The sequence below is a fragment of the Gorilla gorilla genome, chromosome 1 (genome assembly GCF_029281585.2).
Source record: "Gorilla gorilla gorilla isolate KB3781 chromosome 1, NHGRI_mGorGor1-v2.1_pri, whole genome shotgun sequence".
Classification (NCBI taxonomy): Eukaryota; Metazoa; Chordata; class Mammalia; order Primates; family Hominidae; genus Gorilla; species Gorilla gorilla.
In genome coordinates this window covers 222,504,504-222,626,649 of record NC_073224.2, presented here as the reverse complement: position 1 = coordinate 222,626,649, position 122,146 = coordinate 222,504,504, and the positions used below count along the sequence as shown (strand labels likewise).

Below are 122,146 nucleotides of genomic sequence, written 5' to 3'. Positions count from 1 at the left end.
ACAAAGTCACTGTCATCCCAAGTCCCCTCCAGCATAATGACGGCGAGTGCAAGCATTGTGCCAGCAGGTACTGAATGCTTCCTGAGCACCATCTGATATAGCCCTCACAGCATGCCAGCAGGCAGCTATTACTATTGTTCTCACTTTATAGACAGGGAAACTGAGGCACAGCCACATGAAAGAGCTTGCCCTGGTCACAGAGCTATTAAGTGGGGGAAACAAATTTGAGCCTAGACACGTGACCTCTGTACCCAGTCACACCAGTGGTTCTCAACCCATCTACACATTAGAATCACCTGGAAGGCTCTCATTAAAACCTAGCAGGGCCAGGCCCCCACCATCAGAGATTCTGTCTGGACATTGGGATGTTACACAAAGTAACTCGGTGACTCAGGTGTGTAGCCAGGACACAGCAACACTTTAGGACGCCAGGCGGGCAGACCACCTGAGGTCAGGAGTTCAAGACCAGCCTGGCCAACATGCCGAAACCCCGTCTTTACTAAAAATACAAAAATTTGGCTGGGCATGGTGGCTCACGCCTGTAATCCCAGCACTTTGGGAGGCCGAGGTGGGTGGATCACGAGATCAGGAGATTGACACCATCATGGCTAACATGGTGAAACTCCATCTCTACTAAAAATACAAAAAATTAGCCGGGCGTGGTTGCACATGCCTGTGGTCCCAGCTACTCTGGAGGCTGAGGCAGGAGAATTGCTTGAACCTGGGAGGCAGAGGTTGCAGTGAGCTGAGATCGTGCCACTGCACTCCAGCCTGGTGATGAAGCGAAATTCCGTCTCAAAAAAAAAAAAAATTAGCTGGGTGTGGTGGCTCGCACCTGTAATCCCAGCTAGTTGGGAGACTGAAGCGGGAGAATCTCTTGAACCAGGGAGGCAGAGGTTGCAGTGAGCCGAGATCGCACCACTTTACCCCAGCTTGGGTGAGACAGAGCAAGATTCCATCTCAAAATAATAATAATAAAGAAAGCTCTGCATAGGGAAAAGCTTAGCATGAAATTTTGGGGTGAGGGATGGGAGCAGGGAGACAAGTCAGAAGGTGGCAGCTAGTTCAGCCGAAGAGAAGCCACTGCATTCAATTCATTCTTTGTGGGGAAACCAGAAGCGACGGGCTTACTGGACAGGACGTGGGGAACAGGGAAAAGGCAGGGACAAGAGTCCCTCCCAGAGTTTGAGATTTATTTACTCATTGATTTATTATGAAGTAAATCATTAATACAAAACAAGTTTTTAAAAATGTTTCTGAATGACTAAAAGAATAATTATGGAATGAAAACCTGTATACTCTGGCTGGGCGTGGTGGCTCACATCTGTAATCCCAGCACTTTGGGAGGCCAAGGCGGGTGGATCACAAGGTCAGGAGATCGAGATCATCCTGGCTAACGCGGCGAAATCCCATTTCTACTAAAAACACAAAAAGTTAGTCGGGCATGGTGGCTCATGCCTGTAGTCCCAGCTACTCAGGAGGCTGAGGCAGGAGAATGGCGTGAACCCGGGAGGCAGAGCTTGCAGCGAGCTGAGATCGCGCCACTGCACTCCAGCCTGGGTGACAGAGTGAGACTCCATCTCAAAAAAAAAAAAAAAGAAAAGAAAAAGAAAAAGAAAACCTGTGTACTCAGCGTCTTCTCTTTAAGAAAGGGAACATTCCAAACTCCTCTGCAACCCTATGGGGGACACTTCCCACTCCCCCCATACCCAGGATTCATGCTCATCTGAAATTTGTGTTTATCATTCCTTCGCTCCTCTTTATAATTTCCCCATGTGAGTATCCCTGAACTGCATACTGTTTAGTTTTGCCTGTTAGAAATTTTTTCATAGGGCCATGTTAATGGTGGTGTTCTGTGACTCTCTTCTTTCATTCAGCACCGTATTGGTGAGTTTCATTCACGTTGTATGTCACCATAATTCATTCCTTCTTATTGCTACAAAGCATTCCATTTTATGAATGGAATTTATTATATTATTATTTTGAGACAAGGTCTGGGTCTGTCACCTAGGCTGGAGTGCAGTGGCACGATCTCAACTCACTGCAACCTCCGCCTCCTGGGCTTAAGTCATCCCCCTACCTCAGCTTCCCGAGTAGCTGGGATTAGAGGTGTGCACCACCACACATGACTAATTTTTGTATTTTTTGTGGAGACGGGGTTTCACTATGTTGCCCAAGCTGGTCTCGAACTCCTGAGCTCAAGCAATCCACCTGCCTTGGCCTCCCAAAGTGCTGGGATTATAGGTGTGAGCCACTGCCTGGCCAGATGAATGGAATTTATTATATACAATTTATTCATACTCTTTTGTCAACAGACACTTGGGTCGTTTCCATTTTTTTTTTTTTTTTTTTTTTTTTTTTTTTGCTGTAATAGTCAATGCTGCTGTCAACATTCTTAGGGATGTTCCTGGTGTGCACATTCACAAGTCTCTCTAGAATATATATCTAGATGGTTTCTGGCTTTATGAACAAGGAGAATGGTGGTGCCATGGAGAAAAAAAGCAAAGGATCAGTCTGGAGGAAACACTCAGGTAGGCTAGCTGCTCTAACAAATAGACTAAAACATGTATAATGGCTCAGCCACAGTATATGTTTATTTCTTGCTCGTATTGACATTTTAAGGTTGATCAGGTCTGAATGGTAAGTATGCATGTGTATCAGGGTGGGGTGGGGGATCTCTGCTCCACACAGGCACTCAGGGACCCAGGCTAATAGAGGCTCTGCTGTTTTCCAAATGTGACTTCCGAGATCACCCTGGATGTTGACTTCAAGCCAGCAGAAAGGAGAAGAGAGAAGACGGAGAAAGCAAACCTGCTTCTTAATCACCTCGGGCCAGAAGAGACACACATGACTTCCACTTACAGTCCATCAGCAAGAACAACTCAGTGGCCATATCTGGATGCAAGGGGCTCTGGGTAACGTGGTCCTCGGCTGGGCAGCCGCCTCCCAGAGTCAAATCCATGCCGTAGAAGAGGAAGAAGGAGTTCTTTGCTGACTCAGAAGAGAAAAAGAATGGGCCAGGGAAAAAAAAAAATCTCTCCCCAAGGGAGGCATCCCAGGTCTGAGCCTTCAGTTTGTAGATCCAGTTTGATTGCTGCTCACTTTGTGGTATCTTATCCTTAGGGATTGAGAGTCAGCCTTCCTCTCCTAGCTGTGGCCATACAGAGCTGGGCTTAGCCCCTGTAGGTTCCTCTCTGCCTGCCCTCTCATCCCACTCCCAGCGCATTCATCCTGCAGTCCTGTGTCTCAACCGCTTATCAACAGCCACAGCGAGTAGTTTCCTGGAGAGACATGAATGAGTCAGTATAAGCAGAAAAAAAGGGCCCATCAAGGGTGACTGATGAAGGTGTTTGGAGAAATGTCTCTTTCCATATTTCCCGCTTCCCTGTCAGTGGTGATGAAGCAATGGAGATGCCAATGTGGAAGCAGGGTGAGGCTGATTGCCAGCCTGTACCTGCCCAATGCCCACAAATAAGAGCTTCGCAGATGGGAGGTGGAACCAGGAGCCAACTCTCGAGTACACTCCTATTAATTCATTAGATGTTTATTGAGCACGTACTATTTCCCCAGACAGTAAGTGGCAATGGCTGCAGCATAGTTGAAAGCATGGATTCTGAGGCCAGACTACCAGGGTGTGCTTCTTGGCTTTGCCACTTGTCAGCTGTGTGACGTTAGGGAGGTTACTTAACCTCTCTGAACTTTGCTTTCCTTGTCGGTAAGATGGGGCTAGTAATGGTACCTATCTCAGGGAGCCACTGTGAACAGCGTTAAGAGGTGGTCCAGGGAGGAGCTCAGCCTCATGTCTGGCAGTCAACAAACAGCAGGTATCTGTCAGGGAAGGACATAACTTGAAGCAGCTTGCCCAAGTAAACGAAAAAGACAGGTGTGCTTGGCTCTGAAGGCTCGGTTTTTCTGCACTGCCACCCAAGGAGTCTCTTACCCACTTTTTCCTGGTAAGAAATATGTTTTTAGAAAGTTACAACTGGACACTTAGAAAGTCTGGCTGTAGTCCGGGTCTGGTGGCTCATGCCTGTAATCCCAGCACTTTGGGAGGCCAAGGCAGGCGGATCATGACGTCAAGAGATCCACACCATCCTGGCCGACATGGTGAAACCCCATCTCTACTAAAAACACAAAAATTGGGATAGTGGTGGCGGGCACCTGTAGTCCCAGCTACTCGGAAGGCTGAGGCAGGAAAATTGCTTGAACCTGGGAGGTGGAGGTTGCAGTGAGCCGAGGTCACGCCACTGCACTCCAGCCTGGGTGACAGAGTGAGACTCCATCTAAAAAAACAAAACCAAACAAAACCCTGGCTACAGCAAAGCTTTGATAACAAAGCAAGTATGTGTATCCCCCATTTGCCCACCATGATGGGCCAGTGGCCACTTCCCCAGGACTCACAGATGAGTCAAAGCAGTGGGCAAGTTTTTTCGAGGCTTCGGGCAAGAAAAGGGCTGGGATCCCTCTTCCCCCAAGTGCTTCCCCCCAATTCTGGGCCCCATGCCTGGGTCTCCTGGTTCACAGCATTTTATTGTTATGTTGGTGGTGAGGACTTGAGATGGTTCCTGACAGGATGTCAGGGGGCAAGGGTCTCCTTCTGAGTTCCTGGAAAGGAATGCACACTCAGAAACCCAGGCTGAACGTTGCCGGTGTGGGTGCTTGGTGGATGTGTCTATCCTGGACCAGCAGATGGAAACTAACTACCACTCAGCTGGCTCTCTGAAGCAATGCTGTCTTTCAAGAGCTGGAAGCCAGCACTAAAGCTAGCTCCATAGTTTCTTTTTTGAACTCTTCTTGGGTCTTTAAATAAGTCTTGGCATTCTGAGAAACTGCATCTCAATGCCAATTATCTTAACTCAAAACATCTCAATCACAGAAATTATAGCTGCCTTGGGCAGTTTCCAGTGCTCCAGCAAGCAGGGACCTGAGCGGGGCTGGGCAGGGCATCATTCAGAAGTGTTGATGTGACTAACGCTCCCCAGGAGTCTACTGGACAGCTCAATCAGCACATTTACTTACTGGTTTTTTGTTTTTTTTTTTAAATTCCTTTGCCAAATTCCTCCAGGGATTTGAGGCAACATATATTAAGAGTACATTCAACAAACTGATGATTTAAAAAAATTTTCTAAATTAAGACACCAAGGCCAGGCACGGTGGCTCACGCCTATAAGCCCAGCACCTTGGGATGCTAAGGCAGGTGGATCAGTTAAGGTCAGGAGTTTGAGACCAGCCTGGCAAACATGGTGAAACCCCATTCTACTAAAAATACAAAAATTAGCCGGGCATGGTGGCGGACGCCTGTAATCCCAGCTGTTCAGGAGGTTGAGGCAGGAGAATCGCTTAAACCCAGGACAGGTTATTTTGAAATAATAATAATAATAATACACCAAAACAGAAAAAAAATCCAGAAAATAAAACCCATGGAAAAGGACAAACAAATATATGACCATGAGAACCAAACTATCATTAGGATTGGAGCTTCCCAGCAGCCCTTGCAAGAAGGGAACCAGAGTCAATCACCTAATTCTCATTATCAGAAGGAAGGCAGCATGCCAAAATGATTCCCGTCATACATGGACCTTTATAAAGGGACGTGGAGTGGTCAGCGTGCTCAACCACCTTGCAAGAGCAAATTCTACATTTGCTCTTAGCCAAAAGGCCAAGAAGCAGTTGCAAGACCAAATTTAATGGGAGATTTCCTGTGGTTGAGCCTCCATTTGCTCATCTGTAAAATGGGAATAATGCTTACCTTCACGGGTTGTTTGAGGACTAGAGCAGTACCTGGCAGACAGTAAGAACCTAACAAATGTTTATTTCTTCATTTTCTATCCCCAGCAAGCTTAGGGCCTTCTTCATTCTCTCCAGGGTAGCTACTTAATCCTCACACCTATTTCACATGGGCACAATTTTCCCTACTATGTGTCCAGCTCAGCAGCAGATTCTGGGGATACAGCAGTGGGTGAGCAGATATGGAATCTGCCTTTAGGAAGCTCATAGGTTAGTAGAGAAGCAGGGCAAACGGAGAGTAGCAACATGGTATGATAAGTACAATTGTAAAGCCATAATAATAACTGTAAGAGCTTCTATTTTTTAGCATGTAACCTGAGTTTGTTACTGTGCTTGACAAGAACAGAATGAGAAAGAAAACCTATAAACATAACAATAAACCCATAAATGCAAAAATTCTAAACAAAACTATTAGCAAACTCAATTCAAAAATGATACAATATCAGATTATACAATATCAGATCAGAATAAATTGATCCCAGGAATGCATGTTTCATCTTAGAAAATCAATTCAACAGGTTAATAGATCAAAGAAAAAATTTACATGATCATCTCAATAAATCAGAAAAAAGTTAATAAAATCGTCATTTATGATTTTTAAGCCAAACTTAAGAATAAAAGGAAACTTCTTTAACCCCATAAAGAATAGCTATAGGCTGGGTGTGGTAGCTCACTCCTGTAATCCCAGCAATTTGGGAGGCTGAGGTGGGTGGATCATTTGAGGTCAGGAGTTTAAGACCAGCCTGGGCAACATGGTGAAACCTTGTCTCTACTAAAAATACAAAAATCAGTGGGGCATGATGGCACGTGCCTGCAATCCCAGCTACTCAGGAGGCTGAGACAGGAGGATTGCTTGAACTCAAGAGGCGGAGGTTGCAGTGAGCCAAGATCACGCCACTGCACTGCAGCCTGGGTGACAGAGCAAGATTCTGTCTCAAAAAAAAAAAGCTACAATAGTGATTCTCAAAGTGTGGTCCCCAGACCAGCATTAGCATTATCAGCATTACCAGGGAGCGTGTCCAAAATGGAAGTCGTCAGGCCCACCCAGACCTTCTGAATCTGGAGGCTGGGGGAGCAGCAGTCTGTGTTTCAATAAGCCCTTCAGGTAATTCTAGTGCCACTGAAGTTTGAGAACTACTGATCTATAAGAAACTCACATCAAAAATTATTCTTAATGATAAAGTATTGAAACCATTCCTTCTAGGATCAGAATAAGAATACCCATTATCATAACTGTTCATCAGCATTGAACAGAAGGTTCTTGCCATTGAGTTATAAGATTAGAAAGGAATTATTATATATACAGAAAATCCAAAAGAATCTACAAAGTAGAAGAATTCATAAGAGGGTTTAGTGAGGCTGTCACTATAAAACCAATATACAAAAATCAATTGTATTGTTTTTTCTTGTGGGACAGGGTCTTGCTCTGTCACCTAGGCTGGAATGTAATGGCTCAGTCACGATGTACTGTAGCCTCGACCTCCTGGGCTCGAGTGATTCCCCTACCTAAGTCTCCCAAGTAGCTGGGACTACAGGTGTGTGCCACCATGCCTGGCTATTTTTTTTTTTTTATTTTTTTGTAGAGACAGGATATCGCATGTTGCCCCAGCTGATTGCAAACTCCTGGCCTCAAGCAATCCTCCCACCTTGGTCTCCCAGAGTGCTGGGATTACAGGTATGAGTCACCACACCTGGCCCAACTATATTTCTATATACTAAAAAGAAATAGAAAATGGCAAATTTGAAATATGCCATTTATAAGAGCATCAAAAAATAAAAAACAAAGCATATCTAACAAAAGATGTGCAAAAACCTTATGGAGCATACTATACAACTGTATTGAAAAAACATTAGAGGAGATCTAATTAATGGAGAGATACACCATATTCATAGATTGAAAGGCTCAATATTAAAAAGATTTCAATTATCTGCAAGACCTACAAATCAGTGTAAATCCAGTCAGAATCTCCACAGGGTGCGTGTATGTGTGTGTGCACATGTGACAGCATGCACTTGAGAGGGGAGGGGAGGGGAGGGAAATGAGGGACGGGAGGGGAATGGGGAGGGGGAGGGGAGGGGAATGGGGAGGGGAGGGGAGGGGAATGGGGGAGGGGAGGGAGGGGAATGGGGGAGGGGAGGGAAGGGAAGGGAAGGACATTTATAAGGTGATTCTAAAATTTATATAGAAGTGCAAAGAGCCAAGAATAGCTAAGTCACCCTTGAAGATGAAAGATAAGAGAAATTGCTCTACCAGATATCAAGACTTATTATAAAGCCACAGTAATTAAGACAATATAGAACTTATGCAGAGACAAATAGACCAACTACACAAAACAGAAGGCAAGACATTTTATTATTGAATGATAGAAGTTATTTATTAATCCTATATACTGATCATTCGTCGTTTGCATGTGTTACAAACATATTTTCTCCCAGTTTGTGGTTTATATTTCTACTCTGTTAACCAGAGTTATTCCTACTCTTTTAAAAACCAGAAGCTCTTACTTTTAATATATTAAATATATTACATATATTTAATATATTAAAATAGTTACATTTATCATTCTTTCCTTTCTATCATTTTGTTCTTTGTGAACCAGTATCTAAGACGTACAAATAACTCCTACCATTCAATAAACATAAGAAAAAGAAGTAGATAAACAATCCAACAGAAAAGGTATTCAACCTAATTAGTTATCAGGGAAATTCAAATTAAAACCTCAGTGGTATACTATTACATGCTCACCACTTAGGAAAAAAATAAATATACAAAATAGAACCGGGAGCAAGGATGTGGAAGAGCTAGACCCCTCACAATTGCTGATGGGAATGCAATTGGCATTAGCCCTGAAAAACAGTTTGTGCTATTCAGTGAAGTTGAAAATGCCTATACCCAATGGGAGAAATTCGACTCCTAGGTAATACCTAGAGAAACCCTTGCAGTTCTGCCCCAGGAGACATGAATATCCATAGCAACATTGGTCATGTTATCCAAAAACTAGAAACAGTGCCCATCACCAGTAGAACAAATAACTAAATTGTTGTCTATTCATACAATGGAATATTAGAGAGTGATGAACAATTTATGACTCACACATCTGTGGCTGACCGCCACTGCTACTGCTTGAGACCATCACTACAGCAGCTACTACTGTTACTACTTGAGACCGTCATTACGAGACTGAATGAAGGGATGAACGTAGAAATGAAAACCTAAGACAAAAGAAACTATTATAAAGGAAGGGGAACCAGGGAAGAAGAAGAGAGCTCCCTGCTTCTCGTGAGCAAAGGCAATCCCCCAGCTTCCACAGCCCTTCTCATTTATTGGGTAGAAAGAGCAGGGAGGAGGAGGCAACGATTGGTCAGCTGCTTAATTGATCACAGGTTCACATCATTACTAACAGGCTTCAATTACGCCTAATCACAGGAAACACTTGTGCCTGGGTTGTGACTGCCCTTGGCAGTCCTTCTGGGCAGCAGACGCAGTTTGTGAGTTTGCCAGCATCCTGCTTTCATGAGCACAGCTTGCTGTTTACTCACACAGCCTCCAGTGGTATACTGAGTTGATCACGACCCTCACTCCTTTGGCCTCCAACATACATCAACATGGATGAATTTCACAAACACAATGTTGAGCGAAAGAAGCAAGTCACAAAGGAATAAAGTGTGCTTTCATTCACATAAAGACAAAAACAGGCAAAACTAAACAGTAACCACTGCACTTGACCTTTAATCTCAGCGCTGTGGGAGGCCAACGTGGGAGGATCACTTGAAGCCAGGAGTTTGAGGCCAGCGTGGGCAACATAGTGGGACCCTATCTCTACAAAGAATAAAATAAAATAAATTAGCGATCATGATGGTGTGTGCCTGTACTCCCAGCTGCTCAGGAGGCTGATTTGGGAGGATGAGTCCAGGAGTGCAAGGCTGGAGTGAGCTGTGATTGCACTACTACTGCCCTCCAGCCTGGGTGACAGAGCAAGACCCTGTCTCTAAAACAACAACAACAACAACAATAAAGTACAAACCATAAATGCAAGGGAATGATGATCACAAAAGTTCGCGTAACTGTTAATTCTGGGGGCGGGGGGATGTAGTCAGGGAGATGTCCCCAAAGGTGGCTCACGCCTGTAATCCCAGCACTTTGGGAGGCCAAGGCAGGAGGATCACGAGGTCAGGAGATCGAGACCATCCTGGCTAACACGGTGAAACCCCGTCTCTACTAAGAAATACAAAAAAAATTAGCCGGGTGTGGTGGTGGGAGCCTGTAGTCCCAGCTACACAGGAGGCTGAGGCAGAAGAATGGTGTGAACCCGGGAGGCAGAGCTTGCAGTGAGCCGAGATCGTGCCACTGCACTCCAGCCTGGGCGACAGAGCAAGACTCCGTCTCAAAAAAAAAGAAAAAAAAAAGAGTACTAAAGACTTTCTATTTCTTAACCTGGGTGGTGTTTACACGGTATTTAGTATTATCCCATAAATGCACGTATGTTTACACACTCCTCCAGATGTGTATTTTGCAATTTTAAAAGATGCACACTTTTAAAAGATACAAAGGCAATCATGAATGCATATGTATGTGAATTAATCCAGTTACTCCACACTGTTCACACTGACGGGACAAAGAGGAGGTCTAGCATCCAGTGGGCAGATTGCAAAGGACTGAGCAACCCACGGTGGGGGCGCTGCGGGTGGGTTGGCAGGGGGCCAGCTGCTGGAAGCTTGGGGAAGAGCAGGTTGTTGCACAGTGGGGACCACACCAGGATGCCATCACTGAGCTGCCTCTCTCTGGAAAAGTCCCTGGGCACATGTGGGTGGGTGGCAGCTGTGTCAATGAAGTCTTGCCCATTTCCTGGGGAGCGCAGGTGCATGGGCGTGGGGGAAGGAGGAAGGACCAGTCACCAGAGGAAGATTCAAGCCAAGAATCTTAAACTTGGGTCCCCAGGTGGGGTCCAGGGGTCCATAAATCCATCCAACTGTACACAGAAAATTCCATGTGCATGTTTCAGGGGATTGTGTTCCCAGCTGTCTTCTGCTTCTTGAAGGAGTGTTAAGCCTCCCCTAGCCTGTAGAAGATGCCATGTGTGCCCACCCACTCCTCCTATAATCCCTCCTTCAGCTCAAAGAGACCCGGCCTCCAAGTGCCGGCACCTGTACTGTTTGCCTGAGGCCTTCTCTGACCACCAGAGCCTGCTGACCAAATGGCCAGAGAACTAATACCACCCGGAGCAGCCCTCAGCAAATGACAAAAGGAAGTGGGAGTATAAATGCCCCAGTTCCCTTGCTCCTTGGGCTAACTCTGAGGCATGGGCTTCACGCTACTTTCTAGCACTCCTCAGGGGGTGATCTTCAGTTACTCACAGGTGGTAACCAGGTCATTAACAGACCCTTTACTTGCTTCTTTCCTTCCCTGACTCACTTTCCCACTGTCTACCAGTGTATCCTGCACCTACCAAATAAACCTCTTGCACACAAATCCTTGTCTCAGAGTTGCCTTCTGGGGGAGCCCAAACTAAGAAATTCCCAGAAGATGAAGAACGCTAACCGAAGTCAGAAGAGGAAGCCCCTGCCTTCGTTCTGCATCCACTTGCCCGTAGCTTTAGGAAAGTTACAGCTTCTACCCGAGCCTCATTTTCCCCACATGCAAGAAAAGAAAAGCTAAGGGCATCTTGATTGCTTCCTTTAAATGTTCAAAAGGCTAAATGACCCCATAGGATTAGGAACCCCGCCTTAAACAATGTGTTTGATGCTGGTTAATTTTTTTGTGTCAACTTGGCCAGGCCACCAGTTCCCAGATATTTGGTCAAACACCCGTCTGGATGTTGCTGTGAAGGTGTGTTTTAGTTGAGATTCACATTTAAATCAATAGACTTCTAGTAAAGCAGATGACTTCCGTATTGTGGTGGGCCTCATCCAACTGGCTGAAAGCCTCCAGAGAAAAAAGACTGACACCCCCGCAAGGAAGAGGGAGTTGGAGTTCTACGCCTGTTGTCTTGAGCTGCAGTATCAGCTCTTCCCTGGTCTCCAGCCTGCTGGCCTACTTAACAGATTTTGGATTTGCCAGCCTCCACAATCATGTGAGCTGAGCCAATTCCTTGAATTCTCTCTCTCCCCCACTCCATATATAAAAACATATATAGATGTAGATATCTATCTATCTATCTATCTATCTATCTATCTATCTATCTATCTATACATCTATATGTTCTATTGGTTCTGTTTCTGTGTGTCCCTGATGCCTAGGACAGAGGGGTGCTCAACAGAGGGGTGCTCAGCAGGTGTCTGTTGAGTGAATCTAAATCAGAAGATCAGAGGGTCTGGGATCTTTTATCTCCCCCTGTATTTGGCCAGCAAAACCTTGTGGTTAACGCTTTGCAATCAGCTAAATCTGGGTTCAAGTCCTGATTTATTTTACTAACAGTTGTGTGATCTTGGTTGAGTCATTCCACTTCTCTGAGCCTATTTCCTTGCCTACAAAATGGGGTCAATAATGCCTTCCTCATGGGGTTGAGATAAGAATTATGTGAGGCCAGGTGCGGTGGCTCATGCCTGTAACCCCAGCACTCTGGGAGGCCAAGGCGGGCAGATCACCTGAGGTCAGGATTTCGAGACCAGCCTGGCCAACATGATGAAACCCCATCTTTACTAAAAATACAAAAGTTAGCCAGGTGTGGTGGCACGTGCCTGTAATCCTAGCTACCCGGGAGGCTGAGGCAGAAGAATCGCTGGAACCCAGGAGGCGGAGGCTGCAGTAAGCCGAGATCATGCCACTGCACTCCAGCTTGGGTGACAGAGCGAGACTCCGTCTCTTAAAAAAGAAAAAGTAATTACGTGAGGTGGTACATGTCAGCAGCTCAGCCTGGAGCCTGCAGAGGGCTCAGCACACCATAGTCGATGTCACTGGCTGGGAACACGAACATCAGGACCTACCATTCTCTGCACAAAGGTACCTGAGGAAATAGTATTTGGGGGCAGCATATCTGAAATCAGAACGTTCCAGAAAAATTGAGGCCTGAATTTCTTGAGACCTGGAAAGAGGGCCTGACACATGAGCGTCGAAGAAATTGAATGGAGGTGGGGTGCACAAATAGTATGTTACAGCCATTTTAGGCCCTGATTAGTGAAAAATAGGATGAGAGCACTGAAGTAAGAGGAGATATAGCATCCCCATGCCTAACTCTTCTCCATCATGGCTTCTGGGCCTCAGAGTATAGGGCCAAAAGACATGTTCATTCTAAACCCACAGGCAGCTGAAGACGCCTGGGCAACCCTGCTTAGCAAGAAGGAAAGCTTGGTGAAGTCCGAGGCACCTGGGAAGAGAAGAACCAACCACCAACCGAACAGGCAGCTCTGCCAACACCCTTGGGACAGCATGATCCAGCCCCGCCTCATGACTTCTGCTGGGTGTGAATCACGGAACAAATAAATTTTGGAAAAGAGAATCACTCAAGCCTGACAGAGGAGAATGTGAGGTGTCAGAGTTATTTTAAACCAACCTGAGGTACAAGTTTTATGGCAGTGTTACATGAACATAGCTCCAGGTTCAACCTTCAATTTGCGGTTGGAAGGACGCAATCACAGTCCTAACCAGAAAAAGTAAAGTGATGAATCTGTGAGGTTGCAAACTGCCTGCAGCGCTCCAGTTTCCCAGCTTTGGCACTAAGCGTCTCCCACTTCTAGCCCCTCACCTCTACCCCAGCCCTGCCAACATCTCTCCTGACCAATATTGCTCTAACATAATAACAACTACAGCGTCAACAACTTGATGACAAATACCGGGAACATTTGTTAATCTCATTAGGCACTAAATGAACATAAAATGCCACCATCAAAATAGCAGAAACAGAAACAAAAAAGAAAGTTTCTGGACAGGCCAGTGTGAAGTGAGCAGCCTCGTGTGTTAAATACAGAGGTGGGGTTTGAGATCATCCTTTGGAAAACAGTTTCAAATATCAGGAGTTCAATCTCTAGGAAAATAAACAAAGAAGTAACTCTAATCAGACACAAATCTTTATTAGGGATTCATAATAGCAAAAAATCAGAATCAAGCTGGTCAAAATGTTAGAAACCTATGGGAGTGAGTAGGAAAATTGCAGTACCTCCATTTGATGCAATATATGAAACCTCTGAGGTCTTTATGGTAATGCGACAAATACCTTTCATGTTAAGTGAAAAAATATGGCTACAGAAGAAAATGATCCATGAAATGACAAAGAGCTAAACAAGAAAGTAGAAGTGGTCTAAGTGACGGTGGTTGTAGTAATCATTACCTATGGAGCAATTTCCATAGGTAATTAGGAATGATTTGCTTAAATGAGGCATGATTTGCTTTGACTGCATCTTTTAAGTTTTTAAAGTATGGAAAAAGAGGGAAGGTCAGGTGTGGTGGCTCATGCCTGTAATCCCAGCACTTTGGGAGGCCCAAGCAAGCAGATCACTTGAGATTAGGAGTTCGAGACCATCCTGGCCAACATAGTGAGACCTCATCTCTACTAAAAATACAAAAATTAGACAGGTGTGGAGGTGGAGGTTGCAGTGAGCCGAGATCTCACCATTGCACTCCAGCCAGGGCGACAGTGCGAGACTCCATCTCAAAAAACAACAACAACAACAACAACAAACAAACAAACAAAAAACAGTAGCCAAGACATGGAAATAACCTAAAGTGTCCATCAACAGATGATTGGATAAAGAAAATGTGATACACACACACACGACACACACACACACACAGAGGAATATTATTCAACCTTTGAAAACAGGAGAAAACCCTGCCATTTGAGACAACATGGATGAACCTGGAAGGACATTATCCAGGTGAAATAAGCTAGGCACATAAAAACAAATGCTGCATATTCTCACTTATAACTGGCATCTTTAAAAAGTTGAACTCACAGCAACAGAGACGAGAATGGTGGTTACCGGGGATGGGGGTAGGAGAAGATGGGAGATGTTGGTCAAAAGGTAAAACTTTCCATTGCAAGATGAATAAATTCTGGAAAGCTAATGTACAGCATGGTGACTATGGTTAATAATAATATATCTTATACTTGAAATTTGTTAAGAGATTAGATCTCAGGTGTTCACACACACACACACTCACACACATAACCGTGTGAGGTGATGGATATGTCAGCTCGATTGTAATAACTGTGTGTGTATAACAAAACATACACTTTTTTTATTTATTCATTTTTTCTGAGGTGGAGTCTCGCTCTGTCTCCCAGGCTGGAGTGCAGTGGTGTGATCTCTGCTCACTGCAACCTCTGCTTCCCAGGTTCCAGCAATTCTCCTGCCTCAGCCTCCCAAGTAGCTGAGATTACAAGTGCGTGCCACCACACTGGGCTAATTTTTGTATTTTTAGTAGAGATGGGGTTTCACTATGTTGGCCAGGCTGGTCTCAAACTCCTGATCTCAGTTGATCCACCTACTTCAGCCTCCCAAAGTGCTGAGACTACAGGTATAAGCCACCTTGCACGGCCTCATACTCTTTAAATGTATATAATTTTTTATTTGTCAATGATACCTCAAGAAAGCTGGAAAAAATAAATCAGTATTGCTACTATTAATAATAGTTTTGAAACAGTAATTGGAAAAAGTTAAAACAAATACTATATAAAAGGCTGGGCGTGGTGGCTTGCGCCTGTAATCCCAACACTTTGGGAGGCCAAGGTGGGTGGATCACCTTAGGTCAAGAGTTCGAGACCAGCCTGGCCAACGTGGTAAAGCCCCATCTCTACTAAAAATACAAAAATTAGCCAGGCGTGGTGACGGGTGCCTGTAATCCCAGCTACTTGGGAGGCTGAGGCAGTAGAATAGCTTGAACCCAAGAGGCAGAGGTTGCAGTGAGCCGAGATCGTGCCACTGCACTCCAGCCTGGGCGACAAAGCAAGACTCCGTCTCCAAAAAAAAATAAAAAATAAAAAAAAAACCTGTAAGATATGAAATCTAAAATTCTGTTAAAAATGGGAGGAAATAAAATCGTGTGCTGGAAATGACTATTTGATTGAAACCAGGTGATATTTTTATTTTGTATTTCCTTCAACTCATATCCCCCTCCACCACCATTTTTCTTATCATCCACTTAAAGTAAGGAGGGGGAAATGGTTTCTAAACTTTTTCAAAGGAAACTATGGAACTCACTAATTCTACCGTGCAAAATATGAGGTCTCCTTTGTGGAGTTTCCATCACCAGAAAGCAAAGTTCCAAAACTGGTGGCATTTTGAGTCTCCTCCAGTGGGTAGGGTAAGAACTTTGAACATTGTCAGGGAGAGGTGTCTTCTTCAAACTCCCAAATAATGAGCTGGTTGTTTCCCCCCAAAATAGATGAAATTTATCTTTTGACTTAGTCTCTGCCAAGCTGGGGAAGCCTCCTTTCCCCAGGGAGGAAAGCAGATTCTGAGCCTATTCTCCACTGGCTGGGCCAGATACCAGTTGTCACCAGCACCAAGAAAGCCTCTCTCACGTGGTTGCTATGGCCCTTCACATCCAACTGTCCAGTGGTGGAGGAAAAGTCTTGGACATTGAGCCAGCTTGGGTCTAAATTCCTATTAAAATCCCTGGCGGCCAACATGGTGAAACCCCGTCTCTACTAAAAATACAAAAATTAGCCATGCATGGTGGCAGGTGTCTATAGTCCCAGCTACTTGGGAGGCTAAGGCAGGAGAATCGCTTGAACCTGGGAGGTGGAGGTTGCAGTGAGCCGAGATCATGCCATTGCAATCCAGCCTGGGCAACAAGAGTGAAACTCCGTCTCAAAAAAAAAAAAAAAAAAAAAAATTAGCTGGGTGTGGTGGCAAGCGCTACTCAGGAGGCTGAGGCAGGAGAATTGTTTGAACCCGGGAGGCAGAGGTTGCAGTGAGCCGAGATCACGCCACTGCACTCCAGCCTGGGAGTGCCCCCCCAAAAAAGAGAAGGGGGGCATGTTGGGAGAAAAGCTGAGTGTTGGGAGAGAAGCTGAGGCAGGGCTTGCATGTCTGCTAGACTTGCTGGCTCCTTGCTTCTAGCACTCCCATTATCTCAAGCAGCCATATGTTTTTCATTCACTTGATACACTGTTTCCTTTCAACCCCCACATCCTCACCACCTGTTTGTTTGCATCCTCACCACCTGTTAGTTTGTTTGAGCACCAATAAACAGCGTGGGCTCCCAGAGCTCGGGGCCTTCTCAGCCTTCACACTCGCAATGGCCCCCTGGTCCCACTTGCTCTCTCAAAAGGTCTTTTTCTCATTCCTTTGACTCTGCCAGACTTTGTGGCCCCCACGACCTGGTGTTGGGTCTGATCACCCCAACACATGGCTTGGTGCTGTCTTTGTGATAGCGAGTGAGTTCTCATGAGATCTGATCATTTAAAAGTGTGTGGCACTTCCCCAGGCTTGCTCTCTCTCTTGCTCCTGCTTTCATCCTGTGAAGTGTCTGCATTCTGCTTCACCTTCCACCGTGACTGAAAGCTCCCTGAGGCTTCACTAGAAGCCAAGCGGATGCCAGCACCATGCTTCCTGTAAAGCCTGCAGAACCATGAGCCAATGAAACCTCTTTCCTTTATAAATTACCCAGTCTCAGGTATTTCTTTATAGCAAGGCAGGAAGAGCCTAATATACCACCCAATTTTAAGATTTATCATATAGCTACAGTAATCAAGATTGTGTTGTATTGTTGGAGGAACAGACACAGATCAATGGAACTGAATATAGAACCTGGAAATAGCCCCACACATGTATGCCCAACATGTACAATTTTTGACAAAGATGCAAAAGCAATTCAATTTCAATTTGTTGAAAGAGAGTCTTTTCAACAGACGATGTTAGAGGAAGGAATGTACCTTAAAATAAATAGTGTCATAAATTCAGTAAAATACAGTATTTCTTGTGCACCTACTCTGTGCTAGGCCCTGTCCTAAGCACTAGGGAGATAACAGCAAGCAAAGCAAAGTCCATGCTTTCATGGCACTCATATTCTCATGGTCTTGGTCCCCAGGAGAAATCCTGCGTGCCAGAGAAGAAATGTAAGCACCTGGTGTCAAGGGTTGGGTAGGAGCCAGTTCCAGAAAGGGAATGCAGAGACATTTGCCTTCATCTGACTGGTCCCCTTCCTTTTCTCAAAGGTGGCAGAGGGGAAGGTTGCAGGCTTTTGATGCAGATAGATTTGGGCTCCATCTCCTGTCCCTGCCCCTAATGTGCTACTCATCTGTCAATGACTGACATTCATTGGGTTAGTGTATTGTTCACATGAATGGGCTCCAGTGCAGGGCAGGGCCTGGCACATGTTAGAGTCATGATTATGCCCTTGTGTGCCCATGAATCCTTCCAGAACCTAGAAGGATTCTGCAAGGGAGAGAAAGGAGAGATGCTGGGGGCAGGGAAGAGCTGTGTGAACAGAGAGGAGAAAAGACTGCCCCTGCAATGCACACAGCAGGCAGGGGGCTCCAGGATGAACATTTTGCAGGAGGAGGGATTTTCTTTTTTTTCTTTTTTTTTTTTTTTTTTTTTGAGACGGAGTCTTGCTCTGTCACCCAGGCTGGAGTGCAATGGCATGATCTCGGCTCACTGCAACTTCTGCCTCCTGGGTTCAAGTGATTCTTCTGCCTCAGCCTCCCGAGTAGCTGGGATTACAGGTGCCTGCCACCACGCCCAGCTAATTTTTGTGTTTTTAATAGAGACAGGGTTTCACCATGTTGGTCAGGCTGGTCTTGAACTCCTGACCTCAGATGATCCACAGGAGGAGGGATTTTCTAGTTTCAGCCAGCCTAGATGATCTAGACATGCTCCAATGTTCTGCTAGAACTCATGAATTCAGAGAGGCTGAGAGACCAGGGTTCTTTGTGCTGGAAGGGTCTTCAGAACTCATTGGCCAAGTGACCTGGCCTGGGGGCAGCTGCATAGCCCTAGAGTGGACGAGGATGCAGAGGCTTGGGAGTTAGGCCATGCAAAATTAAACACAAGTGTCACCACTTCCTTCTGCGTAACCTTGAGTGGTTACCTAACTCCTCTGAGACTCAGTTTCCTTATCTGGAAAATGGGGAGAGATGTTAAGGTTGCTGTGAGGATTAGAGATGATGCATGTTAGGACCTGGCATAGGTCAGGGCTACACCAGGGCATAGCATGTTGGATGAAGCCAAATTTGAAACCCCCCTAGAGGCCGTGTGACCTTGAGCCTGGTGCTTCACTCTTCTGTAGAAATGAGATTGTACCTGTTGCCCCACTTAATGGTGAGAATTAGAAATAATAGAGCCCAAGGACCTAGTGACAGGTAAACACATAGCAGGCGTTAATAGATGGTGGTCTCTATTATCACCCTGGGTGCTTCTACATTTATGTTAAACAAAGCCTAGGTTAGCTTCTAAGCGAGGGCCAGGCACTTAGGAGGCATTTGGTGAATATTTGTTGAATGAACAGCTCAGTGTTGGGAATGAACTGTACTTATGCATGAATAATGTTGAAGCAAGAGCTAGGCCATCTGCTGTAAGAACAGCACTGCACTATACCCAGACACAGAGCCACTGGGAGAGTCCTCTGACCCTAATTCCTTTCCCCCAAATGATGTCATTGCAATCAACTGGAGCAGGCTAGCCAGCCAGTCTCTGAGACAGGAGCTCAGGTGGCCTCAGCCCTCTGGGCCCCAAATGCCTAGAGGGTATTTGGCAACACTCAGAACACCCTTGCTTCCTCTACGTGAGCTGGGCTGGTGATTCTGCCTTTCAGCAGGAAGAGAGGCCTCTTCCTCCGGGGTTTCTGGCCTGGATCCTGAGCCGCTCACCATGTATAAGAGAGTTCACTCCCCAACCCCAAAGGTCCCCTTTGGGCTCTGAAAGGGTTAATGCCATCAGCAAAAGAAACAGCCAGGCCGGGTTCTCAGGGATCTTCACAGGATCCTGTCTGGGTCAAGTACTGGGCTGGGTGCTGGGAACACAAACAGCCACGGCGTTAAGCCACCAGTGTTGAGTGACAAGTCTAGGCACTGGCCTTGCTGTCAGGCTAGCTGGGGGACGGGCATTTAAATACAAGGTGTGGCAAATCTCAGGAAAAGAATGAAGCCCTCTGCCAAAAAACTAAAGAGGGGCAAAGATGAATCTACAACATCCCTGCAAATAACTACAGGCACGGGCTCAAGTGATGCATCGCTGCATGGTTTATGACACTGAAAACTTGCAGACAGCCCCCATGTCCAACAGTAGGGGAGCAGCCATGTCAGGATGCAGCTGGAGCTGCAGGCACAGGTGGGGCACACGCCAGCCCCAAGTCTGTTGGCCTCTCATTCCACTGCCCTCGGCTCCTGCCCTCAGCCCTGCCCATCACAGAGCCCGTGGCCCTTGTTCCACTGTGAGTGACCAAGTGTGTTTCTACAAAGAGGCTTTGCTTCCAAAGTGCAGCCGTTTTCCCTCAGTGTGAGTGTGTGTGTGTGTGTGTGTGTGTGTGTGTGTGTGTGTTACAAACCTAGTTTTGCATTGCTCCCTGTGTAATTGCAAATAGCATGCATTCTCTTTTGCATCTCCTCTCCCTCATCACTCCCCTGGGTCTCTGGTGGAGGACCCCAGGGCTCATCCCTCGGCCTTCTCTCTTCCCCATCCACACTCATTCCCTAGGGGAGCTGGAGATGTTGACATCTCACTGTTTTATCCTTTTCAGCCTGGTCCCATCTCCAAAGCTCCGGAATCATGTGTTCAAACATCCTACAGGGCATCATCACACCAAATCACACTTGGCAAAGCCAGGACCAAACTCCTGATCTCCACCATGCCCACCCCCCGCCCTTCCCTCAGCCTTCCCTGCCCAGCTGCGGGCAGCCCCATCCCTCCAGGGCCTCAGGCTCCAAACTGCGGTGTCCTCCTCCATCCCTCCGTCTTTCTTAACACCCCTCATCCAGTCCCTCTGCAACTCCTATTGGCTGTATTGCATCACAAAATGTCCAGAACCTGACCCATCCTCCCCTCCTCCACTGCCACCACCCTAGCCTGAGCCCCACTGTCTGTCACCGGCCTGTGTGCAGCGGCCACCTCACAAGTCTCCTGGCCTCCTCCCGGGTCCCCTACAGTCTGTTCTCACATCACAGCCAGAGTGATCATGTTCAAGCAAGTTGGTTCGCGGTCCTCCAGGCTCCCCACGTTACTTAGAGCAGAGGCCAAAGCTCTTAGGATGCCCGAAAGGCCCTATATGATCGCACCCCGCCCTGGGCTGCTCTCCCCCTCCCTCACTGCATTTCAGCCACACTGGCCTCTTTGCTCTTTCTTGAACCCGCCAGGCATGTCCCTGCCTCAGGGCCTTTGTACCGATTGCACTCGCTGTTCTCTTGACCTGGAACCTTCTCCCTGTGTTCCTGGTGGCCCTTACCCTGTCCTTTTTCCTTTTTCTACCCCACTAACATACGATAGAATCCACTTACTGCATTTATTGCTTACTGGCTGTCTCTCTCCCAACAAAAACAAACAAACAAAAATGCTCTATGAAGGCAGGTTTTTTGTCCATTTTGTTCACAGAGTATCCACAGTGCCTGGAACAGTGCCTGGCCATCAATAGGCACTCAATAAGTATTTGTTGAATTAACAAAACTGCTTTGGGGCTCGTCCTCTTTGTGGCTCATTCACAGCAAATTTAAACCCCAAACTGCTGAAGAAAATAAGAAAGAAAAGAAGGAACAGAAGAAAACAACCTCAAGAGACCTAAGACTTGGGGTAGAGGCCAGCCCTCCCTCTGATTTGCTGTGTGACCGTGGGAAGGTCCCACTCCCTTTCTGTGCTTCAGTCTCCCTTCTGCAAAACGAGGACTGGATTGGGCGTTCTCTAAGGGCTCTCCCAACTCTAACAATGGACAGCTCCCTCCTGCCACTTCCCAGTAGAAGCTCAAACTAGTTCTAATCATGCGGTCAGCCAGAGAAATTGGGTTTATTAACACTTACTGTGTGCAGGCAGTCATGTAGATGCGTCAGAACGTCAGACCTGGCCACATCATCATCTGCTGGTACAGAAGATAAGTTTTGAGCCCAGAGAAGGTGGTCTGAATCCAGATCCCCACTGTAGGGCTTATGAGACCTTGGGGGTCTCACTCAATCTCTCTAAGTCTTTGTGGTCTCATCTACACATGGGCATCCTGATAGGACGCACTCCATGGGGATGTTGACATGAGGCAGGATTTGAACTAAAGCCTGCTTGATCCCACAGCCTGACTCTGAATTAATGAGGCAAATTCTTTGCTTCAAAGCCAAAGCAAGCAAACAAAAAACAAACACAAGATATCCAACCCACGAAACGCTCTATGTTCACGCCAGACTCCCATGCATGCACCCTTTGAGTGCTCCTTGTTGGGACCCATCCACCATCCCCCAATTGCCTCATTAAAGGCAGAGCCTGGCACCAATGGCCCAGGTGCAACCACAGCTCTGAGGCCACATGGGCATCCCCCTGGCAGGCGTGGCCCACACCTGCACTGTCTGGTCTGACACCCAGAGGCCCTGGCAAGAGGCAGGTATCCTGGAGCATGCAGAGAACATCAACTTCCATGCCAGGAAGCTCACCTTCTCTTCCCAGCTCTGCCGCATTCTAGCTCTGGCACCTTGGGCAAGAGCTAGTCACTTTTACTCTCTGAGCCTCAATTTTCCTTCTGTAAAATGGGTTGTAATAATAAGCCCATATATACCTTGTATTGTAGCGAGATGTAGCTGTGATACAGTCTGGAAAGCACGTATCATATAGACAGGCAGCTAATGAATCTCACACTCTGGAACTGGACACCTTTGGTTCCAATTCTGGCCCTACCACTCTCGAGCTGTGGAAGCACTGCACCTCCGTTTTCTCCTCTGTAAAATGGGTCTAATAATGGCACCAACCTCAGAGGGCTGCTGTGAGGGTGAAATAAGGGGATAATGGTATGATCTAGTTCACAGGTTTGTCGTAATGGTGAAATAAGGGGATAATCGTATTATCTAGTTCACAGGTTTGTCGTAATGAGCTATTCTATGTGAAGTGCAGGAAAACGTGCCTGGTGTAGAGAATGTGAGCTGTCATGTGGGTGGCCCAGGTGGAGAGAGACTTGTCCCAAGCCTGGTTGGTCTTTGAATGTGTAGCCTGGCCTGTGACTGCTTACCTAAAATCTCCCCGCTTTTCCCACCTTCTCCTCTCTGATATGCCTGTTTGACATAGGTGAGATTGGACAGATCAAGGTGTTCAGGGCCTCTAGGCAGGGATGGGACTGTGGGCATGAGGACCAGGACCCAACCCCTCAGCCCCACTCTCCACCCCAGGCTTTCTGAGCCATCCATCCTTCCCAAGAAACTGACAGAGCCACCTTGCCACTGGTACCAGCATTGACACCCATCTAGAGGTCTGAGGGGCAGCCCCAGGGCAGAGGAGATTTTGAGAGCCCACATCCCTGACCTGAGTAGGGAGGGGTTGAGCCTCCGGGCCACAGACCACAGGTGCTGACTCATGGCCTCTGCTGGGCGATATAAAGGAACCAGCCCAGGGGCTTCCTACAGCCAGAGGGACGAGCTAGCCCGACAATGGCCCAGGGGACATTGATCCGTGTGGCCCCAGAGCAGCCCACCCATGCCGTGTGTGTGCTGGGCACCTTGACTCAGCTTGACATCTGCAGGTAAGAGGGGGGCCTTCTGGGGTTTTGGAGGCAGGTCAGGAGATGCTGGATGACCCAGTTCTACTGACACAGGAGCATGTGTTTGGCCCAGGCTCTAGGCTCCAGCCTCTGCAGCCACTGCCAGGGGAGTAGCTGGAGAGAGAAGACCCCAGCAGCCCTGGGAAGTGCCAGTCTCATGGCTGTGGGTTCTTTGCCATGTACAAGTGCAAATTCCCCAGGACCATACCACAGATAAATTATTATGGGGCAAACCAGGCCATCCGTCTCCCTGTCTTCATCGAGGCAACAGAAGCTTACAGAGAGTCTGTGACTTGCTCAAGGTCACACAGCAAGTGTGCCCTGGAAGTAAGGTTAGCCCCTGGGCCTCCTGGTTCACAGCACAGTTGATTACCCCACATCTCTTAGCTAAGCCTCCCTCAGTGGGTGCGTAATAGCGTGGGTGGGGATGGCGAAACGGGGCTCTGTGGCGTGGCAGAGACTGAGGTAGGAAGCCTGGACCTGCTGCTGGCTAGCAAGGAGGCCTTGGGCAACTGAGCCTCAGTTTCCTCATCTGTGAAATGGGGATAATACTCACATCATGGGCTGGTTATAGGAATTCAATGTGAAAAAATGTGCAGATGTTGGCTGAGTACTTAGCACAGTGGTGGGCCCATCCTTGGTAGTTTTTATTTACTCATTTAACAAATGCTGTGTGCCATGCTCTGTGGCAGGGTCTGGGTTAAACAAGAGAGTTGAGGAATGCTCTCGGGGAGTGTGCAGGGTCATTGTTGTTATTGTAGAACAGGAATTAAAAGAAATTGTAAAATGTGTAAGCAAAAACTCAGTTCTATGTTACAAAAAAACAATTTTCCCTGGGAAAAAAAGAAGAGCTGGAGTCCCTTAAAAATTAACTGCTTGTGTTTTTGTGGCTAGTGAGCCTTATTGCTCCTCTTTTTCCAGGCATTGTAAAGACCCTGTTTCTCCAGCTGTGCAGCTGCAAGGTCACTAGACAGATAAACTCAAGCTGTAAAAATTTTTTTCCTTAAAAAGTAAAAAATAATATAATGCATGTCTCAATTAAATAACTGTCTTTGTTTCTTGCCTCTATAATATGCTTCCCCCTGCACAGATCTACCCCTGCCCCATGAAATGCTTAAAAGATAACTTAACTCTTTGTTCAGGGCTCAGTCTTTTTAAATGTTAGCCTGACTGAGCCAGTGCATCTAAATAATAAATCCTCCTCAACCCCTCGGTCTCTCTGATTCCTAAATTATCCTGCAACAATTGCTGTTGTCAGGAATAGGAGTGGTTGCCCCTGGCTTCCCCATCCCAGTCTGGGCATCGGTGGCCCTAGAATGGTGCCCATAGGAGTGCCGGGGACATTTCTTTGCAAGTGTCACTTACTGCCTGAGCCCCAGCAGCCAGAGAACAGCAGGAAATGTCGGGATGGTCTCCCAGGGCCACATGGTGGAGGCAGGAGACCAAGAAGTTGGGGAGAAAAGGAAAAAGAAAATCACCTGACATCATTTGAGGCGCCCCCAACTCCTCTGAGAATGGGTGTGGAGGAAATGACAGGGGCTGAAGCTAGCCGAGGGCCTCTCCCAGCATGCCCAGGCTAGCCCTCTACCCAGCGTCCATGAGTAGTAATCAAGATCACAAGTGCTTCCTCTGGCCCTAGAGAGGTGGGTGGACAGCTGGTCAGTGTTGGGCAGAGAGGAGGGCACTGCCCATTTCTCCCAGAAAGGATGGGGACTCCGGAGTTCACAGGGGCCTCTAAATCCTTCTTTTCTCCTCCTTCAGCCACACATTGAGCCTGTCACTCTATCCCCTGAACATCTCACATAACAATGGCTAATATTTACATCACACTTCCTACATTCAACTCATTCAATGGCCTTGGGAGGCAGGTAATGTTGTTATTCCCATTTTACAGAAGAGGAAACAGAGGCTCCAAGAAGTTAAGTAACCCACCTCAAGCCACACAGCTAGTAAGTAGGGGAGCCAGGACTCAACCCAGGCAGCCTGACTCTAGGACCCTCCATTCTCCCCATGGGTCTCCGTTCCAGACCTTCCTGTCACTTCTTATCTGTTCTTAACATAGCCCCAGACAGCACCTACCTCCCATCTCCTGAGCAGCCATCAGCCTCTTCCTGAACCACACAGGTGGGAGGGCCACTCCCTCCTCACCTCCGCCCCTCATATGCATACCTCCATAACTTTGCTCAAGCCATTCTCTCTGTCCCCAAAGTCAGGAACCCAGGAGGCAGAGGTTGCAGTGAGCCAAGATTGGGCTAGTGCACTCCAGCCTGGGTGACAGAGTAAGACTCTGTCTCCAAAAAAAGAGGCAAAAACACCTAACCGAGGGTCACATAAATTAAAGGTGGCAAGCTGGGCACGGTGGCTTATGCCTGTAATCCCAGCACTTTGAGAGGCCAAGATGGGCAAATCACTTGTGGTCAGAATTTCGAGACCAGCCTGGCCAACATGGGGAAACCCCGTCTCTACTAAAAATACAAAAAAATTAAACCGGGCGCAATGGCTCACATCTGTAATCCCAGCACTTTGGGAGGCCGAGGCAGGCGGATCACAAGGTCAGGAGATCGAGACCATCCTGACCAACATGGTGAAACGCCGTCTCTACTAAAAATACAAAAATTAGCCGGGCGTGGTAGCATGCAGCTATAGTCCCAGCTACTTGGGAGGCTGAGGCAGGAGAATCACTTGAACCCAGGAGGCGGACGCTGCAGTGAACCAAGATTGTGCCACTGAACTCCAGCCTGGGCAACATAGTGAGACTCCGTCTCAAAAAAAAAAAAATTAGATGGGAGTAGTGGCACATGCCTGTAATCTCAACTACTCAGGAGGCTGAGGCACAAGAGTTGCTTGAACCTGGGAGGTGGAGGTTGCAGTGAGGCAAGATTGCACCACTGCACTCCAGCAAGGGCAACAGAGTGAGACTCTGTCTCAAAAAAAAAAAAGTTAAAGGTGGCAAAGCCAGGACTGTCTGACCCTAAACCCACCCTGCTTCACAGCACACCCTGCCTCCAAATGCTGTGGAGTGGACTCCCCTGGGCACTGCTCCCTGTGGGCAGAGCTCATTCAACTTCCAAAGGATTTGGTAAAGGCCTAGAAGGGGTGAGGGTCCAGGAGGTGCCAACTGCAAAGGGCAGTGTGCATTCAGAAGCTGCCATCTGTGGTCTCTCTTCTTCCTCCCAGGGTCTCCTTCTTCTTCTTTTTTTTTTTAAACGGAGTCTCGCTCTGTCCAGCCCAGGCTGGAGTGCAGTGGCACGATCTTGGCTCACTGCAAGCTCCACCTCCCGGGTTCACGCAATCCTCCTGCCTCAGCCTCCCTAGTAGCTGGGACTACAGGCGCCTGCCACCATGCCTGGCTAATTTTTTTGTATTTTCAGTAGAGACGGTGTTTCACCGTGTTAGCCAGGATGGTCTCGATCTCCTGACCTCGTGATCCACCCGCCTCGGCCTCCCAAAGTGCTGGGATTACAGGCGTGAGCCACGGCGCCCGGCCGGGTTTCCTTCTGAATAGACCAGTTGGCATGACAGTGGGGAGCCTGGACAAATCTGTTTGTCTCTCTGAGACCCGGTTTACCCATCTGTAAAATGGGAAAATTAACACCCCTTCCTGGGTTACAGCGAAGATTGAATTATATAATGCACACCAAGTGTCTGGCAGAGGGGTCCCCTTTCCAATGCAAATCAAAGAAAATGACTAAAGTGAGTGTCAATCATTTTCAGAGGTTTATTTCCAAGGTTAAGGATGTGCCCAGGAAAAGAATACAGAAAAAGGAAAAATCTGTAGTCCGTGCTTTTTCCTAAATGGGTCTGGGACTTCAATATTTAAAGGGAAAAGAGTGGGAATTGGGCCGGATGCGGTGGCTCACGCCTGTAATCCCAGCACTTTAGGAGACCAAGGAGGGTGGATCACCTGAGGTCAGGAGTTCGAAACCAGCCTGGACAACATGGTGAAACCCCATCTCTACTAAAAATACAAAAATTAGCCAGGCGTGGTGGCAGATGCTTGTAATCCCAGCTACTCAGGAAGCTGAGGCAAGAGAATCACTTGAACCCAGGAGGCGGAGGTTGCAGTGAGCCAAGATTGCACCATTGCACTCCAACCTGGGCAACAAGAGTGAAACTCCGCCTCAAAAAAAAAAAAAAAAAAAAAAGTGGGTATTGGGGCAAAGAGGAAGAAAGAAAAAAAAGATGGGTAGATAAGAGGTAAGTGGTTGCATTGAGTCTTTGATCAGCTTTCACTGAATACATTTTCCGTGTGAGGTGGGGAGAGGAATAGTCACTTATGCCTTGAGCTCAGTGAATCTATATTGTCACAAATGATAAACATAGAGCAAAGGAAGAAATCAAATATGCATTTGTTGCAGGTAAGCAGAGGGATAACTTTGATTTCTGTCCTTTGTTCCATGCCTGTGAAGATAAGCTATTAACTTACATTGTCAGGGTAAAATTCAACAGAATTGGTTCACAGGAAAGATCTTAGGGCTCACAAGGAATTTCCTTGTTGGCAAATTGTGAGGGAGATATGTAGCTTTTTTTTTTTTTTTTTTTTTAATCTTTGTAGCTATCTTATTTAGAAACAAAATGGGGCTGGGCACGGTGGCTCACGCCTGTAATCCCAACACTTTAGGAGGCTGAGGCGGGCAGATCATGAGGTCAAGGGATCGAGACCATCCTGGCCAACTTGGTGAAACCCCGTCTCTACTAAAAATACAAAAATTAGCTGAGCATGGTGGCGTGCGCCTGTAGTCCCAGCTACTCAGGAGGGTGAGGCAAGATAATCGCTTGAACCTGGGAGGCGGAGGTTGCAGTGAGCAGAGATGGCACCACTGCCCTCCAGCCTAAGCGACAGAGCGAGACTCTGCCTCAAAAAAAAAAAAAAGAAAGAAAGAAACAATGGGGCCAGGCGTGGTAGCTCATGCCTGTAATCCCAACACTTTGGGAGGCTGAAGTGGGCGGATCACTTGAGGTTAGGAGTTCAAGACCAGCCTAGCCAACATGGTGAAACCCCATCTCTACTAAAAATACAAAAACTTAGCCAAGCGTGGTGGTGCATGCCTGTAATCCCAGCTACTCGGGAGGCTGAGGCACGAGAATTGCTTGAACCTGGGAGGCGGAGGCTGCAGTGAGCCAAGATCATGCCACTGTACTCCAGCCTGGGCGACAGTGCAAGACCTTGTCAAAAAAAAAAAAAAAAAAAAAAGGAAGGAAGGAAGGAAGGCAGGCAAGAAGGAAAGAAGGAAAGAAAGAAAGAAAATGGGAGGCAGATTTGCATGACCCAGTTCCTAGCTTGACTTTCCCTTTGGCTTAGTGAGTTTGGGGTCCTGAGATTTATTTTCCTTTGACAGCAGCGAGGACTGCATGAGCCTGTGTGTGTGAGAGTGGCAGACACTGCATGCCACCCTCATGGGGGTGGTTGGTCAGGAGATGGCGGATGCTGGAGTTGGAGGAATGATGTCACTGTCTGGGGCTCAAGCTCCCAGTGCTGGCTGTATGGAGGGTATTGGAAGTTAGAAGAAGATTCAGCTCTGGATGGTCTTATGATAACACATGTGGGTCACACGCTTGAGGGCATGCACACACCTGGTGTGAACCCCCAGATGTTTATGAAAGTTCCTTGTTTAGGAGCTGAGAACATCTGGAACACAGCCAGAGGAAGCACACTCATCTTAGAATCGAATCCCAGTGGCCCAGTTCCCAGCTGGCCCTTACCTCTCTGAGCCTCAGTTTCCCCATCTAGCAGAGAGAGTGGCTATAAAGGTGCCAGACCCACCCGTTTGGGCCCTTCTCCCTTCCCCTCTTGAGGAAGCCACATGGGACAGAGGGGGCTGAGGCGGACCTAGCCCCTCGGTCCACCTGCTGTGTGCCCCTCAGCCTCCATTGTCTTTTGAGCCCCTTATTCATCTTCTTGGTGGACCAGACACATGGCGTGTCCCTCTCCTGTCCCCATCCTCTGACCACAGTGCCCAGGCAGTTGGAAGGCCTGGCTTATCACTGAGGCTTTGAGAGAATGAAGGAAAACAACAGCACACAGAACCAAGAGAATGAGCCTCCAGGCTTTGGCAGAGAAACAAGAGCCTTGGTTAAGTTTTGGTTCGGCCAGGTAGGTGTATCATAAATGGAGGCACCTGAGCAGAAAGGCAGCAGAGCCACTGGGGCATCTCCTGGCCGGGAACTGCCCCCTGGGCTGAGCTGTCTGCTGCTTCATTTATTGTTATTATTAGTAGCCGTCCCATACTGAGCAGTTACCACATGCCGGGCCCTCCAAACCTTGCAACCACCCAGGAAGCAGGTCGACGTGATTCCCATTTTACAGAGAAGGAAGCTGAGGCCCAGGAAAGGTCAGTGGCTAGGCCAAGGTCACAGAGCCTGTCAGAAGCAGCCCAAGGTCATTGCCTCTCTCACTCCCTTCGAGGCTGCCTGCTGCTCCTGGCCTGGCCTGGGAGACATTTCCTGTGGGCAGCTGAACCACTCCACCCCAGCTGGTCTGCAGGAGAGTATCTGATCCCAAACTGCTCCAACCAGCTGGTGATGGCTGAGTGCAAAACCACAAGCACATGCTGTGCCCTGGCTGGCTGGTATAGACAGACTGGCCTGCTGCGGTATGTGGTGTGTTGGGAATTCGTATGTTCCGTTCACACTGACCCTGGCAATCTCCCCGAGGCCCAGGTCAGTGCCACCCGGGGTGATGACAACCCAGCCATCCTGCTCCCCACCCCCGTCAGCATGGGAACCAGGCTGGGAGCAGGTGGGAAAGCCACTACCTGAGCTGAGGGGACAGGCAGGGACAGCCATGGCTTGAGTTTAGCAGATGTAGAATGACATCCTTGTCAAGGAGGACTGGGGGGAGTCCACAAGGGAACCCCAGATTTTCCACCTTGTCCCATCCACCTTTGTCCTCAGCACAAGGTCTGGTACACAGTGAGGGGTGAGTGAGTGCGTGGTGATTGATTGATTGAATGAACGAATGAAGGAATGAGTGTGTGTTTTAAGGGAAACTATGCCTGTCACACAGGAGGTGCTATTTAAGTGTTTGTTGAGTGAATGAAAGAAAGTTGAGAGCAGGAAGGGTGTCATTCCTCTTTGCATCCCCTATAATGTGTGGGACGTACTTGGCACTCAGTTATCATGAAATCTTTTTGCAACAACAGCAGGCGGAGGATAAAAGGGAAAGAGAAAAATTGAGAGGGAGATGGAGAGAAAGAGAACATACTCAGAAACATTCCACCATCCTGACATCAGCCACTACCATCCCTTACAGCGCAGGAGCCCCTACATCCCAGGCCACTGGGACATGGTTTTTTGCTTCCATGGCCCTTCAGGAAGGACCCCCAACACTGGCTCCTTTGGTCAAAGACTGCAGAGTGAGTTCAACAGGAGAGAGAGAAGGGGAGGAGCAAGTAAAAGAAAACTTTCTAAAAATCGGTGCCTGCTGTGACCCACACCCTTTTCTCATACCTTCCCTTGTAGCCCTGGGAAAGAGGAATTCTTCCTTTCCATTTTTGGAGAAAATTCTGGGATCCTACACTGGGTTCCCATTCAGGGGCTGCTCTCTCAACCCCCAGTCCCCACCCACGGTGACCTCACAGCCCCCAGGGCTACACCTGTCACTTGAACCTGGCTGCCTCCCTGATGACCCACAGCTCTGCCCTGACCCCTCCTCTCTCGGCCCCTATCCACAGGGTGCCTCCACCCAGATGGCCCAGGAAAAACAAAACCAGCCTGGCTGCCTGCCTTTTCCTCCTCCTGATGAGGAGGCTGCCACCCCCATCTTCCCATTTATGTCAATAACACTCCTGGCTGGATGCAGTGGCTCACGCCTATAATCCCAACACTTTGGGAGGCCAAGGTGGGCTGATCACATGAGGCCAGAAGTTTGAGACCAGCCTGGTCAACATGGCGAAACCCCGTCTCTACTAAAAATACAAAAATTAGCTGGGCATGGTGGTACATGTCTGTAGTCTCAGCTACTAAGGAGGCTGAGGCAGGAGAATCATTTGAACCTGTGAGGTGGAGGTTGCTGTGAGCCGAGATCACACCACTGCACTCCAGCCTGGGTGACAGAGCAAGACTCTGTCTCAAAAATAAATAAATAGCCAGGCGCGGTGGCTCACGCCTGTAATCCCAGCACTTTGGGAGGCTGAGGTGGGCAGATCACGAGGTCAGGAGATCGAGACCATCCTGGCTAACACAGTGAAACCCTGTCTCTACTAAAAATACAAAAAAATTAGCTGGGCGCCTGTAGTCCCAGCTACTTGGGAGGCTGAGGCAGGAGAATGGCATGAACCTGGGAGGTGGAGCTTGCAGTGAGCCAAGATCGCACCACTGCACTCCAGCCTGGGTGACAGAGTGAGACTCTGTCTCAAAATAAATAAATAAATAAATTAACTAATTAATTAAAATAAATAAATAAATAAAATAACACCCCTGCCCAAAAACAACCCCCCCATCCGTCTCCCCTGCCCCGCACCCAACTTCTATCTGTAGCTGCATTTCAGCCGGGCATTCAGTAGAAGCTGTGGCACTGCATGACTGGGGCAGAGCCTCAGTGTGCTCATCTGTAAAATGGGAAGAGGGATGCCTGCCTCACAGTAGCAAGACCTCATAGTGCTGCCGTGAATGTTCAGCCGATGAGACAGTGTGTGTAGAATGCCAGGCTCACAGTAGCTCTCAACAGATACCAGTGTATGCATTCTTTCCAGCCTCAGTTTCTTCATTTGTAGAAGGGGAACTCCAATAGTACCTATGTCGCAGAGTTGTCATGGAGATGCCTGTAGAGACGGGGTTTAGCCATGTTGCCCAGGCTGGTCTCAAACTTATGGACTCAAGCAATCCACCTGCCTCAGCTTCCCAAAGTGCTAGGGTTACAGGCATGAGCCACCATGCCTGGCTGTGCGTATGGCTTTTCTGCATAAGAAAATAGCAATAACAATGCATGCCACAGACATAATGCCGACGGAGTCTCGCTCTTGTTGCCTAGGCTGGAGTGCAATGGTGAGATCTTGGCTCACTGCAATCTCCACCTCCCAGGTTCAAGCAATTCTCCTGCCTCAGCCTCCTGAGTAGCTGGGATTACAGACACCCACCACCACACCTGGCTAATTTTTTTGTATTTTTAGTAGAGACGGGGTTTCACCATGTTGGCCAGGCTGGTCTCGAACTCCTGACCTCGTGATCCGCCCGTCTCGGCCTCCCAAAGTGCTGGGATTACAGGCTTGAGCCACCATGCCTGGCCATCATAATGCTTTATTTATTCTGTCCTGTGCATCATGGCATGGTTCCCTCAGATTCCACTCAAAAATCAGGGTAATTCAGCAAACTCGTATTAGCATCTTCTTTGGCAGTGGTTCTCACACTTGAGTGTGTATCAAAAGCATCTGGAGAGCGTGTTAAAACACAGATTGCCGCCGGGCACTGTGGCTTACGCCTGTAATCCCAGCACTTTGGGAGGCCAAGGCAGGAGGATCACTTGAGGCCAGGAGTTCGAGACCAGCCTGGGAAACATACTGAGACTCTCATCTCTATAAAAATGTTTTTTAAATTAGCTGGATGTGGTAGTGTGTGCCTGTAGTCCCAGCTACTCAGGAGGCTGAGGCCGGAGGATTGCTTGAGCCCAGGAGTTCAAGTCTGCCGTGAGCCATGATTGTGCCTCTGCATTCCAGCAAGACCTCCTCTCAGAAAAACCAAAACAAACAAAAAACACACACTTCTGGGCCCCACTCCTAGAGTTTCCAACTCAGTAAGTCTGAGTGGAGCCCAAGAATCTGCATTTTTAACAAATTCCCCAGTGAGGCAGATGCTGCTGTTCCGAAGACCACACTTTGGGAAGCATTGGTCTTTAGGAAGTGCTGGATGCTGGGCACAGCAGGGTGGCACCAATGCAGAGAAAGAGGTAGTCGTGATGTGGCAGGAATGGCACCAGGCTGAGCTGCAAGAGGACCCAGACCTGCCATTATCAGCCAGCACCCAGATACGTCACTTTGCCTCTCTGAACCTGTTTTCTCATCTGTAAAAGAATAACAATGGCTCACTCATAGGATCATTGTGAAAACAAAGGTTAATGGCCACACAGAGAAAGGTGACTAGCTTGTCATCTGCTGCAGGCATGTGAACACCAACTCAGGCAACAGTGTCAGGACGGGAGAAGGTGCCAAGACCGAAATGTCACTGAGGATGACAGAAATTCTAAATGTCAAACTCCCAAACGGAGGCGGGGAGAATAACCTGACTGCTGAGTGTGTCTTAATGTCTTGATCAGACTTCCCGTGACTTTGAGCTCTGAATAAACATTTTTATATTTTCACCTTTTGCCGTTCATATGCACACAAGGCGAAAATTGGCATGCTGATTTTTTTTCTTTTTTTTTTTTTGAGATGGAGTCTCGCTCTATCGCCCAGGCTGGAGTGCAGTGGCGCGATCTTGGCCCACTGCAAACTCCACCTCCCGGGTTCATGCCATTCTCTTGCCTCAGCCTCCCGAGTAGCTGGGACTACAGGCACCCGCCACAATGCCCGGCTAATTTTTTTTGTATTTTTAATAGAGATGGGGTTTCACCATGTTAGCCAGGATGGTCTCGATCTCCTGACCTTGTGATCCACCCGCCTTGGCCTCCCAAAGTGCTGGGATTACAGGCGGGAGCCACTGTGCCCAGCCTTTTTTTTTTTCTTTTCGTGGAGACAGGGTCTTGCTATTTTGCCCAGGCTGGTAGAAAGCAGTCTTCCCACCTCAGCCTCCCAAAATGCTGGGATTACAGGCAGGAGCCATCGTGCCTGGCCAGCATACTAACTTTTAAAAAAATCTACTACCACATGCCCCTTGCTTCTTCCTTTTTCTTAGGAAGATGCTGATTTTGGTTCAAGTGTTTTTTTGATTGTCTGCCACTTTTCCAGACCTCAGCCATCATAACACTCAAGAGTACAGGGTTTTACCTAGGATCAAGAGAGAGACAGAGGCATGGCGTGGTGGCTCATGTCTGTAATCCCAGCACTTTGGAAGGCCAAGATGGGAGGATCCCTTGAGCCCAGGAGTTCAAGACCAGTCTGGAGATAAGGAGACTCCATCTCTACAAACAATAATTATTTTAAAATTAGCCAGGGGTGATGACATGTACCTGTGGTCCCAGCTACTCAGGAGGCTGAGGTGGAAGGGTCACTTCAGCCTGGGAGGTTGAGTTGCAGTGCACTGTGCTTAAAAAAAAAAGAGAGAGAGAGAGACATTCAAAGACAGAGAGTGTATTAGTTTCCTATTTGTTAAAAGAAACACAAGACAAATTAAATTTAACAGCTTAGTGGAGCAAAGAACCATTAGTGAATCAGGCAGCCCCCTTTACCCAAACCAGAATAGGTTCAGAAAGACTCAGGAGCTGCCACATGGTTGAACAATTTTACGGACAGAAAAACGAAAGTGACCCACAGAGCACAGAAGCGAGGCTCAGAAACAGCTGGATTGACTACAGCTCGGCATCGGCCTCATTTGAACATGGTTTGAACAGTTGGCTGCCTGAGATCAGCCAAAACAGTGCTTGGTATAAAAGTAGGTCACGGGCTGTTTACACCTCCAGTTAGGTTACAGTTTACTATGTACGAAAAAACCTTTCAGCCGAACTTAAAATACCTAAGGAGGCAGCTATGGGGCAAACTTAATATAACATTGCTGCTGTAACAAATCACTACAAACTTAGTGACTTCAAACAGCACAAATTTATTACTTACCAGTTTGCAAGATCAGAAGTCCAAAAAATGAATCTTACTTGGCTTAAAATCAAGGTGTCGGCAAGGCTGTATTCCTTCTGGAAGCTCCAGGGGCGAACCCATTCCTTGCAGCTTCTAGAGGTGCCCGCATTCCTTGGCTTGTGGGCCCTTCCAGCAACAGCATCACTCTGATCTGCGCTACCATCACCACAGTTTCCCTGACTCAGACCCTCCTGCCTCTCTCTTATAAAGACCTTTGTATTACTGGAAAGTGGTCCCAATCCAGACCCCAAGAGAGGGTTCTTGAATTTTGCCCAAGAAAGAATTCAAGGTGAATCCATAAAGTGAAAGCAAGTTTATTAAGAACGCAAAGGAATAAAAGAATGGCTACTCCATAGACAGAGCAGTCCCAAAGGCTGCTGGTTGCCCATTTTTATGGTTATTTCTTGATTATATGCTAAACAAGGGGAGGATTATTCATGAGTTTTCAGGGTAAAGGGTGGGCAATTCCCTGAACTGAGGGTTCCTCCACTTTTTAGACCATATAGGGTAACTTCCAAGCGTTGCCATAGTATCCGTAAACTGTCATGACGCTGGTGGGAGTGTCTTTTAGCATGCCAATGTATTATGATTAGTGTATAACGAGCAGTGAGGACGACCAGAGGTCACTCTCGTCATCATCTTGGTTTTGGTGGGGTTTGGCCAGCTTCTTTACTGTCACCTGTTTTATCAGCAAGGCCTTTATGACCTGTATCTTGTGCTGACCTCCTATCTCATCCTGTGACTTCGAATGCCTAACTTACTGGGAATGAAACCCAGCAGATCTCAGCCTTACTTTACGCAACCCCTATTCAACATGGAGTTGCTCTGGTTCAAATGCCTCTGACACTTGTGGTTACATTGGGCCCATCTGGCTAATCTAGGATAATCTCCCCATCTCAAGATCGTTAACTTAATCACATTTGCAAGTTTCCTTTTCTGTGTAAGGTAACATATTCACAGGTTTGGGGGACTAGGGTGTGGTCATCTTTGGGAGACCATTGTTCTGCCTACCACAGAGGGCTGATCTCATTTTGAGGAAGAAATCCCTTTTGGTTGGAGTGATAAAGGGAGGATTCAATGGCAGAGAACCCACTGAGATGGGCCTTCGGGGCTGGATTGGATTCTGCTAGAAGGATGTGGGAAGGGAGAGCCCTCCAGATGAGGGGCAGGTGAGAAGCAAAGCACGGGAGATTGGAAAGTGGGGGGCAGGTGCAGGGAACTGTGGGCCATTCAGTCTGACCATAGCACAGGGAGAGCAGCACGGGGGACCACTGGGGGCCAGGCCAGGGCCCACCCTCACTCTCTTTATGAAGCAGAGAGCCAATATACCTAACTCTTGAGTTTGGGAAAGTGACTTCACCTCTCTGTGCCTCAGTTTACTCATCTGTAAAATGAACAGTACCCGCCTTACAGGCTAGTGGTGAGAACCCAACTAGTTAACGTGTGGAAAGACTGTGAACAGTGCCTGGAGCAGAGTAAATTGCCTGTAAGTAATTGCTGTCATTTAAGAATGGGAAATTGACTTCGTGAGGGTAGAATGAGAGCCCAAGCCAGGGTGGGCAGGAGATGGAATGAAATCTCCTCTTCTGTCTACTTCAGACCTCTTAGGTTCTTCAAAGGCTATGTCAAATTCCATCTCCTGAAGGATCAACATCAGAATATTAGTGATTGTCTTGTAAATCAATGAAAATGACCAAGACGAGTGTCAATCATTTTAGAAGATTTATTTGCCAAAGTTAAGGACCCGTGTCTGGGAGGCAGGTCCATGCCCTTCTCTGAAGATGATTTTGAGGCCTTGGATATTTAAAGGAGAAAGGGCGGATAATGGAAGAAGATGAAGAAATTTTTTTAATGTGTGGGTGGATAAGAGACAAACAGTTGCATCCTTTTGAGTCTTTGATCAGCCTTTTACTGAAAACACAATTTTCGTGTGAGGCAAGGTAGAGGAGTAGTCACTTATGCATTCATCTAGCTCAGTGAATCTGCATTTTTACATGAGATTACATAAATATAGCAGAGAGGAAGCAATTACATATGCATTTGTCTCAGGGGAGCAGAGGGATGACTTTGAGTTCTGTCCTTTGTCCTGTACCTGTAAAGATAAGCTCTGTCCTTTGCCCTGTACCTGTAAAGATAAGCTATCAGCTGGGCATGGTGGCTCACGCCTGTAATCCCAACACTTTGGGAGGCCAAGGCAGGTGGATCACCTGAGGTCAGGAGTTTGAGACCAGCCTGACCAATATGGTGAGACCCTATCTCTACTAAAAATACAAAAAATTAGCCGGGAGTGGTGGCATGCACCTGTAGTCCCAGCTACTTGGGAGGCTGAGACAGGAGAATTGCTTGAACCTGGGAGGCGGAGGCTGCAGTGAGCTGAGATTGCACCACTGCACTCTAGCCTAGGTGACAGAGTGAGACTCCATCTCAAAAAAAAAAAAAAAAAAAAAAAAAAGATAAGCTATAAATGTACAATTGCTAGGGAGAAATTCAACAGAACTGTTTCAGGGTAAAGATCTTTGGGGCCCACAGGGAATTTCCTTGTGGGCCAATTGTAAGGGAAGTATGTAGCTTTTTATCTTTATAGTTATTTTATTTATGAACCATGAGAGGCAGGTTTGAGGGACCCAGTTCCCAGGACTCTTCCTTTTGGCTTAGTGAGTTTGGGGTCCCAAAATGTATTTTCCTTTCACAGTCTGTAAGTGGTAAGATTCATTTTCTTCTAGGCAATTTATGTCTTCTTCCCTCCCTTCCTTCTTTCTTTCCTTCTTCTTTCTCTTTTTCTCTCTTTCTCCCCTTCTCCCCCTCCCACTTCTTCTTTCTTCTGGTATACTGTATTAGCTATCTATACTGTGTAACAAATTGTCCCAAAACTTAGTGGCTCAAAATGATAACATTTATTATATCATAATTTCTATAGGTTAGCAATCCAGTATGGTTTAGCTGGGTTCTTTGCTTCAAGGTTTCTCATAATCAAGGTATTGGTAGAGCCGTAGTCATGCTAAGGCTCCACCAGGGAAGGTGACACTTCCAAGCCCACTCATATGGCTGTTGGTAGGATTCAGGGCCTTGCAGGGTGTTGGAACCTCAGTTCCTCCCTGGCTGTTGGCTGGAAGCCTCCCTCAGTTTCCTGCCATGTTGGCCTCTCCATAGCTCACAAAATGGCAGCTTGCTTCATCAAGGTGAGCAAGCCAAGAAGGCAAGAGACAGGCAGAGAGAGAGACAGAGAGAGAATTCTATTGTAACCTTATGACAGAAGTGATATTCCAGCACTTTTACCATTTTCCATTGGTTAGAAGGAAGTCAGTAAGTCCAGCCCATACTCAAGGGGAGAGAATTACACAAGGGCATGAACAGCAGAGACGGGAATTATTGGGGACCATCTTAGAAGTCTGTCCACCATATACTTTTCCTGTATTTTCCTAATTCTTTATAATGAATACATATAACTCTTAATATAGAGACAAATATTCAATACAAAGATAAAAATAGAAAATGTAATCCTAAGCCAGGTACTGTGATTCATGCCTGTAATCCCAGCACTTTGGGAGGCCAAGGCGGCAGATCACTTAAGTCTGGGGGTTCAAGACTAGCCTGCATGACATGGCAAAACCCCATCTCTACAAAAATACAAAAATCAGCTGGGTGTGATGGTGCACGCCTGTAGTCCTGGCTACTTGGGAGGCTGAGATGAGAGGCTAGCTTAAGCCCAGGAGGCAGAGGTTGCAGTGAGCTGAGATCACACCACTACACTCCAGCCTGGGCAACAGAGTGAGATCTCACCTCAAAAAACAAGCAAACAAACAACAACAACAACAACAACAAACAAACAAACAAACAAAAAACACATGTAATCCTAAGTGTTTCTGTGACCTTATGTGGACGGAGTTCTGCCTCTCTAGGGATTGTCCACTGTGAATCCACTATAATTTATTAGCTATTCTTTTGTGGGTATTTAGACCATGTTTCATTGTTCACATTACAGAAAGGGCTGCTCTGAACTTTCTTGAACATGTCTCCTAGTGAACACATGAAAGAGATTCTCCAGAGTATCTGCCTAGAAGTCAAATTGCTGGGTTTGGGGTTGGCTAATAACACCAAGTTGGGTTTTTTTTTTTTTTTTTTGCAAAATGGTTAATTTCACACTCCAGTAAGCAGTGTGTTAGAGTTTCTGTTGAATCGTGTCATTTTATAGTTATTTTTCACCAATTGAGTGGGTATAAAACCCTATTTCTTTATGGTGCTGACCTTTTCATTCTCTTACTTATTAGTAAGGTGAAGTGCCTCTTCATGTTTTCATGTTGATTTGCCTAAGTTCTTTAAATAGTCTGCATGCTAAGCCTTTGTTGGTTTTATGTTGTGAATATATTCTCCTTACATTGTGCTTGTCTTTTTACTTTATATTGTCTTTTGATTAACAGAATTTATTTTCTTTTTTAATTTTTAAATTGATGTTAATTTTTTAAAAAATAGAGACAGGTCTCACTATGTTGCCCTGGCTGGCCTTGAACTCCTGGCTCAAGTGATCTTCCCACCTTGGCCTCCCAAAGCACTGGGATTAAAGGTGTGAGCCACTGCACCTGGCCTATTTATTTACATCTAGTTGAATTTTTTGATCTTTTCCTTCAGGTTTACTGGTTTTGAGTCTTGTTTCAGAGAAAGCATAAATATGTTATCCTGTATCCTCTTTTAGAGATTCAAAGTTCTGACTTTCACATTTAAGTCTTTATCTCCCTCCAGCTGATTTTTGTGTATGGTGTGAGGCTGGGATCAATTTAATTATTTTTCCAATTTAGTATTTTCTGTATGAATGAGCAATTGCTCCAGCAACATTTGTGATATAGTCTCTACTACCTCCAGCCATCTGCAAGCCTATTTCTGTCATAGATCAAGTTGTATCTCCTTTAAGTTTTATCCTTCCTTTGTCTTGGCCTGAGCCATTAAAACCCCATCTTAAGTTCCATGGCTTTATAGGAAGTCTTATACCTGGTTGAGAAAGTGCCTCACCTTTTACTACTTTCCTTTACAAGTACCTTGACCAACTTAGTTCCTGGATTTCTCGTGTAGATTTAAAAATCAACTTGTCAAGTTCCATGAGAAACCCTAAAATTCCATTGAATATATAAATCCATTGGAGAGAATTCATACTTTTATGGCAATAAGCCTTCCTAACCATATACATAGTATTTCTATTTATTTGGATCTTCTCTAATGGCTTTCAATAAAGTTTGAATATTGTCTTCATAAAAATCTTACACGTTTTGCTAGATTTATCCTAGGTACTTTACAGTATTTTTTCCTTTTGTAAATTATATCAGTTTTTTAAAAATTGTTTTCTTCTTGAAGAAATGGTTTGCTAGAAAAAAAGAAAAATATTTGTTTCCTATTTATTGCTGATGTATAGAAATGTAATTTATTTTTTCCTCTTTATTAGTCACCTTATTAAACTTTTGTCTTTTTATTTATTTTTAATGTTTAAAAAAGTTTAATTCACTCTTTTGGGGTTTGCAGACAACTGTATTTTCTGTCAATATTGGCAGTTTTTTTCTTACTTTTCACTCTATATCTTTTACTTTATGTCTTTTTTTCTCTTGCTGCAGTGGTTAGAATCATCCACACGATGTCAAAAAGATGTGACTTTTTGATCCCTACCACGTTCCTGATTTTTTTTTTTTTTTAATTGATCATTCTTGGGTGTTTCTCGCAGAGGGGGATTTGGCAGGGTCATAGGACAATAGTGGAGGGAAGGTCAGCAGATAAACAAGTGAACAAAGGTCTCTGGTTTTCCTAGGCAGAGGACCCTGCGGCCTTCCGCAGTGTTTGTGTCCCTGGGTACTTGAGATTAGGGAGTGGTGATGACTGTTAACGAGCATGCTGCCTTCAAGCATCTGTTTAACAAAGCACATCTTGCACCGCCCTTAATCCATTTAACCCTGAGTGGACACAGCACATGTTTCAGAGAGCACAGGGTTGGGGGTAAGGTCATAGATCAACAGGATCCCAACGCAGAAGAATTTTTCTTAGTACAGAACAAAATGAAAAGTCTCCCATGTCTACTTCTTTCTACACAGACACAGCAACCATCTGATTCCTCAATCTTTTCCCCACCTTTCCCCCTTTTCTATTCCACAAAACCTCCATTGTCATCATGGCCCGTTCTCAATGAGCTGTTGGGTACACCTCCCAGACGGGGTGGTGGCCGGGCAGAGGGGCTCCTCACTTCCCAGTAGGGGCGGCCGGGCAGAGGCGCCCCTCACCTCCCGGACGGGGCGGCTGGCCGGGCGGGGGGCTGACCCCCCCACCTCGCTCCCAGACGGGGCGGCTGGCCGGGCGGGGGGCTGAGCCCCCCACCTCCCTCCCGGACGGGGCGGCTGGCCGGGTGGGGGGCTGACCCCCACCTCCCTCCCGGACGGGGTGGCTGCCGGGCGGAGACGCTCCTCACTTCCCAGACGGGGTGGCTGCCGGGCAGAGGCGCTCCTCACTTCTCAGACTGGGCGGCTGCCAGGCGGAGGGTCTCCTCACTTCTCAGACGGGGCGGCCGGGCAGAGACGCTCTTCACCTCCCAGACGGGGTCACGGCCGGGCAGAGGTGCTCCTCACATCCCAGACGGGGCGGCGGGGCAGAGGCGCTCCCCACATCTCAGACGATGGGCAGCTGGGCAGAGACGCTCCTCACTTCCTAGATGGGATGGTGGCCGGGAAGAGGCGCTCCTCACTTCCTAGGTGGGATGGCGGCCAGGCAGAGACGCTCCTCACTTTCCAGACTGGGCAGCCAGGCAGAGGGGCTCCTCATATCCCAGACGATGGGCGGCCAGGCAGAGACGCTCCTCACTTCCCAGACGGGGTGGCGGCCGGGCAGAGGCTGCAATCTTGGCACTTTGGGGGGCCAAGGCAGGCGGCTGGGAGGTGGAGGTTGTAGCGAGCCAAGATCATGCCACTGCACTCCAGCCTGGGCACCACTGAGCACTGAGTTAACGAGACTCCGTCTGCAATCCCAGCACCTCGGGAGGCCGAGGCTGGCGGATCACTGGCAGTTAGGAGCTGGAGACCAGCCCGGCCAACACAGCGAAACCCCGTCTCCACCAAAAAAATACGAAAACCAGTCAGGCGTGGCAGCGCGCGCCTGCAATCGCAGGCACTTGGCAGGCTGAGGCAGGAGACTCAGGCAGGGAGGTTGCAGTGAGCCAAGATGGCAGCAGCACAGTCCAGCTTCCGCTGGGCATCAGAGGGAGACCATGGAAGAGAGGGAGAGGGAGACCGTGGGGAGAGGGAGACGGACAGGGAGAGGGAGAGAAGGAGAGAGGGAGAGAGGGAGAGAGAGAGAGGGAGAGGGAGAGGCTTTTTTTTTTTTTTTTTTAAACAGAGTCTCACTCTGTTACGAAGGCTGGAGTGCAATGGCACAATCTTGACTCACTGCAACCTCTGCCTCCCAGGTTGAAATGATTCTCATGCCTCAGCCTCCCCAGTAGCTGAGATTACAGACGTGCACTACCCAGTTAATTTTTGTATTTTTAGTAGAGACAGGGTTTCGCCACGTTGGCCAGGCTGGTCTCCAACTCCCGACCTCATGGGATCTGCCCACCTCAGCTTCCCAAAGTTCTAGGATTACAGGCATGAGCCACTGCACCCAGCCCCATGTTTCTGACTTTAAAGGGAAGGTTTTCACATTTTCCCTGTTAAACAGGACGTTCTCTGTGGGTCTTTTGTTAACCTTTTATCAACTATCTACAGAAAAAAAAAAATCTGCTTTATCTTCAGTAATATTTCTTTTGCTTTCCTAATATTTTTTCTCTTGATCAATGTTGCCAGAGATTTGTCAGTTTTATTGGTCTATTCTAAGAACCAACTTTTGGCTTTATTGATTTGTGTTATTATTTCACAGATTTCTTCCAACTTTATTTTATTTTGGGATTTTACATTACATTTTCTTTTTCTATTAATTTTCAGCTTTTACTTTATTTTTAAAAATATAAACATTTAAGGCATAAAGTGTCACTTTTACATCTCCCCAAAAGTTTTGAAAATAGTGTTTTAGTTATTGCTCAGTCCTAAGTATTATTACTTAATTTCCATTATTAATTGTCCTTTGACTTGTAAGTAATTGAGATGTCTGGTTTTAAATTTCCAAATATATGGTGCTTTTAAAAACATACTTTATACTAGTGACTTCTAACTTAGTTACATTATGATCAGAGACTCTGCTACCCATATATTACCTATGCTTTAATGTTTGTCACACTGTCGTTGACTTGCTTTATGGCCAATTACATAGTCACTTTTTTAAATGACCCATGACCTGTGTGTGCTTTGCTTGGGAAAATGTATATTTGCTACTTGTGGGATACACAATTCTATATATATCCACTAAATCAACTTTGTTAATTATGTTAGCAAAATCTGTATCATTACTTAATTTTTATCTGCTGAATCTATTGTTGATTGAGAAAGAAGAGTTGAAATCTTCAACTCTGATGGTGGTTTTGTCAACTTCTTTTCTCTATGAATGTATTTCTATTAATGTTTGCCTTATATGCTTTTTTTTTTTTGAGACGCAGTCTCACCCTCTCACTCTGTCACCCAGGCTGGGGTACAGTGGTGCAATATTGGCTCACTGCAACCTCTGCCTCCCAGGCTCAAGTGATCTTCCCACCTCTGCCTCCTGAGTAGCTAGCACTACAGGTGCATGCCACAGTGCCTGGCTAATTATTCTGTATTTTTTGTAGAGATGGGGTTTTACCATATTGCTCAGGCTGGTCTTAAACTCCTGGGCTCAGGCAATCTGCCCACCTTGGCCTCCCAATGTGTTGGTATGAGCCACCATGCCCAGCCTTGCTTTATATATGTTGAGGCTCTTATTAGATGCATACAAGTTTAGAATATCTTCTAGGTAAGTTAAACCGTATATCATTAGGTTGTAATCCTCTCTATTGATACCAATGTGTTTTGTCTAATAATTCATTCTTTTGATATTAATATATCCATCCCAGCTCTCTTTGGGTTAGCATTTGCTTAATGTATCTTTTTTCCTTTTTAAAAATTTTTCAACTTTTCTGGATTGTTATATTTTAGATGTGTTTCTTATAAACAGTATATTACTGGATTTTGTTTATTTAATGAAAACTCTATTTTAACTGGCAATATTAATCCTGTTATATTTATTTTGATTATTTACTTTTTTTTTTTTTTGAGATGGAGTCTCGCTTTGTCACCCAGGCTGGAGTACAGTGGTGTGATCTCAGGTTACTGCAACCTCTGCCTCTCGGGTTCAAGCAATTCTCCTGCCTCAGCCTCCCAAGTGGCTGAGATTACAGGCACATACCACCATGCCCAGCTAATTTTTGTATTTTTTTTTAGTAGAGACTGGCTTTTGCCACGTTGGCCAGGCTGGTCTCAAACTCCTAACCTCATGTGATCCTCTCACCTCAGCCTCCCAAAGTGCTGGGATTACAAGCAATTATTTACATATTTGGATTTGTTCTCACCAATCTTTTATTTTTATTTGTCCAATTTCTCCCTATGTGGCCTTTTCTCTTTCCTTGCTTTTTTGGAAGGCAGTTCTCCTATTCATTTTCTTATTATTGCATTTTTCCCATGTGTAGAAATTTATAAATGCTATTTCTATTATTTTGGTGAATATCTTTATTTATTTTATTTCTTAAAGACAGGTTCTCACTCTGTTGCCCAGGATGGAGTGCAGATGTTGTGGAGTGCAGAATCATGGCTCACTGCATCCTTGACCTCCTGGACTCAAGTGATCCTCTTTCTTCAGCATTTTGAGTATCCATGACTACAGGCACAAGCCACCATACCCAGCTAATTGTTTTATTTTTTGTAGAGACAGGATCTCCCTATGTTGCCCAGGCTGGTCTCAAACTCCTGGGTGCAAACAATCCTCTTGCCTTGGCCTCCCAAAGCGCTGGGATTATAGGCATGAGCCACCGTGCTCGGCCAAAGACCTTTAAAAGTATAGGCCAGGCGCATAAAAGTTTAGGCCAGGCACAGTGGCTCATGCCTGTAATCCCAGCACTTTGGAAGACCAAGGCAGAAGGATTGCTTGAGGCCAGGAGTTTGAGACAAGCCTGGGTAACATAGCGAGACTCTGTCTCTACAAAAAATTTTAAAAATTAGCTGGGTGTGGCGGCATGCACCTGTAGTCCCTGCTACTTGGGAGGCTGAGACACGAGGATCACTTGAGCATAGGAGGTCAAGGCTGCAGTGAATTGTGATCACGTCACTGTCCTCTACCCTGGGTGACAAAGGGAGACCCTGTCTCTAAAAAAAAGAAAAATAAGTTTAACTCTAAAAAATCTAGAGTTAAACAATATCTTAATTTCCCTTTTAATCAAGGACCTCAAAATACTTCAACTCTCTCATCCTCCTGCCAAATTATATTCTGCCTTTATTATCCCACAGTTTTTATGACTTTTTTGTATACAATGTTGGTTTAGATTTACCAAAATATTTACCATTTTATTTGTTCACCATTCTTGGTTGCACTTCAGACCATTCTTATGACATCAGATACCTCCATCCTAAACTATGCCTTCAGAAATTGCCTTGGTGAAAATCTGATTTTAAAATATCAGTTTTTGTTCATCCAAAAATATCTTTATTAAGATATTTTTATTAAGATATTTATTAAGATATCTTAATATAATAAATTATATTAAGATATAATTTATTAATAAAATATTAATATTACTATTTTATTAATATCTTAATAAATATCTTTATTAAGATATTTTTTGCACAAGTGCACGATTCTAGGTTAACAGTTACAATTGACCCTTGAATAACATTGCGGATGGGACTGCTGACCCCCAATGTAGTTGAAAATCTGTGTATACGGGAGGCTGAGGGAGGAGAATGGCGTGAACCCGGGAGGTGGAGCTTGCAGTGAGCCGAGATCACGCCACTGCACTCCAGCCTGGGTGACAGAGTGAGACCCCGTCTCAAAAAAAAAAAAAAAAAATAGTAAATCTTGTATAACTTTGACTCTCCAAAACTTAACTACTAATAGACTACTGTTGATGGGAGGCTTACTAGTAACATAAACAGTTGATTAACAGATATTTTGAATGTTACATGTATTATATACTGTGGTCTTACAACAAAGTAAGCTAAAGAAAAGAAAATCATAAGGAAGAGAAAATACATTTACTGTTCATTAAGTGGAAGTGGATCATCATAAGGGTCTTCAGCCTCGTCTTCATGTTGAGTAGGCTGAGGAGGAAGAGGGGTTGGTCTTGCTGTCTCAGAGGTGGCAGAGGAGGAAGGAAATCAGAGTAGAAGTGGACTCACGCAATTCAAACCTGTGCTCTTCAAGGGTCAACTATTTTCCCGAAATACTATAAAGAGATGACACAACTGTTTTTTGGATGTCACTGTTGTTGACAAGTCTGCTTCCAATCGAATTGTTATTTCGTCCTAGATAATCTGACTTTCCTTTCTGAATGCCTTTAAGATCCTCTCTTTGTCTTTGATGTTCTTCACTTTGACCACTGTGTATGTGCATGTGTGTGTATGTTTGTGTGCACATGAAGAAGGCTAATTCTGGGAGATTTACCTTATTTCTCATGAGTTCAGCAATGCTTTAAAAAGTATATTTTATCCATGATCCAGTTGTTTCTTAAGAGGAAGGTCCTTCAGAGTACCTGGTCTGCCACAATTCCAGAAGCAGAAGTCTATGATGCTTTGTACATGCACAATCCTGCGTGTGCACAGTGGCGTGGTGGAAACCTCTAGGTGGACACACCCCTCCATGCCTACATCCGTGTGTGTGGGAGTCTTTAGTGTGCCCATCCCTCTGCTATTTTTCTAGTTCAAATGCAAACCCTTCAGGTCAGGGGATTCGCTTTCTGTCAGTCTCATTCCCTCCTAACAACCTTACAGTACTTACTCCCCACGGTCAGAGTAAGCACTGGCTGCTGTTTGGTTTTTACACCTGTTGGGAAAAGGAGTATATTAGTCAGGGTTCTCCAGAGGGACAGAATAATAGGGTGTGTGTGTGAGAGAGAGAGTTTATTAGGGAGAACTGGCTCACACGATCACAAGGCAAAGTCCCACAATCTGCAAGCTGGGGAAGAGAGAAGCTGGCAGTGGCTCAGTCTGAATTTGAAAGCCTCAAACCAAGGAAGCCAACAATGCAGCCTTCAGTCTGTGGCCAAAGGCCCAAGAGCCCCTAGCAAGCCACTGGAGCAAGTCCCAGAGTCGAAAAGCCAATGAACCTGGAGTCTAGTGTCTAAGGGCAGGAGGAGCGGGAGGAAGCATCCAGCATTGGAGAAAGAAGGCAGCCAGAAGCCCCAGTGAGCAAGGTGATCCCACCTCTTCCACCTGTTTTGGTTGTAGCCTTGCTGGCAGCCGACTGGATGGTGCCCACCCATACTGAGGGTGGGTCTTCCTCTCCCAGTCCACTGACTCAAATGCCAACCTCCTCTGGCAACACCCTCACAGATACACCCAGAAAAAATACTTTGCATCTTTCAGTCCAAACAAGCTGACACCTAATATTAACCATCACAAGGAGAAATGCTGGGAGAGCCATGGCTGGCCCAGCCCCTCCTCACTGCATCCTCTGCTTTCCCATGCGTCTTGTCCACAGCTCTGCCCCTGAGGACTGCACGTCCTTCAGCATCAATGCCTCCCCAGGGGTGGTCGTGGATATTGCCCACAGCCCTCCAGCCAAGAAGAAATCCACAGGTTCCTCCACGTGGCCCCTGGACCCTGGGGTAGAGGTGACCCTGACGATGAAAGCGGCCAGTGGTAGCACAGGTGACCAGAAGGTGAGTTTCATAGCTTTGGGGTGGCAGTGTGGATGGGCTTCAGCAGGGCAGCCACTCACCCTCTGTCCTGCCATGATCCACAGCACCAGCCTGGCAGAGCCTCTTGCCCTGTGAAAGAGCTCATGATGGCTTCTTCCGGCCATAGTGTCCTTGGGGACAATAATATATGGCTACCAGGGGTTCATGGAGGTCAGGGTTTAGATTAAACTCTATTCAGCAAATCTTTAGTCAGTACCTAACACATGCCAGACACTGCTAGACACTGCCAGGCACTGGGAATCCAGAAATGAATAAGACAGCTGAGGGTGCAGCCCTCATGGGGCTTACAACCTATGAATGGTGGCGTCAGAGAATCTACTGGTAAACAAACAATTGCAAATGATGCTGAGTTTTATGGAGGCCACAAACTGGTAGCCCCAAGGGACGCTGGTCCATGCTCCTGGATCGGTTTCCTGTGTCTGGTATAGAAAATCACCATGGTGGCCGGGCACAGTGGCTCACACCTGTAATCCCAGCACTTTGGGAGGCCGAGGCGGTTGGATCACCTGAGGTCAGGAGTTCGAGACCAGCCTGGCCAACACGGTGAAACCCCATCTCTATTAAAAATACAAAAATTAGCTGGGCGTAGTGGCGAGCGCCTGTAATCCCAGCTACTCAGGAGGCTGAGGCAGGAGAATAGCTTGAACCTGGGAGGGGGAGGTTTCAGTGAGCCAAGATTGCGCCACTTCACTCCAGCCTGGGTGAAAGAGCAAAACTCCGTCTCAAAAAAACAAAAGAAAGAAAATCACCATGGTTTGCTTAAAACAACAGAAATGTATCCTCTCACTGTTCTGGGGTTCAGAAGTCTGAGGTCAAGGTGCCAGCAGGGCCAGATTTTTCTGGAGGCTCCAGGGGAGAATAATTATTTGCCTCTTCCAGCTTCTGGGGGCTGTCAGCAGTCTGATCTGTGACTGTCTCACTCCAGTCTGCTTCCACGGTCGCATCACCTCTGCCCCTTCTCTGTGGAATCCCCCTCTGCCTCTCTCATAAAGGCACTTGCCATGGGATTTGGGGCCCAGCTGGATGGTCCAGGGTGATCTCCTCATCTCAAGATCCTTTTTTATTTTTTTGAGACAAGAGTCTCGCTCTGTCGCCCAGGCTGGACTGCAGTGGTGCAATCTCTGCTCACTGCAACCTCCGCCTCCTGGGTTCAGACGATTCTCCTACCTCAGCCTCCCAAGTAGCTGGGATTACAGGCACTCGCCACCACGCCCAGCTAATTTTTGTATTTTTTTAAGTAGAGACGGGGTTTCGCCATGTTGGTCAGGCTGGTCTCAAACTCCTGACCTCAAGTGATCCGCTCACCTCGGCCTCCCAAAGTGCTGGGATTACAGGCGTGAGCCACTGCATCTGGTCTCAAGATCCTCAACTTAGATCTGCAAAGACTTTTTTTCCAAATGAAATCACATCGACAAGTTCCAGGGATTAGGATATGGTTGTACCTTTTTGGGGACCACCATTCCACCTACTACACCCCCTTTGCCTGTAGATGGGCTCAACAGGACCCTCTGGGGTTCCCACAGATATCTGGGCCAACAGCCACTTATTCCCAGCAGAACCAGCCAAGCAGGCTTCTCCCTGGGGGAACACAGAGCTTGACTATCCAGGCAGGCTGGGGAGGGGGTGGTCAGGGAAGGCTTCCTGAAAGAAGTAGCAAGCTGAAGGATGACACGAACTACCCACCTAAGAGCAGGAGAGAGGAGAGAGTTTGACACAGAGGGGCAGCCTGTGTGCACTCTCTGGATGAGAAAAGGGTGAGACGTGTTGGGGAAACTGAGGAAGTTCTGTATGGCAAGAAAGGTAGATGGAGCAGGAGGTGAAGTAGTCAGTTTGAAGAGTTTGGTATCAGGGACCTCATTTACTGTGAACAACAGGAAGCCAACAAAAAGTTTTCAGCCAGCGAATAACAAGACAGCATTTGTACTTTAGAAAGATCCCAATGGCTGTGGCCTAGCAAGTAGATAGGATCTAAGGAGTGGGTGGGAGGCAGGGAGACCAGACAGAAGGCTGACACCATGGTCCAGGCAGAGGCAGTGATGGCCGTGGCGTTTTCCTGGATTTCCACTGTCTACAGGGCAGGTCCGAGCACCTCCGCATGGCCCCTCAGGAGCTCCTCTTCCTCTGGTGGCAGCTCTTTGGCTCTGCTTTGGAAACTCCCCACCGCCATTTTGCTTGGATGTGTCAACCCAGATGCTCCACCCTCCTCTGGCCAATCCGAGGTGTTCTCCTAGGATTTCTGAACCTTGGGCACAGTGGATTGGTGTTTTCTCATCTCTTCCTGAAGAAACCTCCATCCACTCAAAGCTCCTGCTCCCTAGATCCCCCAGGACCCGGCCTTTCCAGGGTCTGGTTCTTCAGGTCTTTCCTTGATCCCTTCTGCTTGCCAGAATCAGTTCTGTGGCTTATGATCAGCTCTCTCTAGCGCCTCTTCTGCCCCATCTCCAGCTGCTGGGCCCCTACTCCCTTTCCCAGATCTACCTCAAAGCACACTCCTTCACAAACGACCCTGCCAGGCAGAGTGTCTCCATTGCTGGGCCCCCATAGGATGCTCTTCTGTAGCACCAGTCATTCAAGCTTTTTGCTTTCCCTCCATTCCCATCGGACGGGGCCACTCCTTACAGGCTAGGACCAGTTCTTGCCCATCTTTGTCTCCCCAGTGCCCTACCCTGAGCCAGCACATAGCAGGGGTCCAGTGGGTGTTTGTTGAATGACTAAGAGAAGTCATTAGTGATCTGCTCTCCCATAGGTTCAGATTTCATACTACGGACCCAAGACTCCACCAGTCAAAGCTCTACTCTACCTCACAGGGGTGGGTAAGTGACAACCAGGATCCTAGAGTGCTGTCTCATCCCCTGCCCACCTCCTAATCCCTGCAGGATGTCTCTGTAGGAGAAACTACACCTGGAGCTTACTTTAGACTAAGCAGAGAAAAAGCATGGTTTCTAGCCAGTCAGACATCTGGGAGTTCGAAATATTCCATCCCTAGTCAGTGAGCCACAAAGAAATAAAATGTGGGAGTGGTGGTGCGGGGAATTTTAATTATATCTTAACATTTTGCTTCTCAAGTTAGGAAGTAGGAACATGGATTTTCAATATATGCATCTCCATTAATTTTTTTTTTTTTTTGAGATGGAGTCTCACCCTGTCACCCAGGCTGGAGTGCAATGGCATGATCTCGGCTCACTGCAACCTGCATCTCCCAGGTTCAAGCGATCCTCCTGCTTCAGCGTCCCTAGTAGCTGGGACTACAGGCGCATGCCACCACGCCTGGCTAATTTTTGTATTTTTAGTAGAGACGGAGTTTCACCATGTTGGCCAGGCTGGTCTTGAACTTCTGACCTCAGGTGATCTGCCTGCCTCAGGCTCCCAAAGTGCTGGGATTACTGGCATGAACCACTGCACCAGGCCCTCTATTCCTTTTTGATACCTCAAATATCTATAACAAAAAGTAGATAATGGCACTGCCTTATACAAGAATATAGATAGTGTTCCTCAAATTCCATTAGTTATATCTCATCTTCACCATTTCTGCCATATCAATGATCCACCTATACTCATATTTATGTAATGTTCTTCTTTAAATAAAATCCATTCTTAAACTTGACCTCATTTTGAACAATAATATCATGATTAGTATCATTATGTGTATTAAACATATAAGTAGCAGCCAGACATGGTGGCTCACACCTGCAATCCCAGCGCTTTGGAAGGCGGAGGCAGGAGGATCGCTTGAGCCCAGGAGTTTGAGACCAGCCTGGGCAACATAGTGAGATCCTGTCTCTACAAAAAATAAAAAAAAACAGCTGAGCATGGTGGCATGTGCCTGTAGTCCCAGCTACTCAAGAGGCTGATGTGGGAGGATTGCTCGAGCCCAGAAGGTCAAGACTACATGATTGTGCCACTGCACTCCAGCCTGGGTGACAGAGTGAGACCCAGTCTCAAAAACTAAAAAATATATACACACACACATATATGTATAATATGTAGCATATAGAATCTTCAGGTTTCATTTCATTAATGCATTTCATTCATTAATGCATATTTAAGTAATAATACTACAGCACTTACTCGATTGCCAGGCACTGTGCTAAGACTTTACATTTAATCCTTACAGCAATCCAGTGAAATTGGTGTTATTATTATCATCCCATTTTACAGATGAGGAAACTGAGGCACAAGAGCTAAACAGACTTGTCCAAGGTCATGCAATTGGTTAGTGAAGGAGTCAGGAAGTCCAGGCCACGAAAGGACAATGCTTCCCCGGCCCTAACTAAGACGTGGCTATGAATATGTTTAGAAGGTCATCTGGGTCAGTCTCATGTGGGAAAAGGGTCACCATATCATGCTGTGGGGCACACGGATCTATTTTATTGGAATGACCTTGCAGTCATATATTCGGATGAGGGAGGAAGGATTTACAAACAAATATTTGCTTTCTCAGCCAAGCCATTTGGACAGAGTGGGGGCATGTTCAGGGTTGCCATTTGTCCCCAGATACAGTCACAACACATGTCATGAAGAGCCCGTGGGGCTGGTGTCACCGCTGGGTCCCCCACCCCAAGGTCACTGAGGGCTGGGGCCAGAGTCTTTCGAGAGGCTGGCAGGGTGTGCCTGCAGAGGCTTCACATCGAACCTCTCATTGTGGTGGTTGGGAATTCCTTCCAAAATCCCTGGGGGTGGCCAGATGTGCAGGGTCTGGTGGACATCACTGTTGTGGCCCCGCTGAAAGGGAACAGGTGTGGTCTGAGGCCCCAGCTCTGCTGTCCGAACTGTAGCCAGACTTCCTGGGGGCCATGGAGGAGGGATGTCTTGAACCTGTGTCTCCTCTGAAGGACAGGTAGAGGGGCTCCCACTATGGGTGCACACAGTCCCCTGGGGAAACGACCTGCCCATTCGGGGCCAGGCTGGGTGCCCCAACCCCGGACCCTCACCAACCTCTCCTCTTACTTGATGGGATTTCAGAAATCTCCCTGTGCGCAGACATCACCCGCACCGGCAAAGTGAAGCCAACCAGAGCTGTGAAAGATCAGGTACCGCTCACCCAAACGCTCCTTTCCTAGTTCTACTGGATTCTCCCCGGGCGCCCCCTTGTGGTGACGGGGTAAATGCTGGTCTGTCTCACGTATTCCGTGTTAACTGTTAAAAAAAGAAAGAAAATTAGCATCACCATTAATATTTTGGCTTATGTATTTCCCATCTATTTTACAAAATCAGATTTTCACCAATTGTGGGTTCAGATGTGTTATCCTACAAACTGGAAAAGCTACTGAGTCACCCGGTTAATACACAGCAGAGAGGAAATTCGTGGGCAGGTCTCGACTCTGGCTCAAAAACTCCCTACTCCATGCTCTATAGCTGATATGGGAGAGATTTCTGCAGAGCTGTCTACATGGGGGAACAACAGAGAAAGGAAGAAATGGCAGGGGGAGAGGCGGGAAGGAGCCAGGTGGGGAGAGGGAGGGTGTGTTGTGGAAAGACAGGATGATGGGATGTGCAGAAAGGGCAGGTGAACGCTGTCTTAAACCAGAGTCTGCAGGTAAACCTGAAACCCCAGAGCTGCCTGCACCATTTTATGCTGGTGTGCACTGGGGGCTGTGCCCTGTAAAAAGCTGAAGATCCTTTGTGGGGTCAGCAAAAGTGGGAAGAAAAATTACAACTCTAGGAGTAGAATCTGTCCCTGTATCCCTCCCGAAATGCAGTCATTTCCTGGGGGCAAACGCTCTCCCGCGAAGGGAGGCGCCATCACTATTAGATCCCTATAGGGTGGGGCTGCTTAATGCGCTTTAATCTCTAGACAGATATAAACTGGCTGCTAAGAATAGTACCACACTTTGCTGAATGAGTAATTAAGAGTTCACATAATAGTAACTATTTAGGTTAGAATCTTGACATACATATTTAGCTGCATTTGGTTTGTCAAGCTCAACATTTATTTATTTATTTATTGAGATGGAGTCATGCTCTGTCTCCCAAGCCGGAGTGCAGGGGCGGTTCACCGCAACCTCCGCCTCCCAGGTTCAAGCAATTCTCCTACCTCAGCCTCCTGAGTAGCTGCAATTACAGGTGCACGCCTCCACGCCCAGCTAATTTTTGTATTTTTAGTAGAGATAGGGTTTCGCCATGTTGGCCAGGCTGGTCTTGAACTCCTGACCTCAGGTGATCTGCCTGCCTCAGCCTCCCAAAGTGCTGGGATTACAGATGTGAGCCACTGCGCCCAGCCAACATTTCTTAAAAGCTGTTGAAATCCATGTGACTGTCTTGGGCTCCTTTTTTTAAAATGGATGAATTGTGTTTTGGATGAATTTGGTTGTGACTTTTGGAGTAAAAGGCAAAAATCCACTCCTGAGATCAAATAATTAATTGATGTGGGAGCAAGATGTGTAAACTGCACTGGGTTAAAGAAGTGATGGGGGCCGGGCGTGGTGGCTCATGCCTGTAATCCCAGCACTCTGGGAGGCCGAGGAGGATGGATCATGAGGTCAAGAGATTGAGCCATCCTGGCCAACATGGTGAAACCCCATCTCTACTAGAAATACAAAAATTAGCCAGGTGTGGTGGCATGCGCCTATAGTACCAGCTACTCAGGAGGCTGAGGCAGGAGAATCACTTGAACCTGGGAGGTGGAGGTTGCAGTGAGCCAAGATCACGCCACTGCACTCCAGCCTGGCAGCAGAGGGAGACTCCGTCTCAAAAAAATAATAAATAAATAAATAAATTTTTTAAAAGAGGTGATGGGGAGTTGCTATGCCTCCTGCAAGAGTTGGAGGGCTCTATGCTAGTTTCTAAGCATGACTCTTCCCTGCTGGTGTCCAGAGGACCTGGACCTGGGGCCCTTGTGGACAGGGTGCCATCCTGCTGGTGAACTGTGACAGAGACAATCTCGAATCTTCTGCCATGGACTGCGAGGATGATGAAGTGCTTAACAGCGAAGGTAAAGAGCATTTGCTAGCTAACGGGAAGGGCTTTTTATAAAGCCCTTTTGCCCACATAGCCTGAACCTGGTGACGGCCCTCTGAAATAAGGGTTATTGAAAGCATGTTCTTGTTGGCATGTCTGTTTTATAGGTGAAGCAATGGGCAAAGGCCCTCGGGGGGCAAGTGACCTCCCCAAGCTCACACAGCGGTCAGGGAAGAGCTGAGGCCAGTGCTGTCTCCTGATGCCTCCTACAGGCCCCGGTTTCCATGCCTCACCCTGCTGCCCAAACTAAACGCTCTTAGGTCAAACCTGGAGCCTGAAATCCTTCGAAATGAAAGCTTTTCATTCCTAAACTCATATCAGAGCAGCCCCTGAAACCTCTGCCATAGGCCGGGCACGACTCTGAGCACTTTGGAATGATTAACTCATTTGATCTTCCAACACAAACCTTTATAGATAGGAAAACCAAGGCATGGGGAACTTAAGCAATTTGCCCAAGGTCACAGCACTGATACGTAGCAGACTCAGGGTTTGAATCCCAGACATCCCAACACCGGAGCAGGTTTAGGGGCATGAGGATGGTGGGGGATGCAGGATCTCTGCAGGCAAACCTCTGGGCTGCTAAGGGGGTGGCTCCGGGGTTGAAGTGAGGACACATTATCCACCTGCGCTGGAGGAAGGTGCTAAGGGGCTCGGGCTGGCAGGCCTTCCTGGGGAGCTCTTAGAATAACATAGAAATGGATGTATTTTCAAGTTGCATGTAGTTGGCCTGGCCCGATGCCAGGGGACAGCCTCTGTACAGTGCCTGACATGCAGTAATAATCACAACAGCTGCCCTTTGTGGGCACTCCCGGGGTGCCAAGAGCTGGTATAAGCACTGTGTATCACCTCACTTTATCTTCACAACCGTTCTATGGTGGGTACAACTCTTGCCCCTGTCTTAGTGATGAGGAAACAGAGGCAGAGAAAGCTGAAATCCGTTTCCTAAGCCCACCCAGATCCCAGATTCAAACCAAATTGACCGCAAAGCCTTTAAGCCCTTGGCTATCAGTCAGTCCCTCAGGAACGATCTCTTCACTCTCCCCACCCTCTACCCCTTCTTGGCTATTGTTCAAGTTGGTTCACAAACCCCACTTCTTGCTCAGGACCAGCACAGAAACCTTTCACTCGTTCATTGCACAAATCTCAGCCGAGTGCCTGCCGCCTGCTGGTCATTGTTCTAGGGAGTTCTCGGCTTTCTAGGTTCAAGACTCAGGGAATGTTGCAAGGAACAAAATATTAATAAATGTGGTCCCCGCTTTGCTGAGGTTACATCCCCAGCTCATCCTAGTGGGAGGAGACCAAAACCTTAATGAGCTCTCATTCCAAAATGAAAACCATCATTTAAATACTCAAAATAGCATAAAGAAAAGAAAACCAGGCAACATGGTAAAGGGAGGTCTCGGGGGAGCGGTGGGGTGTGAGGCTCCACCAGGAGGTGAGGTGGCTATGGGAAACCAGCAGTGGTCTCAGGGGCCTGTGACTCAGGCAATGCCCTTCTCATCCCAGACCTGCAGGACATGTCGCTGATGACCCTGAGCACGAAGACCCCCAAGGACTTCTTCACCAACCATACACTGGTGCTCCACGTGGCCAGGTCTGAGACGGACAAAGTGAGGGTGTTTCAGGCCACACGTAAGTCATCCCCATCTGTGTTCCCCTCCTGCCCTGGCCAACGGGGCACAATCCTGTCACACAGCTGTGTGGCAGATAAATCCTGAGCACCTACTATGTGCCGAGTTCTAAGAACAGCAGACACAGCAGTGAGCAAGACAGACGACATCTCGTCTACTACCTTCTAGTTGGAGGACACAGACAAAATGACTCGTTATTGCTCCCTGCTTTTCTCTCTCTCTCTCTCTCTCACACACACACACACACACACACACACACACCTCCTGGTTATAGATTTTGAGTGCAAGCTGACGGCATGTGGCATGTAATCATTTGTTCTGCAACATCCTGCTAATCAGAGACATCAGGAACTTCTCAGTGACCCACGAGCACCTGCAACTAAGTAGGTGCCAGGTTGATCCCAGGCACGGGGCACAGAGCCATGACTGTGATCAAGTCTCTGCCCTCGTGTTGCTTTCATCTTAGTGGCTGGGAGAACTATAGGTAAAATAATTACATAAAACACCTAGTGTGTCCAACGCTGTGACATGCTATGTAGAAGAATGCGGCAGGGAAGGGGATGTGGAGTGAGGAGTGGAGTTCGGGGTGTGTGGAGAGAGGGTGGCCAGGGAAGGTGTCCCCCATGAGGTGCCATGTGAGCAGAGGGAGGTATAGGAACAGCCAGGCAGACACCTAGGGGAAGGGCGTTCCAGGCAGAGGGAACGGCAAGTGCGTGGGCCCTGAGGTGAGATCATGCCTGTGGTTTGGAGGAATGCAGGGAGGCTAGTGCAGCTGGGGCGGAATGTGCAAGGGTTAAAGTGGGGGATGAGGGTGGAAGAGACAGAGCAGAGGGGAAGGGGGAGGTCAGGTAGGTGTATATTGACTTTGGCTTCTGGATGGAAGGAGATGGAGAACGCCATGGGGGTTTTTTTTTTTTTGCACAGGCCTGACAATCATTCTGATCCTGATCATTCTGCCTGGTCTATTCCAAGCTTTTTTTCTTTTTTTTTTTTTAATTTTTTTTTTGAGAGAGTCTCACTCTGTTGCCCCGGCTGGAGTGCAGTGGTGCCATCTCGGCTCACTGCAGCCTCCACCTCCTGGGTTCCAGTGATTCACCTGCCTCAGCCTCCCCAGTAGCTGAGGTTACAAGCATGTGCCACCACATCCAGCTAATTTTTGTATTTTTAGTAGAGATGGGATTTCACCAGGTTGGCCAGACTGGTCTCGAACTCCTGACCTCAAATGATCCACTTGCCTCAGCCTCCCCAAGCACTAGGGTTACAGGCACCATGCCCAGCCTCTGTTTCTTTTTTTTTTCTTCTTCTTCTTTTTTTTTTTTTTTTTTGAGATGGAGTCTCTCTCTGTCGCCAGGCTGGAGTGCAGTGGCGCAATCTCAACTCACTGCAACCTCCACCTCCTGGGTTCAAGCGATTCTCCTGCCTCAGCCTCCCGAGTAGCTGTGATTATAGGCATCCACCACAATGCCTGGCTAATTTTTTTGTGTTTTTAGTAGAGATGGGCTTTCACCATGTTGGCCAGGCTGGTCTGGATCTCCTGACCTTGTGATCCTCCTGCCTCGGCCTCCCAAAGTGCTGGGATTACAGGCATAAGCCACCACACCCAGCCTGTTTCATTCTTAAAGTGATTAAACTGACACTGATTTGGTGACGGGTCAACTTATTGCCTCCACCCAGGCATCACCTCCTCCAGGAAGTTCTCAGGGATTCCCTCTATCACAGCTGTCTGCTATTTTCATGATCGCTGCTTCTCCCTACTCACCCGTAAGACTGTGCAGTCTCTGGGGGTGAGGATAGGAGGACAGTGACTCTGTCTCCCTGGTCCCCTGCTGTGCCCCTGTCCCCTGCTGACATCTGGCTAGAGCAGATGCTCAGGAATGAGTGAAGGAATGGTGTATACTGGACTTCCCGTAAAGTTTGGAATGGCTCAGGCACCCCTGCCACACCCTTCTGGGACTTCAGCCGGGGAGCAGCGTCCCAGCTAGGACTTCAGTCCTTTTCTCCTAAGGGGACGGGCCAGATTTGGCTGCAAGGGGTTCTCTGATGGTGGCATGTGGTGACCCTGGGAAAGGCTTCTGGGGAGCACTGAGGAGAGGAGGAAACGTCTTCAGAAGTGGGGACGCAGACCTGAGTCTCCCCTGCCTCTCTCCTAGGGGGCAAACTGTCCTCCAAGTGCAGCGTAGTCTTGGGTCCCAAGCAGCCCTCTCACTACCTGATGGTCCCCGGTGGAAAGCACAGCATGGACTTCTACGTGGAGGCCCTCGCTTTCCCGGACACCGACTTCCCGGGGCTCATTACCCTCACCATCTCCCTGCTGGACACGTCCAACCTGGTAGGCCGAGAAGGCAGCCCTGCGTCGGGGGCCTGGGCTTCCAGGCAGTGGCCTGGCTGGGGAAAGGGGTACAGAGCCCAGCTGGGCAGGGGGACTCCAAACAGCTGCAGGAAGTGGTAGGTGCTGGGCCCTGGCGGCGGTGACAGCCCCTCCTTCCCCTTACGCCCTCCCCTGCAGGAGCTCCCTGAGGCTGTGGTGTTCCAAGACAGCGTGGTCTTCCGCGTGGCGCCCTGGATCATGACCCCCAACACCCAGCCCCCGCAGGAGGTGTATGCGTGCAGGTTAGAGGCCCTGGGGTGCTGGGGTGGGTTCAGACAACAAAGAACCTGAGTTCCATCCGCAGCACTCACTGTGTGATGGGAAAAACAGTCACCCCTCCCCTGCCCACTGAGAGCTTGCTGCTTGTTGGGGGCTCTAAAAAGGCAGGGAGGTTTCCTAATGTTGTTGTCATTGCCTCTGTCCTGCCCTGATGCAGCTGAGGCTATGTTAACTCCCAGGGGCCTGTAGAGTGTGTCCCATGGAACTTGTGCACCAGAAACTCCTGGGAACTCATTTAAAATGCACCTTTCTGGGCTGGGCATGGTGGCTCACGCCTGTAATCCTAGCACTTTGGGAGGCCGAGGCAGGTGGATCACTTAAGGTCAGAAGTTTGAGATCAGCCCAGCCAACATGGTGAAACCCTGTCTCTACTAAAAAATACAAAAATTGGCTGGGTGTGGTGGTGCATGCCTGTAATCCAGCTATTCAGGAGGCCGAGGCACGAGAATTGCTTGAACCCTGGAGGCAGAGGTTGCAGTAAGCTGAGATTGTGCCACTGCACTCCAGCCTGGGCAACACAGCGAGACTCCATCTCAAAAATAAAATAACCAGCCTGGCCAACATGGTGAAACCCCGTCTCTACTAAAAATACAAAAAATTAGCCAGGTGTTGTGGCATGGGTCTGTAATCCCAGCTACTTGGGAGGCTGAGGCAGGAGAATCACTTGAACCCAGGAGGCCAAGGTTGCAGTGAGCCGAGATTGCACCATTGCACTCTAGCCTGGGCGACAGAGCAAGACTCCGTCTCGAGAAAATTAAAAATAATAAAAATAAAAAATTAAATTAAATTAAATTAAATTTAAATTAAATAAAATGCACCTTTCTGGCTGCCTGTGAGCTGCTGGGTCTTATTCCTGGGGACGGGGCCCATCTGTGTTTTGGGGAGGCCCGGGCAATCTTCCTGCAGTCTGAGAGCCCCTGACAAGCGTGCTGGGGTCTCAGGAGACCCTCTCCTCCCCTCTTCTGATAGCTTCAGGGGCAGAAGAGTAAGAGGGTAATGTGGTCAGGATGCAGGCTGGAATCCAGTGAGGACTGTATTCCAGTCCCAGCACTGTTCCAGGTGGTGTGACCTTCAACAGTGAACTCATATTCTGTCTTCTCCCAGGTTGATATGGTTTGGCTCTGTGTCCCCACCCAAATCTCATCTTGAATTGTACTCCCATAATTCCCACGTGTTCTGGGAGGGACCTGGTGGGAGATAATTTGAATCATGGAGGTGGTTTGCCTCATACCGTTCTCATGGTAGTGAATAAGTCTCATGAGATCTGATGGTTTTATCAGGGGTTTCCGCTTTTGCATCTTGCTCATTTTCTCTTGCCGCCGCCATGTAAGAAGTGCCTTTTGCCTCCCACCATGGCATCCCCAGCCATGTGGGAGTGTAAGTCCAATTAAACCTCTTTTCCTTCCTAGTCTCAGGTATGTTTTTATCAGCAGCGTGAAAATGGACTAATACAGTAAATTGATACCAGTAGAGGGGGGCGTTGCTGAAAAGATACCCAAAATGTGGAAGCAACTTTGGAACTGGGTAACAGACAGAGGTTGGAACGGTTTGGAGGGCTCAGAAGAAGACAGGAAAATGTGGGAAAGTTTGGAACTTTCTAGAGACTTGTTGAATGGCTTTGACAAAAATACTGATAATGATATGAACAATGAAATCCAGACTGAGATGGTCTCAGATGGAGATGAGGAACTTGTTGGGAACTGGAGCAAAGGTGACTCTTGTTATGTTTTAGCAAAGAGACTGGTGGTATTTTGTACCTGCCCTAGAGATTTGTCGAACTTTGAACTTGAGAGAGATGATTTAGGGTATCTGGCAGAAGAAATTTCTAAGCAGCAAGGCGTTCAAGAGGTGACTTGGGTGCTGTTAAAGGCATCCAGTTTTAAAAGGGAAGCAGAGCATAAAAGTTCAGAAAAGTTGCAGCCTGACAATGCGATCGAAAAGAAAATCTCGTTTTCTGAGGAGAAATTCAAGCCAGCTGCAGAAATTTGCATAAGTAACAAGGAGCTTAATGTTAAGCCACAAGGCAATGGGGAAAATGTCTCCAGGGCATGTCAGAGGTCTTCATGGCAGCCCCTCCCGTCACAGGCCCAGAGGCCTAGGAGAAAATGGTTTTGTAGGCCAGGCCCAGGGTCCCCATGCTATGTGCAGCCTAGGGACTTGGTGCCCTGCATCCCAGCTGCTCCAGCCATGGCTAAAAGGGGCCAGCGTAGAGCTCAGGCCGTGGCTTCAGAGGGTGCAAGCCCCAAGCCTTGGCAGCTTCCACATGGTGTTGAGCCTGCAAGTGCACAGAAGTCAAGAATTGGGGTTTGGGAACCTCTGCCTTGATTTCCAAAGATGTGTAGAAACACCCAGATGCCCAGGCAGAAGTTTGCTGCAGGGGTGGGGTTCTCATGGAAAACCTCTGCTACGGCAGTGCAGAGTGGAAATGTTGGTTTGGAGCCCCCACACAGAGTCCCTACTGGGACACCACGTAGTGGAGTTGTGAGAAGAGGGCCACTGTCCTCCAGACTCCAGAAGGGTAGATCCACTGACAGCTTGCACCGTGTGCCTGGAAAAGCCACAGACACTCAACACCAGCCTGTGAAACTGGCCTCCCAGGAGGGAGGCTATACCCTGCAAAGCCACAGGGACAGAGCTGCCCAAGACCATGGGAACCCACCTCTTGTGTCAGCATGACCTGGATGTGAGACCTGGAGTCAAAGATCATTTTGGAGCTTTAAAATTTGACTGCCCTGCTGGATTTTGGACTTGCCTGGGCCCTGCAACTCCCTTGTTTTGGCTAATTTCTCCCATTTGGAAGGGCTGTATTTACCCAATACCTGTACCCCCATTGTATCTAGGAAGTAACTAGCTTGCTTTTGATTTTACAGGCTCATAGGAGGAAGGGACTTGCCCTGTCTCAGATGAGAGTTTGGATTGTGAACTTTTGGGTTAATGCTGAAATGAGTTAAGACTTTGGGGGACTGTTGGGAAGGCATGATTGATTTTGAAATGTGAGGATATGAGATTTGGAGGGGTGAGGGGCAGGATGATATGCTTTAGCTCTGTGTCCCCACCCAAATCTCATCTTGAAATGTACTCTCATAATTCCCAAGTGTTGTGGGAGGGACCCAGTGGGAGATTATTTGAATCATGGCGGCAGTTTCTCCCATACTGTTCTCGTGATAGTGAATAAGTCTTATGAGTTCTGATGGTTTTATCAGGTTTTTCTCCTTTTGCTTCTTCCTCATTTTCTCTTGCCACCGCCATGTAAGAAGTGCCTTTTGCCTCCCGCCATGGCCTCCCCAGCCATGTGGAGCTGTAAGTCCAATTAAACCTCTTTATCTTCCCAGTCTCAAGTATGTCTTTATCAGCAGCATGAAAACAGACTAATACATGGGTGGAAGGGGTACCCACTAGTTCCTGGCTCATAACTTGTTAGATGGATTCCATGAGCTAATGCCTGCTAAGAGCAGATGGACCAGACATGCCAGGAGCCTCTGTTCAGGCCACAGGTGACGCCTGAACACCCGTGTGTCCCTCCCCATCCTTCCAGGCTGAGCTTCAAAATCCAGAGCACTAAGGAGCTACTTTTCTGCTCTCTCTAGTATTTTTGAAAATGAGGACTTCCTGAAGTCAGTGACTACTCTGGCCATGAAAGCCAAGTGCAAGCTGACTATCTGCCCTGAGGAGGAGAACATGGATGACCAGTGGATGCAGGTATGTGCCCTGTGGGGCAGGCAGGGTGAATGTCCCTGAGGGCCAAGAGACACTTGGGGGACCCGGGCTCCTGGGGTTCAGCCTGGTGCCTCACTGGCCACCCTTCCTTAGATGGACAGGGAGGTAGGAACCTGAGAGGTCCTTGGGCCGGGAGGCTCGAGCAAGTGATTCGTCTGACGTTTGCTGTGGGCCACTGCAAGCCCACTGCAGTCACCAAGACGAAAGCCACCTTCCTGCTTGAAAACACTCAGGTGGCCTCGGGAAATGACGTGAAGCTCGGGAGATTGGTGCTTAACCAGCCCCTCAAGTGGTCCTCCCTCCAGGCTGTCCATCTTGGGCTCAGCCACCAAAGCAGGTCACACCCCAGCTCCAGCACTTTCCATGGCTCCCATCTCCTCCCGCTCAGTCTGCTTCCAGGCCCTCTCAGCCTGCCTGGTTCCCTTCCCTGGGGCCAGCCTGCCACTGTGCCTGGAAACACATGATTACCAGTCTCTGTTTCCGTGCCACTCCCCCATCATGCCAGGAGTGCCCCAAGGACTGAGACTGGGCCTCATCCAGCCTAGCACCCTGACCCTCCCCACCACTGCCTTGCTTTGCCTCGGGACCCCGTCCTTCCATGCCGCACCCCTGCGGTGCTGTCTCTTGGACCCATCTCCCCATTCCCATCCCCCATCTCCAATCCATATCGGTGAATCCCAGCACAAATGCTCCTCGTCCATAAATTTCCCCCGTCATCCCCAGCAGGAATTCATCCCTCTTTCTTTTCACCCCCACACAACATCCTCTCTTCCTTTCTTGCCATTCCATCTTTTTTTTTTTTTTTTTCACTCTTGTTGCCCAGGCTGGAGTGCAATGGCTCGATCTCGGCTCATCACAACCTCTGCCTCCCGGGTTCAAATGATTCTCCTGCCTCAGCCTCCCGAGTAGCTGTGATTACAGGCATGTGCCACCACGCCTGGCTAATTTTGTATTTTTAGTAGAGATGGGGTTTCTCCGTGCTGGTCAGGCTGGTCTCGAACTCCTGACCTCAGGTGATCCACCCACCTCAGCCTCCCAAAGTGCTGGGCTTACAGGCGTGAGTTACTGCACCTGGCTGCCATTCCATTTTTTTGATACCAAGTTGGCCTGTGTGAAATTGCTGATATGCGCCATTTTTGATTTGCAAGAGTGGAACTTTCATCTGGTTCATCCTAATAGTAACTTATAATAGTGATTATGTCCAACATCACACCTGCCTGCTAGAATACAAGCCTGCGGAGGCGGAATTTTCAGCAGATTCATTTCTGAAACCTCCCCGTGCTCCTCCTGCTGCTCCAGTGGCCCAGGCTGAGTCTTATCTGCCCTCCTTTGGGGAGGAGGCCGCGAGCCCTGGCGCCAACAGGTCCTCTCTGGCCCATCCTAGCTGCATCGGGAGCCCCTCCTCTGTGTCCCCACAGACCCCTCAACCCCTCACCCCCCATCACCTCCTGACCCTGGTGCCCACTGCCTGGCTCCCTTGTTTTCTCACCTTGAGGAGGGGTCTCAGTTTTGCTCACCAGGGGTCCCCAGCGCTGGCCCAGGCACCACCAGGAGTAGGAGGGAAGGGCACTCCTGCAGGCTCATGGCCTCTCGTGCGCTGGGCAAACGGGGCAATAAGCTCTGCTTTCTGAGCCCCTTCTCTGTTAGATCAAACATCCCATAGGAATGTGCCCTTGACTGCAAGGGTGAGAGTGAGTGGATGGTTTCATGCCCCCAACCTGGCGTCGGGCACCAAGACCCAGGCAGCATGCGCAACAGCCTCCTCTCCACTCACTCCCACAGGATGAAATGGAGATCGGCTACATCCAAGCCCCACACAAAACGCTGCCCGTGGTCTTCGACTCTCCAAGGAACAGAGGCCTGAAGGAGTTTCCCATCAAACGCGTGATGGTACCTGCATGGGGTGGGGAGGGGGCACAGCTGCCGAAACCCTCTTGTCTTGAGACTCCCTCCTTTTAGCCTGCCTTCCCCGCCCGCGCCTGTAGCTGAGTAGCCCAGTGCAAGCAGGTGGAATTCCTACCAAAGTGGGAGCACATAGGTGGGGCTTGTTATTTTTTTATTACCAAGATAAGATCTGGCTCTTCATTTCCCAAAACCCTTGTCACCTGTGAGCTCAGCTTGATCTCCAGGTAACCCTGCTGAGGAGGTGGCTCAGGCTTGGACCTCCTTGTGCTCTTGAAGAAGCTCTTGCTGCAAGGCGGAGGTGGGGCCAGGGCTGGAATCTTTCCCAGTGCCCAGCTGGAGGCTCTGTCTTATGGATGGTGTTTGGCCTTCAGGGGCTCCATCTGGGATGTGGGGGGTTTTGGGATCAGTGGATCAGTGGTCATTTCCTGGGTGTGACTTTATCAGCCGCAGGCTGTCCATGTGGAGGTGGGAAGTGACGTATTGCTGACTCATGCTTGACTAGCCTGGCAGGTTGATGCAAACTCAGCACAGAACAATAATAATAATAGTTGCATTTATTGAGCATGAGTTGTGTGTTAGCCAGTGCTGCATTCTTTACCTGCACTGACTCATTTAATTTGATAAACTGTTATGGAGATACTATCAATAGGCCCATTTTATAGAAGAAGAAACTGAGGCTCAGAGTGGAGAAGTTGGAATTCAAACCCGGCCAGTCCGGCTTGGTGAGCATGCTTTTCCCCACCCTGCCTCCCTCTCCCTGCTTTCCCAGGAAGACCCCAGGCCTGCACTCTGAGTCCCGGCAGCCCCTTGACTCAAGGTGCCCAGGGAAAATGACGGAAGGAGTGTGGGGTCCAAGGTTTGCTAGGACAAATGGCTTTCTGACAAGCATCTGTACTGTGCCCCAAGGGAAGGGAGAGTGGCCCTGCCCACACAGAAGGCTTCAGAATGAAACTTCAGTTAAACTCAACAACTTGTCCCGAGTCTCGCTTCCTCCTGGCCAAGCTGTGCGCTGAGCAGTGGAGATGCAGAGATGCTGTTGGATTCACAGTGTGTACTCAGCCATGGGGTCGAGTTCATCCTGTTTCAGCAGCGTTGGGGCGAACCAGCCAGCTGCTACCGTGACTTTGCCCTCTTTCCGCTGCTTTCAGTCCTGCCTGGTTCAGTGGCTGTGTCTCCTACTTTGATGCTCCAAGTATAACAAAGGCCAGATTTTCTGATGCCACAAGTCCTGCTGGACAGACAGACGGACACCTCGGCACCGTTGTTGTCCCCTTTCCCACAGACAACTTTGGATGAAGGCAGGCAGCACTGGTCCCTCAGCTAAGCACATCTGCGTATTCCAACTCAAATCACTCAGAATGAGGCCAGGTGTGGTGGCTGACACCTGTAATCCCAGCAGTTTGGGAGGCCAAGGAGGATGGATCACCTGAGGTCAGAAGTTCGAGACCAGCCTGGCCAACATGGCGAAATCCCGTCTCTACTAAAAATACAAAAATTAGCTGGGCATGGTGGTGTGTGCCTGTAATCCTATCTTCTCAAGAGGCTGAGGCAGGAGAATCCCTTGAACCCAGGAGGCAGAGGTTGCAGTGAGCCGAGATTGCACCACTGCACTCCAGCCTGGGTGACAGAGCAAGACTGTATCTAAAAAAAAAAAAAAAGAAAGAAAAAGAAAAAACAACAACAAAAAAAACACCCAAATCACTCAGAATGAAGAGAATTGGAGAAAAAATCACACTCGGCACCAGGCTTTGGCCCCACCTGCCTCTCCAGCACCATTGTAGGCCACTCTCTCTGTCCCTTACCCAGCCCCACCTCCACTGGCCTCCTTCCTGTTCTTCAAACTTGCCTAACGTTTCCCCACCTCATGGTCTTTGCATATGCCGTTCCCTCTGCTTGCAGTGCTGTTCCCTGTTCACGGGGCTGGCTGCTTCTCAGCCTTCAGGTTTCAGCTTCTATTCCCTACTCAGTGAGGCCTTCCGTGATGCTAAAGGAGGGATCCCTACTCCCACCCCAACTCCTAGCCTTCTCCACTACAGCCCCCTGTTGACTTCTTCAGTGTATTTTGTTAAAATCATGGACTCGTTCATCTACTTTTCGTTGCCTGCGCTGCTGGGCCTGAGGCTGCTATGCCTTACGCTGTCCATCGGGCAGCTGGCACGAAGCTTCACACACTGTGGTTGTTCTTCCCGTAAGCATCGTCAGTAAATTTTCTATCACCACCGTCACTGGGAAACCAGCAGCACTTCCTGCAGATGGAAGGCAACTGTGAAGTTAAACAGAACGAAACAAGATCCTGCTACCAAAGCCAGCTCGTTACAAGTGACTGCAGCATCTCTGAGCTCGACGTCAGCTCCCTGGTGGTTAAAATGAGGGATTAGCAGGTGTCAAGGATGTGTTTGCATCACTGAAACTTGAATTTTTGAGGAACCAGAAAAGACTGGAGGAAAGGCAACAGCTTTCCAACGTTGTGCCTCAGGCCGCATCACCTGGCATCCATGAGCGTCCCCCACACAGCCCACTCTTGGGGGGCCACTTCTGCAGACTATGGACGTGCCTTCATTTGCCTGCAGAAATCCAAGGCTGAAGGCTGTATAACTGACCCCGTCTCACAACAACAGCCAGGGCAGTGATGGGATGAATTTACATTCATTCATCAAACACTGTTTGAACACATACTCAGCCGGGCCTTGTTCTAGGCACTTGAGATATGACGGGGAGCAACGCCAAGGTCCCTGACCTCACGGAGGGGACATTCTGGCCCAGAGAGACAGACAGCAGACGATGAATAGAACAAAGCAGTTACATGGTTCCTTAGAAGGGGATGTCAAGAGCTACAGGTGCCAGGTGTGGTGGCTCATACCTGTAATCCTAGCACTTTGGAAGGCCAAGGTGGGAGAATTGTTTGAGCTCAGGAGTTTGAGACCAGACTGGGCAACATAATGAGACCTTGTCCCTACAAAAAAAAAAAAATTGTTTTAATTAGCTAGGCATGGTAACACATGCCTGTAGTCCCAACTACTAGAGAGGCTGAGGTGGGAGGATCGCTTGAGCCCAGGAGGTCAAGGCTGCAGCGAGTCATGATTGCACCTCTGCACTCCAGTCTGGGTGACAGATGAGACCTTGTCCCAGAGGAAAAAAAAAAGAGCTACAGGGAAAGACAGAGTAGAGCGGAATGGAGGGGCTCATAGGTGCCAGCGTGGTAGGGAAGGTGGATTAGGTTACATTCTTAAAGCCGAGTCTGGTGGCTCATTCCAGTAATCCCAGCACTTTGGGAGGCCAAGGCTGGTGGATTACTTGAGCCCAGGAGTTTGAGACCAGCCTAGGCACCATAGTCAAACCCTGTCTCTAAAAAAAAAAAATAAAAAATAAAAATAAAAATAAGCCAGGCATGGTGGTGCATGCCTATAGTTCTAGCTACTTAGGAGGCTGAGGTGGGAGGACCCTTGAACCCTGAAGGGTGAGGCTGCAGTGAGCCATGATCACACCACTGCATTCTGGCATGGGCAATAGGAGTAAGACCTGGTCTCAAAAAAAAAAAAAAAAAAATTGCATTCTTAAATAGGATGGTCAGGGTGGGCTTCACGGAGAAGCTGACCTTGCAGCAGATGCTTGAGGGAGGTGAGCGAGTTGGCCATGTGAGTGGGTGTCTGGGTGAAGAGTGTTGTAGGCAGTGAAACAGCCAGTGCAAAGGCCCTGGGGCAGGAGCATGCCTTGAGTGTTCCAGAACAGCAAGAGGGCCTGGAGGGGTGGAGCAGAGCAACCAGGAGGAGAGGCAGTCAGAGAGGAGATAGGAGGTGGTAGAAAAGGCAGTCAGGGAGCTGATGGGAGGCAGTAGGAGAGGCGGTCAGGGAGGTGATGGGAGGTGGGAGGAGAGGCGGCCAGGGAGGAGACAGGAGGCAGTAGGAGAGGCAGTCAGGGAGGTGATGGGAGGTGGGAGGAGAGGTGGTCAGGTTGGTGATAGGAGGTGGTAGGAGTGGCAGTCAGGGAGGTGATGGGAGGTGGGAAGAGAGGCAGTCAGGGAGGTGATGGGAGGTGGTAGGAGAGACTGTGGTCAGAGAGGTGATGGGAGGCAGTAGGAGAGGCAATCAGGGAGGTGATGGGAGGTGGTAGGAGAGGCGGTCAGGGAGGAGATGGGAGGTGGTAGGAGGGCTGGTCAGGGAAGAGATGGGAGGTGGTAGCAGAGGTGGTCAGGGAGGTGATGGGAGGAGATGGGGAGCGGTAGAAGAGGCTGTGGTCAGAGGTGATGGGGAAGGGACGGGATGACCGGATGGGGTTGGCCTTGTTGGCTACTGTTAAGGCCGCTTGTTTAGAAACTGAGAATCATCACAGGGTCTTAAACAGAGGAGGATTATGATCTGGTTTGTTAGAAAAGGGAACAAGCCCTGCTATGTGTTGAGTAAAGAGAGCAGAGGCAAGGGGGAAGGGAGTGGGCAGGTGAGGGATGCTGGGAGTGCAGGCAGGGTGTGGCCAGAGGAGGTGAGAAGCCATGAGATTCCGGCTATGTCTGGAAGGCAGAGCCAGCAGGACATTCTGACCCCTGCTATGAGAGAGGCAAGCCAAAGCTGACAGCAAGGCTGTGACCTCTGTGGGTGGCAGGCACCATCCCCTGGGAGGGGAGGACTGTGGGAGGAGGAACAGATTGATGGAGAATGAGTGGGTGGGAAGAGGGGACCCAAAGTTCTGTTTAGGGCGAGTGGGAGACAATTGGTCAACATCCAAATGGGAAGTCAAGTGAGCGTGGATACACATCTGATGTTTGGGAGGGAAGGGATGCCCAGAGATGCGAACATGAGGGTTGTCAGTTTGGGAACGGAATTCCATGAGACTCGGCAGGACGACTGAAGGGGCAAGTGAGGTTGGAGGTGAACCAGGATCCCCCGGTGTCCTGAAAGCCAAGTGCAGAAAGTGTGCGGAGAACACAGACGTGACCGCCTGATTCAGGGGCTTCTGAGGGGAAGGCGAGGCCCACGCATTGCGCTTGGGATATGGCCATGTGTTCATGGAGACCTGGACAAGGAAAGCTTTGATGGGCGGGAGAAGCGGGTTGGTCTGGGTTTTAGAGAGAAGTGGAGAGAGGAACTGGAAGTGTGATTGTTAAATTTGTGGAATCAGGCCAGGCGCAGTAGCTCACACCTATAATCCCAACACTCTAGGAGCCGAGGCAGGAAGATTGAGCCCAGGAGTTTGAGACCAGCCTGGGCAACATAGTGAGACCCCATCTCTACAGGAAAAAACAACTTTAAAAATTAGCCAGGTTGTGATAGCATGCACCTGTGGTCCCAGCTACTCGGGCGGCTGAGACGGGAGGATCCTTTGAGCCCAGGAGGTCAAAACTGCAGTGAAGAAGTAAATCTGGAGATCACAGACCTCCTTAAGACCTACTCATCTTCCCAGAAACTCACACCTGGGCACACAATTTGGCGTCTACTCTCAGGGAGTTCATGGCCCCCATGAAGCCTCAGGGAATGGACCATCTATGTGTAGAAGGCTAGATGTACCCTCTCCTGGGAGGCAGGGGAGATGGGCGGTGGACTGAATAATGGCCCCTCTACATCCTAGTCCCCCCGAACCTGATGTTACCTTATATGGTAAAAGGGACTTTGCTGAATGTAATTATATTAGGGATCTTGTGATGGGGTGATTATCCTGGTTTATCCTGGAATGCGGGAGGGCCTGTGATGATGGAAGCAGAGACTGGATATCTTTGAAGGTGGAAGAAGGGGCTGCCAGCCAAGGCGGCTATTAGAAGCTGAAAAAGACATGGAAATGTAATAGATTCTTTCCTCAGGGCCTCCAGGAGGAACCAGCTCTGCCATCCCTGGACTTAAGCCCAGTGAAACTGATTTCACACTTCTGGCCTCCAGAATTTTAAGAGAATAAATGTGGCTGGGCGTGGGGGCTCATGCCTGTAATCCCAGCACTTTGGGAGGTCGAGGCAGATGGATCACTTGAGGTCAGACTAGCCTGGCCAACATGGTGAAACCCCATCTCTACTAAAAAAAAAAAAAAAAAAAAAATACAAAAATTAGCTGGGCGTGGTGGGGCGTGCCTGTAGTCCCAGCTACTCAGGAGGCTGAGGAGTATTCCTTGAACCAGGGGTGGAGGTTGCAGTGAGCTGAGATCACGCCACGGCACTCCAACCTGGGCAACAGAGTGGGACTCTGTCTTAAGGGGGGAAAAAAATGATGTTTTACAGATTTGTTTTATGCCCAAGTTAAGGTTTACCAAGCAGCTGGCACGCATTAGGGACCCAACAAATGCTAGTCCCTTTTCTTGTCCATTGAATGAACTCAACATTCCTTTAACCTTCCACACGTGATAACAGCACCTGCTATGTACCAGCTGCAGACGGTACTGAGTTACTTCCTGTGCCCAAGTTCATCTCTAAACTTGGACCCCTCCGACCCTTCACCAGGGACCTCATTCCTCTAACTCTTGGCACTCCCTTCTCCTATCTCAGGGTCCAGATTTTGGCTATGTAACTCGAGGGCCCCAAACAGGGGGTATCAGTGGACTGGACTCCTTTGGGAACCTGGAAGTGAGCCCCCCAGTCACAGTCAGGGGCAAGGAATACCCGCTGGGCAGGATTCTCTTCGGGGACAGCTGTTATCCCAGGTAAGGAGGGGAGTAACAGGAAGGGGCAGCCAGGACCCAGGGATGCCGTAGAAAAGCAGAGGCCAGAGTGGAAGCCTTGCCTTCCTGCTTCCGACCCTAGACAGCCCAACAGACTTGAGGGAGTGTGAGAGGAATCCAAGCGCAGGGTGAGGAACGCGGGCTTTGGAGCCCATAGACCCAAGTTCAATTCCAGCCCTGCCACTTACCCTCTTTCAGTCAGTGAATATTTACTGAGCATCCAGAATGTTCTGGGAGCTGGGAATGCAGCCGTGGACATGAAAGACAAGTCCTTACCACTACTCTAGTAGGGAAACAGATGATAGAAAAGTAGACAAGATAATTTCAAATGACAAAAACAAAAGAGGGGCACGGGAGGAATAGGAACTGTTAGGGGGACCAGGGAGGTCCTCTCTGGGGAAGGGGCTTTTGAACTGAGGCCTAATGACAGAAGGGACAGGGCCACATGGAGATCTGGGACAGAGAGTTCCTGGCAAATGAAAGTGCATGTGCAAAGGCCCTGAGGCAGGAATGAGCTCCTGCGTGCAAGGCCAGGATGGCTAGAACCTATTGAACAAGAAGAAGAGGCTGGGCACAGTGGCTCACACCTGTAATCCCAGCACTTTGGGAGGCCAAGGCAGGTGGATTACCTGAGGTCAGGAGTTCGAGACCAGCCTGACTAACATGGTGAAACCCCGTCTCTACTAATACAAAAATTAGCTGGGCCTGGTGATGCATGCCTGTAATCCCAGCTACTCGGGAGGCCGAGGCAAGAGAATCGCTTGATCCTGGGAGGCGGAGGTTGTAGTGAGCCGAGATTGTGCCAGCCTGGGCAACAGAGCAAGACTCTGTCTCAAAAAAAAAAAAAAAAAAAATGAGGAAGAGCAAGGCACTGCAACATTAATTTTTTTTTAGGAGAAAACTGAGGCTCAAACAGGTGAAGGAATGTCCCCAAGGCCACATGGCTAACAAGAGATCACCAACTTAGGTCAGACTGGCTCTAAGCCCCATGTGTACCCAGAATACCAGCATCTCATCTAACTCAAGAGGCAGTGCTTTCTGAGGCTAAGCTCTGTCCTACTTACCTTAGTGACTCTGTGCCTCAGTTTCCCCCAATAAAACTAGAATGACAATTCCTTAATTTCTCAAGTGTTAGGGGATAAAATAAAGGCATTCTAGACTCCTGCATCCCTTTCTCAGCTGAAGGAGAACCCTGACCTTTTTGCCAAGCCCCTTGTCCTTCAGGGACTTCCCTGTAGCCCTTGCTGCCAATAACTCCCCTTTAACCCTGCCATGACAGCAATGACAGCCGGCAGATGCACCAGGCCCTGCAGGACTTCCTCAGTGCCCAGCAGGTGCAGGCCCCTGTGAAGCTCTATTCTGACTGGCTGTCCGTGGGCCACGTGGACGAGTTCCTGAGCTTTGTGCCTGCACCCGACAGGAAGGTACAGTCTTGGGGGCTGCCTCAGGAAGCCATGCCTCCTTCCTGGGTAGACCCTCTGCCTGGGGTGGGAGCAACTTTACTTGTCTGAGTCTATTTTTCCTTCACCCTTAGGATGGCAGTAGAGGTCCAAGTCCACACTACTGCCACCCTCAGCAGATCCACCCTCGTTGGGAGCTCCAGGGGCAAAGCTGACTTCTAACCCCAGTGTTTCTGCCTCCAGGGCTTCCGGCTGCTCCTGGCCAGCCCCAGGTCCTGCTACAAACTGTTCCAGGAGCAGCAGAATGAGGGCCACGGGGAGGCCCTGCTGTTCGAAGGGATCAAGAGTAAGTCGGCCCTGCCTTGTTCTCCTGTCTGTGCACCTTCCTGCTTCCCGTAGTCCGCTGTTGCCTGGAGGGAATCATCCAGGCAACAGGGTAGCATCTGAGCACCTACTGTGTGCCAGGCACTATGCCAAGTGCTAGGGAGACTGCATGAACAGGGCAGAACAGCTTGCTGCCCTGTGGGCTCACAGGCCAGGGGGAAGTGAGTCAATGGAACAGCTCCAACACAGGGGCTTTGAGGGGTGTCTGAGTGGATGGAGCTCAGGGAAGGCTTCTTGGAGGAGGCAAAGGCCAAGCAGGAGCATGCAAGTAGGGGTTGGCTGGGCAAACGGGGCAGGGAAATGAGAGGAAGAGAGATACCACAGGCAGAGGGACGGGGTGGGGCGGCTCAGAGGCAGGAGAAAGCACAATGTGTGTGAGGACCTCGGGGAGGTTGGGTATAGCTGGAGCACAGATGAAATATTACTCTTTCAGCAGAGCTCACAGACATGGGCCAGGCCCCGGGCTGAGATGCCTCTGTGGCTGAGAGCTCCACCTCAGATCTGAGTATGTTTTGTGGCATTAGGAGAGGGCGGACCTGTTTCTTCCTCTCTCGATGGGATCTCTTTGGAGATAAGATAATTTAGCGTTAATGCAAGGCAAAGTGTTCCAGTGAACAAGTTTCAGTGGTTCAACTTTATAATAATTATAAGTAAACCTGTTAAATTTTTCTGGACATTCTTTTCTTTTGAAACGAAGTTTTCCTCTATTGCCCAGGCTGGAGTGCAATGGCGCGATCTCGACTCTCTGCAGCCTCTGCATCCCGGGTTCAAGTGATTCTCCTGCCCCAGCCTTCCGAGTAGCTGGGATTACAGGTGTGCACCACCACACCTGGCTAATGTTTTGTATTTTTAGTAGAGATGGGGTTTTGCCATGCTGGCCAGGCTGGTCTCGAACTCCTGACCTGGTGATCCACCCACCTTGGCCTCCCAAAGTGCTGGGGTTACAGGCATGAGCCACCACGCCCGGCTTAAAACAAGGAAATTTCTTATTGATGGCAACTAAATGGTATTTGTATCATTTTTATCACACAGTAGATTCCATCCATTCACTGTACTTTTCTGAGCTGTCTGTCCTGCATGCAAGTAGATATTTTTAATGTTGTCTGTTTTCTGTGCTATTCCTGTAAGTGTGCTATTAAAATACACTAAACTAGGCTGGGCGCGATGGTTCATGCCTGTAATCCTAGCACTTTGGGAGGACGAGGCTGGTGGATCACGAGTTAAGGAGTTCGAGGCCAGCCAGGCCAAGATGGCGAAACCCCGTCTCTACTAAAAATACAAAAATTAGCCGGGCGTGGTGCGGGTGCCTGTAATCCCAGCTACTTGGGAGGCTGAGGCAGGAGAATCACTCGAACCCGGGAGGTGGAGGTTGCAGTGAGCCGAGAATGTGCCACTGCACTCTAGCCTGGGTGACAGAGCAAGACTCTGTCTCAAAAAAAAAAAAAACAAGAAAACATTAAACTAGGCCAAGTGTGGTGGCTCACACCTGTAATCCTAGCACTTTGGGAGGCTGAGGCGGGTGGATCATCTGAGGTCAAGAGTTTGAGACCAGCCTGGCCAACATGATGAAACCCCGACTTTACTAAAAGTACAAAAATTAGCTGGGCGCAGTGGGGCGCACCTGTAATCCCAGCTACTGGGGAGGCTGAGGCAGGAGAATCGCTTGAACTCGGGAGGTGGAGGTTGCAGTGAGTCAAGATCACACTACTGCACTCCAGCTTGGGCAACAGAGCAAGGCTCTGTCTTAGAAAAAAAAAAAATTACACTATAAAAATATATTTTAAAAAGAATTTAAATGAGGTGAGAACAACATTTTTAATGAGAACTTATACTGCTAAAATATTGTATTAAAGGCATTTGACTTGCAGATGCTCACAGCAAACCTGTATGGTAAGAATTATTACTGACTCCATTTTATAGATGGGAACACTGAGTGGCCCCCTGGCACTGGCTGGGAAGAGGGAAATCGACCTCTAAGTTCATTTGCCTTTTTTTTCTTTTTCTCCATGACAGAAAAAAAACAGCAGAAAATAAAGAACATTCTGTCAAACAAGACGTTGAGAGAACATAATTCATTTGTGGAGGTAGGAGCCTGGGTGCCTACACCCCAGCAGACCTGACGCCCTGTCCCCGGCTCAGCCACTTTCCCAGTGATTACAGGCACATAGAGGCTCAGGGTCTCAGGATGCACTGGAAGACAGAGACACAGAAGCAAGGGCAGAAGCAAAGACTGGGAGAGGCTGAGGGAGCAGAGGGAATGGGAGGCCCCAGGGTCCCCCGAGAGCACTGGCCAGAGGCCCCTCTGTGCAGGGAGGCCTGGCAGCCACCTTCACTGCCTTCCTGACACTGTCCCAGGTCCTTCCCTCCGGCAGGGGGCCTCAGCCCCACACTGTCCCCCACCACCCCCCCACCCCCACCCCACTGCCAGCAGTCCCCCACTCACTGCCCGTGCCCCTTCCCCAAGAGATGCATCGACTGGAACCGGGAGCTGCTGAAGCGGGAGCTGGGCCTGGCCGAGAGTGACATCATTGACATCCCTCAGCTCTTCAAGCTCAAAGAGTTCTCCAAGGCCGAAGCTTTTTTCCCCAACATGGTGAGGAGGTGGCGGCTTTAAAACCCCAGGGTGTGGCATGGAGGTAGCTCAGCCCGAGAGGCCAGCGGGGCACCCGGGCGGTCCCAGAGGGCTTGGCTCCTCTCCGTAACCGTTTGTAGCTTTGTCCTGAGTGGTACAAGGTCAGACGTGACCAGGTCCATGCACGTTGGTGTCTTTCCACAAGGTCAGGCTTCTACCGATGCTATTTCCATCATAAAATCCACAAGCCACACGGAGTTCCCTAGGGGCAGTCCTCAGGTGGGCAGAGCCCTGGGTACACAGGCTCAAGCCACTCCACAAGTCAGTCAGTCCTGCAAACCATACATAGTAGTGTACTTAATCAACACAGAAATGTTACAGATGAAACATTCATACCAAACAAAGCGATATTTAACATCAAGAGAGAAGGGGATAGGAAAAGGGGTCAGTGAACCAGTCCAAGGAGAGTGATGTGGACAAGGAGAGGGTCCTGGGCTGATCTAAATGGACATGAACGTCTTGCAAGGAAGAGTGTAATTTTGGCAGAGCCTTCAACAGCGGGTGCCAGGTGCTAATCACTAGTGACAGCAAGACAGTGTCTGTTAAGACAGTCATCTTGAGGCCGGGTGTGGTGGCTCACACCTGTAATCCTAGCACCTTAGTAGGCCAAAGCGGGTGGATCACTTGAGGTCAGGAGTTCGACACCAGCCTGGCTAACATGGTGACACCCTCATCTCTACTAAAAATACAAAAATTAGACAGGTGTCCTGGCAGGAGCCTGTAATCCCAACTACTTGAGAGGCGGAAGCAGGAGAATCACTTGAACCTGGGAGACGGAGGTTGCAGTGAGCCAAGATCATGCTATTGCACTCCAGCCTGGGTAACAGAGTGAGACTTTGTCTCGGAAAAAAAAAAAAAAAAAAGACAGTCATCTTGAGCTAGTGAAGACCTGCTCTTTTTATAGCCAGAGTCCTCTGGTAAGGACTGATAGTAATAGAGTATGCCTGCTTATGTCCCTGTCTGGTTGGGTGCAGTCTCTGTTGATTAGGCAAACATCTGGTTCCTGTTAGCATGGTGCCTTTTGAAATGTAAGATGGAGTCTTTTTCTAAGATGGAGTCACTTATGCCAAGGGTGCTCTATACAGGCTTGCATGGCCCTGTACCACTTCCAGAGCACCTTCTGGTATCTCACAACAATTCCGGGAGTCAGAGCCTATCGTCGCCTCTGCCAGGGCTCTGGCTTCAAACCCCATGCCGTAACCACCATGCCGCCTTCCCACCTAGCAGCTTCCCTGGGGCTCCGGGGTGGTGCAGGGGATGGAGGGATGGATAGGGAGTCAATCAACAAACAAGACACCCTCAAGTCACCTTATGTACCATAACAGGGACACACGTGGGGGCACCACCTCAGACTGGAGGGTCGGGGAAGGCCTCTGTGAGGAGGTGGGGCTGGCACTGCCTAGGCTGAGTGGGATTCACCTTCTGGAGGCTGCACTTGTGGGTGGTCCCACCTTTGTCTTGAGCGTTCACTGTGGCCCCTAAGTGCTGTCTTGATATCATCCATTGTGTTTTTGCCATTCCTTGGCCCCATTCCTCCCTCTCTTCAGAGCATACCCGAGACCCAGGCAGAGACTTCACCCGGTCCTACTGGGGAACCCCAGCCACCCCCTTCTTCTGGAGCTGGGGGTTACAGTTCAGGGAGGAGCCAGCAGGCCCTACCACAGTGGTTTTCAAACTGGGTTCCCTAGGGCCCTTGAATTCCGAGGCAGTGCCTCAAATCCAGTGGTTCAGATTTTCTGTTTCTGCATTGACATTCTGCAAAAGATTGTGTGTAGAATAAAGGGTTCCTTGGCCAAAAGGAATTAAAGTATTGACCCCAAGCGTTTTGTTTCCCTCCAGTTTGGCCAAGCCAGGCTTCCCAGTGCGGGAATGAAAGTGGATGCCCGCGGCTATGGTAGTCAGCAACGCTGAGGGCTGACTGTGTGCCTTCACTGTTCAAGGTCCCCAGAGGGAGCCTGAGCATGAGACCAGACTCTCTCCCAGGAGCTGGCTGTGGGAGGCGGGGAAAAGGGAGTGATGAACAGTACAAGGCACTTAGCACGCATGGGCTGTGTCTAGGCGGTGGCAAAGAATGAGATGCCCCCTTGAGGACTCATGACCCATGGAAAATGGCTGTGCACCTACTGTGTGCCAGCACAGTGCTGTGCCTACATGTTCTTACCTAATTGTCATTGCAACGGAGATATGTGTTGGGCTCATTTTGCTGATGAGGCTCAGAGGGGTGATGTGACTTGCCTAAGGCCACACAGCTATTGAATAGCAGAGTTGGGATTCAAACCCACATAGGCCTACAGCCAAAATCCCACCTTCCCACCTCACCAGGCCGCCTGCCAATCTAATGGAGGAAGCAGAGTCATTTACATACATTATTTACATATGGAAAGTGCCATAACAGAAGCAGTCATTTATCTGTCCAGTCAACAGATGTTTATTGAGTGCCTACTACGTGCAAGGCGCAGTGCTGGCAGTTATGGGAACACAGAGCAGGAGTGACTGCCAGAGCTCAGGGATTCATGGGCAGTTTCACAGAGGGGCTGCCATCTGAGCTGGGCCCTGAGTAATAGAAAGAGTTTACCAGAAGGTGACAGGTAGGGGAGGAGAATGTAGTGTTAAGAGCATGGGCAGCATCACAAAGAACGAAATCAGCCAGGAGGGGTGGCTCATACCTGTAATCCCAGCACTTTGGGAGGCTTAGGCGGGAGGATTGCTTGAGTCCAGGAGTTCAAGACCAGCTTGAGCAACATGGAGAAACTCTGTCTCTACAAAAAACACAAAAATTAGCCAGGCATGGTGGCATCTGCTGAGGCAGGATGATTGCTTGAGCCCAGGAGGTGGATATTGCAGTGAGCTGAGATTGCACCACTGAACTCTAGCCTGGGTGAAGTGTAAGACCCTGTCTCAAAAAAAAAAAAAAAAAAAAAAAATTAAATAATGTCCTTTGCAGCAACCTGATGGAGCTGGAGGCGTTATCCTAAGTGAACTAAAACAGAAAATCAAATACTGCATGTTCTCACGTATAGGTAGAAGCTAAACAGTGGATACACATAGACACAGAGATGGAAATAATAGGCACTGAGGACCCCCAAAATGGAGAGAATGAGAGCAAGGTGAGGGCTGGAAAATTACCTATCGGGTACGATGTTCATTGTTTGGGTAATGCATACACTAGAAGCCCAGTGCCCACCAGTAATCAATATACCCATGTAATAAATATGCATATGTACCGCCAAATCTAAATTTTTAAATTTAAAATAAATAAGAGTATGGAACTTGGAGTCTAATAGCTGTAGTCCAAGTATAGCTGGGTGGCCTTAGGCAAAACATTTTCCACGTCTGGGTCTCGGCTTTCTCATTTGTAAAGTGGGGCTATTATTTTTATTTTGTTTTAATTTTTGAGACAGGGTCTCGCTCTGTCGCCCAGGCTGGAGTGTATTGGAATGATCTCGGCTCACTGAAACCTCCACTTCCTGGGTTCAAGCAATTCTCCTGCCTCAGCCTCCCAAGTAGCTGGGATTACAGGCACACCTGGCTCATTTTTGTATTTTTAGTAGAGACGGGGTTTTGCCATGTTGGCCAAGCTGGTCTCGAGCTCCTGACCTCAGGTGATCCACTCACCTAGGCCTCCCAAAGTGCTGGGATTATAGGCATGAGCCACCACACCCAGCAATTTTTATTTTTGAGGTAGAGTCTCGCTCTGTCGCCCAAGCTGCCAGGCTGGAGTGCAGTGGCACAATCACAGCTCACTGCAGCCTTAACCTCCTGGGCTCAAGTGATCCTCCTCCCTCAGCCTCCAAAGTAGCTGGGACCACAGGCACGCACCACCATGCCAAGCTAATTTTTAAAAATACTTTTTTTAGAGATGGGGTCTCACCATGTTGCCCAGGCTGGTCTCAAACTCTTGGGCTCAAGCGATCCTCCTGCCTCAGCCTCCCAAAGTGCTGGGACTACAGGTCTGAGCCACCACCCCTGGAGGGGCTATTATTTCCAAAGGTCAGAGAAGGGAGGGGCCGCTCGGATTGCGCTGCAGGCTGCCCGCTGCTGCCTGTGACCTGAACCCTCACTTCTCTGCAGGTGAACATGCTGGTGCTAGGGAAGCACCTGGGCATCCCCAAGCCCTTCGGGCCCGTCATCAACGGCCGCTGCTGCCTGGAGGAGAAGGTGTGTTCCCTGCTGGAGCCACTGGGCCTCCAGTGCACCTTCATCAACGACTTCTTCACCTACCACATCAGGCATGGGGAGGTGCACTGCGGCACCAACGTGCGCAGAAAGCCCTTCTCCTTCAAGTGGTGGAACATGGTGCCCTGAGCCCATCTTCCCTGGCGTCCTCTCCCTCCTGGCCAGATGTCGCTGGGTCCTCTGCAGTGTGGCAAGCAAGAGCTCTTGTGAATATTGTGGCTCCCTGGGGGCGGCCAGCCCTCCCAGCAGTGGCTTGCTTTCTTCTCCTGTGATGTCCCAGTTTCCCACTCTGAAGATCCCAACATGGTCCTAGCACTGCACACTCAGTTCTGCTCTAAGAAGCTGCAATAAAGTTTTTTTAAGTCACTTTGTACATGAGGTCAAGATGTTGTTGGTATCATTCATTCATTCACTCATTTGTCATGGTTGAATTGACTATCACAAAACAAACTGAAAAGTGTTAACAGGCTGCACTGAAGGCCACGTTATTGTGTGTGTCTTTTGCTCCCAGACATGTATTTGGGCTATAAAATTTTGCATGATCCTAGTTCGTTCGGAGTTTCCCACAGGACCTTTCCAAGAAGAGGAGGAGGAGGGAGCAGGGGAGGGGTAAGCCCCGCTGAGAGTCTGGGCATATCCCTCTTTAAACTCACCTACAACTGGGCATTCACCTATGTACTGATAGCGATGGATTTTTGTGGAATGAAGTAATTCATCTCCTCGGTGTTCTTTTTTATATTGCCTTTTATGGCTTCGACATAAAGACTCAGATTCCTCTGTAGAAAATAAAACTCAATGGCTTGAGATCATTAAAATTGAGACCAGATATTGGCTGAAAAGGGTCCAAGATATTCAGAGAACACCCAGGGATCCTGTTATTTTCATGTAGGTCATGGAGAATATATGATGGTGGAAAAGATGAATATCAAAAGCCTCTGCCTTCACACTTCCTGATTTCAAAACATACTACAAGCTACAGTCATCAAAACAGTGTGGCACGCTCATAAAGACAAATAGACCTACGGAATAGAATAGAAAGCCTGGAAGTAAACCCTTGAGTATAACATTTCTCCAAAGATGATATACAAATGGCCAACAAGCACATGAAGAGATGCTTACCATCACTAACCATCAGAGAAATGCAAATCAAAGCCACAGTGACCTCACACCCATTAGAATGGTTACTATAAAAAAAAAAGTGTTGGTGAGGATGTTGAGAAATTGGAACCCTTGTGCACTATTGGTGGGATTGTAAAATGAAATGATACAACTGCTATGGAAAAAAGTATAGAGGTTCCTAAAAATAATTAGAAATACAACTGATATATGATCCTGCAATCCCACTTCTGGGTAAACATCTGAAAGCAAGATCTCCTTTTTTTTTTTTTTAAGAGGGGGTGTTTTACCATGTTGCCCAGGCTGATCTCAAACTCCTAGGCTCAAGCAATCTGTCCACCCTGGCTATGGAATATTATTCAGCCTTAAAAAGGAAGGAAGGAAGGCCAGGCACGGTGGCTCACACCTGTAACCCCAGCATTTGGGGAGGCCAAAGTGGGCAAATCGCTTGAGCCCACCAATTTGAGACCAGCCTGGACAACACAGCAAAGCCTTATCTCTACAAAAAAATAAAATAAAAAAATAAAATAAAATAAAAAAGAGTTGGGCATAGTGGTGCACACCTATAGTCCTACCTACTTGGGAGACAGATGTGGGAGGATCACCTGAGCCTAGGGAGGTCAAAGCTGCAGTGAGCCGTGATTGTGCCACTGCACTCCAGCCTGGGTGACAGAGTGAGTGAGACCCAGTCTCAAAAATAAGGAAGGAAATCTCGTCACGTGTTACAACATGAATATGCTTTGAGCACATTACACTATGGGAAATAAGCCAGTTACAAAAAGAGAAATCCTGTATGATTCCACTTACATGAGTTACCTAGAAAAATTCACAGGAACAGAAAGTAGAGGCTGGGCCAGGTGACTCACACCTGTAATCCCAGCACTTTGGGAATCCGAGGCAAGTGGATCACTTGAGGTCAGGAGTTTGAGACCAGCTTTGTCAAGATAGCGAAACCCCATCTCTACTAAAAATATGAAAAATTAGCCAGGTGTGGGGTGCACATGCCTGTAATCTCAGCTACTCAGGAGGCTGAGGCACATGAATCACTTGAGCCCGGGAGGTGGAGGTTGCAGTGAGCCAAGATCGCCCCACTACACTCCAGCCTGAGCAACAGAGCAAGACTCAGTCTCAAAAAAAAAAAAAAAAAAAAAAAAAGTAGAATGGTGGTTGCCAGGTACTGGAGGAGCAAGAAGAAGGGAGTTGTTGAATGGGTGTAGAGTTTCAGATTTGCAAGATGTAAAAGTTCTGGAGATCTGTTTCACAACAATGTAAATATACTTAACACTGTTGAACTGTACTCTTAAAAATGGTTAAGATGGGCCAGGTACAGTGGCTCACGCCTGTAATCCCAGCACTTTGGGAGGCCAAGGCAGGCAGATCACCAGAGGTTAGGAGTTCGAGACCAGCCTGGCCAACATGGTGAAACCCCGTCTCTACTAAAAGTACAAAAATTAGCTGGGCGTGGTGGTGTTTGCCTGTAGTCCCAGCTACTCGGGAGGCTGAGGCACGAGAATCGCTTGAACCCAGGAGGCAGAGGTTGCAGTGAGCCAATATTGTACCACTGCACTCCAGCCTGGGCATAGAGTGAGACTCTGTCTCTAAATAAATAAATAAAAACTGTATTTTTTTTGAAAAGCCTCTGCCCTGCCCACTAAGGAGAAGTGGATCCATAAAACCTGGGTCAAAATACGCTGCTCTGAAGACAATCGGCTGCTCCCCCAGCCCCAAATGTGCTGAAGCAAAGGATGTGAGTGTTTCTGTGGACCAGAAGGGGGCCAGGGACAGAGGAAGCTGGTATGAGTTTAGCCCCAAACCTGGCAGATAGGGCTGCCTCGAGCAGCGAACAGGACTTAGCAGATAAAACTGAAGATTTTGCTGGATTCCTAGGGCTGGGGAAGGACTCAGAGACAAGCTGGTGGATAAGGCACCCCTGGCATCAGGGGACATGGAGATGCGCAGATGTTACCCCAGCCACGTATGGGTTGCAGTTGAGAGGTGTCTCTGGAGAAGCCAGGGAAGCCCACGGGAGAGAAAGTGCTACCATCCCCCTAGAGCACAGAGCCATCCCCTGATCGTGCCCATCAAACAAAAACTTCCCTGTTCCTTTCGCCTTGCTCCCACCTCTCCCTTCCCCAGAGACCACATAGGAGTTTCCTGAAGCTGCTGTTACAAATCATCACGAACTAAAAGGCTTAAAACAATAGAGATGGACCCTCAGTTCCAGAGACCATGAGATCAAAATCAGTCTCACTGGGCTGAAATTCAGGTATCAGCAGGGCCATCCCAGCTCCAAAGGCTTTAGGAGGAGAGTTTCTCTTCTAGCTTCTGCCAGCTTTCCTCAGCTAGTGGCTGCCTCATGCCAATCTCTGCCTCCCTGGTCACATGGCTTTCTCTTCTGTGTGTGTCAAATCTCCCTCTGCCTCCCCCTTATAAGGACACTTGTGATATTTGGAGCCCATCGGATAGTCCAGAGCAATCTCCCCATCCCAAGATCTTCATTCACCTCTGCAAACAGACTCTTTCTTTGTTTCTATATGAGACAACTTACAGGTTCCGGAGATTAGGACCTGATCTCTCCTGAGTGCCATTATTCCACCTACTGTAGGTTGGAAATCACCACGTGCCAGCTGCAGCCAGCAGAACAGGAAAGAAATAATCCAGGCACCTCCTTTCCTTTCCACAGCTCTGAGCCTTGCACCTGCATTAAGCCCTCATAGGAAAGGGTGAAGATTCCCCTTTACAAAACTGAATCTTTTGTGTGGGAGTCGACTTTCCAACTCCTGAATTGAGAATGTTTTATGTCTGCTTCCTGGAAACAGATTCTTAGATGGAGATTTGCCTGCAGGAGGTTTATGGGGGGTGCCGGGGGAGGGTGTTTCAGGAAGCGCACCTGGGAGGGAGTGTGGGGCTCAGAGGGGGACACTGAACTGGGATGCAGTTGCCTCAAGGCTTCAGGCAATGCACGGGGTATCTTGGGGGCTGGGGAAGGGCCTCAGAGTTGTCCTGCATTCAGACAAGGCAACCTGGCCTTTGTCCCCCCACATTGGATGTGGCTGTCCCCAGATGGGGACACAACCAGGTGCTAGGCCGCTCCTAGGCACAGAAGGCAATTCCAGAAGAGAGACTTGCGGCGCTCGCAGCAGCTTGGGGGCGTGAGTGCCTCCCCCTAAAGGGGGGCGCGGTGGCACACCACAGCACCCACCACAGTGACCTCAAGTGACCATGGGACTTCTGATGAGCAAACCTGAGTTGAGCATCATGAGCAAACCTGAGTTGCCGAGAGAGAACTTCTGCACGGAATAAGCATGTGAGGAGTGCGGGAGTCAATACAAAGTTACTTTATGATCACGTAACCCAAGCAGGTCCAGCCAATGCCACTTGGAGAGCTCGAGCCCAAAAACAAGAGCAAAATATGGTAGAAGGTGACTTTATTTACCAAAACTAGCAATGGGGGAGTGGTTGGATTCACATCCAAAGCAACCGCTTCGCCTTTCTGGGGTGAAGGCAAGAGTTTAAAAAGGGAAACTCTGGCTGGGCGCGGTGGCTCACACCTGTAATCCCAGCACTTTGAGAGGCTGAGGTGGGCGGATCACCTGAGGTCAGGAGTTTGAGACCAGCCTGACCAACATGGTGAAACCCCGTCTCTACTAAAAATACAAAAATGAGCTGGGCGTGGTGGTGGATGCCTGTAATCCCAGCTACTTGGGAGGTTGAGGCAGGAGAATCGCTTGAACCTGGAAGACAGAGGTTGCAGTGAGCCGAGATGGTGCCACTGCACTCCATCCTAGGCGACAGAGCAAGACTCTGTCTCAAAAAAAAAGGAAATTTGGTACAGGAGGTGTGCAGGAGTTGTGAGGAGTACAAGGTCTGTGTCTTGTTTCCATGGCTAACTCGGGTCTCAGTCCCCCTAAAGCACGGGCTGACGTCATTTCAGCAATGTGCTGAGTTGTTGGCTAGCTGCCTGGAGGTAATCTCTTGAATTCTGCAGCTGGGTCTCCAGGCTTGGTCTGTCTCAAGATTAGCCCCTGGAACTTCTTTTATCATCATCATCATCATCATTTAGAGACAGGGTTTCATTATGTTGCCCAGGCTGGTCTCAAACTCCTAGGCTCAAGGAATCCTTCCGTCTCAGCCTCCCAAAGCTCTGGGATTACAGGCGTGAGCCATCACACCTGGCCTGGAACTTCTAAGCAAGCATATAATTAGATACTAGCATACAGTTAGATAAATGTGAAGGGGCTTTATGGTGGGAAAGGGAGGGACATGGAGTATATTTTAAGGTGAAGGGAAAAGGCTTCTGCAGTTTGCTTTAAGGTTACTTCTTGAGACTAAAGAGAAAGGGAAAAAAAGTTGTAAAATGCATTTGAAGTTAAGCTGCTCAGTTACAATCACAAACCCCTCGGTTCAGTGGAGACATCCCTGGAAGCCCATTGGGTCATTATCTTTATTTTATTCATTTATTTTTTTTTTTGAGATAGAATCTTGCTCTGTCGGCCAGGCTGGAGTACAGTGGCATTATCTCGGCTCACTGCAACCTCCGTCTCCCCAGCTCAAGCGATTCTCCTGCCTCAGCCTCCTGAGTAGCTGGGATTACAGGCGTGAGCCACCACACCTGGCTAATTTTTGTATTTTTAGTAGAGACGGGTTTCACCATGTTGACCAGGCTGATCTCAAACTCCTGACCTCAGGTGATCCACCTGCCTTGGCCTCCCAAAGTGCTGGGATTACAGGCCTGAGCCACCGTGCCCGGCCGGGTTATTATCTTTTTAGGGGGAGGACAAGGAGGTCATTTAGTCATTTGCTCCACAATAATTTGTTGTTGAGTACCTACTATGTCTGGAATGTTTTGCAGGTGCTGGGGATTCAGTGGTGAATAGGAAGCCCCTGGAGGCGAGCAGGACGTGCTCTGGGTCTGAGTTCCTTTCATCTCTGTCCACGAGGCTGGGTGAGGAGCCTTCCTCACTGTGCTCTATAGAGCCCTGGCACAAGGGAAGGCTGCCGTAGGGTAGGGAAGGTCAGAGCTTCCAGGCTGCCCTCCTCCAGACCCCAGAGCCTGGACTGGGCCTCAGCGACCCCTCCCCAGTCAACCCGTCTTCTCCCTCCAGCTCCCTCTGGCCGCTTGTGCGTGAGGGTGGGTGAGCCCTTTGGGATGAGTCTCATCAGAGCCTCTGCACGCTGAGTGCTTCCTGCCTGCTTAATTTTGTCACTTTCAATCTAACCAGAGGGGCATTTTGGGTCTTGCTGACCAACCCCCTGCCTCCAAGAGCAACTAAAACAGAGACATCCTTGAGAGTCATGTTGAGTGCTTAAAACCTCCAGGGAGGGAATTTTTTACTGCAACTTGCAAATTTAGCCAGCCTGGCTGACCGAACAGGCTTCACTCAGTACCTCATCTCCACCTCCTATGCTGGGTACACCTGGGTGCATATTAGAGCAAAGGCTGAAAACAAATGTTTATATTACAGTACAACCCTATGTAAAATACACAGCTGTACAAAGGGGTAAAGCTGCTTTTTACGTACTGATACGAAGAACTTCTCTCCAGTATAACTATGAAGTGAAAGAGGCAAGGTATGGAATACTGGGTGGCACATACTACCGTTTATATAAGAAGGCGGTAGTAGGAGGAGAGAAGAAAAGAGCAAAAGCACCCCGGACATAGTAGGTGTTCAGCAATTCTAGTGGAGCAAATGACTAAATAACCTCCTTGTCCTTCCTCAAAAAAGATAACCCAATGGGCTTCCAGGGGCATCTCCACTGAACTGAAAGGTTTGTAACTGTAACCAAGCAGCTTAACTTTGAGCACATTTTACAACTTTTCTCTTTAGTCTCGAGATGTAACCTTGAAGGAACCTGCAGAAGCTTTTTTCCCTTAACCTTAAAAGACTCCACGTCCTTCCCTTTCTCACCATAAAGCCCCTTCAAATTTATCTAACTGTGTGCTAGTATTAGAGGAGGAAGAGAAGAAGAAAAGGATACACACACATATTTACTTGGTCATGCATAACATTTATTTGGAAAGACATACAAGAAACGGGTAACACTGTCACTACCTCCACCTGCAGGTGGGTAAGGCACAGGGCAGGAGGGAGACTCTGAACTTGGAATCATGTGACTGTGGTACCTATTCAAGAGTAAGCATGACCCAGCCTGGGCAACATAACAAGACCCCATCTCTGCCGAAAAATGTAAAACCATTAGCTGGGCATGGTGGTGCACATCTGTAGTCCCAGCTGCTCCGGAGGCTGAGGTGGGAAGACCACTTGAGCCTGGGAGGTCAAGGCTGTGAACCATGATCACGCCACTTCACTCCAGCCTGGGTAACGGAGTGAGACCCTGCCTCAAAAACAACAACAACAACAACAACAAAAAACTCAACCCAAGCTTAAGACATGAAATGAACACAATTTTAAAGTCAGTTATGTAAGTTCCTTGTGCCAGAGCAAGAGTTCCTATTTCTTTGCTCTGTGGGCTCTGCTGAGATGAGTAGCAGCTGATGACCCTGGCTTGATGTATTCATTCCACTAACACTTGCTGTGCCCCCACCCCTGCCGACACAGCTGTAAGCAAAGAGCTCACCTTAATCACTGGGGGTTGGGATGCAGGTTCCTGGACCACACCCTAGACCTTCTGGGCCCAGGAATTTGCAATGTTAACAAGCACCCTTGATAATTTTTGAAACCACCAGAGGGTTAATAACCACCTAGTCTAGGCAGGTGCTGTGGCTCACGCCTGTAATCCCATCACTTTGGCAGGTCGAGATAGGAGGATTTCTGGGATCAAGAAGTTCGAGACCAGCCTGGGCAACATGGCAAAACCCGGTCTCTACAAAAAATACAAAAATCAGCTGGACATGGTGGTGCACACCTGTAGTCCCAGCTACTTGGGAGGCTGAGATGGATCACTGGAGCCAGGTAGGTTGAGGCTGCAGTGAGCTGTGATTGCGCCACTGCACTCTAGCATGGGTGATACAGACCCTGTCTCAAAAACAAAACCAAACCACCAGTCCAGCACTTTGCCGAGCTCCTTCGTCAATTTCCAGGAGACACACACCCTAGAACTGAGACCCCAGAGCCTGGGCATGCTGCCACACACTGCCATCCTGACCGCTACCATCAACTCCTCCCAGCTGCCCTCTACCGGTATTTGCCCCGACAGCTTCCAGCTGAGTCCTCCAGCAACATGGCCAAGTTGATCACTCCAAGGCACCGACTTCCCAGAGCCCCTCCTCTTCCCAGCTGAAGGCCACAGATGCCTAAGCAACTGGCCTCAGACTCCCCTGGCCTGCAGCTCTGCAGGCACGAGGTGCCTGATAAATTGGTGATGAAGGGGTTCTGATGCCACCTGCTCCCCAGACTCTCAGCCACCAGGAAGCTCTTAGAGGGAAAATCAGTGGCACCTGGGCAGCTGCTGACCCCTCCCCTTCTTAACAAGGGGGTGGGCTGCACAGGCCTGGACTGTATAACAGGGGAGGGCAGGGTGAGCCCTGGGGCGTCTGAGGCTGCTGTGCTGAGTGAGGGCTGCGGTGCAGGCCTGAGGATGGTCAGCGTGGAGGGCCGAGTCATGTCCTTCCAGAGTATCGTCCACCTGTCCCTGGACAGCCCTGTCCATGCCGTTTGTGTGCTGGGCACAGAAATCTGCTTGGATCTCAGCGGGTGAGGTGCTGGGAGCTCTGCCAGAGGTGGCAGACAGACAGGCAGGCAGGCCTGGGACCCAGTCCCCTTGATCTGGGGTTGGGGGTTACTTCTCTAGCCTCACCATCCTGCCCCATCTTGGGAAGCCTTGGGTCTCTAGTGGGGGGCCTCCCAGTTCCAACCACGCAGAATTCTGACTTAAATCCTGCCTCTGCCCTGTAGCAGCTGCCATGGACTCTTAGTGAGGCAAGTGCCTTGGCCTCTCTGTTCCCCTATCTGTGAAACCATGGGGACGCTGGCCTCAGGGGGCTGTGAGGAGTAGACCAGGGAGACTGCTAGATGCTGGAGCCTGCAGGTGGAGGTGACTCAGCAGGGTCACAATACAACTTCCTGAGTCCCTTGCCCTGATCTTTTTCTTTATGGGGATCCTTTGTGGCTCCTCCCTTCTTGGGAGTTGGGTGCTTATTACTAAGATGTAGCTGTGGTAACTTCGGTGTCGGTAGCGGGGTAGGGTTTGGGCTGGAGCCTGTCAGAGAGCAAACACAGGGGTCCTTTAGGAGGGGGTGGTAGGAATAAGGACCCCAGACCACTCTGCCTCAACACCCTAAGGAGAATGAGGATTTGGGAGCTGTCCCCTCCCCCATGCCAGTCATCTCCTAGGCTGAGAAGGTGAGTGTTTGTGCCCTGACGCGTGTCTCTTACCGGGCAAACCAGGTGTGCCCCCCAGAAGTGCCAGTGCTTCACCGTCCATGGCTCTGGGAGGGTGTTGATCGATGTGGCCAACACAGTGATTTCTGAGGAGGAGGACGCCACCATCTGGTGGCCCCTGTCTGATCCCACGTACGCCACAGTGAAGATGACATCGCCCAGCCCTTCCGTGGATGCGGATAAGGTAAGCCTTAGGGGAAGAGGTGAGGGGCATCTCCTGGGGGTGGGACCTAGCACAGCCACTGGGGCTTCCTCCTGGCTGCAGACGTGACTCAAGCCTGGGAAACACGTTGTTTTGCACGTCTGATCTCATCCAGTGTCTGCAACAGACCAGTGGTGTGGGCACTCCATGACCCCATTTTACAAAGAAACGGAGGCACCTAGCGAAGGTGCCCTGCCAAGTCAGCAACCAGCAGGACTGGGATTTATTTTTTATTTTCATTTATTATTATTATTATTATTTTTTGAGAGAGAGGCTCACGCTCGTTGCCCAGACTGGGGTGCAATGGCACAATCTCAGCTCACTGCAACCTCCACTTCCCGGGTTCAAGCAATTCTCCTGCCTCAGCTTCCCGAGTAGCTGGGACTACAGGCACCCACCACCATGCCCGGCCAATTTTGTATTTTTAGTAGAGACAGGGTTTCACTATGTTGGCCAGGCTGGTCTCAAACTCCTGACTTTAAGTGATCTACCTGCCTCCACCTCCCAAAGTGCTGGGATTACAGGCATGAGCCACCACACCTGGCCTACCATCACTTTACATATGAGGAAACTAAGGCACAGAGTGCTGTGTCTAAACCTAAGTAGCCTACCTAGAGTGGGATAGACCCAGGATTTGAGCTTGAGCCCAAGGGTGTACTCTCCCCTGGGTAAGCTGTCTCCCTAATGGGGTGCCTACATTGGGGAGGTTCTCCTGTGGTAGAAGCAGGTGGCTCATTCAGGGCAGGAGTGCTCAACCTTGGTTGCAGGTGAGAACCACTGGGGAGCTAATAACATCAATACCCAGGCCACACCCCCTCTACCAATTAAACCTGAGGTACCAATGGAACCTCAGGGCTAGGATCCTGGCCTCTGGTTTAAAGCTCTCCAGGTGCACCCAGTGCGGGGCTGGGGGTGAGAACCATGATGGAGCAGTTCAGGACTGGGAGAGCTCTCCCTCCCTCCCCCCACACTCTGCAGGACCTACTGGAGATGTCTGCTGCAGAGGGGTAGGTACACACACCCACCTGCGCTGTGTGCCCAGGGCAGGCAACTCCCCGAGAAGCAAGTAGTGGACTTAGGTAGGAACTGAGTGTCTCTGGCCAGGTGTGGTGGCTCACGCCTGTAATCCCAGCACTTTGGAAGGCTGAGACGGGCAGATCACCTGAGGTCAGGAGTTTGAGACCAGCCTGGCCAACATGGTGAAACACTGTCTCTACTAAAAATACAAAAATTAGCCAGGTGTGGTGGCAGGTGCCTGTAATCTCAGATTCTCAGGAGGCTGAGGCTGGAGAATCGCTTGAACCCAGGAGGTGGAGGTTGTAGTAAGCTGAGATTGTCCCACTGCATTCCAGCCTGGGCAACAAAAACAAAACTCCATTGCAAAAAAAGGTATCTCAGATAAGAATGGAGGCCACAGTGGGTGCCAGTGGAAGTCCAGACTACCTGAGAACCATTCTCTGCCCAGGGCTCGGCCTCCAGGACCCTCAGGAGTGGCCAACAAAGAACCTTGAACTTGGAGGACTAAAGCTTCTATTTAAGGATGGGGTGGATCTGTCACATGCTCTGGCCAATGGTTGGGTCTCTGGTTCATGACCAAGACCTTGTGGTCAGGGTCAGTGGCTGGAGGGCAGGTCTCTTTCTAAAAGCATAAATTAGAGGCTGGTGTGGGACACAGTCCCACAGTTGGGACTGAGTCCCAACGCTGCTTCTTCACCTGGGTGTCCTCCTTAGTGAGCAGCTTAAGCCACCAGAGGCCTGTTTCCCCACTGTGCACCTTATGGAGTAGGAGATGGGACCCCAGGAGGGTGGGTTTAGCAGGGAGGATGTATAGTGTAGTTTCAAGCTTGGGCTCTAGAGCCAGGCAGCCTGTTTCTTAAATCCCTTTGGGATAAGTCCCTTGATCACCCCACCATCAGGGATACAGCTCTCACCTGGACAGGTGGTTGCAAGCCTGGCTCTCGACAAGGTTAGGGTTGGGGGTCATGGCAGGTTCTAAGTCCTTAGGGGACTGACTCAGCCCTAAGCGCAGGGCTGTGGCCCCATACCAGCTCATAGGTGAGACTTCAGAAGCCATAACACAAGACCAAGATCCCACGCCTAGACTCGGCACATGGCCTGGGGCTCTGTTCCTGGCGCCTCCCGTCCGACACTGCCTATGGGTTCGGGATGCTGTCTCCACAGGTCTCGGTCACATACTACGGGCCCAACGAGGATGCCCCTGTGGGCACAGCTGTGCTGTACCTCACTGGCATTGGTGAGTGTTGCTCCAACTGGGAGCCTGGGGCCCAACTCACCGCTGGGGTTGGGGAAGGGGTGGGATTGTAGGAGGAGCCAAAAAAGATTCTCCAGGTAACAAGATGCCTCCTGTGGGCCCCAGGAACTCCCTGAACAAACTCCTAAATGGATTCATTTGAGATACCCACTCACACACTCCCTCCTCGACGCTCAGTCGCTTCTCCATCTTCGTGCACTGCCAACCTAATTCTGAGAATAGAAATAGCCAGAACTTCCGTGTCGCTGCCATCTACCCACCTACGCCTGTCTAGTGCCTACCTTCTTCCTTTGTTACAATTGACGCATCTGGCCCAAAGTTAGTCTTTCTTGTCTCACTAGATCCTTTCTTATTCAAGAACATTCCTTTGTCAATTCTTACCAGTGTAAGAAGCCGCCACTCTTCCCCGCCCTGTAGATCACCCCCATCAGCTCAGGAACAAGCTCTATAACATCTACTTTTTTTTTTCTTTTTTTTTTTGAGATGAGTCTTACTGTCACTCAGGCTGGAGTACAGTGGCATGATCTCGGCTCACTGCAACCTCTGCCTCCCAGGTTCAAGTGATTCTCCTACCTCAGCCTCCAGATTAGCTGGGACTATAGGTGTGCGCCACCATGCCTGGCTAATTTTTATATTTTTAGTAGAGACAGGTTTTCACCATGTTGGCCAGGCTGGTCTCGAACTCCTGACCTCGCGATCCACCTGCCTCGGCCTCCCCAAGTTCTGGGATTACAAGCGTGAGCCACTGTGCCTGGCCACAACATCTCTTAAACCTGATTCTAGGGTGTTTGTTTTTGTTTGAGATGGAGTCTTGCTCTGTTGCCCAGGCTGGAGTGCAGTGGCGCCATCTTGGCTCACTGCCCATTCCGCCTCCCGGGTTCACACCATTCTCCTGCCTCAGCCTCCCGAGTAGCTGGGACTATAGGTACCCGCCACCATGCCCGGCTAATTTTTTTTTATTTTTAGTGGGCTAATTTTTTTTGTATTTTTAGTGGGCTAATTTTTTTTGTATTTTTAGTGGGCTAATTTTTTTGTATTTTTAGTGGAGACGGGATTTCACTGTGTTGGCCAGGCTGGTCTCAATCTCCTGACCTCGTGATCCGCCCACCTCAGCCTCCCAGAGTGTTGGGATTACAGGCGTGAGCCACTGCGCTGGGCCTAGGTTGTCTTTTAAAGTCTATTCTCCCACCTCTCTTCCTGAGGAGACATCTGTGTCCTCAATTTCTCTAGAATCTTCTCAAATTAGACACCTACCACCAACGGAGTTCTTTTAGAACTCTAACATCTACAACACTAAGTTTTTGGTTTGTGTGGGTTCTTTTGTGTTGTTTTATTTTGTTTGTCTTGTTTTTTGTTTTTGAGACAGTCTCACTCTGTAGCCTAAGCTGAACTGGAGTGAAGAGACACGATCATGGCTCATTGCAGCCTCAAACGATCCTCTCACCTCAGCCTCTCCAGTAGCTTGGACCATAAGTGTTATACCACCATACTTGGTTAATTTTTTATACAGACATAGGTATCCCTGTGTTGCCCAGGCTCCTCCCACCTCAATCTCCAGAGTGGCTGGGACTACAGGCACGCACCACCATGCCCAGCTGACTTTATTTTTTTATTTTATTTTTTCCCCCCGTAGAGAGGGTTTTACCATATTGCCCAGCCTGGTCTCAAACTCCTGGCCTCAAGTGATCCTCCCGCCTCAGCCTCCCAAAGTGCTGGAGTTACAGGCATGAGCCACGTACCTGCTGGTCATCCCTTCTTAACACACTTGAACGCTTCAGGGATGTTCAACTTATTTTTCCTCCTGCCTGTTGCTTCTCAGAACCCTTTGGAGCTCAGAGGAGCTCTTCTCAGTCCTTTGTCCCCCTGCTTCCAGTCAGTGAAGTGTGTCAGGCTCAGGAGGCAGGTCACGTGACTCTAATGTCACCTATGGGCAGGCTGCTCCCACAAACCCGACTTGGATATTGCCTACCCAGCATGATCGCTTCGGTGTCTGACAGATGTCTGAAATGCAAATGGATTCTCTCTACTCCTGAAAACCTGTTTTTCTAGTAGTCCCTCCATCACAGTAGGGGGTAGCTCCATCCTTCTAGTGTAAACCTTGGCATCACCTGATTCTTCTTACCCCACAGCAGTCTGAATCTTGTGAGTGTTACCTGACGTTTCGCCAGAATCCAGCAACTCGCACTCCCAGTGTGCTCACTCCGGCTCGAGCCCCCATCCTCTCAGCTGGGTCACAGCCCAGACCTCCCAGTGGGGTTCATGCTTGGCACCCTTGCCCTTCTGACTAAGACCTCTAGCCTTGATCCAGCAGCCAGAGTGGTACATCTTTAAGTGGAATATTGGATAACGCCTTCCAACTGCTTCCACGTTGCTTGGATTAAAGCCAAAGTCGCTGTCCACGAAACTACACGAGTAACCCTGCACTGCCTCTGTCTTTACCGCTTGTGAATCTTCCCCCTGGGTCATCCTGCTCCTTCTGCTGTGGGTCCTGTTGGCCACTCTAACCCTTGGCCTTGCTGCCTTGGGCTTCCTATTTCCCCTAATGGCTCTTACCCTAGATGTTAACCCAGATTTTCTTGCCTCCTTCAGGTCTCTTTTCAAATGTAAACTTGGGCTCCCTTGATCATGTAAAACTGAAACACCCCTGCTCCATTCCTTCTCCCATATCCCTCAGTGCTTATTGCCATCAAACGTGATGTACCTGCTTGCCCCACCCCTGGTGCACACATACGTGCTCATGTAAGCTCTAAGGAGACGAGGTCTCCGTCTTGCACGCTGCTAGATCCCTAGGACCTGGGGCAGCCCAGTTCGCAGTGGGCATCTGGTCCCTGAGCATCTGCTGGTCAGGCGCTGATGATGTAACAGCAAACAAGTCCTGTGTTCATGGCCCTGATATTCCAGTTGGGAATCAGCATGTCAAATAATGAGCTGTGAACAAAAGACCACACTGGAGCCACGTGGTTGTCCCTTGTGTGGTGGAAGGGATGGGAGGTGGTATGCTAAGGAGGCGGGACAGTCCCTATGACAGTATGTGGGCAAAAGCCTAGATCCTTAAGTGTGTTTTGTTTTTGTTTTTTGAGATGGAGCATCACTCTGTCACCCAGGCTGGAGTGGAGTGGTGCGATCTCTGCTCACTGCAATCTCCACCTCCTGGGTTCAAGTGATTCTCCTGCCTTAGCCTCCTGAGTAGTTGGAACTACAGGCACCTGCCACCACACCTGGCTAATTTTTGTATTTTTCGTAGAGACAAGGTTTTGCCATGTTGCTCAGTCTGGTCTTGAACTCCTGACCTCAGGTGATCTGCCTGCCTCAGCCTCCTAAAGTGCTGGGGTTACAGGCATGAGCCACCATGCCCAGCTAATCCTTAAGTTTTAAAGGGGCTTAGAATTGTCATGTATTGAACTTTTTTTTTTTGGAGACAGAATCTTGCTCTGTCACCCAGGCTAGAGTGCAGTGGTCTGATCTCAGCTCACTGCAACCTCCACCTCCCAAGCTCAAGTGACACTCCTGCCTTGGCTTCCCAAGAGGCTGGGACTACAGGTGCCCTCCACCATGCCCAGTTAATTTTTGTATCTTTAGTAGAGATGAGATTTCACCATGTTGCCCAGGCTGGTCTCCAACTCCTGACCTTAAGTGATCCATCCACCTCAGTCTCCCAAAGCGTTGGGATTATAGGAGTGAGCCACTGTGCCCGGCCATATTAAGCCTTTCCTATGTCTTGGAGCATAAAGCTTTCCAGAAGGCTAGAGAGGTAGACTTTGCAAGTAAGAATCACTTGGGTAGAGGCTGAAAGGCAGGAGATGGCATGAGGACCATGATGGGCTTGTTTTGTGAGTTCCCGGGAGGTTTGGGGTAGACACGTGACTACTTGGGCCTCTCCAGGCTTGCTGATATGAAGCTGTCACCTTTGAGAATGGTTTCTGCTTCTAAGCTGATAGCATGCCAGAAAGGCTAGATGCCCTGATGCCAGCCTTGGGCAGCCCCACAGGAGATAACCTATAACTTTGAGGTTCCATCTGGCAGGTCAAGGTGGCTGGGACACCCTTTTCTTCTGTTTCAGAGGTCTCTCTAGAGGTAGACATCTACCGCAATGGGCAAGTTGAGATGTCAAGTGACAAACAGGCTAAGGTGAGTCTGCCAGCAAAAGGGGGCAGGGAAGGGGCCCTATAAGCCAAATCTGCCCACGGGCTCACTTGATCTGACCTTCCTCGTGTCTAGCCCAATTGCTGTGACATTGCTGAAGGATTAGATACGTGGAGGGGAGGGGGGAAACCAAACTGTCACGGTACAAGTCAGAGCCGATTAAATTCCTTTTCTTTTGTGGGGTATTGTTTTTTTGTTTGTTTTTGATGTTGTTTTTGATGGAGTTTCCCTCTGTCACCCAGGCTGGAGTGCAGTGGCATGATCTTAGCTCACTGTAACCTCCACCTCCCAGGTTCAAGTAATTCTGCCTCAGCCTCCTGAGCAGCTGGGGGTTACAAGCGTGTGCCACCACACCTGGCTAATTTTTTTTTTGAGATGGAGTCTCGCTCTGTTGCCCAGGCTGGAGTGCAGTGGCACGATCTTGGCTCACTGCAACCTCCATCTCCCAGGTTCACGCCATTCTCCTGCCTCAGCCTCCCGAGTAGCTGGGACTATAGGTGCCTGTCACCATGCCAGGCTAATTTTTTTTTGTATTTTTAGTAGAGACGAGGTTTCACAGTGTTAGCCAGGATGGCCTCGAAATCCTGATCTCCAGTGGTCCACCTGCCTCGGCCTCCCAAAGTACTGGGATCAGAACTGATTAAATTTCTAGCTCACTAAAAAAAAACTAGAATGTCTGGCAACTCTAGGCTCATGTCCTACCCTGGTTGTGGAGTCTCCTAGATGAGAGGGTTAGCCGCTGCTGCCAGGTAGCACGTCTCTTTTCCAGTTTGCCTCAGTCCCTGATTCTCTGACCCTGAAATATGAGGTAAGTAACTGGTAACCCCAAACCTAGCTTCTTTCCCTTCCTCTTAGCCTCCTTACCTGACATTACCTTCCTGTTCCTACAGATTCTTGACCTCACCAGTCCTGTTCCATCGGTCCCTGTACCCTGGAGAAAGGCTTGGCTGGGCCCCTCTGCTATGAGGTGCATCCGAGAAACACAAGATTTATTTGGCTCCTTCCTGAGCCAATGTTCCCATCTCATTTGCAGAAAAAATGGATCTGGGGTCCCAGCGGTTGGGGTGCCATCCTGCTTGTGAATTGCAACCCTGCTGATGTGGGCCAGCAACTTGAGGACAAGAAAACCAAGAAAGTGATCTTTTCAGAGGGTAGGACCTCAGACTGTCTCTGCCTTTCCTTCTTGGTCTCTTTGCTGCCCTGCTTCTCAGCAAATAGATTCCAGACTAATTTTCTCCACCCCACCCCCCACACCCTCTTCCCCAGTCCCCATGCCTGGGCGGATCAAATCTTTTGTCCTGAGTTGTAGATGTATAATTGGGAAGAGAAGTCACATGGCCCCATGCAAAGAGCATGGGTGGTTACTTATTTCCTAGCTGTGAACTTGAGCACACTAACTTCCCTGATCTTGTTTCCCTATTTGTAAAATGGGGATGATACAGTTGGCCTCCCAACTGTATCAGTTGGTTGACAAGACTAAATGAAGACAATAGGGGTATATGTGCTGCTTTCTAAAAAGCCTCTCATAGTCTGGGCCAGGAACCTTGGACTGTCTTGGGTAAAATTCGCCTTGGATCCTGACTTGTGGTTGGGACCAGGGTTCTGGGTCTTAGCAGTAGAATGGAATGTCTTGTTTCCTACTGAGGCTGGAGGTGAACCTTCACTGAACTGATCGAGGTAGGCCCTGTTCTGTTTGTGGGGACCATGGGATAAATCCCATCCTCCCTCAAAAGGAGGCCCTGAGGTTTGCAGCTTGCCTGTAGCCACCTAGAACAAGCAGTGAAATGGTAATTCTTCGGGCCTGGGCCCTAGCAAAAGGCAGGGGGTCCTTGGTGCTCTGTTCAAACTCCCGGCCCCTCTCTACTGCTCTTCCCTCCACCCCCAGAGTGCTGGCCTCCAGACATTCCTTAACCTTTGCTTTGTCCTTTGCCCAGAAATAACGAATCTGTCCCAGATGACTCTGAATGTCCAAGGCCCCAGCTGTATCTTAAAGAAATATCGGCTAGTCCTCCATACCTCCAAGGAAGAGTCGAAGAAGGCGAGAGTCTACTGGCCCCAAAGTGAGTGTTCTTGTGCCAGCTCCAGCTTTGCCTGCTCTCGACGTGCCAGGCAAGTTGTGCCCACACCTCCTCCCAGCAAGGTCCCCAGCAGAAGCCTGCTGGAGACCTAGAGCTGCAGATGAGAGGCTGTTGTGGCTGTACTTGTGTTTCTAGGATTCTCTGGCTGCCACCTTCCCCATAGGCTAAATCTGTACACATGGGTGAGTTATTGCACCTCTAAGCCACTTTCTCCACTTGTAAAATGGGGGTAGCTGTGCCTTCCCTGCAGGCTAGAAGAGAAGAGAGACATATCCACTGAAACAGTAGCTATTGCCTTACACAGAGTAGATCACATCTCCCAATGACTCCTCTCAGGAGAATCCATCTTCACTCTAAACCAAGATCCACTATGTTAAATTTCCAGAAATCTGAGGCCAAAACCTCTAGAGCGGCAGCCACGGTAGCACCTGCATCCCAGCCACCATGCCGTCCACCACCCATCTTCAGCCCTCCTCTCCTGGGAGGCAGGTAGCATACTCTATTCTATAGATGGAGGGCTGGTTAGGAGGTACACATGCCCAACTCCAGCAAAACAGCCTTGCGCATCTTTTGACTTCCCTGAACTGGCTCAGTACCTAGCATACCTCTAAATCTCTCAATGAGAGCTAGCTCTGCTTCTGGAGGGACACACCACCATGCTTTCTTTGGGTTTTGTTTTGTTTTTCCCCTTTGAAACAAGATCTAGCTCTGTCACCCAGGCTGGAGTGCAGTAGTGTGATCACAGCTCACTGCAGTCTAGACTCAGCTTCCTGGACTCAAGCAGTCCTCCTACCTCAGACTCCCAAGTAGCTGGTATGACAGGTGTGTGCCACCACAACTGGCTAATTCGCTTTTCTTGTAGAGACGGGGTCTCACTTTGCCCAGACTGGTTTCAAACTCCTGGATGCAAACAATCCTCCTGCCTTGGCTTCCCAAAGTGCTGGGATTACAGGTGCGAGCTACTGCACCCGGCCCAACCTGCTACCTTGTCTTGTAAACCATGCTTAGCTTCAGCTAGGCAACGCAGGGAGCTCTGTGGTCTATACTGTGCCTCTTCTCAGAGGGCACCATCTTTGTTGCCAGCATTGGAGAGTGTGCCCCTGCCACTTCCTGGTCTACACTCTGGGGCCTTGGCTCAGTCTCCTACTCCATCTCTTCTGCAGACCATAGATCTCAGCTGGATTTCAAAGTAGCCTGGGATTAGCCAGAAAAGGTAGCCCAGCTTGGACGTGGCCATCTTACACGTGAGCTGGAGTGAGCCTAAGAAACCCAGGGGTCTAGGTCTGGTTCAGGCCACAAGGGCTACTCTGGCCCTGGGAGGCTACCAGTGCTGAAGTAGGTGGATTAGGCCAGGCAGGCCTTGGAGTCCGCCGGTTCATGTAGCCTGCTAAGGATGCCACACTTCATCATGTGGATCATAGCGAACTACCGGTTTCTTTATTGAAAAAGCTTATTCAGGCTGGGCGTGGTGGCTCATGCCTGTAATCCCAACACTTTGGGAGGCTGAGGCAGATGGATCACCTGAGGTCAGGAGTTTGAGAACAGCCTGGCCAACATGGCGAAACCCTGTCTCTACTAAAAATACAAAAATTAGCTGGGCATGGTGGCGGGCATGCCCGCCAGCTACTCGGGAGGCTGAGGCAGGAGAATTGCTTGAACCCGAAAGGCAGAGGTTGCAGTGAGCCGAGATCATGCCACTGTACTCCAGCCCGAGTGAGACTCAAAAAAATAATTTAAAAAAAAAAAACTTATTCAACAATCTAGGGGCTGAGCACGGGGCTTATGCCTATAATCCCAACACTTCGGGAGGCCAAGGCGGGCAGATCACCTGAGGTCAGGAGTTCGAGACCAGCCCGGCCAACATGGCAAAACCCCATCTCTACTAAAAAAAAAAATACAAAAGCTAGCTGGGCTTCGTGGCATATGCCTATAATCCCAGCTACTCAGGAGACCAAGGCAGGAGTGAACCTGGGAGGCAGAGGCTGCAGTGAGCCGACGTTGCACCACTGCACTCCAGCCTAGGTGACGGTGGGACTCTGTCCCCGCCCCCCCCCCCCAAAAAAAAAAAACTTAAAAATCTAGGGTAGAGCAACACAGCATGTTATGTCTTAACAAGCCCTCCAGGTGACTCTGAAACATGCTAAAGCTCGAACCACAAAAAGATATAGCAAAAGAGTCTGAAAAGTTTGCAGAGGAATAGAAAGCCAGAATACAGGGTTCTAGAAACAGGCTGGGCGTGGTGGCTCACACCTGTAATCCCAGCACTTTGGGAGGCCAAGGCAGGAGGCTTACTTGGGCACAGGAGTTCAAGACCAGCCTTGGCAACACAGTGAGACCTTGTCTCTAAGATAAGATTATTTTTATAAAGAAGCCTGGCCAGGCGTGGTGGTTCATGCCTTAATCCCAGCACACTGAGAGACCAAGACTGGTGGATCACTTGAGGTCAGGAGTTTGAGACCAGCCTGGCCAACATGGTAAAACCATCTGCTAAAAATACCAAAATTAGCTAGGTGTGGTGGCGTTAGCTTGTAATCCTAGCTACTCAGGAGACTGAGGCGGGAGGATCATGTGAACCCGGGAGGCAGAGGCTGCAGTGAGCCGACATTGCACCACTGCACTCCAGTCTGGGCAAAGTAAGGCAGTGGCCAACCCTGGCAAACGCTGTGGGATAGACTAAGATGCCCAAGCCCATAGTAAAGTCACAATCCTCAGAATGGCAGTCATCAGTGACCCTGATAATAACAGTGAAAAGCCAGGTTGAAATGGGGAGGCACAGTAAATCTAGGCCACAGAAAGAATTCTCCATAAAGGGAGATGTGTGGTGGTAATTACAGGGGCCAACATGCAGTCGAGCGTGTCTGAAGCTGGTAGTACACGGGCAGAAGTATAGATGGAACTGATCCAACAGGGGTGGGGAAATGGATCCTAGAGGAAGATCTGAGAAGTTTGCAGAGGAATAGAAAGCCAGAAGACAAGGTTCTAAACAGGCTGGGCGTGGTGGCTCACACCTGTAATCCCAGCACTTTGGGAGGCCAAGGCAGGAGAATCACCTTTAGGACTATGGAATACAGGTGAGTCTGTGGACAGGAATGAGACGATAGTGTTTGAGTAGTGTTGGTGGCTTGCTCTGAGGTCTGGTCGTAGCCTGAAATGAGGCCTTTCGGTGTGATGGTTTTCTCCAGCTCCTCAGGTGCAAGAGTGAGCTTTAAAGACCTGGTGTGACCAGAATGGAGGTTTTCCAGGAAAGCAAACTAGAAAAAGGTGTGGGAGTGGACAGTGTGTATAAGAGAGGATGTAGTTGATGGGTTTTTGAGCTCTGAGAAGGGTCAAAGGGAAGTGAGGATGGAGGGTGGGGATCGGTAGGAGGATCTGGGACTGAGGTTGGGGACTCGCTGGGGTGAGAGCATAGGTGAGCGAAACAGATCGGAAGGCATTGTCTGCCTTGGAGGTGGTATCTAGTCTGGGTTATGATCATTGTAATGGATGTCTAAGGTGGTATAGAACCTAGATTCATTGAAATAAGGTCGAAGAGAGATCAAAATGTCTGGATGTTCTAGTCTATTGTCAGATACCAGTGACACAACAGCAGTGGAGGGCAAGTATGCTAGAACAATCCACGAAGGATGGAGAGGATGACATCGTCCCCAAAAGAAAGGGGTAGCTGGCATTATCTGATGGCCAGCACTTCACAGGAACTAGGATTCTTGAGGAATAGAGAAATGGCCTGGAAGTGCCAGTGAAGAACCAAGAAGGGTACCCACCTTCCTGTAAGTCCAGCAGTACATGGCAGGTAGGAAAAAGCTCAGCTCAAATCATCAGTATTTGCTCTGTGCCCTGAGGATCCAGCTCTGGAAGAATAAACCATGTTACCTGCTCTCAGAGCCTGCTACGACAGATGGACAGACAGTCGAGGACCCAGCAGAGGCTGGAGGGAGCCCTTTAATATGCCCCCAGGGTGGGTAGGGAGAGTTTGAGGTAGCTAAGGCCTCCTGGGCAGCTCTGTGAGGACTGAGGGCAGGAAGGGCCTTCCAGGTAGAGGCAGCTATTGTGTGTACCTGGGTCGCGGGGCTTCTGGCCTCCCCCATGCTTCTGTTTAATGGGGACAATAAATGCCTGCTTCAAAGGGTCCTGAGGATGTGAGCCCATGAGCCTGAAACACCTACCACAGCTCCTAGCAAAGATAGCCCACAGTGAAATTTTAGCTATGCTTCACAACGAACTATCTATAAGAGGGGCCCCCAGAAAGTCAACAACAGGAGAGCCAGCCAGTAGGGGATTGTGGCAAACAGACTGTGACCCTCTCGCCCTCACTGCCTGGTGGTGAATCACCCTTGGGTGGAATGGCCACAGGGAGCCCAGGTCCCCAGAACAGGAGCAGGCCCTAGGTGTGTGGCAGCTCTTGGGCTGGGTGCTGTGGGCCTGCTGATGCTATTGCAGGTCAAGAGGGCTGTGTCTGCACTGGGAAGTTGCAGGGGTTCCTGGGGGAAGACTGCCTTGTCTGGTCTTGCCCCATGAGGCCTGGCTCAGGGCTGGTGAAGCATCTAGGTAGACGAGAAGCAGGAACTAGCACAGGAGTGGTCCTGGTGGGCCCAGTTCCCTCACAGCCAGCAGCAGGACTGAGGCTGGGCCTGTAACCAGCATCCCCAGGGCCTCCAAGGAGGGGCTGCTGCAGAACTGCAGAGTCCATCGGGAGGGCGGCTGGGGCTCTAACCCAGAGCAAGAGGCCGAGGACCCAGGGCAGTGCCTAACCAGGGGCAGCCATGGCCGTAGCTGCAGCCATCTGCTGGCATGCTGGAGGAGCTGGAGATGGAAGCAGCTGGCAGTGCCGTGCAGAAGGTCTGAGGATGCTACAGTTCCTGGATCTCTCGGGGTTCTGGTGGCCAAGGTAAATCTAGCTTAGGATTCCCTGAAATAAGTCACCTGGAATCTTAAGCAGGAATAGCCATCAGGCCTACAGCTGCCACATCGGGCACAGATAAAGAGGACAGGCCAGGAAAGAGGAAGTTCGAGTGACCCAGGTGGGAGAAGTCAGGGTCATTTCTGACCTAGAAAATGGATGGGCACAGTGGCTCACGACTGTAATCCTAGCACTTTGGGAGGCTGAGGCAGATGGATTGCCTGAGCTCAGGAGTGGGAGACTGGCCTGGGCAATGTGGTAAAACCCCATCTCTACTAAAAATACAAAAAACTAGCCGGGCATGGTGGTGCACACCTATAGTCCCAGCTACTCAGGAAGCTGAGGCACAAGAATCGCTTGAACCCGGGAGATGGAGGTTGAAGAGAGCCGAGATAGCGCTGCTGCACTCTAGCCTGCTCAACAGAGCAGGACTCCACCTCAAAAAAGAAAAGGAGAGGCGTGGTAGCTCACGCCTGTAATCCCAGCACTTTGGGAGGTCCGAGGTAGGCAGATCATGAGGTCAGGAGATCGAGACCATCCTGTCTAACGAGACGGTGAAACCCCATCTCTACTAAAAATACAAAAAATTAGTCAGGCGTGGTGGTGGGTGCCTGCAGTTCCAGCTACTCAGGAAGCTGAGGCAGAATGGCCAGAATCCAGGAGGCAAAGCTTGGAGTGAGCTGAGATCACACCACTACACTCCAGCCTGGGCGACATAGCAAGACTCCCTCTCAAAAACACCTTTAGGATCTAATTAGCAAACGACAACCACCACGTGTGGTCAACTTCCTTCTGATCTCTTCTGTGCATGGTTTTGTATTTAATGACCTAAAACTAGGAGACAGGCTTAACATGTATAATCATAAGAACACTTGGTTTCTTCAGAAAACTTGATGGAGGCATAATCCATCCAATAAATGGTTCTCACTGACCTTTCCAGCATCAGTAAGTGATTTTTTTCAGGTGAGGCTGCTGAGCCCAGCCTGGGACAGTTTCTCACCTTTAGGACTCTGATATTATCGCAGGAGTTGGATTCATGGGCCAAAATATAGAACCACCTACCCTGAGGCTTCACACCAGGCAGGAGCCTTAAAGGCATCATCACCTGAGCTCCAACTCCTGGCGTGTAATAGGTCTTCAAGGAATACTGGTGAATAACTGGCCGTTGCTTGTGTATGAACATCTGGTTGTCTACCAAGACCTGAATGCTAGAAATGGGGATGGCTGAGCCATTTCAGCTCCAGCCCTCCTGGAACTCACAGCCTTGCATCTGATATGAGGAATGAGCTGGTACCTTGACAATCAAATGTGACCGGCACCAGGTTACTTCAGTGGCTGGTCCATCCCTTCTTTCTCTCCTAGAAGATGACTCCAGTACCTTTGAGTTGGTGCTGGGGCCCGACCAGCACGTCTATACCTTGGCCCTCCTCGGGAACCACTTGAAGGAGACTTTCTACGTTGAAGCTATAGCATTCCCGTCTGCCGAATTCTCGGGCCTCATCTCCTACTCTGTGTCCCTGGTGGAGGAGTCTCAAGACCCGGTATGTCCCCATAATAGATGGGTCCTTAGACTAGGATGCTCCGGTGGGGGAAAAGCCATCTCCCACAGTTGGGCAGAGCTCGAGGTTTGCTAGGGGAGAGCTGCAGAAGGCAGGTGGGGCCCAGCTGGGGGCCGGGCTGAACGGCCGGAACCCTGGGGGTAAGAGGGGAGCGAGTAAATGTGAAAGCAGGTTGCTAACAGGACCTCGTCTTGTTGCAGTCAATTCCAGAGACTGTGCTGTACAAAGACACGGTGGTGTTCCGGGTGGCTCCCTGCGTCTTTATTCCCTGTACCCAGGTGCCTCTGGAGGTTTACCTGTGCAGGTGAGAGACCATCAGGCTGACTGTGCCAGGCGGTTCTCATAACTGGCACCCTCTTCTTTCTATATGCAGGGCAGGGTGGGTGAAGATGACTAGGACCTCTCACCAGGAGAGTTGAAACCCTTCTGTCTGAGCTGTCTGGACCTGCCCTAAGACAGTCTAATACATGCCGGAATATTCCCAAAGATGGGCATGGAACAGTGAATGAGACAGTCCCCCCATTATGTGAGGGCCAAACGGCATGGTTTTAAACAGTACCAAGTGCTCTAAAGCAGGGTGAAGCTGGAGAGGTCAGGATGAGAACCTATCCCAGGGAAGATGAAGCTCCTACGGAGCCAGAGAACAGGTGTGAGCCCAGGAAGGGGCGGTGTGGGGATGGGTGAAAAGAGCAGAGCCCTGTGGGCCCTGGATGTTAGGGTGAGGTAGCTGGGGCCATACCTACTCTAAATACAGTGGTGAAAGCTTTCTGTCACCTGGATGCCTGCAGGAAGATGGTACTACTCGCCCACTGCCACTTAGGGGCCCTGGTTCCTTTCAGTCTTGTTATGCTTTCCCCTGGGGTGGCTGCCTCCTCTCTGGAGGCTGGGTGCGCACATCCTAGGTCCAGGCCCGGGCCCCAGGAGGGAGAAAGAGCCAAGATTTGGGCACTGCAACCTATTGTTGCTGCTAGTGTTCTGGAAGTCTCCTGAACCACTTCTCACGTGCCAAAATCCTGAACACGCACGGGGCCACATCCAGCTTCAGGGAATCCAGGAACAGTCTCTAGCTATGTAGCCACATGCCTAGGGAGAAAAGGAGAAAGGATCCTGAAGGCAGAACCAGTGGGAAGCCAAGGGTTCTGTCTGCATGATCACTCTGGCCACATGGAAAGTCAGGTACAGATAAAAGGTGGAAGACCAGTCTAGACACAGCATGGCTCAAGCCAGGGTGGCAGGAGCAGCCTTTAGTTGGGATTGGTCCCCAGGTAGGGCAGCCCCGCCCCACTTGCTCCACACCAGCCACCTCCAGATTACTACCACCATGTTGCCCTTTATTGCAAATTCCTTAGGTGAAGGCTTTTTTGTTTTTTTAAGGTAGGAGGTAAAGGATAATGCTGATGGAATGCTCTAGCAGGGATGGGAAACACTAATAGGAAAAGGTGGCCAGTGTGGTGGCTCACACCTATAATCCCAGCACTTTGGGAGGCCAAGGCAGGAGGATCACCTGAGGGTCGGAAGTTCGAGACCAGCCTGGCCAACATGGTAAAACCCCGTCTCCACTAAAAATACAAAAATTAGCCAGATGTGGTAGTGCATGCCTGTAATCCCAGCTACTCAGTGAAGCTGAGGCAGGAGAATCGCTTGAACCCAGGAGACAGAGGTTGCAGTGAGCTGAAATAGCCCCACTGCACCGCAGCCTGGGAAACAAGAGCGAAACTGTCTCAAAAACAAAAAATAAAATTGCTGGGTGTGGTGGCTCATGCCTGTAATCCCAGCACTTTGGGAGGCTGAGGCGGGCGGATCACCTGAGGTCAGGAGTTCAAGACCAGCCTGGCCAACATGGTAAAACCCCGTCTCTACTAAAAATACAAAAAACAATTAGCCCAGGCATGGTGGTGCACCCCAGTAATCCCAGCTACTCGGGAGGCTGAGGCAGGAGAATCTCTTGAACCCAGAAGGCGGAGGTTGCAGTGAGCCAAGATCGCACCACTGTACTCCAGCCTGGGTGACAGATAAGATTCCATCTCAAAAAAAAAAAAAAAAAAAAAAAAAAAGACTTCTACCCCTCTTCCAGGCTCCATGGTTGTAGAAGCCAGACAGCTCTTCCAGGGGAGGGCTGCTGGGGCGTGTGGTCCTCAGAGGAATAGCAGGCTTCAGGATGAGAAGGTAAAATCTCAGAAAGTCTGATGGGATTCTGCTGATGGCAGATACAAAAGACATAAAGCAGAGAGATGTGATATCTCGAGGATTTGAAGACGGGTTTCTCACCCACAGGAGGCATCTACTTGTTCTTCAAGGAAACCCAAGTCTTCCATACAGTGTGATATTCAGGCATGGTTTGACCCCATATAGCTGCATATGACCTGCAAGACTGAGCCGACACACCCTTCCTGCAATAAGCCTCAGACTGTTCTAGACCTTGTCAGGCAGGTAGCTCCCTGTGGCTTTGCATAGACCCAAGAAATAGGTTCTTTGGAGCAGTAGCATAGATACTATGAATGTGCTATGCCAGTAGTTACATTGCTGTATTCTATTAGTAGCAACATGAGCTTTGGACCTGAAGCCGGACTACAGTCCCAATTTCAATATCTCCCAATATCAGGGCCTTGCTGACCTCCAACTTTTGAAGACATGTTTGTTCCATTTGTTTAAGATAATTTATTATTTTTTCTTTTTGAGATGGAGTCTCGCTCTGTTGCCCAGACTGGAGTGCAGTGGTGTGGTCTTGGCTCACTGCAGCCTCCACCTCCAGGGTTCCAGCAATTCTCCTGCCTCAGCCTCCCGAGTAGCTGGGATTACAGGCATGCACTGCCACGCCCTGCTAATTTTTGTATTTCTAGTAGAGATGGGGTTTCACCATGTTGGCCAGGATGGTCTCAAACTCCCAATCTCAGGTGATCCGCCCGCCTCGGCCTCCCAAAGTGCTGGGATTACAGGCGTGAGCCACCGTGTCCGGCCAGATGAGTGGTCTTAACATCAGCCTCACACACTGCTGTTTCCCTTCAAGGAAGGGAGGGCCACTGTAGATCTGTGAGCCTGATGCTGTGCACAACGGCTTGAAGACCCCAGGGCTCAAGACCCACCCCATGCCACACATATAAAAGTGACAACCATGCATGGTGGCAGGCGTATAGTCCCAGCTACTGTGGAGGGCTGAGGCAGGAGACTCACTTGAACCCAGGAGGTGGAGGTTGCGGTGAGTCAGATCATGCCACTGCACTCCAGCCTGGGTGGCAGAACGAAAGGAAGGGTACTTGCAGAATGTGACCGAAGGGTATAAACAGAGCAGGCCTTGGCTACCAGGGAAGGGGCTGCCACTGGCACTTCCCAACCTGGCTCTGCCATGGGCAAAGCTGAGTAGCGTCAGACAAGATGGGCTCTGAGCTTCTGGCTTGTGCCGAGGTCAGGGATGGTTGCTGTGTCGACCTCACGGGCAGGGATGTAACCTCTCCTGGTGAGAAGGATGTGTTCTTCCTCTCTTGGCACAAGGAGGTCATAACCAGTAAGGGACCTTCGAAAGCCTTCCCAGAACTCGCTTCTCTCCCATGACAGGGAGCTGCAGCTGCAGGGTTTTGTGGACACAGTGACGAAGCTGAGTGAGAAGAGCAACAGCCAGGTGGCATCTGTCTATGAGGACCCCAACCGCCTGGGCAGGTGGCTCCAGGTAACACCCCACCTGGGAACCCACCTGTGGGGGAGGGGTGGGGAGACTCAGCATGTGCCACCTAAGAGGAACTTCACAGGCTTCTGGTTAACCTTAAAGACCGAAGCCTTGATAGGGGCGGCCCTGTTCTTAGGACTTCAGTGGAGGCTCAGATGAGGATTTGCCTGAGTCATGGCCACTAAGGAATAGTTAGAGTCCAGCCTCCTTCCCATTCCAGAATGGACACGTGTTCAAGACCACAGAACCCTAACCCCCAGGCCCCGGAAGGCTCTGACACCTTTGGCTAAGGCTGTGAGAGCTGGGCCACTGCCCTGGGGTCCCGCCTGACTCTGGCACAGCACCAAGTCTAGAGCCCCGGTCAGCCTTCGGTTCTAGAGCTCTGTCCTCTGCAGATGAGTGATCATCACAGGCTAGGCACACCATCCTGAGCACCAGAGATAAATTGGAACATATGCTGTCCCATGTTAGCAAGGATAGAACTTTTAAGTGCTATGAAAGTTAGACAATGAGATGATACAGTGAGTCATTAGACCAAATGAGGCAGTTTAAGAACAGTTGGGAAACTCTGCAAATGAAACTTAAGGAAACAAGGAGCTGGCCATGCAGAGATTTGGGACAGGGGTGGCCAGGATTAAAAGGAGTTCCTGGCCGGGTGCAGTGGCTCAAGCCTGTAATCCCAACACATTGGGAGGCTGATCACTTGAGGTCAGGAGTTTTAAAACAGCCTGGAAAACATGGCAAAATACTGTCTCTACTAAAAAAGGCAAAAATCAGCCAGGCATGGTGGCGCGCGCCTGTAGTTCCCATCTACTCGGGTCACTGAGGCAGAAGAATCGCTTGAACCCAGGAGGCGGAGGTTGCAGTGCACCCAGATCACACCACTGCACTCCAGCCTGGATGACAGAGCGAGACTGTCTCAAAAAAAAAAAAAAAAAAAAAAAAAAATGGGGGTGTGCTTGGAGATCTTGAAGAAGGCTGATGCAGACAGATCACAGTGAACAAAGGTGAAAGGCAGGGCTACCTCCTGGTTAAGGTACCTTTTAAGCTAAAGGCAAACAAGAGACACTCAAAGCATGAATCGGGAATGAAAGGTTATAGTTCAGGTTTTCAAAAGACCCCTCTGGCTAAGATGTAGGGAACAGATCTTAAGAGTAGGCAAGAATAGAAGCGAAACTGGAAGGCATCTCAGTGGCATAGGGTGGAGACACGGTGGCTTCCTGAGTGGCACCAGCGCAGAGCTGACTCAGAATGTAAGCCAGTAAGGCTTGTTAATGGATTCTTTACAAAAGAAGAAAGGAAGAATCTGGATGCTCAAGTCTTTGTCGCCCAGGCTGGAGTGCAGTGGCGCGATCTCAGCTCCACCGCAGCCTCTGCCTCCTCCTGAGTAGCTGGGATTACAGGCATGAGCCACCATGCCTGGCTAACTTTTTGGTTTTGTTTTAAGTGGACGGTCTCACCATGTTGCCCAGGCTGGTCTTGAATTCCTAGGCTCAAGTGATCCACCCATCTTGGCCACCCAAAGTGCTGGGATTGCAGGCGTAAGCCACCACACCTGGCCATGGATGCTCAAGTCTTAAACCTGAAGAGTAGGGGAGAGAGGGATCGGAGAGCCTTCAAGAAGGGGCGATATCTGAGCTGGGTGTTGAGGGTTGAGCAGGAGTTGGCAGGAAGGAAGGGGGTTCTTACTGTACCTTTTCCCTAAATGGGGTCCAGGGAGATGTGTGACTGGCAAACAATCTGTCTTCCTCTCCATTCCAGGATGAGATGGCCTTCTGCTACACCCAGGCTCCCCACAAGACAACGTCCTTGATCCTCGACACACCTCAGGCCGCCGATCTCGATGAGTTCCCCATGAAGTACTCACTGGTGTGGAACTTGGTTTGGCTAATCTGAGCTCAGTCCAATCTCTCAGGCCTGGGGCCTGCCTAGAAATGATGGGACACCAAGTGGGGAGAGGGCCCAGGTGGCCTCTGGGGGGAGGGGATGTGGAAGTCTACCTGAAAGCCTGGATTTAGGGATAAGACTGGGGCCTAAAGCCATCCCCTACTAACACCCCTTCCCCGGCTGGGTCTCTCCCCAGAGCCCTGGTATTGGCTACATGATCCAGGACACTGAGGACCATAAAGTGGCCAGCATGGATTCCATTGGGAACCTGATGGTGTCCCCACCTGTCAAGGTCCAAGGGAAAGAGTACCCGCTGGGCAGAGTCCTCATTGGCAGCAGCTTTTACCCCAGGTGAGCCACAAAGCCAGACGCCTCCAAATGAAAGGAAGGGACCATGGTCGTTCCCCTGGCCCCGCCTGCTTCCCATAGCACCTCAGCAGGTCACACACTGTGGACCATTTCTTAAACTGAAGACATTTGAGCTTTTGATTCACGTGGGAGACTAAAGATGAGACTAAACCATTTATTCTTTGATTCCAGGGTTTAAGCTGAAACAAGTGACATTTGGTCCACCAGGATGTCATTTCCAAGAGATATGTGGTTGGATTTCTTGGTGGCCGTAAATCCAAAATGATACTTGTGCCCGGGCTTGTCTGTCTAGAAACACTAGGCTCTGTTCTGAGTGGGGTCAGAGTAAGGGATTCGTAACCAACACATCCGCTATGGACCAGCCTCTTTCACACAACGGTCAGAGGCCAGCTCCCTGGAGGCAGCATGACACCAAGTGGCGGGTGACCAGCCTGGGCCACACTGGCTCAAGAGCTGTTCTTTCCATCTTCCTTCTAGCGCAGAGGGCCGGGCCATGAGTAAGACCCTCCGAGACTTCCTCTATGCCCAGCAGGTCCAAGCGCCGGTGGAGCTCTACTCAGATTGGCTAATGACTGGCCACGTGGATGAGTTCATGTGCTTCATCCCCACAGATGACAAGAATGAGGGCAAAAAGGTCTGCTTTGGGGTCTGGAGAAGGGACATCTGACCCTTGCCTTCTGTTGGGGAATCTTGGAAGATTCTGGAGAGAAAGCTGGCTTTTTCTTGTTTTTTTTTTTGTTTTGTTTTTTTGAGAGTCTTGCTCTGTCACCCAGGCTGGAGTGCAATAGCGTGATCTCTGCTCACTGCAACCACTGCCTCCCGGACTCAAGCAATTCTCCTGCCTCAGCCTCCTGAGTAGCTGGGATTACAGACACATGCCACCACACCTGGCTCATTTTTGTATTTTTAGTAGAGATGGAATTTCACTATGTTGGCCAGGCTGGTCTCGAACTTCTGACCTCAGAGAATCTGCCTGCCTCGGCCTCCAAAGTGCTGGGATTACAGATACGAGCCACCATGTCCAGCTGAGAAAGCTAGCTTCTGACCCAAGTTCTGTTTCCCAGGGCTTCCTGCTGCTCCTGGCCAGCCCCAGTGCCTGCTATAAACTGTTCCGAGAGAAACAGAAGGAAGGCTATGGCGACGCTCTTCTGTTTGATGAGCTTAGAGCAGATCAGCTCCTGTCTAATGGTAAGGGAACTCCCTTTCCACAGAACAGAACTGGGGTCCTCCTTTTTCCAGGGGTCCTTTCTACATAGCCATTCTGTCACACTTGGTGTAAAGGATGCCAGGGAAGCACAAAAGCTGTTGGAATTGCCATATCAGAACGTCTTATTTCTGGGCTGCTCTAGTGGTACTACAACACAAGTAGACCAGATGTTCTGGGATGGCCTAGAGGCTGTTTGGATGTATTTGAAGGGGACTCGCTTAGCACATAGGTGGCCCTAAGTAGGGGGAAAATGGGTGTTAACAATGCTAGTGCCTGGATTTATTCAGGGCTTGTTGGATTAAGTATCTAGGGACTGGGACTTTGTGGGTCTCCTGGTTACATTAAGGAAACACACAGGTGGACAAGCAGAGGTGGTGTGGCTAGTGCCATTGCACTTCTGATCTAAAGGCTGTGGGAGTGGGCTGGGCATGGTGGCTCACACCTGTAACCCCAGCACTTTGGGAGGCTGAGGCGGGCAGATCACCTGAGGCCAAAAGTTCGAGACCAGCCTGGCCAACATGACGAAAGCCCATCTCTACTAAAGATACGAAAATTAGCTGGGCATGGTGGTGCATGCCTGTAATCTCAGCTACTCGGGAGGCTGAGGCAGGGGAATCACTTTAACCTGGGAGGTCTTGGAGGTTGTGGTGAGCTGAGATCGTGCCATTGCACTCCAGCCTGGGCCACAGAGCAAGACTCCATCTCAAAAAATAATAAAGGCTGTAGGAACCCAGAAAGGGGCTTGGGGGTATTAGGTTTTTCTAGACCCTCGAAACCCAAAGTGTTATCTGAAGGCCAGCGCACCTGGGAGCTTGTTAAAAATGTAGAATTTCCACCCTGCTCCAGACCTCCTGGATACTCAGCCTTTGGGGTTGGGGCCCGGGAACTCCTGGTCATAGAAGCACCATGGAAGGTGACATCTGCTGAGCATGAACCACATGACAAAGACTGTCACCTCAGAGCTGGCAAATGAATTGGGCATCCCTGTCCCAAAGATCAGGCAATTGAGGAACAAAGGTAAAGTAACCTGGAGAGGGTCACAGGCAGAAGGTGCCAGGTTGTATTGACATAAGGGGAGTAGGGGCTGAAGTCATCCTAACAAGCTCTAGGCTGTGTCCCTCAGCCTGGCACAGCCTATTCCCCCTCATGCTGGGGACAGAGTGGCCAGTGGCAGTAAGTCCTGCCTGGGAGTTCTGGTATAGACCCTGGTCAGTCCCCAGAAGGAAGATATTGGACCTTGAGGGTGTGATCCCTGGAGATAGGCCAGTCTTCTTGCCATGGTCACTGGCCCAGGAATGCACCCAGGTGGCTGGGCCTGGCCCGAGTGTGCCCAGCTCTGGGCAGTGCTGCCATTCCCTGACCAGCAGGCCTGCTGCCCCGCTTCTTCCTGCAGGAAGGGAAGCCAAAACCATCGACCAACTTCTGGCTGATGAAAGCCTGAAGAAGCAGAATGAATACGTGGAGGTAGGACCAGCGTGAAGGGGGCCATCCCCAAGAAAGGGCTGGTGCCACAGGTCTTGCAGGAAGGTTTCCACCCACCCCTCCTGAGGGGTGAAGGGTTGGGGGGGCAGCTGCCCACCACCCTTTCTTCCAAGTCTTGATACAGGCCCAGGTCTGGGGCTAGAGCTGGCCATATGCCAATGTAGGGAGACTAGAGGAGTAAGGAGTTAGGTCTCTGGAGTCAAACACAGCACGATGTACCTTTATGCTTGGAAGAGGGCTGGAAGTGGGTAACACAGCTTTCTATGGTGTCAGATGGCTGAGGACCCAGGGTGGGACAGGGGCAGGGAGGAGCGCCATGGCATGTCGGGACCGTTGACAGATACTGCTTGCAGATACTGTCAGAGGGAGTTTACTTGCTATGATTATGTAGCTGGATCTTTTCCCCCAAGCTGGGAAAGCCCTGATTATCCAGGTTCCTAGCTGAGAACCAGTGATGGCCCAAGCATTGTGTGAGATACCTCACTACGAACCCTGTAGATAGCCCTATAAATAAAACACCTCTTACATATGAGGGTAGTGTGAGGCACACAGTAAAACCGCTAGCCCAGGATAATCATTTGGGGAAATGAGTCTGAACTCCCAAGTTCATGTGTTGTTCATTATACTCAAGCTGCCTGGGGTCCATTTCCCGGAAAATGACATAGCTCAGCAGCCTCCTTGAAGAAGCCAGCTCCTCACTTCCGAGAAGCTGAGTATCAGACTCAAATAGACGAGGGACTACTCAATGCTTTCTGGATGAAGTGGCCCATCACAGCAGTCCCGAGGATGGTGTTCAGGGTCACCAAACTTCAGAGATCTTAGAAGTGAATCATTGGCTATAAGAAGCAGAGTCTCCCCAACTTGTAGAAGGAGAAGCTTAGGCCCAGAGAAGGGTAATTTCTTGGCTGAGGTTGCATGGTCAGCAAAACTGCTTCTCTCACTGGGTCCTTAACATTCCCAGGAATGTTCCCAAGGAATGTTCTATGCCCCGCACAGTGCATGGGTACCCTGTTTTGTAAGAACAGCCCCCCTGGCATAGCAGGGTGGGTGCCAGCCAGGCATGGGGCTGAGGCAGCATCTCCCAGCCCCTGGCGACAGCTTAGGTGTGTTGGGTATGTGTCTGAAGCCTATTTCAAGACCTAGGGAGACAAGTGTGTTGGGTTATGTCTGAAGCCTATTTCAAGACCTAGGGAGATGCCCGGGTATTGGGCTCAGCTGGTCTGGGTTGAGAAGTGCCAGACGCTGTCTAGCCATGGGATCCTGGACTAAAGACTAGGCCATTCCCGAGCCCCCACTTCCCCATGTGAAAAGGGAACTGCCCACTTCGTAAGGTTGGTATGAAGTGTGAGGCTCCTGGCACACAGCAAGTGATGGGGATGGTAGTGGTGTCAGGCCATCACCTACCTTCAGTATGGAAGGAAACTGGTTTTAATTCCTGATGAGCTCTCCTGGCTTCCCCCCACCCCCACCCCCACCCCCACCCCCACCCCAGAAGTGCATTCACCTGAACCGTGACATCCTGAAGACGGAGCTGGGCCTGGTGGAACAGGACATCATCGAGATTCCCCAGCTGTTCTGCTTGGAGAAGCTGACTAACATCCCCTCCGACCAGCAGCCCAAGAGGCCCTTCGCGAGGCCATACTTCCCTGACCTGGTGAGGGGTGACTGGGCATCCCTGGGTGGGGGAGGGCCTGTCCAGGCAACACTGGCTGCCACCTCACTGTGCTGGACTGCAAAGATGGGGGACAGCAGATAATGGTACCTATGAGGAAATGGGAGGGATACCCCTTCTCCCCTATCTCCCCCATCTTGGTTAGGGATGCCCCACCCAGAGAGCAAGTGTACAGGGCCTGAAGGCTTGGAGGTTCCCCAGGCAGTTACTATGGGCCAGGCCCTGGGCCGGGTGCTTTAGGAGCCTCAGCAAGCTGCGCCCCCAGTCTAAAAGGATGAACCTGTGAGGCCCACTTCGGATGGGGTGTTATGCAACCCAGAGTCGAGGTTGCCGCGCATCTGCCAGCAGCGAGGCCTTGAGCAAGCTACCTCAGGGTGGGTCTTCCTGTCCGCTATCTCCAGGGTCCACGGCAGCAGTGTCTGATACATGGAGGTACATCACCCCTTAAAATAACATTCTAGGCCAGGCGCAGTGGCTCATGCCTGTAAATCCCAACACTTTGGGAGGCCGAGGCAGGTGGATCACCTGAGGTCCAGAGTTTGAGACCAGCCTGACCAACATGAAGAAACCCTGTCTCTAAAAATACAAAATTAGTTGGGTGTGGTAGCATATGCCTGTAATCCCAGCTACTCAGGAGGCGGAGACAGGAGAATTGCTTGAACCCGGGAGACAGAGGTTGCATTGAGCCTAGATCACTCCATTGCACTCCAGCCTGGGCAACAAGACTGAAACTCCGTCTCTAATATTCTGCTTGGCTGGTCATGGTGGCTCACCTGTAGTTCTAGTACGTTGGGAGGCTGAGGTGGGACGATCACTTGAACTCAGGAGTTGGAGACCAGCTAGGGCAACATAGCGAGACCCCGCAACTTAAAAAAAAAAAAAAAAAAAAAAAAAAAAAAAAAAAACTGGGGCCAGGGCGCAGTGGCTCATGCCTGTAATCTCAGCACTTTGGGGAGGCTGAGGTGGGTGGATCACTTGAAGTCTGAAGTTCGAGACCAGCCTGGCCAACGTGGTTGAAACTCTCTCTAGTAAGAATACAAAAAACTAGCTGGGTGTGGTGGGTGCATGCCTATAATCCCAGCTAATCAGAGGCTGAGGCAGGAGGATCCCTTGAACCCAGGAGGCGCGGAGGTTGTAGTGAGCCAAGATTGCACCACTGGACTCCAGCCTGGGCAACAGAGCAAGACTGTCTCCCAAAAAAACAAACAAAACAAAAAATGCTGGGTGTGGTGCCACATGCCTGTAGTCTCAGCCACTCAGGAGGCTGAGGCAGGACAATTTCTTGAGCCCCAGAGGTGGAGGCTGCAATGAGCCACTGCACTCTAGCCTGGGTAACAAACCAAGACCTTGTCTGATAAACCAAACCAAAAACAAAAAAAAAAAAACAAAAAAACATTCTGGGGCTGGGCGTGGTGTCTCACACCTGTAATCCCAGCACTTTGGGAGGCCCAGGCAGGCAGATCACCTGAGGTCAGGACTGCGAGACCAGCCTAACATGGAGAAACTGTCTTTACCAAAAATACAAAATTAGCCAGGTGTAGTGCTGTCATCCCAGCTACTCAGGAGGCTGAGGCAGGAGAATCGCTTGAACCCGGGAGGTGGAGGTTGCAGTGAGCCGAGATCACCCTGTTGCACTCCAGCCTGGGCAACAAGAGCAAAACTGGATTTCTTTTTTTAAATTCTGTTCCTACTTATTCTAAACCAGAAGTTATAATCAAGAGTGGGGCTGTGAGTACAAGAGGTCCTGGCTTCACCAAGCCTATGCCGACTGTGGCTCACATCTGAACTTTCTCATGTAACAACTGACCCCTTATATAGGTGTTTAAAATGAACTGAGGCATTTGAGTGCCCTAATTCTCTAAACACCTGCTGACCTCTTCCCTGGGTCCCAGGGACACAGGCCCTGCATGCTCTAATTGTACATGGGTGTCTTCTAACTTGATCAGCTCAGTGTGGTCCGGCAGCGGTGAGTAATGGTAAGAAGCTGCTTTGAGGAGGAGTTGAGATACAAAAGATGTGCAGCAGTCAACTGACAAAGCGGGGGTGGGGAGAGTGTTCCAGTGGAGGCAGCAGTCATGTGTTGTATCCAGATGATAAGAGGCCAGAATAATCGAAACATAGATACTAGAGAAGTTGACAATCCCAGACCTTGGCCAGGCAGGATTTTATCTGGCTGTTGAGAAACAGCCATTGTAGGGCTAAGCAAAAGTGAGCTGGGTTTCACTGACCTGGAGGAGGCGGCGGCTGCCTGCCTGCTATGCCTGTTCTGGCCTGACCGCAGAGAGGCAGGTGGGCGGCTGGCTTTCAGGCCTCTGATCCCTGTCCAGGCCTCACCCACCCTGTCTTTCTAACAGTTGCGGATGATTGTGATGGGCAAGAACCTGGGGATCCCCAAGCCTTTTGGGCCCCAAATCAAGGGGACCTGCTGCCTGGAAGAAAAGATTTGCTGCTTGCTGGAGCCCCTGGGCTTCAAGTGCACCTTCATCAATGACTTTGACTGTTACCTGACAGAGGTCGGAGACATCTGTGCCTGTGCCAACATCCGCCGGGTGCCCTTTGCCTTCAAATGGTGGAAGATGGTACCTTAGACCCAGGCCCTGGAGCTGCCCGCTCTGCCCCAGCGTGGATGGCCCACTGTCACCATGCAACAGCATGATTCTTTGCCCAGTAGAGGAGGCTGGAGAGTCCAGGCAACAGAACCCTTTCTTCCCTGTCCGCCCTGACCCTCGGACCCAGTAGGATGGCAAATGCCGCCAGCTTGAACCCCTGTGGGGAAAAAATGGAAAAGTGTTCAGCCAAGTGACGTTTACTAAATAGCCAATAAAGGGGCTGGTGGGTGTGAATGCATCTTGGCAGTGACCTCCTTGTTTGGGGAGGGGATGAGTGACAACTGAGGACAAGGCTGAGCTGAGATACCTATGGCCATGCTGGCCTGCTTGTGTGGGGGGAGAGACTTGGCTACATCAGTTGCTGTCCTTCCCCTCATCTCTAAATTATGTCTGTGGCAGGAAGTGGTTGGACTTATCCAAATGGACTTAGATTATCCAAATGGATTTAAGATTATCCAAATGCTGCTCTGGTTTAAGCAACTGGGACAAGCTGGGTCTAGAGTCCAGGGCCCAGGCTAGAGGAAGGTCGAGGGCCTCCCCCTTGGGACTGGTAGGACCTGGAGGGGGCAGGCCCGCGGTGGGGGTGGTGCCATGCACGGCAGGCAGCTGGCCTTGGCAAGTGGAGGCTCTGGTCTCCTTGGGTCTGTAGGTGTGGCCTCTTTGAGAAGGCACAGCAGGGGTGGACCTGGGCTGACCCTCAGCCTGAAATGTCCCCTCCACGGCCCAAAGCCATGTATTCCCATCTGACCACCCCTGTGTTAATGGTACAGGGATGCTGTTAAGCTTTAACTGGCGCTGTGGCTCCCACCCTACTCCTCCTGGATGATGATGACTCTAGGACACTCTAATCCTCAGGGTAGGACCTGAGAAGGGAGCCCTGTGTCCATGTCCCATAGGGAGTTGAAGGCAGAGCTGGGCCTCAAACTAGCCCCCTTCCTAGCACCTGGGGTTCTGCGGGCAGCAGGCAGGACCTGGCCAGCCTCTGCCAGCTGCTGGGGCGGTGGAGGAGGGTCATCCTAAGGAAGCGAGGCAGAAGCCAGGGTTGGGGCAGCAGGGCTGGTCTCTGGATCAGATGTGGGTCTTTATCCAGGAGCTGCGCCCTGGTGTGCCAGCTACCCCAGGACATCTTACGATATCTCGTTAACCTGCCCATGGTGGTGCAGAGTTTATGGACTACACTAGAGACCTCTTGTTGTATTCATGGCTCTGACCCCTATACCAGCCTGGGACTGACACAGACCAGGCCTTCAAATATGGGGAGGGATGGATGAGCTCATCTGCATTTTCAGATAGTCTAGAAAAGCCAAAAGAAATAGAGGACTCTGGACCCCAAGGGCTGGGGCTCCATCTCTAGGGAAAAAGGGGAAAGGAAAGCTCTAGGGCCAGAAGGGGGACAAAAGGTCCACTCTTCCACCCCCATGGGCTTTTCCCAGGGAACTTGCCCACCTCTGCCAAGGGCTGCCTTAGTGGTGGATGAATTGGTCCCTCCTCTGACCCTAACTAGACCCTCACCCAGAGCTTTTCAGGTCAGCCCTGGGCCCCTCCCGCCCCACCTGCCTAAGGGTCCTGCAGGAAATCTTGGCAGCTTGGCACCCTTCTCTCCTGTTACCTCCCAGGCAGCACCATCCTGATAGCACCTGGAGAAGCACCCTCCCAGCCCTGGCTGTTAGCAGACACCTGCAGCAGAGAGCTGGGTGTACTTGGCTTGCACAGTGTTATAAACGTCTCTAAGTTAGGCACTGACAATTTACTCAAAGTCTGGATTTCCAGCTCCTGCTGCCAAGTCTTTAGACCTGACCACACTGGGCCCGAGGCTGAAGACTCACTGGCCACACCCTCTAGACAAAGATGTGCTCCAACAGGCCCCAGTCCCCATCCCTCCCCACTGTGTTCCCCTGAAAAGGTCAGTGGTCATTTGGCGCCATGCTTACACTACTGCTGTAGGGAAGGAGAGGAAATGCTCCCTGTACTGGTCAAAGGCAAGAAAACAAGCTAAGTGGGCTCTGTGCCTCAGTTTCCTCACCAGCGCAAGTGGGTAAGAGTTGTGCCTGTCTCGAGGTTGTTCTGAGGACTGGAGTTATTTACATAAAACCCTAGGAAGACATGTGGCACCTCTCATTCCTGGAGGCTGGGAGACCACATCTCTGTAGAAGTAAACAAAACCCTCCATTGCCTGCATAGCAGACACGGGGCCAGGCGCAGTGGCTCATGCCTGCAATCCCAGCACTTTGGGAGGCTGAGGCAGGTGGATCATTTGAGGCCAGGGCTTCAAGGCCAGCCTGGCCAACATGGGGAAACCCCGTCTCTACTAAAAATGCAAAAATTAGTCGGGGCGTTGTGGCATGCACCTGTAATCCCAGCTACTTGGGAGGCTGAGTGGCTGAGTTGAGAGAATCACTTGAACCCAGGAGGCGGAGGCTCCAAGATCATGCCACCGCACTCCAGCCTGGGCAACAGAGTGAGACTTCGTCTCAAAAAAAACGAACAAAAATCACAGGAAATGCTGGCGGGGTGGGGGGTGGGGGGTGGGGGGTGGGTGGGAGAGTGCTGGGGACCCAGTGTGGGGGCAGCCGAGGGTTTTGGAGATTCCAGCCCTCCCATGTGCCTCCCAACCTGCAACAGGCCATCTTTTAGTTCTTTAGAGGCACCGAGTCCTCTCCCCTCCAGGCTGCTTCAGTGCCCAGAATGCTCTTAGCAGGGGGCGACCCCCATTTCCCTTCCAAAGCCTTGAAGGGGCTGTTCCTGTTCTCCCCTTCCCTCCTCCCTGCATCCCTGCCTACTGAGTCCTCCCAGTCTGGAGAGAGGGCTCCATTGCTACCGTCTGGTGTGAACACCAGCTAAGCTGGATCCTGAGACCCTCCAGCTTGGCCATCCCGCGTGACGCTCCCGCAGGTCCCCGCCCTTCAATGTGGGGCTGGGGCAGGTGTTCGGGGCAAAGCAGGGCTGGGTAGGAACCGGCGAGTCCCCTTCCCCATTCGCCATCCTTCCAGCCCTTTCCACTCTTCCCTGGGAGCCTAAGGAGCCGCTTAGTGTGGAGGACATTGGCCAGCAAGGCTGCTGGCTTGACGGGGCAGGACAGTAGCAGGAGGCAGCAGCTTTGCAGGTGAGAAAACCCCAGAGCCAAAGGCTGGGCACAGTGGCTCATGCCTGTAATCCTAGCACTTCGGGAGGCCGAGGTAGTGGGAGGAATCACCTGAGTTCAAGAGTTCAAGACCAGTCTGGTCAGCATAGTGAAACCTCATCTCTACTAAAAATACAAAGAAATTAGCCGGGTGTGGTGGCCTGTGCCTGTAATCTTAGCTATTCAGGAGGCTGAGGCAGGAGAATTACTTGAACCTGGGAGGAGATTGCGGGGAGCCAAGATTGTGACACTGCACTCCAGCCTGGGGGACATTTAAAAACAAACCTCCAGAGCCGCCCGTGGGGAGCCTGCCTTCTCTGCCCCCCAACTTCAGGAGGCTTCTCCCATCCCCTAGCCACAGGCCTGGCGGGCCCCAGCTGCTCTGTATTGGCCACCTACGCTGCCCCTGGAAGGGCAGGCGAAGGTCTCCTGGATGTTCTCGAAGCTCTCAAGACAGCCCCTCCAGAGTGGCCACAGGTCACATGGGCTCCCTGTCCTCAGCCAGGGGCAGGCTGGGGGAGCAGGGGAGGCCATCTTTGTTACTAGGATCTTTGTGGTTCCCAGCACAGGTCTTCCTACCCGCCCCACTGTGTCCCTCAGCCAAAGCCATTTTCTCTCTGCACCCCACTTCCCTCTATAACACAGGAATAAAAAACAGCCTTCCCTTCAAGACTGTCTGTGTGGCCGGGCGTGGTGGCTCACGCCTGTAATCCCAGCACTTTGGGAGGCTGAAGCGGGCAGATCACTTGAGGTCAGTTTGAGACCAGCCTGGCCAACATGGTGAAACCCTGTCTCTACTAAAAATACAAAAATTAGCAGGGCGTGGTGGCACTTGCCTGTAATCCCAGCTACTCAGGAGGCTGAGGCAGGAGAATTGCTTGAACCCAGGAGGCAGAGGTTGCAGTAAGCAGAGATCACACCACTGCACTCCAGCCTGGGCGACAGAGCAAAGCTCCATCTCAAAAATACAAGACCGAGCGCGGTGGCTCATGCCTGTAATCCCAGCACTTTGGGAGGCGGCCAAGGTGGGAGGATCATGAGGTCAGGAGTTCGGGACCAGCCTGGACAACATGGTGAAACCCCATCTCTACTAAAAATACAAAAATTAGCCAGGCATGTGGTGGACACCTGTAATCCCAGCTACTCAGGAGGCTGAGGCAGGAGAATCACTTGAACCCAGGAGGCAGAGATTGCAGTGAGCTGCGATTATGCCACTGCACTCCAGCCTGGGTGAAAGAAACTCAGTCTCAAAAAAGACTGTCGGAGTGGACTGCAGGAGTCAGGGGCGAGACACACGACACTCAATTTGCAGCATGTGCCCAATACACGACAGCCAGTGTGTGTCAGCCGGGACGCTGCCCCCAGCAGTGGCTTCCCTGCCCACGGGGGCTCTTCCAGGGCAGGAGCATCTGATGGGAAGCTCCAAGCTGCCAAGGGGGGAGATGGGGAAACACCTGTTTTACATTTGGACTGTCCTGCAACAGTGCACATGCTCCTTCTGCAGCTAACAGGCCATGGGAGACG

At 49.6% G+C, this 122,146-nt stretch overlaps 2 protein-coding genes across 2 annotated transcripts; both read left to right on the top strand.

The window, feature by feature from the left end:
• Positions 1–23,247: 23,247 nt before the first annotated feature.
• PADI4 (peptidyl arginine deiminase 4) lies at positions 23,248–80,378 on the top strand. Its single transcript, XM_019036436.3, has 16 exons — positions 23,248–23,365; positions 47,704–47,884; positions 50,670–50,736; positions 52,886–52,953; positions 54,737–54,854; positions 56,387–56,512; positions 58,662–58,840; positions 59,018–59,121; positions 62,746–62,857; positions 64,658–64,765; positions 71,241–71,395; positions 72,693–72,837; positions 73,057–73,159; positions 75,211–75,281; positions 75,662–75,790; positions 79,901–80,378. Exons 1-16 carry the CDS (start codon positions 23,274–23,276, stop codon positions 80,132–80,134), a joined length of 1,992 nt encoding a protein of 663 aa, XP_018891981.1. The 5' UTR covers positions 23,248–23,273; the 3' UTR covers positions 80,135–80,378.
• Positions 80,379–88,610: 8,232 nt separating this feature from the next.
• Positions 88,611–117,738, top strand: PADI6 (peptidyl arginine deiminase 6). Its single transcript, XM_004024771.5, has 16 exons — positions 88,611–88,776; positions 89,470–89,647; positions 91,847–91,919; positions 95,998–96,065; positions 97,114–97,231; positions 98,015–98,140; positions 104,418–104,596; positions 104,815–104,918; positions 108,167–108,278; positions 110,037–110,144; positions 110,359–110,513; positions 111,009–111,165; positions 111,596–111,719; positions 113,132–113,202; positions 114,713–114,874; positions 117,247–117,738. The coding sequence occupies exons 1-16, from the start codon at positions 88,661–88,663 to the stop codon at positions 117,478–117,480; spliced, it is 2,085 nt and encodes a 694-aa protein (XP_004024820.3). The 5' UTR covers positions 88,611–88,660; the 3' UTR covers positions 117,481–117,738.
• Positions 117,739–122,146: the final 4,408 nt, after the last annotated feature.

What these genes read in the sequence shown, in the direction of transcription:
- PADI4 (XM_019036436.3), top strand. Translation starts at nt 23,274, where the DNA reads ATGGCCCAGGGGACATTGATCCGTGTGGCCCCAGAGCAGCCCACCCAT. An exon ending in CCAGAGCTGTGAAAGATCAG is followed by an intron (nt 52,954 to 54,736) that starts GTACCGCTCACC and finishes GCTGGTGTCCAG; the next exon opens with AGGACCTGGACCTGGGGCCC. An exon ending in AAGCTTTTTTCCCCAACATG is followed by an intron (nt 75,791 to 79,900) that starts GTGAGGAGGTGG and finishes ACTTCTCTGCAG; the next exon opens with GTGAACATGCTGGTGCTAGG.
- PADI6 (XM_004024771.5), top strand. Translation starts at nt 88,661, where the DNA reads ATGGTCAGCGTGGAGGGCCGAGTCATGTCCTTCCAGAGTATCGTCCAC. An exon ending in GAAAGTGATCTTTTCAGAGG is followed by an intron (nt 97,232 to 98,014) that starts GTAGGACCTCAG and finishes TCCTTTGCCCAG; the next exon opens with AAATAACGAATCTGTCCCAG. An exon ending in ACAAGAATGAGGGCAAAAAG is followed by an intron (nt 111,166 to 111,595) that starts GTCTGCTTTGGG and finishes TCTGTTTCCCAG; the next exon opens with GGCTTCCTGCTGCTCCTGGC.